The sequence below is a fragment of the Schistocerca piceifrons genome, chromosome 2, assembly GCF_021461385.2.
Source record: "Schistocerca piceifrons isolate TAMUIC-IGC-003096 chromosome 2, iqSchPice1.1, whole genome shotgun sequence".
NCBI classification, from domain to species: Eukaryota; Metazoa; Arthropoda; class Insecta; order Orthoptera; family Acrididae; genus Schistocerca; species Schistocerca piceifrons.
This window is the reverse complement of record NC_060139.1, coordinates 1,033,626,082-1,033,748,957: the sequence shown is the minus strand read 5'-3', so window position 1 is coordinate 1,033,748,957 and position 122,876 is coordinate 1,033,626,082. Positions and strand designations below refer to the sequence as shown.

Genomic DNA, 122,876 nt, shown 5'->3' with positions numbered 1-122,876 from the left:
TAACTGACTCTTTCCTCTTTAATTGTTTCTAGGACTGTACATCATTTTCATGCACATAGTATAAAACGTGGACACATTAACAAATGTATTAATCTTCCAGTTTGTTAATATATTTATATTTTCCCCAATAGAAGTTGAATGTAGCACAGTTAGCCATGATACATTAGGGAAATTGCCAGTATCAGACCTCAAAGGCTTTTAAGGCACAGTAAAATATGCTTACTATAGGCGTGTTGTGGTGGAATCATTATAAAGAAGCATAGAATGTACTTACCTTCAATACATATTTTTATTCGAATCAGAAAATAACATGTGCTCATGTAATAGTTCTGGCTAAGCTCATAAAACTACATTCATACGGGCCCAGAAGTCTTACTTGTGTTATTTTTATACAAATTAAAGAATTTTACTAAATTAGTTTAAGTGTAAAGAAACGTGTTATGATAACACCAGTTACCTTGGATCTTAGCAAAACAAAATAGGCAAACACTTTTCAAATGGTAACAACTTTCAAATTTAAAAATAAATATGCCAAACTGAGTGTGCAGTACAGATTAAGGTGTTGGCTGTCAGATTTTTTTATACCCCCATTGCTGTTAAATGATATGGAGGTTTTACATCTGTCCATCTTTTGTCTTCCACTTTCTATTTTTACCTCAACTATGAATCTAAAAATGGGCCCTAATATTTGTTTTAACTGTATTATACTACATATAATTTTAAGAACAACAGAAAATGTGGAAATATACTTTCAGTTGCTTGTTCCACATATTGTCTCAGATTTAAAAATTACATCTATCTGGAAAAATTTGTCTAGTATTACTCCATACAGTTAAAGATTTTTCTGTGGGCAATAGTACTTTATTCTGTTTGTGTATGCCTTGAAGACAATTTACACATTCCAAGCACTGGTATCCTAAAATATTATCACATAACTGATGTTTGAATGTTTATTTACAAAGTAGATCACTTCGTGAATTCCCAGAGTAGTGTAAGATGTGCTCTGCTAAAATGTTCACATGTTCTCCCTGTTCCAGCTGGCAACACATTAATGCCCACAAATTTACTCTGTCACATATTTTAATCGATCTTTGTTAACTATTAGTCAAACCTCACTATGATTTTTATTCGAATCGAAGTTCATACAGTTAGTTTTCTTTATGTTTAGAGCCGCTTTGTCTTTATGTGATGAATTTTAACTATCTTTGAGACATTTATTTGATTTCTTTGTCAGCTGGTTTGGATTTTTATTTAGGATTACTTAGTACCATCGTTAGTGAATGAAATTTATCCTCCATGCATGATAGTTTGTGGGAAACATTCATGAAGAAAAAGACTTTGTGTTATATGGCCCCCTGAGTGACACACACCTATTTAGGTTATGATAAATGTTTTACTAAGTTTTTTTGAAGTGAAATATCTCAACAACTTGAAGCACCCTGTTTGACAAGAGTGATGGAGGAGTTTCATTAGGAAGACAATGACCGAGTTAATGTTGTAAGGCATAAGTCTTAAAAGTGAAGCTGATATAATATTAGTTATGTTTGATGCATTTTCCTGGGCAAGCTGGCATACCTGCCCTGTTATAACTCATTCCAGTTTCTTTCCTGATACATACTGTTGTTTCCTGTGCACCATAATGTCACAAGATAATGACTGAAGATTGTATATGTATATACATAAAGGAAATACAGTGCGTCACTTACCTGAAAGCTAATATCTGGTAGTGGTGGATAAGCATGACCCCCTCCTCAGATATGGATCACACAAACAGCATGCAATCCGTAAATGTATGGTCTCTCTCTCTCTCTCTCTCTCTCTCTCTCTCTCTCTCTCTCTCTCTCTCTCTCTGTGTGTGTGTGTGTGTGTGTAAGTAATTGCAAAATTAGAAAATGAAAGTTACTTAGACATTACATGGTTCAGTTTTTAGTCATTAATAGGCACTATTTATGAAAAGAGCAATTAAAACAAAATTTTACTATGCTGAAGTCGGTCTTGTGAACTAAATAGCCTGTCAGTTCGTTAGTAATATGTTCCACGGATCACTTTGCATTATAGATTGTAGTGATGTGCAACGAGTCATTATACATTCACATAACAAATTAATTTGGACATATGATTGCATTCTGAACATTTTAAATTTTGCATTTTTGTTGATGGTAATAGCACTAAAGTTAAACGTAACTGCACTAGGTCAAATGGCAGTGAGAGATGTATGTATAAGCTTGCTGGCAATGTGAAGGCAGCACTGAGTGGGGTTTTAAGAGCACGAGACAAATGGTTCAAATGGCTCTGAGCACTATGGGACTTAACATCTATGGTCATCAGTCCCCTAGAGCTTAGAACTACTTAAACCTAACTAACCTAAGGACATCACACAACACCCAGCCATCACGAGGCAGAGAAAATCCCTGACCCCGCCGGGAATCGAACCCGGGAACCCGGGCGTGGGAAGTGAGAACGCTACAGCACGACCACCAGATGCGGGCAGCACGAGACATCTAGGTCTAAGTGGGCTTGGTATGGGTTAGGACAGAAACACTACAGTACATTATATGAAATCCCAATTAATTTAAATAACACAACAGTCTGTATAGCAATACAGTATAATTTTTTAAAAATGCTGTAATGTGAATAACCCCAAATTGTGTTTTACTGTCACTGTTGTTTTGTGGCAGTTGTGTACAAATTGTAATCATTATAGTTAATACCTTTCTTAAATTGGTTTTTTGAATTTAGTAAATGTGTGCCAGTGCTATATTTATATTCTTATTCTTTGTCATCGATGCATGGAGTTGGACATTAATACATATACAAAATTAAACAAATCATTACTCTCTCCTGTCCAGTTAATAGCTCTCTGTAGACTAAGCAGTGATTTGAAACGCACAGAATTACAAGAATCTGGCTTTCATCCACCTACTCATGCCAACCCTCATTTGCAGGGTGTTTACCACACAAGCATAGGTCGCTTTGGACCCTGATTCTGTCTTATTACTTTCTCACATATTTCGCAATTTTTCCACACTCCTTTGCTTTTCCTCTTTGTCTTCACTTACCAGAAGGAGAACATTGCGTCACCACAAGCTGGACATAAACATTCATGGTGAGTACACTTACCTAGTTCAGCTTTCTATCTGCTATTCAAATAAAAGTTTAAAGAGATTCATTGTCCTTTCATTTTCAGAATGTTAAAGTCACAAACTGTGATATGAAGACATGCAGTCTCACTAGTTGGCTTGGCATTTAATGAAAAAATTAAGTTTTTTACAACATTAATGCATTTTTTGTTTAGTTTAGGATGGTTGCCTGAAAGTGTGTTCTCCCAGCAAAAAAATTATTTACTTCCTTTTCGGTTAATTTGAGATGGAAATTTTTTGTTTAGACTCTACATGCCAGAGGAAGCTATCATCATAAGCAATTCCTTTATGCCTACCTTGGTGTAAATGGGGGCAATCTGTTCATAATTCTTATTTAACTGTGATGCTTATATTAACATTGCAAAATATCTTCACTTAATCTTCTAAAATAAAGTTTTAATACCAATTAATAAAATAATAACAGTTCGTTCCTGCCAGTATTACAGTTTATTATTGACAATATATATTAAAATGCAGGAAACATTTTTCATTATCAGCTGACAGAACTACTTTAGAAAGCAGATATAATATGACAAATTAAATAAGCTACATGTAACCTGAAGGAACAGATGTAAATAAAAAAAAGTCATACTGCAGAATATAAAATGTAGTTTACATTTTAAGAAAAGATAATTCACATTTCCCAGAAACTTGTGCGACATACACAATAAGTATCCACATTGTTGGGATATCCCAATTTAAAGAAGAACTTCTATATTTCAATAGTAAATTTGGCCTGAGCTTTAAGAAAAAACTTAATTACTACAATCATTCCCTTAATAGTTCCATCAGGTTGGATCTCAGATTAAGAAAAAATCCTACACACTATGCTGCAGTAAACAGCCATGCACCTTCAAAAGTCTGAAACTGACTGGGATGATTGCGTAGCTGGTGATGGAAAGGTAGCCTGAAAAGAAATTAAAATCCACATTAACATTACTGAAAACCTTTATTTCTAAATTATGGATTACTAAGTTTGTTGCACTAATACTGGGTTAATGTTGGGGAAAAATGTTTATGTAACATGGCTTTTCTTATCCATTTGTGTATCGAAATATTCAATGATGTAATGAAACTCAAAGTGGCTCCACATTTGTGTGTATTTACATCTTTATATTGTAATTAGCTACTTAAAGTCGTAATATGTATATGCCACACCCCTCTAAAAAAACACTTAGATAACTAATAATAAAAAAATATAGGCCTAGTTAATTGTTACAATTTAGATGACATGTAATGAGAATTTTACTGTACATGCAAGACATACTGGACCAAAGAAAGGAAATGCCATGATGTTAATAACCTAACACCTAAACAGGATTAGCAAACAGTTTGAACATGAGAATATTAATATGGGTGATAATCAATACCAGATGTAGTTTTTCTGCCTAGATGATGTTATAGTCAGGACTGAGATTTTAAGCTAATGGGGAACTTGTGGCAACTGCCAATCAGGAAGTTGTGTTAACACAAGATATGAGCACTTTTACCCATCAGCAATTATTCCATAATGTACTAATGTCACTGCTTTGGAACAAGACGTGTTGTGAACTATGTGTGAACATTCACATTTGCGTGAGAAATTCACAAGCCAATGGAAATATGCAATGCTGCTTGGACAGAAGGGAACATCCTGTACACACCTCAATTTTTTTTCGAATGAAACAGAATGTGTAAACGCTTTATGACTGATTTGCAGTGTATCATTCAGCTGGCTTGCTGTGTAATGGAATTATCCACACCAAGTTACAGATGTGGAGTGACTTCAGTTTTTTCAATAGCAATGTCTACAAATTATTTCACGTGACAGTCACATCAAATCATAATTAAGTATTTTCTTTTTCTTTAATTATACTAACAGAGCTGCCTTCAGATAAAATAAGAATTATTTTAAAAATGGTGCCAGAAACTTGCATGCCATAGCCTTTATCAATACTGGATGTGAGGTCAGTCTGGAGGCAGTTTTCAGTTGCAATTTCTTATTTCTTTTGTGGATTGTTTAGGTCTTTACACCACCATTAGCACACAGTATTAAATTTATGCTAGTTAGCCAACAGCACTGTATGTCCAGCAGTGCTAGAAGTGCTGCCTCAAACTTAAAAATGTTAAATAAATAATAATTACTTTATTCCTTAATATGCCCTTTGGGGAAAGGAAAGTTGCTGGATAAATTTCAAAATGCCATACTTGACTTTAGAAGTGGAATGCTTACCATTTCAGAAGTTTCTACTGTCTTCACAAATTCCTTGCTTTGCTTAGAGTGTGGTCTTTGTCTTCCTCCCCGGATGACATCTGCGACCTGCCAACTTGTTTTTTCTTCTGCTTATTGCAGTGGGCTGAACGGGAACATAGTTACCACAATTTTTTCTAGATTTTCCTGTAACAAAAATTAGAATTCATACAATATTGAATTACTTTCCATAACATTTATATAAAAGTGTGTTTTACTTACCTTCACCAAAATTTGCCAAATAAGGTGCACATGCAGATGGCGTTTTAAGGTTTCTCAATTTTTCACACATGACTTCAAGGCCTTTCCTCATTTCCTCGGGGGATTTATTTGAAAAATCTATGAGACGAGCTTTTATCTCGTCTATTAAATCATTATTTCTTTTGTCTGGAACTGTCTCCACGTGAAGTGTCTCTGGCATCTCTTCTTGGCTTTCACAGAGCAATCCTGTGTCCATTTGCTCCAAACCTTCCGAAAAATTTGAGGCCCCTGCATTCTGAGAGCAATACAGAGGCTCTAACCACCCTTCAGGGGGCTCCTCATTTGTAGCAATAAAATAATACAGTCTACGTATACTGTCACTATCTGTCACCTCCCTGTAGTTTCCTGATGGTAAAACAGTACTGCCCCAGTCTATATGTTTGCAGATCTTCCCTGTATTGCCTTGCCAACAAGTGCAAACAAGAACAGCCATATTAACAATGTAATAATGATTCTCCCTTTCTTCACTGCGAACGAGCAGAACATCCTCATTGACTTGCCTGATTTTTGCTAGAATCTCCTGTGAAGGAGCCTTTATAGGCCTACAGAAAGACTTAGGACTTGCTCCATCAGCAGCATCAAGAAGTCTCCTCTGAAAATACAAATTCACCTTTGTGAGAAAAAAGTCCACCATCTGAACCACATTGAAGGCACGCATCCTCTCAAAAATCCTGTCCTTTAAAATTCTCATGAAGGCCTCACTTATATTATTTATGTTGTGTCCTTCTATAAGCATACCTCGCTGATGTGAAAGGGTCCACAGTTCTTTCCTATCCCAATACCCTTCCAAGTATTTCAATAAATTTTGATGATTTTCACTGATGTTCGCTCTTGTTATATTATAGTTTACCACTGCTTCATTTTTTGTTTGCGCAAACATTATTTTTTTGAAATTCTGGAAGAACTCGCACTGTTTTGCCTGTGGTATAGCATTTTTTGCTTTGAGAAGCCAGCGCCACACTGCCTGCAGGACATGGAATATACACAACAAAGTTTTTGTGTTTGGGAAGCACCTTCTAATAGCATTTTGTTCTGACTGGCTGTCGTCAGTCAGAAACACACTTGGGCCTTTGATGTTTCCCCCAAAAATATTTTCCCCCACTATCTCTTTCAGCAACTCTAGTCCCATTTCTATAACTCCGCAGCTTTCTGAAGACATAATCAGAACTCCTAGTGGTAAACCTCCACACTCACTGTGAGTAAGTAAAACGAACACTCTGCTGCTATCATGATCCAGAGAACCAGTGGAATCCATAAATACAAGTTTGGAAGCAGCTTTTACACGAGTATGGACTTTTTGCATCAGTGGTGAGCAAATGCTGAAAAACAGTTATACAAATATTAACAGTAGCTAAATGTATATGCATAAAGTTTTCATCAGACTACAAATTTGTAAATATACTCTTACCATACTATATAATCATCATCTTTCTGAATCATCTTGGCACACACAGCTCCAACTTCGCTGTTGTATTCCTCTAACCTCTGTTGCAACAGCTGCTTTCCTTCTTTGTTGAAGTCTGTTGGCCCATACTTTCTCTTAAAAACTTTATTGAACAAATAGTGGCAAAAGTTGTAATCAGGACACCTGCTTCTGTCTGCAAGGACTAAAGGGTAATCCGAACAATTCAGCTGAATTTCAACCTTTATTGACTCAAGAGCAGTGGCTGGTGAATGACCTCTTTCAAACAAGGAGATTAATTTTTCTTTGACATCACTTGATGGTTGCCCAAATCTTAAAGCAGCAGCACTCTCAACACTGTGGTTATGACCCAGCACCAAGTTAACCTCACACGGCATTTCCTTATAGAGCATTGCTTTCTCTACAGACTTACCTCTGTATCTATCATGCACAGCGTGAATTGTCACTGTCATTTTTGATGGACAGTTAGTGTTTTTTGTTGCCCTTTGCACTGAACCATGAACTTTTATACTGCGAGTATTATGGTGACAGACCAGGCTTTGTTTGAAAACAGCATACTTTCCAGACGCAGGTTCAGTGTACCTTATTGTATAAGGTGTTTTTGTTATGGTTTCAAACTGTGCCAACCACTGTCCAAACTCCTCCCATGTTTTAACGTCAACAAGGATGTTTAAAGATTTAATTTCTTGCACATTACAGTCACTTCTGTGCAACTCCAACACACGTGTTTTCCACTGTGGGAGAATTTCCTGTTAAGAGAGAAGAGCATGTATTACTTCTATCTTAAATTATTTCAGAATTTTCCTCCCTACAGTAACATACATTTGATATAAGAAGTGCAGCAGGTATGTAGACACATGGTAGACCAGACCACAATTTCATAAAAACCACCAATAAGTACACATTTTACCTTGGGTAAGGAGGGGTAAAAACAAAACAATATTTAAACTTTCGAAATTTTGGGTGAAAACCTTTTGTACTCGTCAGAATGTGGTTAAAAATGTTTCATATTCACAAAAACATTTCACTGAAAAAAGAAAAAATACTTGGGGGCACAAAAAAAAGACCAAGTGACTAAATTGAAGAAAGTACCTACACAGGTGACAGGACAATAAAAGGATGAGGCAAGATAAAAAGAATTCATATAATGGTCTATTAGACATATCTATGCCAAACAAATTAATGTAGTATAAATTTTGAGGAAAAAGGTAGATTTTTATACAGAGGAAATATTAACTATGTCCATTAATGTTACAGACAGTATTTAAACTAATAGTTTTGGCCTAAACAAATTTTTCTAGACACTTCAGTCTGATAGTTCCAATTCAAAATCTTAAGGGAAATGTTTTTAAGGGAAAGACAAATTGGCATGTTGGTGTGCTCCTATAGATTATTTAAAATTTCTGAAGTTTCTGAGTGATTAGAGCTGGGTGTTTGATAGAATCTGAAAACCAATCCTTACTGGCAAAACTTCTTTTCACTGGTAAATATGCTTTCTGTAGTACTGAGCTGAACCATCTCAGCAACAAACTGTTTTACCATGAATGAAGTTACAGGAAGGCCCTTGTAGCCAAGCAAGTATACTCATCTTTACTGAGAACAGATGTTTGTGTTTTCAGAACTTTTTAGTATTACTCTCAGATACCAGTGGTATGTTTAAATTACATTTGAGTAACAGCTTTTATTTACACCTGGCATTAATTTTAAACTACCACAGCATAATCTGTCTCTTTCTCTTAAAGGTTGCAGTTTAATGTAATTTCTAGGCATTCAACACTACTGATAGTCTAATGCTTTCCAAATTGAAATACAGGGAGTAAACAAACTAGTTATTAATTATTTTAAAAAAAGCAAACACTATTTGTGATTAATCTGAACTTAGGACGCAGTCAGCCGCTCAAGATATGGTTGCCTTCTGTTTACTCCACTTTTCCTCCACTTTCCAAACAATGGAAAAAAAAACTCACAGTTTAGTATACAAATGTGTTTTATAATTCCAGTAAGCAATTTTAATACGTTTTAGCTGATTCTGAAACTTTGTACACACATACATGTTTCACATATATGTGAAACATAAGGAAAAAGTGGCATACGAAAAAAGCCTTCTTTTAAAGGATCATTAAAAGTTTATGTTGCTAACAAGAAACATAAAAACCAAATTCGTACAGAAACATGTATTAAATGGTAATTTTCCAGTACTGAGAAATGAAAATCTGTCAAAATAGGTATACCGCTGTTTTATATTACGATTTGCGCGCGCTGTTTCACACAGTTATTAAATCTCCTGCTTACTATCACACCATTTGAATTACTGGAGTCCACAGCAAGATTTTTAAACGAGGATTTCTGATCAGGTAAACAAGTTGGCTGTACCTTCACCTTATTTACTTCCATAATTTACTCTAATAATGGTTATTTTTACCCGATCCTGCTTATTTCATTTTTACCCTACCAATACCCTATCTTTCATGTTTTATTTAACCCTCGTAATTCTGTAATCTTAAGTAGCCAACATTACCAAGTTGCCAATAACAACTGGCAAGTGAGCAGTCTGGATTAATAGCTTCAAAATGCAAGCAGAGAATACACCCACTTGAGAAATAGTATTAACTATTTCACTCTTCCTTTCGTTCGCCGACAGCATTATCATTGAAAGCAATGAATTTCAACGCTTAAAAAAACATTAAGTGCAGAAAATTCATACTGAGTATGGTACTTACAAATACTTCAGCCTTTCGCTCGTCCACAACACTATCTTCGAACGAAATCATTTCGAAAATACAGTACGAGGACACGTTGACGCAGGACACGCATACACATACAAACACAATAGTGAGTATTGAGTAACACAAAATTTCGCGCACGCCTGATGCACAGCACTTTTTCATTGGTAGTCGTCTGGTGGCTCCTTATTGCTCAGACAGTGTGGAGGGGAGATGGCTAGACCCCGGGTCAAGTCAGTACTCGCACTTCGCATGCGTCACAGAATAACGAATCTTTGTTAGTAGCAAAGTCTTTGGCCTTTCCATAAATAATTCAATTACGTCAATTAAACTTATTCATCATTTAGAAAACTTTTTCCCTTAATTGAAATATTTTCTTTAATATTGAGAAGATCTACTTTCAGTAGCTTATTTATAATTTCATTTGTTCAAGAACCTTTTACCAAACACATTTAAAAACACCACATTGTATGTGATATCGACTCCACTGTATCAATATCTCTGAATTACACTCTTCTATACTTTCGAAAATGATATACATTCACACTAGATACCAATTAAATAGACAGGGAAGTTTCCTTTAACCCCAATAAAATTGGATTTATTTTCTTTCTAGGTATTTCAATACATGTTGGTTATCACCAGTGAACGAGTGCCAGCAAATATATTATCAGTCCCCACAATACGGAAACAAGTCATAAAAAAATCAAACAAAAATCCTAAATGTCACCGCCACTTTTCAACGAACCTTAAGTTACAATTTAAGATCAAATCTTGACCTCTTCAGGCGTTGACCACACGCGACCCGCTAAGTTCCCTAACATTTAAATCGGCCACTAGTCACCTTGATGAATAAAGTTTTGGTTTAGCTACGTGTAGCTCGTTAAATGGTTCCTTCAATTTACTATCACTTGTCTACTCAGTGATACGTGCACACCATCACCGTATAGTGAAACAGTTCGTCGTTCTATGAGCCAATTCGCTGTCTGCTGCAAGCTAGTGGTCTTGAAATTACAACTACCAACACGTGTTCGAGGCTTTCCCTTCTCGATACACACACCACCCAAACCACCTCAATAGAAACGACAAGCAACCCAATTACCTCTGGGTGCGTCGCGACCACTCAACATACAATGCAGACGGGATATCGTTCACACCGATTTCACAACAATCTGCACCTAACAAACCAATCTCTCAGTTAAATCAGGCTCGCGCGGGACTCAACCCAGCAAATTTTGCGAACGAAACTGTTCCCACAACTATAATCAACAAAATTCCGTGCACGCTCCCTAGACTTAGGTGTCAACTGAGTAGCCTCACTACACCACGCAGTGAAACGCTATAAGATCAGACCTGATATACACCACTACCACCACTTGGTCGGTGAGAAGTCTATCCGGGAACTAACTAACCCATTTGTTGTAAAATAGGAACCATTTAAAACGAACAAACACGCAACGCCACGCCAACTTTTAACAGTTAATGTAATAATCATCGATGCTGTCGATTCTTCGCAATAGCGGCCGGCTGCTGCGCGTCGCTCAGGCGGCATCTCTGGACGCAGCGAGGGCGATATGGTATATCGCTGCAGTCGCGCATGCTCGCCACCTGCTATTCCGTAGACGCTCTCATATCATCTAGAACACAATTTGATTTTGGTTTTAGCACATCATACACGTGTCTTATCGTGAGCACCAGGTGTTATCATTGATTTATCACGCAGGACGCTCAGCAGTAAGGCGAACGTACCCAGTGCGTTTTGACACAGCACTAGTGGCTCTGAATATCCTGTGTGCAGCCGAGGAAAGGCTTGACTTCATCACGTGCTGCAGCTGTTATTGGAGCAAAAGAAGATAACTCATCCTCATATCACGAAAAAGCTCGTCCTCAACTTTCCTTTTGTGGTTGCTCTTTGACGATCAAGCCACCACCAAGCCGCGACGCCAAAACGTAAATGGTCCTGCCAACAACAGGTGAAGCCGTTTATTTGTCGTCACATCTCGCCGTTTTCTCGCATTCCGCACCTGCCGTTCAATGTCTGCTTATACGAAAACAAACAACCGCGCACAGTACATGTTCCGCTACTTATTCCACACTTAATTTTTGTTCTGTCACGATCATCTGCCCTTGTACTACACAAGGAATGAGGAAAGTTGGCCGGCCGGAGTGGCCGTGCGGTTCTAGGCGCTGCAGTCTGGAACCGAGCGACCTCTACGGTCGCAGGTTCGAATCCTGCCTCGGGCATGGATGTGTGTGATGTCCTTAGGTTAGTTAGATTTAATTAGTTCTAAGTTCTAGGCGACTGATGACCTCAGAAGTCAAGTCGCATAGTGCTCAGAGCCATTTGAACCATTTTTGAGGAAAGTTGTTTACCTAAACGGAATGCAACACTTCACTACCATTATCAAGCCCAACGCCAGAACTGTATCTCTGGTGCCAAACCGATCGTCTTCTAACAGATCCTCAATGTTAGTTTTCAGTACTCTGTATACTATTTTTGTCAACAACTTGGATGAATGATCTATTAAGCTGATTGTGTGGTAATTCCCGCAGTTATCTCTCTTCCTGTTTTCAGGGCTGTATGGATGATAAGATTCCGAAAATATGGTGGTATATATCCAAACTCGTAGACCCTACCAACCAACTTTAGTAGTCATTTGGTTACCACTTTCCCCAACGTTCGAAGCTGTGTTGTTTATCCCTTCCAGCTATTTGATCACCAACTTTGTTAATCTCTGACTCTAATATTGGATCTCCTGTTTCTCCCATATCGTCTCCTTATTTTTATCGCACTGCCTAACTGTTCTTCCATCTCACGCAGGCCTTCACTGTACTCCTCCCAAAAATCCCGTCTCTGCTCAGAAAATATGTTTAACAATGAAATTCCACCCATACTTTTGAAGCCTTTTCTTTCAGTTACACGTACGATCGCTTTAACTTTTCTATGTACTGAATCAGTTCGTCCGACTAACATTTTTTTTCCATATCTTCAAGTTTTTCCTGCAGCCATTTAGTCTTGCCTTCCCTGCACTCCCTTCTTTATGTAACTTCTCTTCGTCTCAGAGCAGCGCTTGCAACCAACATCCTCAATTGTTTGCTGGATGTATTCCTATGTCTCTCTTGCTCTACAGTTTCTACGCTTACAGCTCCCTCTAGTACCATAGAAGATATTCTGCGACATGTTAACAGATGTCTTACCGTCCAGTCCCTTCATCTTGTCAGTGTTTCGCATATGTTCTTTTTCTCGCCGATTCTCGGAGAATCTCCTCATCCTTACCTCATCAGTCCATTTAATTTTCGACATTCGTCCGTAGCACCACACCTCAAATGCTTTCACTCTCTTTTCTCCTGGTTTCCCACAGTCCATATTTCACTACCATACAATGCTGTGGTCCATTCCTCTCTCTCTCTGACCGTGTTTATATTTCCTTCATTCGTCGATCAGTTAAAGTATTTCTTTATTCTCCCAAGGTTTCTTCGCAGTTATCCTCGTTGTACCTGTACCTGTACGCCCAGCTTCAAGGAGTTCATATTGAATATAGTGCACAGACATTGCAAGAGAGTTAAGAAGGCGTTCTCTGTGACACTTTCATTTTTTCTTGAAATAAAATATTGTGTGATGATGACTTCATATTATGTCACTTCTGCTGTTGACGACGACATGACAGGGGTCATGTTTCTGGAGCTCTCTGTAGAATATACTATTTATTGAATAATAAGGTTAATTTCATTCGAAAGGTGTCTACAACTCATTTGTAGAATCCTATAGCTGATCACATTAACGTGTTGTGTGACTTTTTTTTGTACAGCTATATGTGTCAGTATTATGCACTCATTGTTTGAGAGCAGAACGACGGAATGCTATATCGCGTGGTGTCGTTTAAATGTTACTTTCATACAAAGCAGAATCTTCTTACCTTTTTCTTGACGTCCAATCTAATACTTTTTACTATCTTTGTTACGTGGAAGGCAGTACGGTATTTTAGCGGTCAAAGAATGATTTCAAACAATGAAGATGTACAATAGCCACCAGGGCCTGATACATCAAAAGCAGAAGGAAAAGGCGAAGGAATTTGTATGGTGAACAAGAAGCTGAGGAGGCTATTCATGACAACAAGTTTTTACTTGGTGTATGTTAGACTAGCAACCGCACCATGCCATCGCACTTGTGACGTATCTTCCCGAGGCAAACCAGTTTTAAATGCATTGAAAATGTTTTTGTAATATCTAAATATGTTTTTCAAATTTTATTCTGCCAGTAAGGAAAGATGCTTTACAGGTCTGATCACCCACGTATATTAGATTTTAATTTCCCTTCTACACATACTGTAAATGAAAGTCTCCTACGAAGTTTTTCTGTCTGTCTGTGAAGGATAATCTCAGGAATTACAGTAAAAAGTTTTATGCGGTTTTCATTAATAGGTAGACTCATTCGGATAGGTTTGTGTTTACAATTTGTTGCAGCTATGCCAGACAAGTCGTCCAAGTGTAGATATTTAGTGCTACCTGTGCTAAGCCGCAGCATGTCGCTAGTTACATACTAAATTACACGCTTAAAGTCTCCATATACATTCTCTATTTATTCATCTTCTGCTTATGACGTCGGCATGTATATCTGACCTATTGTTGTTGGCTGTCTTTCTGTTGGTTCTGATGAGAATAATCTTATTACTGTCTCAAAGTAAGTCACTTTCTGCTCCACACCATTTTCGTGTTATGGTGATGTTACTCTACATTCGCCTGACTAGAAATACTCACCTTCTTTTCATTATGTCCAATTACATCCAGACAAAGCTCTTGCATTTTCATGTTCTGATTTTCTAGCTTCCCTACAATTCGTACTTCTGACATTCCATTCGCCGACTTGTAAATGTTATCCTTTCGTTGATTATTCATTCTCTTTTTTCATAGTCACTTCTCCCTTGGCAGTCTCCTCCCGGAGATCCTAATGAGGGAATAATCCACAGGTCCAGCGGATACACATTGTGTCCTTAATGAAGTGGTTTCCATTGTCTTTTCCATCCTCATGCCGTCGATTATTCTTGATTCTTCCACCCTTTAGTGGCAGTTTCTCGCCGCAGAGACAATGGAACCTCTGACCTCACCTTCCCCTCTTTATCAAGGCCGTTGGTAGAACGAGGGTGACTGTTCATCCTGGAAGAAGGCGACCGTCGTTGGTAGTGATTTTTATTCAAAATTCAAGCAGTGGCTGGGGCCGAATGTGGGATACAAGGGGTTTTGATTTCAAGTGTAAGACATTATCCTTAGATTACGAATTTTTTTGGTAAAATATTTTATTGTTTTGAAACACAGTGAATTACAATGTTGTACGGTTTTTGATGCAAAACTTTAGCACTACCTATTATATAAACCAGGGAATTAATTAAAGAAAGTAGATAAAATAAACCACATACAAGGAGGCACTGCCAGTGTGCTTTTGTAAGCACAAGAATATATATATTTCGCACAATGTGAATTGATCTTTACTTCTTCTTGCATAACATCCTCTCTGTGCAGCAATTTTTTATATCTAAGTATTTCTAAAGGACAATCGAAAAGCTTCCATTCGAAGACCGTACAAGCCAGAACCGGTATGCCAATCAGGCAAAATCGCCGTGAACATTAAGATAATCATCACATCGAGGCACTAGGTTGAAGATACTCGTTTGGTAAAACACTGTCTCTTGTTGCGTTAAGTAGTCCGTAATTGCGTGCTGCACATCCTCGTCCGACATAAATCGTCCATCTTTCAAAGCATTTTTTTGAGCAGCCGAAGGAGTAATAATCGCTTGGGAAGAGGTCCGGGCTGTAGGGCGGTTGCTCATGTGTCTCCCACTTGATACGGCATAGCTTCTGCTTTCTGATTTCTGCGATATGAGGACGTGCTTTTTAATGGAGCGACAGCATCCCTTGGCGAACCGTCCCACAACGGAGGTTTCCCACAGACATCCTGCCCCATACACATTCTTCATTCTCCGATGGATGTCAGTTGGTGTTTGTACTTCGGTAGCCAAGAAAAGAAAAGCACCTCGTTGGTCTTGTTTGTATGCAGTTGCTAATAACGTCGCTCTAGTTCACGTTTACTAATTTCCCGCACGCACGTCGGAAAGACATGATTGTCGCACTAATCCCTCTCCTATATGTCGTTGCTAATATGCTCGCTCTGAAGTTGCGTTATGTTGCATATACACCTCAGGAATGCCTTCAAACGGAAATTTTTATTTGTCCCGTATATTATAATTGTGCGAAAGGTGAGGCGAATCGGCGACACGTTGTGCGTATTTTTTCCCTGTAAAACTCTGGAAGCCATTTCCAGAAGACCGGTTGAAGATTGCCTTAGGTTGCTCACGTCGCAATATTCATTGGTGCTCTATTTATGTTTCTACACTGACAAAGACGGAAGTAGCAAACAATCCCCAGTAACATGGCTAGCGCCTGCAATGGTGAAAGTGCGAAACTCAGCTGTCTGGTGGGTTGCCGCACGCCGTAGCTTTAGGGGTACAATGACGCCTTCTTTCCGAACAGAAGTGAGAACGATGCGAGCTGACGCCTTATCCAGACGATGGGCACTGTCACAGCAAACGTGGTTGTTCACCATGCGAGAAATTTTGCGGATTACATTATTGTTTTACCTTCCTTGTTGCGTGTCTGGCGGTGGCTGTCAACAACAGGCGAGTACAGAGTTGATGTTCAGTACCACTCTCTCCGCCGCACGTGTGGCATACCTATCATCTGCTTCTTAGACTTCAGCAAACCATTTGGCACCGTCTACTTAGACATTAAAAATTTCTCACCAAGTGCAGTGTCATAGTTACTATCATACCTCACGTCTCTGCAGCAGTGCGTCGAGTCTGTCACCACGAAGTCAGACCGGAGGCAGCTAGAATCAGCCACCCCCAGTGTTCAGTATTAGGTTCTATGCTCTTTTCATTGTATGTCAATGATGTGTTATCAGTTTTGTCGTACTGTGAACACAACAAGTGTGCTGATGACCTCCGGTTATATCTACAAACATCAAAAAAAGTTTTGCATCACCTAGGTTCCGAGAGTTCCGAAACTTGTACAGAAAATTGGAATAGAGATTAACGTCAACATCATTTCCGCCCTGTTTATTGCTCATGAAAACCACACATTGCACGTTGTACCTCCATACAGCAATACCTTCAGAGGTGGTGGTCAAGATTACTGTACAAACCAGTACCGCTAATACCCAGTAGCACGTCCTCTTGCATTGATGCATGCCTGTATTCGTCGTGGCATACTAGCCACAAGTTCATCAAGGCACTGTTGGTCTAGATTGTCCCACTCCTCAACGGCGATTCGGCGTACATCCTTCAGACTGGTTGGTGGGTCACGTCGTCCATAAACAGCCCTTATCAATCTATCCCAGGCATGTTCGATAGGTTTCATGTCTGGAAAACATGATGGCCATTCTAGTCGAGCGATGTCGTTATCCTGAAGGAACTCATTCACAAGATGTGCACGATGGGGGCGCGAAATGTCGTCCATGAAGACGAATGCCTCGCCAGTATGCTGCCGAATGGTTGCACTATCAGTGGGAGGATGCTATTCACGTATTGCACAGCCACTACGTCGCCTTCCATGACCACCAGCGGCGTACGCCGGCCCCACATAATGCCACCCCAAACCAGCAGGGAACCTCCACCTTGCTCCAGTCGCTGGACAGTGTGTCTAAGGCGTTTGGCCTGACCGGGCTGCCTCCCAACACGTCTCCGACGATTGTCTGGTTGAAGGTATAAGCGACACTCACCAGTGAAGAGAACGTGATGCCAATCCTGTGCGGTCCATTAGCCAGTTGTTGGGCCCAACTGTATCGCTCTGCATGGTGCCGTGGTTGCAAAGATGGACCTCGCCATGGACGTGGGGAGTGAAGTTGGGCATCATGCAGGCTACTGCGCACAGTTTGAGGCGTTACACGACGTCCTGTGGCTGCACGAAAAGCATTATTCAACATGGTGGCGTTGCTGTCAGGGTTTCTCCGAGCCATAATCCGTAGTTAGCGGTCATCCACAGCAGTAGTAGCCCTTTTTGGGCGGCCTGAATGAGACATGGCGTCGACAGTTCCTGTCTCTCTGTATCTCCTCCATGTCCGAACAATATCGCTTTGGTTCAGTCCGAGACGCCTGGACACTTTCCTTGTCGAGAGCCCTTACAATGCGGACGCGATCGAACCGCGGTATAGACCGTCTACGCATGGTTGAACTACAGACAACACGAATCGTGTACCTACTTCCTGGTGGAATTACTGTAACTGATCTGCTGTCGGAAGCCCTCCGTCTAATAGGCGTTGCTCATGCGTTGTTGTTTACATCTTTGGGTGGGTTTAGTGACATTTTTGAACAGTCAAAGGGACTGTGTCTGTCATACAATATGCACAGTCACGTCTGTCTTCAGGAGTTCTGGGAACCGGGGTGGTGAAAAAAATTTTTGATGTGTCTAAATGCAAAACCAATAAACCTGAAGATAGCTGTAGAGAATTTCAATACTGACCGTTCTGCACTATCAAAATTGGCACAGAGTATAGGGTTAAAGCTCAATCCATCCAAAACCTAAGTTGTAATGGTTGTTCATTGTAGGTCCATGAGGCAGAAATATCGGGAACCCCTACCATCTCAACTTCACTCCGTTAGCAAAGAAACTGGACGTAATAGTAGAGGAAACTATAAATTGGACTGAGCAGGTAAATGCAATGTCCTGAAAGGCATCATCATCTACAAAAACATAAACAGCTCTTCCCTCGTGATGTGAAAAAGAAACTTGTAAAAACACTTGTACTTCCAATTATTGATTACAGCTATGTTATCCTGTAAGGAGTTTACCAGGAAAGCTCACGGCGCATGGAACTGGTTATGAACGCCTGTGTTCGATATATCTGGGACGTTCAACTCTTCGATCATATTTCATCATGCGCGTATCTCCAGGTTGCGTGCAGGAAGGCGGAGAGATTGCCATGCACTCTCTCTCCTCTGTTGTCTTAACAGTGTACTCTGTTCTTCATATCTCCTCCTGACCTTAGCGCTCTTGCCTGAACAACACTCAGAGGAAAATAATTTCTGTCACGTTTCATCCCTCAGCCACTTTCTCGAAGTCCTTGTCACTAGTGGAAACCCGACTCTGGAATAATTTCCGTCATTGTATTAGAGAACCGAACAACACATTTATTGAAATGTCTACGAAAGCAACAGTAATGACTACCATAGTCGCCATACGCCCTAGATTCCTTTTTACACCCTTCTTTCCAGCAATATTTTCTTCATTTTCGAGCTTTTTAAGTAGCAGGTGCAGTCTCCTTAAATTTCCCTTCCCCAGAACTTGCTATATCAGAAAATACCTATTTTGTACATCTATAAATTATTTTATATCTATCACTACATTATTAATATTATTGCCATTATTATCAGTGTTATTATTATTAACGTCATCATTATTGTTGTGAGACCTGAGTTTCTCCCGGCTTATACAAGTTACAAATATCTTATGGGAATGCATCCGGGAATGCAGCCGTCGACAACCACAGTCTGTGCTCCTGTTGAAATATCAGCGGTTGTCAACGACGTCACCCGAGTGCATTCCGTAAGTTATTGACCATCATTATTGTTATTTTGAGCAGCAATAGTAGAAGTACAGCCAGTATTAATTTCATTAGCTCTTAATCAGTACTATTTATTCACATTGTCCCTACAGACACTCAAAGGATTTTATTACTATTTGTCATATGAAAACTATTGTTATTTCTTAGGTACCTAAGATGTAACAAAGATAATGTATATGTGAAACCCTGGTTCGATGTAAGGAGGCTTTGGACACCCTAAACTGATCAGGTCAAATAAATAAAAAGACAAATACATAATCTATGTCACTTTAGCAAGGTGAGTGGAAAACCTCCTTAGCATGAGATATCTGGAGGATTCTGGTTGTCTGAGACGAAATTTTGCGAAACATACGGAAGGGAACCGACCTTGTCTCCAAACTGTGGCCTTGGCTTCAAGTAATGCTGTTCCCTTAATATGTTAAACAGAGCTATGTGTTAACGTAACTGAAGAGATGATATATGAGAGGTACCGTCACCGCTTGTAACTATAATCGACAAAGGTATGTTCTATTGGTATAACAGGTGTTGCCTTCTGATACAGGTAGTCTTAGCTGAATCTTCGCCCCGGTAACGAGCTGCGCCTCACAGAATTAGTTGTGTGGATGACCTGCAGCACATGAGCTGCTCGAGGGACCAAAATGGTAAGCATCAGTATAGGAGTTTGGAGATGCATAGGGTTAAAGTCTGCAGTTGATCCAAAAATGTGAATAGTTTTACTCTAACACACTTTTTTTTCTGGATGGCTTTTAACATCTGCATTCTGAACATCAAAGTCACCAGCTTCTCTGAATGTTTTGAACGTTTGCGTCACATTGCTTTCGCCTAGTTGTTCAAAACTTTTACGCTGAAGAGCCAAAGAAACTGGTACACCTGCCTAATATCGTGTAGGGCCCCCGCGAGCATGCAGAAGTGCCGCAACATGACGTGGTATGGACTCGATTAATGCCTGAAGTAGTGCTGGAGGGAATTGGCACCAAGAATCCTGAAGGGCTGTCCATAAATCTGTATGGGTGAGGGGGTGGAGATCTCTTCTGTACAACACGTTGCAAGCCACCCCAGATATGCTCAATAATGTTCACGTCTGGGGAGACTGGTGGGCAGCGGAAGCGTTTGAACTCAAAAGTGTTCCTGGAGGCACTCTGTAGCAATTCTGGACGTGTGGGGTCTAGCATTGTCCTGCTAGAATTGCCCAAGTCCGTCGGACATGAATGGACGTAGGTAATCTGACAGGATGCTTACGTACGTGCCACTTGTCAAGAGTCGTATCTAGACGTATCAGGGGTCCCATTCCACTCCAACTGCACACGCCCCACACCATTACAGAGCCTCCACCAGCTTGAACAGTGCAGAGTCCATGGACTCATGAGTTTGTCTACATGCAGGGTCCATGGATTCATGAGGCTGTCTCCATACCCGCACTCGTCCATCCGCTCGATACAGTTTGAAACGAGACTCGTCTGACCAGGCAACCTGTGTCCAGTCTTCAACAGTCCAACGTCGGTGTTGACGGGCTCAGGCGAGGCGTAAAACTTTGTGTCATGTAGTCATCAAGGGTATACACGTGGGCCTTCGGCTCTGAAAACCCATATCGATGATGTTTCGTTGAATGTTTCGCACCCTGACAGTTGTTGATGGCCCAGCGTTGAAATCTGTAGCAATTTGCAGAAGGGTTGCATTTCTGTCACATAAAACGAGTCTCTTCAGTCGTCGTTGGTATCGGTCTTGCAGGACCTTTTTCCGGCCGCAGCGTTGTCGGAGGTTTGATGTTTTACCTGATTCCTGATATTCACGGTACACTCGAGAAATGGTCGTACGGGAAAATCCCCACTTCATCGCTACCTCGGAGATGCTGTGTCCCATCGCTCGTGCGCCGTCTATAATACCACGTTCAAATTCACTTAAATCGTAATAACTTGCCATTGTAGCATCAGTAATCGATCTAACTACTGCGCCATACGCTGCCTACCGCAGCGGCGTATTCTGCCCATTTACATATCTCTGTACCAAATACGCATGCCTATATCAGTTTCTTTGGCGCTTCAGTACAAGAGGACGGTGGCAGTTAGGTCTTTCATCCTTTTTATCTACAGGTTTTTCAGAAAGAGATACAGGTTCTTTGCCTATATTACACATCTCCTCTTTGAACTTCCGTTGTGAAATTGTAACCTCTCTCGTTACTGATAGACTTTAATGCGATAACATGACGGTTATCGTGCATGCCTAATGAATTTGATTCTGGAATGGAAATGGAAATGCCTTGCTGCTAGGGCCACCCAGCGGGTAGACCGTTCGTCTGGTGCAAGTCTTTCGAGATGACGCTACTTCGGTGACTTGCGTGTCGATTGGGATGAAAGGATGATGATAAGGACAACATAACACCCAGTCCCCGAGAAGAGAAAATCTCCGTCCTAGCCGGGAATCGAACCCGGGTCGTTAGGCATGACATTTCGTCGCCCTGACCACTCAGCTACCAGGGGTGGACGATTCTGGACAAGGCTACAATCTCCGAAGAAAATTTGAGCGGTTAATGGAAATAAGTGTACAAGAGGCTATTCTAATGAGCAACCTATTCTGCTCCCGTACTTTGTACTTATTTGGATTTGGCTTAATACTTAAACAGCTCCATCACTCACGTAAAATACGAAAGGAAAAGGGGCACCACATGACGGAAAGACGCCACAACAAATATTATTGAAATGATACAGAAAATAATTAATAAGATCTTCAGCCCAACTGGGCATTGTCTGTCCAATATTTGTTCAATAATGTGGACAACAGACAATACATAACCCTTTGACCGTATGAGTGGCAATAGAAGTTGCTATGCGTTTCCGACAACGCAATGCGTTATGAAATAACGATGGATAGAGAAAGCAGTTGTCTTATACCGTTAATAATCAGAAGTATTAATTTGGAAAAGGGAACTTTAAGTCATTATTGAAAAGCTAATGACTGACTGAAGGTAGCTCTATTGTCACGACAGTAATTTATGTAACATCAGATTAATGTTTACTTACGTGCACTTGGTACGTCAGGACCATTATTATTAGTATTAGTACCATTAGTACCTGACGTACTTTGAACAGATGCTAATGACTATGAAAATTTAATGGATCAAATAAGCAATTGTTGGTTTTCAACAGATTGACAACACCAAAATACGAACCAAAGCAGTAAACAACATCATTATTACAGACCACAGATATGAAACATGTGAATTTATTCTTTCCTTTGATTTGAGATTGCCAGAACTACTTTAATTTTAGTTACATAACTTTACTTTGTCTTCACTCAAGTAACAAGAATAACATTGCCTCTCAAATCATTGAACAACACTGTTGACTTACAGAGGCTTCATTATAAATTATTTTAAATTACGTTTCTAGCAAACAAACAAAAAATAGCAACGATAGTCTTTTATTACGTTTTTTAATTATTTAAACAATGAAACTCTGGTATTCAGTAACTAGAAAGGAATGGGAGCACTAATTAGGTGACAATAACAGAAGATAGTGGCAAGATCAGGTATCTATAATTTTTACGTACAACACTTATTACTGAAATCAAATTGACTAAGAATGTCACTGGGTAGCGCGTCACGAAGTTTTTAATGGGAATGAAAGTAAAACCACCTAACAGTTCGTTGTAGATGTTACGCTGTCGTTTTGGTTGTCGTCTAGAACGCTCCCATTGCACCATGCAATATTGTGCTCGATTCGCAGTGAACAATTATTGGACAAGATCTTGAAGTTATTGGGGCCACTTGCATCTGCCCGCATTCGTCACACTTGTTGTCTCGCTAAGAACAACTTCGCCTCACATGGGCTCGACAGTGCACGCTACTTAGGGGCGTTCACTCTTGCGTCTCACGACCAAGTAAGTCTCCAGCGCGCTCCGCTCTGACGTCAGGCGTCCAGAGACAGCACTCCTACACAAGTCTTTACTCACTGCCAGTGTTATTGCTTTTCCTAAATTTCCCTCACGCCATTAAGACAGAATAAATAAACTGATAATCCAAAACATTATAACCACTGCCCACTGCGACGTTGATACCGCCTGGTGACCTCCCGGTCACGTGACGCGGTAATAAAAGTATGTAAGCGGAGCAGACACGAACGGGGGTTCACCCTAGCAAAAATATGGGCTGCAAATGGGGGAATCCATTGAAATAAGTGACTTTGACAATGGGCAGATTATTATTACGCAGAGCCTGTGAACGAGTATCTCAAAACGGCGAAGCTGGTCGAATGTTTACATGGTATTGTCGTGAGCATCTTATGGAAAGAGGTAGAAGGACAGTGAAACTACCACCAGGTGCTCAATGGTTGGGTGTCCACGACTCTTCATAGAACGAGAGGTTCGGAGGCTTGCCCGCTCTGTAAAGCAGAATAGATGGTGATCTGTGGCATCTCTGCCGAAAGAGCTCAGTGCCGGTGCACGCACAAGCGTTTCGAAGCGCACCATTCATCTTACATCGTTAAACATGGGGCGCACCGGCAGACTACTCCTACGAGTCAAATGTTGACCCAACGACATCGTCAATTACGATTGAATTGGGCATGGGAACATCGGGTTTCGACCATAGATCAATGGAAACGTGTCGGCTCTTCGAGGAAATCAAATTTTTGCTACTGTAGATCCTCGGCCATCTCCACAAACGCCACCATCGAGGTGGATGGCGGCTCGAAATATGCAGCACGGTACGGACGCAGGTTGGTGGGAGCAGTATTATGCTATGGGAGACATTCTCCTGCGCTTGCGTGGGACCCGTGGTAGTAATCGAAGACACGCTGACAGCTGCCAACCACCTTCGTCGCTTCGTGCTTGAAGTCTTCCCCGACGCCTATGTCATCTTTCAGCAGTATAACAGTCCGTGTCTCGGAGCCAGAACCGTGCTATAGTGATTTGAGGAGCGTTGTAGTGAACTCACGTTGTTGTCTCGGCAACCAAAATCGCATTATGTAAATGCGCTATCGGGCGCCATCACCATTTACGCAAATCAGCGACCCGTTATTTACGCGAAATAGGTGAGCTGTGCGTAGGCATCTAATGGCACATACATCCACAAACCTACCACAAGTTGTCGGATCCCTGATAAGCACAATTAGTGGTGTACTTCGTTTCAAAGACGAATAAACAAGATATTAAGCAGCTGGTCATAATGTTTTGGCTCATCAGTGTATATCATAATAGAAAACGATTTGCACGTATCAGATTTGTAATTAACACATAGTATCTAAAGATTTACAGTATAAAACAAGTATATCATATTCACCATAAAATAAAGGGCAAAAATTTTAGGTAGCACATGTATATTACAGTGTCACGTAAGGTGCATCTCAATGTTTACGAGATCACTTCGTTCTTCTGCCCCTTCATGGCAGGTATCTGAGACACTGACAGGATGCTCGATATTAAGGCCAATTCTAAATGCTTCGCTGATTACCTGAATAGCAACAAAGATTATTACTACTATTATTACTTGTAAGAATATAGATGAAGAAATATCTGTATACATGAGATCAAATTATCAACAAAAAACGGTTCAAATGGCTCTGAGCACTATGGGACTTAACATCTGAGGTCATCAGTCCCCTAGAACTTAGAACTACTTAAACCTAACTAACCTAAGGACATCACATACATCCATGCCCGAGGCAGGATTCGAACCTGCGACCGTAGCGGTTGCGCGGTTCCAGACTGTAGCGCCTAGAACCGCTTGGCCACCCTGGCCGGCAAATTATCAACAGCATCCATGCAATAATAATGTCATATTTCATCCATTTTAGGAACATAATGCTATGTACATGCACTTACTATTATACAGGGTTATTACAAATGATTGAAGCTATTTCATAAATTCACTGTAGCTCCATTCATTGACATATGGTCACGACACACTACAGATACGTAGAAAAACTCATAAAGTTTTGTTCGGCTGAAGCCGCACTTCAGGTTTCTGCCGCCAGAGCGCTCGAGAGCGCAGTGAGACAAAATGGCGACAGGAGCCGAGAAAGCGTATGTCGTGCTTGAAATGCACTCACATCAGTCAGTCATAACAGTGCAACGACACTTCAGGACGAAGTTCAACAAAGATCCACCAACTGCTAACTCCATTCGGCGATGGTATGCCCAGTTTAAAGCTTCTGGATGCCTCTGTAAGGGGAAATCGACGGGTCGGCCTGCAGTGAGCGAAGAAACGGTTGAACGCGTGCGGGCAAGTTTCACGCGTAGCCGCGGAAGTCGACGAGTAAAGCAAGCAGGGAGCTAAACGTACCACAGCCGACGGTTTGGAAAATCTTACGGAAAAGGCTAAAGCAGAAGCATTTCTTAAACAGGAGATTGGAAAACCGATTGATCGGTCGTGGTGGAGATCATGATCAACAATTCATGTCATGGCCTACATGCTTTCCCGACTTAACCCCATGCGATTTCTTTCTGTGGGGTTATGTGAAAGATTCAGTGTTTAAGCCTCCTCTACCAAGAAACGTGCCAGAACTGCGAGCTCGCATCAACGATGCTTTCGAACTCATTGATGGGGAGATGCTGCGCCGAGTGAGGGAGGAACTTGATTATCGGCTTGATGTCTACCGAATCACTAAAGGGGCACATATCGAACATTTGTGAATGCCTAAAAAACTTTTTGAGTTTTTGTATGTGTGTGCAAAGCATTGTGAAAATATCTCAAATAATAAAGTTATTGTAGAGCTGTGAAATCGCTTCAATCATTTGTAATAACCCTGTATTTATGAAACGAACTATGTACATATTTACATATCTCTGGGTGTTCTGAATCACTGGGGAGGTACTCAGGATCATGGTCCGATATATCAGGACAACTAACACTCTATTCTCCCGATGCTAGACAATCCGAGCGGCATCAAACGTTGTATATATCGACAAAGTATCAACCAAAACTCCAATACAGTTTGTGCTATGTGCTGTCGTCCAGTACACCGTGCGTGAGTCATAAGTACGAGGGCGGTTCGGAAAGTAACCTCCGATTGGTCACAGTGCGGGTTGTGGGGGGAGTAGCGACGCCATCTGTGCGTTCACGCACTCAACAGGTCAGTCGGCATCAAGCCGTGGTCGAGTGAACGTCGTACCTGCGCTAGTTTAGTTTTTGTGGCAGTTTCAAATGTGTGCTGCAATAGAAAACCCCGCCAAATGTGAAGTGCGTGCTGTCATAAGGTTTTTTACAGCCAAAGGATATTCTGCAGCAGCTATTCATCGTGAGCTTTGTGCCGTGTACGGACCAAGAGTTATGAGTGAAGGAGTTGTCCGTGAATGGGTACGTTTATTTAAAAGTGGACGAGAAAACGTTCATGATGAAGAGAGGAGTGGTAGACCATCATTGGTGACTGACGAACTCGTTCAGACAGTTGATGCAAAAGTTCGTGAAAATCGACGTTTCTCAATGTCGGAGTTGTCTACTGGTTTTCCACAGATTTCTAAGACTCTCTTGTACGAGATAGTGACAGCAAGATTGGGTTACCGTAAGTTCTGTGCACGATGGGTGCCCAAAATTCTTACTGACCACCACAAAACTCAAAGAATGGCCTCTGCATTAGACTTTCTGTCACGTTATGAGGACGAAGGAGAACCATTGTTAAACAGAATCGTGACCAGTGACGAAACCTTGATTAAGTACGTGAACCCTGAGACAAAAGAACAATCAAAGATGTGGGCACATTCAAATTCGCCTACCAAACCAAGAAAAGCCTCGCAAGATTTTTCTGCCAGAAAACTGATGGCAACGGTGTTTTGGGATGCCAAAGGGGTGTTGTTGGTTGAATTCATGGAACGTGGTACGACCATTAATCAAGACGTGTACTGTGAAACAATAAAAAAGTTACGACGGGCTATACAGAACAAACGCCGTGGTATGCTGCCTTCGGTATCGTTTTTTTGCACGATAACGCCCGTCCTCACTCTGCTCGCAGAACAACGGCCCTTCTTGAGTCCTTCAAGTGGGACGTTATCAACCATCCACCTTACAGCCCAGACCTGGCGCCAATGATTATCACCTCTTCATGCATTTGAAGAAATGGCTCGGGTCACAGCGGTTTGATGACGACGAAGAGCTCAAAGATGCAGTCACAGGCTGGCTCCAGGCACAAGCGGGTGATTTTTATGCAGAAGGAATTTCAAAGCTTGTGAAGAGATACGATAAGTGCCTCAATCGCTATGGAGACTACGCAGAAAAATAGTGCAAAGATGTAGTTGTAAGATGTATATATTAAAATATTTTTATTTAACTTGGTGTATTTTTTTAAATCAACCAGAGGTTACTTTCTGAACGGCCCTCGTAATACGGAACATCTGAGCTACGGAGCACAGGAAAAGCATTACTGACAGCATTTGTCCCGAGGATCTCCCATGGTGAAGTCGGTAGAGCGGTAGTTTGTCGTACGAAGGGTCACGGGTTCCAACGCTGGTCATACCAGTTTTTGTGATGAAACACGTGTGAAGCTCTTATATTTCACAACATGCTCCTGACTGTTCGGCGTTTATAGCAATGTTCAACTGGGAGTCACTTTCGCTTCGTTTATTTGAAAACCTACAAACTACGTCTGGAATTTCAAAGAATAAAAATAAACAGTTGGAACAGGAAAATGATGAAAGAATTTCGTCGCACGTGCGGAAGTACTAATAGCGGTAATAATAACAATTATTGTTGTTACTATTATTGTTATTATTATTATTATTTATCAGTAAACACTTCCGGGCTAAGTTGCCGTGGTCGATCTGTAGAAATTCTTCTCCCTGACGTTTCGTTCTCAACTACGGAGAACATCTTCCGAGGTGAGTCGACGACTGGCTGCTAGGAGTTTTTTTTTTTTTTTCTTTATTGTGATTTCATGCCCCTGCCCCATATGGGTAGGGGAGGGCTGTCAGCAGCACAATCTGCCGCTCTTCAGCCGAGTGACATGGTAACTAAAACAAGAATAAATTAATACATACATAAGGAGATAAAAAAGGGGAACATAAAACAGAGTAAGGGGAGAAAACGGAGGTAAAAATACACTGTCATGTAGAAGTTCATTGGGAACAGTTAAAAAAGTCACCAGAAAGTTAAAAAACACAGTTGGCGATTCTTAAAACACAGAGAAGACACTGGATGCGCATGCACAGGTTAAAAGTTGGCCACAGTATAAAAAACACTCCAAAACAACACAATTAAAATCCACTTGGAGCACACACAACGAGGAATAAAACTACCAGGCGGGACCTGCCGAGGGAAAGGTCAGAGAGGATGGAAAAGGAGGGGACAGCACGGGGCAGCTGGGGAAGCGGCGGGATGAAGAGAGGAGGGGCAACCGTGGGTTCACGAAGAGGCAGGAGACACATGGGGCGGGAGAGGAAATGGGAAGACAGGGCAGGAGGGAGCGCAGAGACACTGAAAGAAGGCACAAGAGATGGACGGGGAGTAGGAGGGGAAATCCGCTCAGAAGGAGGGAGGGGGAGGAGAGGGAGCCCTGAGGAGGAGGCAGGAAGAGGGGGTTAGAGTTGGTAGGAAGGGTAGATGTCAGGGCGAAGCTCATCATCCGAGAGTGGTAGACGGTGGAAGTTGTGTTGGGAAAGGAGATGGAGGGTGTGGAGATGGAGAGAGGGAGGGACACAACGGTAAAGGCGCGGCAACTGGTTGGGAGTGGAGAGGAAGGGAGACACCAGGGGGTGAGGGGGATCAAGGCGACGGACAATATATAGTGTGCGGATGTGTTCAAGGAAAAGGAGAAGGTGGGGGAAGGGGGTGAGGTCATAGAGGATGCGCGTGGGGGACGGAAGGCGGATGCAGAAGGCGAGGCGGAGTGCATGGCGCTCGAGGATTTGGAGGGCTTTATAGAACCGGGGAGGGGCGGAAATCCAAGCAATGCTGGCATAACAAAGGATGGGGCGGATCATGGATTTGTAGGTGTGAAGGATGGTGGAAGGATGCAGACCCCACGTCCAGCCGGACAGGAGTTTCAGGAGGCGGAGGCGATTGTGAGCTTTGTTTTGGATGGTAAGGAGATGGGGAGTCCAGGTGAGGTGGCAGTCGAGTGTGAGGCCAAGGTATTTGAGGGTAGGAGTGAGGTGGATAGGACGGCCATAAATGGTGAGGTAGAAATCATGGAGGCGGAAGGAGCGGGTGGTGCGGCCTATAATGATAGCCTGGGTCTTGGAGGGATTAACACGGAGGAACCACTGGTTGCACCAAGCGGTGAAGTGGTCAAGGTGGGTTTGGAGGGTACGTTGGGACCGTTGAAGGGTAGGATAAAGGGCTAGGAAGGCGGTGTCATCAGCGAACTGGAGAAGATGAACTGGAGGGGGAGGTTTGGGCATATCAGCAGTGTACAGGAGATAGAGGAGAGGGGAAAGGACAGAACCTTGGGGCACGCCGGCAGAGGGGTAGAGAGTACGGGAATTGGAATTGTGGATAGTCACATAGGAGGGACGATGGGAGAGGAAGGAAGCAACGAGACGGACGAAGTTGATGGGGAGAGCATAGGTCTGGAGTTTGAAAAGGAGCCCGGGATGCCAGACACGGTCATAGGCGTTCTGGAGATCAAGGGAAACAAAGATAGCAGAGCGACGGGAGTTAAGTTGAAGGGAAAGAAGATGGGTAAGGTTAAGGAGCTGGTCGTCAGCAGAGAAGGAAGGTCGGAAGCCACATTGGGTAAGAGGAAGGAGGTGGTGGTGGCTAAGGTGGCGGTGGATACGGCGAGAGAGGATGGCCTCAAAGACCTTCCTGAACACGGAGGTGAGGCAGATGGGACGATAGGAAGAGGTAGCAGAGGGGGGTTTGTTAGGCTTAGGGAACAGCAGGATATGGGAAGTCTTCCACAGGTCAGGGTAAAATCCAGTGGAGAGGAGGACATTGTACAGGGTAGCAAGGACAGACAGGAAGGATGGGGGGGATTCCTTGAGGTGACGGTAGGTGATGCCATCATGACCAGGGGCGGTGTTTCGTTTGGAGCGGAGGACGAGTGTGATGTCTTGCATGGTGATGGGAGTGTTGATGTCGGAGGGGGGTAGCTGATCCAAGTACTGGAAGCTAGGGGCGAGTGGGGGGACAGAGGTGTCAGTGCGGTCAAGGACAGTGGGGAAGAGGGAGTAATCAAAATGGGGATCGTCAGGAATGGAGAAGACCTCGGACAGGTGGGAAGCAAAATGGTTAGCCTTACTGAGGTTGTCAGGAAAGGGTCGATCGTCATGGAGGATGGGGTAATGTGGGGTGGGATGGCTACCAGTAAGGCGGTGGAAGGCTGACCAGTACTTGGAGGAGTTGACAGGGAGGGTGGAGTTGAGGCGTGTGCATGTCTGACGCCAGTCCCGGCGTTTCTTTGCTGTAAGGAGGTTCCGGATACGTCGCTGTAATTGCCGGTGGCGAGTGAGAGTATCCCGGTCACGAGTGCGGAGGAAGGAGCGGTAGAGCCGGCGGGATTCACGCAGAAGAAGGACGGCCTGTGGAGGAAGTGCAGGGCGGTGAGGGTGGATGAGTTTGGTAGGGACATGAGCCTCCACAGCATCAGTGATGGTCTTCTGAAGGAAGGAAGAGGCATGGGTGATGTCATCAGGGTGGTGGAAAGTGAGGGGGTGGCTTTCGACCTGTAAGGCAATGGATTCCCAGTAGGCATCCCAATTGGCACGGTGGTAGTCATGGACAGATTTTGGAGGGGCAGGTGGGCGGGTGGCTGCAGTGGCAGGACGGGTAGAGGAGATGGTGAGAAGGACAGGGAGATGGTCACTACCGACGGGATCGAGGACATCAATGGCAATGCGACCAAGGAGGTTGGGGGAAGCGAGGATAACATCAGGGGTGGAGTTACTTTCAGGACGGGTGTGCTGTGGGAGAGGAACAAGGTCACCATGGAGGGTGGCAAGGAACTGATGCCACCGCCGAAGGGTGGCAGGGTCACGGCTGTGGATGTTGAGGTCAGCGGCGATCACATAGGTGGAGAAGGTACGGTCAACATGGGAAATGAAGTCAAAGGGGAAAGGAGCTGCGGGGCGAATATAGATAGTGGCACAGGTGACGGTGAGGGAGGGAAAAAAGTGGCTGAGGAGAAGGTGTTCGGTTGGGTCATTGAGGAGGGGTTGTGGCCGGACAGGGAGATGCCTGAGGTGGCCGATAGCGACCCCGCCTCGAGCTAGGGGAAGGGGATTGTCAGTGCGGTGATCGCAGACCGAGCGCCACCACAAGGCAGGTCTCGAGATACGGAATAGCACTCGCCCAGTTGTACGACGACATTGCTAGCGACTACACTGACGAAGCCTTTCTCTCATTTGCCGAGAGACAGTTAGAATAGCCTTCAGCTAAGTCCATGGCTACGACCTAGCAAGGCGCCATTAGCCTACATAGTTTGATAGTTATCGTATGAAATGTCTCATCAAGAATGCTGTATTCACAACAAGGATAAATAAAAGTCAAGTATTCGAGGAGCTGCATACTTTTCTTATCAGAATTCACTACTTATCCTGTTCCAGAATTCACGCCCGTCTGCGTTAGATAGCGTGCATTTCGGCCTCCTCTATCTACAAGGTGTTGGCACATTCGCCAACACATCAGGAACTACAAAAAGAAACATCATTACACGGTTGACGGAGCACAAAAGAAACTGTCGCTTGGGACATATCGACAAATCGGCAGTAGCGGGACATGTTTTTAAGGATGGAGATCACGAAATAAAATTTGGTGAGACAAGCGTGCTAGCGAGGGCGTCGCACTATTATACACGTATGTACAGAGAGGCAATTGAAATCCACAAACATCAATACAATTTTAATCGTAAAGAAGAAGGATTAAAATTGAACAATATATGGCGGTCGACGTTGCATCAATCACGTGACAATCGATTGCCTACAATCGAGAGAACAGACGATAGCCACAGATAGCCACACATCGACGCCACGTGACGTGTGGTGGCGCCCTCTACGATCTCCATGTAAGCGGCAGCCCCAGCTCCTAGCAGTTGAGAACGAAACGTCAGGGAGAAGAATTTCTACAGATCGACCACGGCAACTTAGCCCGGAAGTGTTTACTGATAAAGACGCCGGCCGTGAAAGCCTACATGGGATTATTATTATTATTATTATTATTATTATTACGAGGGTTGTACAGAAAGTAAGTTCCGAATGGTCGCGAAATGGAACCACAGTGAAATCCAGAGACGTCTTATTTGCAACAGTTAGGTACACCTTCCGCCTACTTCTTTACATAGTCGCTGCTCCAACTTCGAGCGTTGTCGTAGTGTTGTATCCTCTCTCCAATATCCTCGTCTTAGAAAGCAGCCGCCTGTGCTTTCGGCCAGTTATCTGCACTGGTCTACAGCTCGTTGTCTGTGGAAAAATTTTGTCTTCATAGCCTGCGTTCCTTCTGAGCAGAGATGAGACTCAGGGGGAGCCAATAACGGACTGTATTATGGGTCATCAAATACTTCTCATTGGAAACGCTGCTGGAGCGTCTCCGTTGCCCCTGCAGTGTGCGGCCGAGAATTGGCATGAAGGAGGAACTGCTCGACAGTTGTGTAATGTGGGCTGCATGACACAGGCGAAATATCTAACCAGGCCCTCATACTTGGCGGGAGATGCTGTTCCCTACGCATCTTTACGTGCTCACTGTTTACTCAAAACTGAAAAGAGCGACGCGACACGATCGACGGGCATACTAGAGACACTGCCCAACACATTTGTGCAAAGCTTTACCGGATTTTCCCAGTGGTTTCCATTTCACGACCGATCGGAACTTACTTTCTGGACAACACTCGTATTATTACTATTAATATTAACACTTCTGCATGTTGGTGCAGCTGTTTTTTTATTCTTCTGTTCCGGTTATTTATTCTATGAAAGTACGAGGGTATTCTATAGGTTTCCTACTTCCAAATAAAAAGAGCGGAAGTGACTCCCAATGTAACATTGCTATAAACTCTGGAGAGTCCTTTTACATGTCAGGAACATGCTGTCCCATATAACTGGTTCACACCTACTACAGTATAAAAATTAGCATGACCACAGCTCGATCCCGGGACCCTCGGTACGACAAGCTAACGTTCTGCCATCTTCGCCACGAAAACTTTAGATAACAGGCGCTCACAGTTATGTTTTTCCTTTGCTCCTTAGCTTAAGTGTTACTTATTACTTACTGTGCACGCACGTTCTCCTGGACGAGAGCACATAGTACAAACTATACTCGAGTTTTAGTTGATATTCTGTCGATATACAATATTTGGTGGCGATCTGTCTGACATCTGAAGCCTTGGGTTTAAGAACATCGTTTTCTTGTAGCTCATCAAATGTAGCTACAATCTCTGAAAACGTACACGGGTCCGTGTTAGTGCGATCTATTCTACCTGTCCCTTATACAGGGTGATAATTACTGAACTATGTGAAACAAAATCGTCATAACTTATGAACGGGTTGCGTTAGGAGGTTCAAGTTGCATAGTTGGCTGCGGTGCATGATGGGAATTAAATTGTGCATGCGACTTTGGTTTCGCGAGGAAGCGCACTTTCATTTGGATGGGTTCGCCACTAGACAAAATTGGTGCATTTGGGGGCTGAAAATCCACATTTCGTGATCGAGAAGTCTCTTCACCCTCAAGATGTGGACTGTGTTGTGTGCAATGTCCAGTCACGGAATAATCGGTGCGATATTCATTGATGGATATTCCTTGATTCCTTGATGCCAGTCCTGTCAAAACTCTAACATCTGGTGAGCAAAATGTATGAGACACGCGAAATACCCTCAGACTTCAAGAAGAATATAATAATTCCAATCCCAAAGAAATCAGGCATTGACAGATGTGAAAATTACCGAACTATCAGTTTAATAAGTCACGGCTGCAAAATACTAACGCTAATTCTTTATAGACTAATGGAAAAACTGGTAGAAGCCGACCTCGGGGAAGATCAATTTGGATTCCGTAGAAATATGGGAACAAGTGAGGCAATACTGACCCTACGACTTATTTTAGAAGCTAGATTAAGAAGAGGCAAACCTACATTTCTAGCATTTGTAGACCTAGAGAAAGCTTTTGACAATGTTGACTGGAATACTCTCTCTCAAATTCTGAAGGTGGCAGGGGTAAAATACAGGGAGCGAAAGCCTATTTACAATTTGTACAGAAACCAGATGGCACTTATAAGAGTCGAGGGACATGAAAGGGAAGCAGTGGTTGGGAAGGGAGTGAGAAAGGGTTGTAGCCTCTCCCCAATGTTATTCAATCTGTATATTGAGCAAGCACTAAAGGAAACAAAAGACAGATTCGGAGTAGGTATTAAAATCCATGGAGAAGAAATAAAAACTTTAAGGTTCACCGATGACATTGTAATTCTGTCAGAGACAGCAAAGGACTTGAAAGAGCAGTTGAACGGAGTGGACAGTGTTTTGAAAGGAGGATATAAGATGAACATCAACAAAAGCAAAACGAGGATAATGGAATGTAGTCGAGTTAAGTCGGGTGATGCTGAGGGAATTAGATTAGGAAATGAGACACTGAAAGTAGTAAAGGAGTTTTGCTATTTGGGGAGCAAAATAATTGATGATGGTCGAAGTAGAGAGGATATAAAATGTAGACTGTCAATGGCAAGGAAAGCGTTTCTGAAGAAGAGAAATTTGTTGACATCGGGTATAGATTTAAGCGTCAGGAAGTCGTTTCTGAAAGTATTTGTATGGAGTGTAGCCATGTATGGAAGTGAAACATGGACGATAAATAGTTTAGACAAGAAGAGAATAGAAGTTTTCGAAATGTGGTGCTACAGAAGAATGTTGAAGATTAGATGGGTAGATCACATAACTACTGAGGAGGTACTGAATAGGGTTGGGGAGAAGAGGAGTTTGTGGCATAACTTGACTAGAAGAAGGGATTGGTTGGTAGGACATGTTCTTAGGTATCAAGGGATCACCAATTTAGTACTGGAGGGCAGCGTGGAGGGCAAAAATCGTAGAGGGAGACCAAGAGATGAATACACTAGGCAGATTCAGAAGGATGTAGGCTGCAGCACGTACTGGGAGATGAAGAAGTTGCACAGGATAGAGTAGCATGGAGAGCTGCATCAAACCAGTCTCAGGACTGAAGACCACAACAACAACATTGCTTGATGATTTCATTCCCATTATCCAAAGTGACACTGATTTCGGCAAGATGTGGTTCATACGAGACGGAGCTCGACCCCATCGAAGCAGGAGAGTGTTTGATGCCCTGGAGGAGCATTTTGGGGACCGCACTCTGGCTCTGGGGTACCCAGTGGTCCTCGATCGGACGCGATATGCTCCGGATCTGAACACATGCGACTCGCTTTTTGTGCGGCTATATTAAAGACAAGGTGTATAATAATAACCGCAAAACCATTGCTAAGCTGGGTGCAGCCATGCCGTCCGCATGATAACCTAGCACTATAGCCGCTTCGCTTCTTTCATTTGGTTGACACAGACACCACGTTACCGCTATAGACGGTACGCAAAATACTTCAAGTAGAAGCCGTTGGATGAAACGCCACTAGCGAAGTATTCAGGACAGAATCATCCACAACGTACCTAAGATTCATCAAAATCCGATATTAACAGGTCCAATGGCGTCCTTGGCAGTCCGATACCACACTGTTTGATCTGATTCAGCCAATCTCTCTCAACCTGTGTTTCACGCCACGATTCTCATCACATAATGGACACTGTAAAATACGCTCGTAATCGGAATGTTTAACTTACAATAGACCTCTCAGCTACGGCTGGATCTGAATTCTTAGACATCATTAGGAACAGCGCTGCTGCTACGGCCGCAGATTCGAATCCTGCCTCGGGAATGGATGTGTGTGATGTCCTTAGGTTAGTTAGGTATAAGTAGTTCTAAGTCTAGGGGTTAAAATGGCTCTGAGCACTATGGGACTTAACATCTTAGGTCATCAGCCCCCTATAACTTAGAACTACTTAAACCTAACTAACCTAAGGACATCATACACATCCATGCCCGAGGCAGGATTCGAACCTCAGACCGTAGCAGTTCCGCGGTTACGGACTGCAGCGCCTAGAACCGCACGGCCACCGCGGCTGGCCTAAGTCTAGGGGACTGATGACCTCAGATGTTAAGCCCCATAGTGCTCAGAGCCATTTAAAAGTCACATGTTTTTCCTCCTCCTCTGTTGTAGATGAAAACGACAGCAACGAAATCAGTTAAAAGACTCCTATGAAACACTTCGTAATCTTCAGATGACATGGAATTCACCACACTTTGTCAGTTACTACTATAATATTGTTTATCAATGATAAGCGCATTATTTCAGTCATTTTCACTGCATTTTTAATGGTGGAGCTGGAAGAATGGAGACATGGGATGTTCACCACAATAAGATATTAGCATTTACCTTACGCATTCATCTTCAGAATAATAGCAGAATATCCACTGAAAAAAACCTGACAATAAGGATCCGATGAGGTAGGTGTGAGACTGCATCCAGTGTCATGTTTTAGCAAGCATCCACCGTTGCCAGTCGGTGTGGCCGAGCGGTTCTACGCACTACAGTCTGGAACCGCGCGACCGCTACGGTCGCAGGTTCGAATCCTGCCTCGGGCATGAATGTGTGTGATGTCCTTAGGTTAGTTAGGTTCAGGTAGTTCTAAGTCTAGGGGACTGATGACCTCAGATGTTAAGTCCTACAATGCTCAGAGCCATTTGAACCATTTTTGAACCACCCACGGTTGATTTTGTGTTTGGGAGGGGACGGAATGGATGCGAATGATGGTGTGGTAGATTGTAACAATTGTTTATTGCTTGCAAAACGAGGTACAGTCTACTGCAAAATAAGGAAAAAGGAAAAAAGATAAAAAGACGCTGCCAGAAAGATGCGAGCATATGACAGTTCATTGAGATTAACTGGCATATTATATGTCTGTGTTATGAATGGAGTACCAGGGTGTGGTACTATTCACCCACTGCTCAGCAACTTGTTCAGAGCAGGAAGTAAGTGTGCGGTACAGTACGACGTAGTAGTACTTTTGCGTCACGAAAAAATGGTTCAAATGGCTCTAAGCACTATGGGACTTAACATCTGAGGTCATCAGTCCCCTACACTTAGAACTACTTAAACATAACTAACCTAAGGACATCACACACATCCATGCCCGAGGAACGATTCGAACCTGCAACCGTAGCAGCAGCACCGTTCCAGACTGAAGCGCCTAGAACCGCTCGGTCACTAGCGCGACGAATCAGTAGCATTTAGATAGTCAGTGCAAGTACTAGAACTGTCTGCCAATCTGAGCGGTGGTATTGCACCCTGATAATTCTCGTCTGAGTATTGTGGCAGGATAGAGGCGTGTTTCGCAAATGATACCATCAGTGACTCAGTTAGTAACACCGTGCGCCGACTGTGAAGCACTGGATAGAAAATTAGCACAACGTTCAGCACGGTGAACGTATTGTTATCTCGGTATCTCTGTGTCTTAAGCATGATGTAAGTTGAAAAGCTGTTCAGTATGAATGCTCTTTGCTTTTACTGACAGCCCATCAGCAATGGCTATACTGTAATCATTATGAGTAGTTATTTGCCATTCTTTCAGTATTTATAGACTTAATGACAGTTTTGCTTAAGGATGACTTATTCCAGACATTAGTGTCTGCACTTTTCGCTCCTTATTTCTTGTGCTGATGACAACTGCTTCTCCTTTCACGTCAGCAGCAGCTCGAATCGAACTAACACTGTGCATATTCGCTGGTGTCAATTTTTATACAGAATGAAATTTTCACTCTGCAGCGGAGTGTGCGCTGATATGAAACTTCCTGGCAGATTAAAACTGTGTGCCCGACCGAGACTCGAACTCGGGACCTTTGCCTTTCGCGGGCAAGTGCTCTACCAACTGAGCTACCGAAGCACGACTCACGCCCGGTACTCACAGCTTTACTTCTGCCAGTACCTCGTCTCCTACCTTCCAAACTTTACAGAAGCTCTCCTGCGAACCTTGCAGAACTAGCACTCCTGAAAGAAAGGATATTGCGGAGACATGGCTTAGCCACAGCCTGGCGGATGTTTCCAGAATGAGATTTTCACTCTGCAGTGGTGTGTGCGCTGATATGAAACTTCCTGGCAGATTAAAACTGTGTGCCCGACCGAGACTCGAACTCGGGACCTTTGCCTTTCGCGGGCAAGTGCTCTACCAACTGAGCTACCGAAGCACGACTCACGCCCGGTACTCACAGCTTTACTTCTGCCAGTACCTCGTCTCCTACCTTCCAAACTTTACAGAAGCTCTCCTGCGAACCTTGCAGAACTAGCACTCCTGAAAGAAAGGATATTGCGGAGACATGGCTTAGCCACAGCCTGGCGGATGTTTCCAGAATGAGATTTTCACTCTGCAGTGGTGTGTGCGCTGATATGAAACTTCCTGGCAGATTAAAACTGTGTGCCCGACCGAGACTCGAACTCGGGACCTTTGCCTTTCGCGGGCAAGTGCTCTACCAACTGAGCTACCGAAGCACGACTCACGCCCGGTACTCACAGCTTTACTTCTGCCAGTACCTCGTCTCCTACCTTCCAAACTTTACAGAAGCTCTCCTGCGAACCTTGCAGAACTAGCACTCCTGAAAGAAAGGATATTGCGGAGACATGGCTTAGCCACAGCCTGGCGGATGTTTCCAGAATGAGATTTTCACTCTGCAGTGGTGTGTGCGCTGATATGAAACTTCCTGGCAGATTAAAACTGTGTGCCCGAACGAGACTCGAACTCGGGACCTTTGCCTTTCGCGGGCAAGTGCTCTACCAACTGAGCTACCGAAGCACGACTCACGCCCGGTACTCACAGCTTTACTTCTGCCAGTACCTCGTCTCCTACCTTCCAAACTTTACAGAAGCTCTCCTGCGAACCTTGCAGAACTAGCACTCCTGAAAGAAAGGATATTGCGGAGACATGGCTTAGCCACAGCCTGGCGGATGTTTCCAGAATGAGATTTTCACTCTGCAGTGGTGTGTGCGCTGATATGAAACTTCCTGGCAGATTAAAACTGTGTGCCCGACCGAGACTCGAACTCGGGACCTTTGCCTTTCGCGGGCAAGTGCTCTACCAACTGAGCTACCGAAGCACGACTCACGCCCGGTACTCACAGCTTTACTTCTGCCAGTACCTCGTCTCCTACCTTCCAAACTTTACAGAAGCTCTCCTGCGAACCTTGCAGAACTAGCACTCCTGAAAGAAAGGATATTGCGGAGACATGGCTTAGCCACAGCCTGGCGGATGTTTCCAGAATGAGATTTTCACTCTGCAGTGGTGTGTGCGCTGATATGAAACTTCCTGGCAGATTAAAACTGTGTGCCCGACCGAGACTCGAACTCGGGACCTTTGCCTTTCGCGGGCAAGTGCTCTACCAACTGAGCTACCGAAGCACGACTCACGCCCGGTACTCACAGCTTTACTTCTGCCAGTACCTCGTCTCCTACCTTCCAAACTTTACAGAAGCTCTCCTGCGAACCTTGCAGAACTAGCACTCCTGAAAGAAAGGATATTGCGGAGACATGGCTTAGCCACAGCCTGGCGGATGTTTCCAGAATGAGATTTTCACTCTGCAGTGGTGTGTGCGCTGATATGAAACTTCCTGGCAGATTAAAACTGTGTGCCCGACCGAGACTCGAACTCGGGACCTTTGCCTTTCGCGGGCAAGTGCTCTACCAACTGAGCTACCGAAGCACGACTCACGCCCGGTACTCACAGCTTTACTTCTGCCAGTACCTCGTCTCCTACCTTCCAAACTTTACAGAAGCTCTCCTGCGAACCTTGCAGAACTAGCACTCCTGAAAGAAAGGATATTGCGGAGACATGGCTTAGCCACAGCCTGGCGGATGTTTCCAGAATGAGATTTTCACTCTGCAGTGGTGTGTGCGCTGATATGAAACTTCCTGGCAGATTAAAACTGTGTGCCCGACCGAGACTCGAACTCGGGACCTTTGCCTTTCGCGGGCAAGTGCTCTACCAACTGAGCTACCGAAGCACGACTCACGCCCGGTACTCACAGCTTTACTTCTGCCAGTACCTCGTCTCCTACCTTCCAAACTTTACAGAAGCTCTCCTGCGAACCTTGCAGAACTAGCACTCCTGAAAGAAAGGATATTGCGGAGACATGGCTTAGCCACAGCCTGGCGGATGTTTCCAGAATGAGATTTTCACTCTGCAGTGGTGTGTGCGCTGATATGAAACTTCCTGGCAGATTAAAACTGTGTGCCCGACCGAGACTCGAACTCGGGACCTTTGCCTTTCGCGGGCAAGTGCTCTACCAACTGAGCTACCGAAGCACGACTCACGCCCGGTACTCACAGCTTTACTTCTGCCAGTACCTCGTCTCCTACCTTCCAAACTTTACAGAAGCTCTCCTGCGAACCTTGCAGAACTAGCACTCCTGAAAGAAAGGATATTGCGGAGACATGGCTTAGCCACAGCCTGGCGGATGTTTCCAGAATGAGATTTTCACTCTGCAGTGGTGTGTGCGCTGATATGAAACTTCCTGGCAGATTAAAACTGTGTGCCCGACCGAGACTCGAACTCGGGACCTTTGCCTTTCGCGGGCAAGTGCTCTACCAACTGAGCTACCGAAGCACGACTCACGCCCGGTACTCACAGCTTTACTTCTGCCAGTACCTCGTCTCCTACCTTCCAAACTTTACAGAAGCTCTCCTGCGAACCTTGCAGAACTAGCACTCCTGAAAGAAAGGATATTGCGGAGACATGGCTTAGCCACAGCCTGGCGGATGTTTCCAGAATGAGATTTTCACTCTGCAGTGGTGTGTGCGCTGATATGAAACTTCCTGGCAGATTAAAACTGTGTGCCCGACCGAGACTCGAACTCGGGACCTTTGCCTTTCGCGGGCAAGTGCTCTACCAACTGAGCTACCGAAGCACGACTCACGCCCGGTACTCACAGCTTTACTTCTGCCAGTACCTCGTCTCCTACCTTCCAAACTTTACAGAAGCTCTCCTGCGAACCTTGCAGAACTAGCACTCCTGAAAGAAAGGATATTGCGGAGACATGGCTTAGCCACAGCCTGGCGGATGTTTCCAGAATGAGATTTTCACTCTGCAGTGGTGTGTGCGCTGATATGAAACTTCCTGGCAGATTAAAACTGTGTGCCCGACCGAGACTCGAACTCGGGACCTTTGCCTTTCGCGGGCAAGTGCTCTACCAACTGAGCTACCGAAGCACGACTCACGCCCGGTACTCACAGCTTTACTTCTGCCAGTACCTCGTCTCCTACCTTCCAAACTTTACAGAAGCTCTCCTGCGAACCTTGCAGAACTAGCACTCCTGAAAGAAAGGATATTGCGGAGACATGGCTTAGCCACAGCCTGGCGGATGTTTCCAGAATGAGATTTTCACTCTGCAGTGGTGTGTGCGCTGATATGAAACTTCCTGGCAGATTAAAACTGTGTGCCCGACCGAGACTCGAACTCGGGACCTTTGCCTTTCGCGGGCAAGTGCTCTACCAACTGAGCTACCGAAGCACGACTCACGCCCGGTACTCACAGCTTTACTTCTGCCAGTACCTCGTCTCCTACCTTCCAAACTTTACAGAAGCTCTCCTGCGAACCTTGCAGAACTAGCACTCCTGAAAGAAAGGATATTGCGGAGACATGGCTTAGCCACAGCCTGGCGGATGTTTCCAGAATGAGATTTTCACTCTGCAGTGGTGTGTGCGCTGATATGAAACTTCCTGGCAGATTAAAACTGTGTGCCCGACCGAGACTCGAACTCGGGACCTTTGCCTTTCGCGGGCAAGTGCTCTACCAACTGAGCTACCGAAGCACGACTCACGCCCGGTACTCACAGCTTTACTTCTGCCAGTACCTCGTCTCCTACCTTCCAAACTTTACAGAAGCTCTCCTGCGAACCTTGCAGAACTAGCACTCCTGAAAGAAAGGATATTGCGGAGACATGGCTTAGCCACAGCCTGGCGGATGTTTCCAGAATGAGATTTTCACTCTGCAGTGGTGTGTGCGCTGATATGAAACTTCCTGGCAGATTAAAACTGTGTGCCCGACCGAGACTCGAACTCGGGACCTTTGCCTTTCGCGGGCAAGTGCTCTACCAACTGAGCTACCGAAGCACGACTCACGCCCGGTACTCACAGCTTTACTTCTGCCAGTACCTCGTCTCCTACCTTCCAAACTTTACAGAAGCTCTCCTGCAAACCTTGCAGAACTAGCACTCCTGAAAGAAAGGATATTGCGGAGACATGGCTTAGCCACAGCCTGGCGGATGTTTCCAGAATGAGATTTTCACTCTGCAGTGGTGTGTGCGCTGATATGAAACTTCCTGGCAGATTAAAACTGTGTGCCCGACCGAGACTCGAACTCGGGACCTTTGCCTTTCGCGGGCAAGTGCTCTACCAACTGAGCTACCGAAGCACGACTCACGCCCGGTACTCACAGCTTTACTTCTGCCAGTACCTCGTCTCCTACCTTCCAAACTTTACAGAAGCTCTCCTGCGAACCTTGCAGAACTAGCACTCCTGAAAGAAAGGATATTGCGGAGACATGGCTTAGCCACAGCCTGGCGGATGTTTCCAGAATGAGATTTTCACTCTGCAGTGGTGTGTGCGCTGATATGAAACTTCCTGGCAGATTAAAACTGTGTGCCCGACCGAGACTCGAACTCGGGACCTTTGCCTTTCGCGGGCAAGTGCTCTACCAACTGAGCTACCGAAGCACGACTCACGCCCGGTACTCACAGCTTTACTTCTGCCAGTACCTCGTCTCCTACCTTCCAAACTTTACAGAAGCTCTCCTGCGAACCGAGTTCGAGTCTCGGTCGGGCACACAGTTTTAATCTGCCAGGAAGTTTCAATTTTTTATACAGTTTTTCGAGTCCGCCTTCCGGCTAATTCTTGGTTTGGAACGTAATGTTATTCGTTGCTTACGAAACCTCTGCTTGGATGTTTTGCAATGAAAGCTTAACTGTCATTTCATTTGAGTTCTTCTGTTTCGGGTATGGTGACAATGACAGAATTCTTAACAAAAACATTTTCAAAGTCTGTAACGATCAAAACACGTGTTACCTTCCCGTAAACTATACAGTATAACCACTCGAGACGCTCCAGCTTTTCAGTTTTCAATGTGCTTACAACAGAATAACTGAAATAACTGTGACAGTTACTGAATTAAGATGTTTAATCTGCAGTCGGAGCATCTGAATATTATTATTAAATACGCTGAAGTTCATAAACACTAGTATAATCCATTGACATGTACTTCTGGTATTCACGCCCTCATTCGCCGTGTCTTTCAGACAAAAGAAGTGCTCACTTCCACGCCAGGCTTAACATGGTCTGCTGAAACGGCTTGTTCCTGCTCGTACTGTAACTGAAACTTGGCAATAACGTAGAATATGTTTGGCAGTAGTGTAACCGCCTAGTTACTTTGTGTATGACGTATGAATATGCTGACAAATTCCCTTGATATTTCCTTGTTGGTTTGATTGAATAATCTGAGTTATTTCCTTTCAAGGTGTGACACCGGTGTATCACTTTATGCTTTTAAATCCAGAGAGGTCATTTCAAGCGGACATTGAAACTAATCTCGTCATTTTACATTGCAGTTTAATCAGTTCTACTCACCTCTGCGACAGTAAGGAAGATACAGTAACAGCAGCGGTTCAGTGGCACAGAGGTAACATGTTTGCTTGTGAAGTGAGGGCTGCTTTGCGTCACTGTTTCAGTCTCGCTACATGCCATGGTTTTTACGCGTTTCGTTACAGGACTACAGGCAGTCAGATCCAAAAACAATAAAGACATTATAACTATGAAATGCCAAATTTCCATACTGTTTCAGCTTGACATAGGGGAGAAACAAAGACCGTTCGAAGTGCCTGTTACAAACACGCTCGTATTACAGTTCAAATGGTTCAAATGGCTCTGAGCATTATGGGACTTAACAGCTATGGTCATCAGTCCCCTAGAACTTAGAACTACTTAAACCTAACTAACCTAAGGACAGCACACAACACCCAGCCATCACGCGTATTACAGTACTTTCAGTTTTATTCAAGAGGACTTCCGTCGTAAGATTACCATGGTCAATTGAATTACAGTTCTTGGTTGTTGACAACAAATACCAGCTGCGATAGACACGAACCTGGGAAAGGTTTCGTAGTCCACAACATTCTTATTGAACCATCACAGCTACATGTTCACACTGCCCTTTGCTCGAGGAGATGTCTTTCCTTACGGCTCAGCCATCATTCCCTTCTTACAAAGCTAACATCAGGATCTCATAACCAGACACCACTAAGAACATCGCTAGTAATTTTTAATGAGCGAAATGATGGCGTTTAAGCTAAAATGCAGAATAGTCACCCCTTTGATTTTTGTTGCTTTCGGCTGGAGCCTGTTGTAGTCCTACACAGGACTTCTTGTGTGTTGAAGGGGCGTTCTACGGTTAAATGGTCGCGGTTCATCACATGTCAGTTACTGAGAGCTCCTCAACGTAGAAACGAGTCATGACAGAACGAACGACGTTTCTTGAAACAGTAAAAACCTTTTTTGACGTGTTTTGCACTCGCTCCACACAGTACAAGTGTTACGAGCTGCCTTGCTGCATTCGCACCTCTGCTAAATCCAGAGCAAACAATATGTTGAAATTTAGACTTTCTTCCACTTGCGACTCTGCTTTACAACTCTTGAACACGTTAAGTACGCAAAATCCAATACGTAACTGCAAGACAAAAGAACTTCAAATTAGAAAGTGACAGTTGATAAACACAATCACGGCGCCGTGTTCACCTGGTCGTACGACGCTTGAGAAAGTTGGTCGCGAAGAAAACTGTCCCTACAGTAGTGGAAATGAGTATAAAGACAGGGTTCTTACGAAAGTAATGTACAGTGTCTGAGGCAACGAATTGATTGTGAAAGTAGTAGATAAATATAGGACATAAACAATCACGACAGAATTACGTAGTTTCTTTCATAACACAAGTAATAAAATAAGGTGTTTGTATTTCTTGGAGGAAAGTTATAAAAGCACTTCCTGCCCTGTTGTGTTTTTGAATTTATAGAAGTTTGTCCAACCTCCGCGCGTCCTAGTTAACTCAAAATTTCCCTTAGACATTGATTTTGTTATAGTTTTTAGTTTTTGTAGCGAAACTGTCGCCCACTCTTTCTAGTATCCCTCTTTTCAGCTCACATACGGCCTCAGATAGCCTTCCATTCAGGTATGCACACCTTTCAAGTATTCCCCAAAGGTTTTGCGCGATGTTCAAATACAGTCTACGTGCAGGCCACGACTACGCGACGATACCTTTATTTTCAAACCACTTCTTTGTTGTGGCAAGGACACGAACAAACGCATTATCTTGTTGAAACATGAGAGTTTCGTCCCCTGGGTCCTCATACGTTCTTTCAGTTCTGTCCCTAGATCTCACTGCACATATTAGAGTTCATTCTAGTGTTCAACCAAGCCATGCGTGACTTACCTTTACTGCAGAAAGCATCCCTAATCCCAACACTTCCACCACAAATATTCCTGCTCATTCTTACCTGCTGCTCTGTTCTCAGATAATGCAGTCGTATTGAAATCCATCCGGCCCATCTATACTGAACTTCTTCTCATCGCTGGAGGCCACTTGATTCCAATCTCAAGTCTATGACATATGTTTTCAGCAAATTCCAGTCTAGACTGTTTATGAGTGGGTGTTAGAGCAGGTTTCTGCAGTCATTTCTTGAACGCAAGACGTTTGTCATTTGACAAAATCTGTCGTACATGTCTGGCAGTTACTAGCAACTGAAAACCAGCAAGAGGTTGAGAAAATGGCTCTGAGCACTATGGGACTTAACAGTTGTGGTCATCAGTCCCCTAGAACTTAGAACTACTTAAACCTAACTAACCTAACGACATCACACACATCCATGCCCGAGGCAGGATTCGAACCTGCGACCGTAGCAGTCGCGCGAATCCGGACTGCGCGCCTAGAACCGCGAGACCACCGCGGCCGGCAAGAGGTTGAGAAGAATAACGGTTTGTAGCCCTTGCATTGCCCGAAAATTAGGGTTCCGACGCCTCAGATAATTTTCTACTTAGCCCATTTCCGTTCTGCCCATATCGTGTGCCCAATCTAACGAAATTATAAATCACTGTACTTGAACTGTACAATTCCTTGGCTGTTTGACAACTAGAGTGTCCCATTTCCTCCTGCGCAACGGCCTTACTGCAGTGGTCACACCGGTTCCCGTCAGATCGCTGAAGTTAAGAGGTGTCGGGCTGGGCTAGCACTTGGATGGGTGAGCATCCGGTTTGCCGGGCGCTGTTGGCAAGCGGGGAACACTCGACCCTTGTGAGGTAAACTGAAGAGGTGCTTCATTGAGACGTAGCGGCTCTCGTCGTGTAAACTGACATACAGCCAGGAGAGCGGTGTGATGGCCACATGGCACTCCGTATCCGCATCCAATGACGCCTGTGTGCTGAGGACGATACGGCGGCCTGTCGGTACCGTTGGGCCTTCGTGACCTGTTCTGGCGTAGTTTAGTTTTAGTTTTATTTCCTTCCACGCACCGATTTCTGCATTTTCGTCACATGATAATTGTTTTTCTGCTTGACATTATCACAATGGCGGTTTATATACACAATACACACTGCTAGAAACTCACGTAGCACACAAAAAACATCGCACAGAGCCGACTGTCTTTATACCGAATTCCACCCTCCACCATCTAAATGGTTGACGTCTTGACATACACTGTACTACTGACATGAAATGCAATACTATTTGACTGCATTTGCCAGTATACTAGATGTCATTCTATTGCCTGTATAATGTGCACAATTATTCCAGCATACAAAGCTGATTTTCCTGAAAATGCCTTTACGCTGATTTCCACTAGTGCATAATACTGTCCTTCAACAATTCACACCATGAATTCACTTTCGGAAAGTCAAAAAATGTTCAAATGTTTGTGAAATCTTATGGGACTTAACTGCTAAGGTCATCAGTCCCTAAGCTTACACACTACTTAACCTAAATTATCCTAAGGACAAACACACATACCCATACCCGAGGGAGAACTCGAACCTCCTCCGGGACCAGCTTCACAGTCCATGACTGCAGCGCCTCAGACTGCTCGGCTAATCCCGCGCGGCGGGAAAGTAAAGTTCGCACTCAATGAAGTTCATGTATACTGTCTAACGAGGCTACTGTAACTGCCTACGTGCTCGTCATTTTGACTTACAAGGCCTCCGCTAATAGGACGCACGGATTAATTCAACAGTAGTCCCTGCAACTGTGTGCTTGGTGTGGCGGCCCGGCATCGAAAGCAAATTCCGGTTGTCGCATTTCTCGATGGTTACATCGTCGATTGGTGGCAGTTCATATTCACGCCGGAAACGACGTTGAGCCAATGTAACAGACTTTAGTTCGCGAGAAAAAGTACACACGATACCTTCTGCTGGAATTCAACATGGCTACTGGCGTGCCTTTACGTGAACAATGCTGTTACACACATGCGCACGCAGTTTCAACAGCCACAAACGCAGAAAACATTCTTTGTTGCCATAATTGTAGAAGCAAACTGCCAATAAATATCTCAGTTATGTCTACATTTAGGGTTGCCATAATCCAAGGACGAAAATCAAGGACAAAATTCGGTGATTATAAAGATGTGGTTGAAACACAGACCGATATGTTGAGTAATCTGATCAATTATAATACTCATTTCTATGCTTTCTACAAATGATAGGCATTGTTTAGTGTTACATACCTGCAATGCATTGTACTTAACCCCACACTTTGCAAATAGCCTCATGTTCGTTTCTTCCACGTTTAATTCTTGGAAACGCATCGATATATTCTTCTCGAAAATGTACTTTTCGTTTCGATATTTTGAATTTCGAATTCTGTGCAATAACAACACCAGAAGTACACTTCACATAGCTGAATGTTAACTTTACACGACTGTAGTGTACATAGTTCCGCGTAGTCAGCACGTACGCAAGTTTCCCCCTAGAGCGCGCCCCGCTAAGCACAACAGCGCAGCCGCAGCGCTCGTCCGTCTCCGCACTACGAGATGGCGCTGCCATAGAGACGGACCAAATTCTGCTTCCGCCGATCCGCGTATTAATATGTAACGCAGCGAATGAGATTGCTGCTAACGTAGAACCTTTTCTCCTAGCGGATCACACTTGCGCAGTGATACATGAACGCGCAAGGTATTATAACGAGTGTACAGACCTCCGATTAGTCAGTCTGCATTTGTCTGCACGAGTCTGTACCAGTCTGCATTAGTCTGTATCAGTCTGTACGAGTTCTACATTTGTCTGTACCAGTCTATAGTCAAGTTTCAGTCTGCACCTAATAAGATTACCATATTCCTGTACATAGCCATGAAGGTAAATGTATAGACACTTTTGTCAAGTATCAGAGATATATGTGAGAATAAGATTAACGTACCAATACCAAAGGAACTTCAGATTGTCAATTGTAAATAGCATCCAGAACCAAGTTAAGTAATTTTTAAGCTTATTATTTTAATAAATGTGTCTGAAAATTAATCAAGTTCTGTTTAAAGTTGGTCACCGTCAATCTGCTACTCTGCAAGTCGTATTACTATCTTCTGACCAAACGGCAGAAGATAAACACGCCACGATAAGACCACGAGACATATTGCTGACACTCGCCTACTTCGTTAGAGCGACAAGTCAAATAAGCTGATGGTGTCTGTACTGAAGGTCATACAGTGCGCACACCACAACGACCAAAGAATACCAGATACCGACAGCAGAGACGTTGTAAACCAACAGCGGAAAACTGAAACACTGCTTCCACAGTCTGTTCTGAAAATAGCCGAGCGATTCTGAAGTGACACGGAATATCAGCACTGGTCTCAACTGCTATCGTGAAGTTTTCAGGAGTTATGAAACACTTGATCAGTGGCCAGTGGCAAAACGTGCGTAAAAAAGTTTTTTACTTACTAGCCACTTTTTTCGCGTACATTTTCCTCTTCGTCCAGGACATCCGTCTTCGAGCACAACATCGCGGACTGTCCGCCAAAACTTCGCGACGTATGGTAACCCTATCTACATTTTACATTTCTAACCCCGACAGCCCATTTATGGATCCACCCACACGTAAAATCTAGTAAGATTAAAACAAAATTAATAGATAGACATGTTGTACGAAAATGGATAGTTTATTTAATAAATATATGGCTGTGGAAGAAATCGGTGATGTTACCATTTGTGTGAAATATATTCTGAAATCAAGGAAGAACAGCAGAGTAGTTCTCGATTTGTGTGAATTATGCTATTTCGTTTCCAGTAAAACAGAAGGCAGCAGAGTACTCCGCTACTGCGAAGCAAACGCTCGCTCCATCCAGCTGTTACGTTTGCAGTGCGTCCCACTTCCCGCGGCAGTGGTGGGGGGTGACCTTGAGGCGCGCTTTATAATTAGCGACACCGGCTCGCCGCCGTATGAGTTGCGTCGCAAATAGCGGACACTGCAGGCGGCGACGGCTGTGCAGCCATGGAGAGGTACAGGGGACGCGTCGCCATGGTGACGGGCGCCAGTGCGGGCATCGGCGCCGCCATCACACAGGCCCTGCTCGGGGAAGGGCTCACCGTCGTGGGCGTGGCCCGGAGGGCGCACAGGGTTAAGGTGAGGCCGCTGCAGTTGTAGACCAGTATCACTGACGTCCATCTGCAGTACGATTTTGGAACATACGCTGTGTTACGTAATTGCGAAATACGTCGAAGAAAACGGTCTATTGCAGCGTAACCTGTAGAGGCACTCTAGTCATATTTACTTAAGGAGGAGGTCGGACAGATACTACAACACACATACGAAATTAGCAGTTCACTTTATTAAAACTCTTAACATAGAATACTTAAATTTAGAAATAATCCTTGTCTACAGAGATGACATGTAATTGTTACTGTCACTGTCACTTAACAGTTATGGTTCAAATGGCTCTGAGCACTATGGGACTCAACTGCTGTGGTCATAAGTCCCCTAGAACTTAGAACTACTTAAACCTAACTAACCTAAGGACAGCACACAACACCCAGCCATCACGAGGCAGAGAAAATCCCTGACCCCGCCGGGAATCGAACCCGGGAACCCGGGCGTGGGAAGCTAGAACGCTACCGCACGACCACGAGATGCGGGCGCTTAACAGTTAGCACTTCGTTCTACACAGAATCATGGTGTTACATCACTGTACGTTGATACACTGTTCTGTCTTCTAAAAGGATATGCTGGGGCACAATGAGCACAAAACTCACTTAGTATTTGTTTTCAGCTACAGTAACTGTAAATCTACTTTAAAAAAATTAAAATAATATTTCATAAAACACTTACATTACCAATAAACTATAATTTAAAAAATCAATTCTATAAAATATACTAGGACAAAATTCAACAAAATTATTTATATTAAATAATTAAATAAACAAAAAATAAATATAATAAAATAAATAATCAAGATATCCTAAAGTTGAAACAACGTCCACGACTCTCGTAATTACATTCGTTTTTATAATTGTCGCTTTTGCCCTCACATTAACAGTTTTGGGTTAAATACGGGAAAAGTAAAGATTTCCCTTTATGCTCACTGTGCCCCATACAGAGGCAGAGTGAGCAGTTGCTTGGGCCACTATGAGCTAGGGCATGCGATAAAGTTTCGATATCCAGATACATCGATATTTATTCCAAAACATACTGGTATATATGGGAGATATATTCCACACAGTATATTGATACCAAAATTGCGAAGCCCAGTGTCGATATTTTTATTTTATATTATGTTTTTTTCTCAATTTTTGGTAAACATCGGAACTTGTTCTTTTGAAACTGTAGTAGAACATAATTTTGCTTTCACTGTGTGAAGGAGTCTTGCTACTTTTTCAGTTTTCATAAAGTGCAGTTTTTCGCTTTGACTGTGTGAAGTAAATATACACTATGTGACCAAAAGTATCCGGACACCTGGCTGAAAATGGCATACAACTTCGTGGTGCCTTCCATCGGTAATGCTGGAATTCAGTATGGTGTTGGTCCACCCTTAACCTTGATGACAGCTTTGACTCTCGCAGGCATACGTTCAATCAGGTGCTGGAAGGTTTCTTGCGGAATGGCAGCCCATTCTTCACGGAGTGCTGCACTGAGGAGAGGTATCGATGTCGGTCGGTGAGGCCTGGAACGAAGTCCAACATGTCCCAGAGGTGTTCTATAGCATTTAGGTCAGGACTCTGTGCAGGCCAGTCCATTACAGGTATGTTACTGTCGTACAACCACTCCGCAACAGGCCGTGCATTATGAACAGGTTGTCCATCGTGTTGAAAGATGCAATCGCCACCCCCGAATTGCTCTTCAACAGTGGGAAGCAAGATGGTTCTTAAAACATCAATGTAGGCCTGTGCTGTGATAGTGCCACGCAAAACAACAAGGGGTGCAAGCCCCCTCCATGTTAAACACGACCACACCAAACACCACCGCCTCCGAATTTTACTGTTGGTACTACACACACTGACAGATGACGTTCACCGGGCATTCGCCACACCCAAACCATGCCATTCGATCACCGCATTGTGTACCGTGATTCGTCACTCCACACTAAGTTTTTCCACTGTTCAGTCGTCCAATGTTTACGCTCATTACACCGAGCGAGGCGAGGCGAGGCATCCCACAGCTGACACCCAATCACTTGACCACGTTCGAAGTTCGTGAGTTTCGCGGAGCGCTCCATTCTGCCCTGTCGCGATGTCAATGACAGCTGACGTCGCTGATAGAGTACCTGGCAGTAGGTGGTGGCACCATGCACCTAATATGAAAAACGTATGTTTTTGGGGGTGTCCGGATACTTTTGATCACATAGTGTATGTGGCACAAAGAAGTCCAATTGCACTGAATGGAATAACAAGTTTCTGAAGTGAAGAAATTTCACACCAGTGGCGTTAAGACAAAGTTTTTAACGCAGCCAGTGTGCTGTTGCTTCACATCGGCATTCTTCAAAAACAATCGCTGAAAACAGAAATCTAAATGACAAGACTGGTCTTTGCAGAGGCCAGAGGCATGTGGGGGGAAATGCTGTCGTAGTAGGCGCTCGGCGCTACCATCAGATACTGCAACTTTCAGCTTCACCACGCAATTTTGACACCACATCTGTTAGGTCACTGTCGTTGACAGAAATGAAAAAGACAAGGAAGTCGACGTGAACTGTTCCGGAGAAAACCGATGTGTGACGAGACCGAACGACAGATCTATCGAATACCTTTTCCTGTGCGACTTACATGAAGGTATCATTGTTAGCAAAGTGGTTATCGCCATGTGTGAACGTGAATCGTTTTCCTTTCAATTCTTGCTCTAAGGGGAATAGACAAGCTGCCTTCTTGTTGATGAACAGAATATCTAATAATAAATGAATTCTTAAATTTACTGCTTAAAACTGGCAGTATATTTACAAAGTGCAGCTGATATTTTTTATAGACAAGTACACAGACATTTTCTCCTGCAGTATTTCGGTATATCGATTCCGTCTTCGATTTATCGAATGCGGTAATGATATTTTTGAAAATATGTATGTATCGGATTCCCGATATTTTTTAAAAATATCAGCAGTCCTACTATGAACGCACATTTGGGAAGGTAAATCATTGATACGAAAATTTCTTTCCTCATAATTAACACATTTATTTCATTATTAGACAAATATTTCCACATTTTTACTGAGCGTTGTGATGACACAAAGAGACTGGAAAGGCTAGAAAATTATTACAACGCCTACTGCCTCCAACACGTTGGGGCTTCGTTAGTTTACACACAATCAATGACACTAAAGTAGATGTCAGTTTCTTTTGGATTATTCAGCGTAAGGAATGGTTTACACTTTTATGTTATTTCTTGGGGTACGAAAATTTTACGATTTTTTTTCCATTGTCAGTAGAACGGGTATGGCAACAATTCGCCAAACGGAGTCTGTTTTTGTTGTGTCTCCACTTTCGCCACAACGTAACCATTCTTTTTGGGATCTTCAGTGAGCGTTGTGAATATATCGTGCCCTTCATCACTACTATGAAAATCAATGTCATCGTCTGTCATTCAACTGCATTTGCACTTCTGCATGAGAGTCATCACTGTCAAAAACAAGCTCCATGGTCACCCTGGCTGTTTGATTCACAGGAATCTTTTGCAGTTCCCTTTGCTTTCTTCTGCTATTGTTCTACAAGTTCTTGTTTTTCTGGGGTTTCTCTCAAGATTCGTGTTTGCCTCTTCTCCTTCTGGCAGCTGTACTTTTCTTTGGTGGTGTCTTTGGAAATGGACTGAATTCTTGAGGAGTGGGAGGGAAGCACGATGCTCTCTATTGCCATCGTCTCTTCTAGGGCTGGGTTCAATCTCTTTGAGAATACTCACAGCTATAGTATCAGCATCTGACTTTCTGGTTTAACTAAGTTCCAAAATCTTTCAACAGGTTTTCCCTCAACAACGTAACGCAGAAGAATAACCAACTGAAATTCGCAATACACATCTGTGCTTTCATCCACGATTATTGCAGCATAATAGGCACGTTTTACTTCTTTACGAACTTCATCGCGGTACACTCCCAATGTGCATTGCAGTAGTACGTTCTGAACAGTCTTAGAAATGCCTTTGAACACTGATGCTTGAATGAGATGAACTTAGAGACCTTTATCCTGTTCTGCACTGAACTGAATTAGCTCACGAAAACCCTATTATTTTGAGAGGCATCAGGTTCAGAGGCATCAGACTCATCGAGTTCCAAAGCACCACAGAACCAAATACAGTTTACAATCAAATTCAATATACCTTTTCTACACGTTTGTTGCGGCTGTCAATTGTTTGTCTATATTGCGAATCTAATTTCAGCTGAACGTTGGTTTTGTCTAGAAATGAAAGACTGAGCACATTATTCACGTGTCGCTCTGAAATTTCATGTAATTTCATTTTAGACCATATATAATATCAGTTATTCCGGTATTACAGCAATGAACATCACCCCCAATTAACACACAAGGGAAACAAAAAACAGCGTTGCTTTCTTCACAACCACAAAAAGATCTGTTCTTTTGGTAAATTTATGGATCGAAAATACGACATCGATTTTTTGTTTGCCGCTGCAGATTGAGATTCGGGAGTGGTCTACCTACTGTTTTTTATCTGAGAGTTCTGTCGCCAAATGGCGTTTTTAATAACTTATTTACTTTCGTCTAGTTTGCTATTTCCGCAGTCAACTGAATTTTCCCTTACAGATAACACTGTGCAGACAGCTATATGTAGTGACATCAATATATTAATACAGAACTGTATCACAGGAACGTAACGAGTATAAACAGAAATACTATACATTTGCTTGGAAAAGAGATGCTCAGCAGGTGATGAACACGTTTGGTTTTTGTTCTGTATACCAATATTGAAAGAATGCCTCTTAATTTCAAAATCTTAATAGCATAAGTATATTTAAATTACATATAGCTACTTATAACGAAATTTAAGTGTATTATTTGTGTATTCGATTTAATTAAACATTCATTAGCGTTTAGGAATGCATTAGCATTAACTTGCAGAAAGATTGTAAAACTGGATTACAAGAAACCTGCGCCCTGATGTATTCTAACAGGATCGCTAGATGGTAGATCGTGCTTCTATAGGCCCTGCAGTTTACTGCTCTCTGGCGGAAGGAACGTAAAGCTCAGAGTCAGTCTAGGTGTGTGGCTCCACTCCGCCATACGAAGCGTGTAGAAACCAATGGCCGAGCCTTTCACACAGCGCTTTATGAGGGCAGATGGTGCTAATCTGCCGTAGGCTCGAAGCTTCAGAAAACTACCGCGAGACCGCGCGGCGAAACCCGCCTCTTCAAATCAGAAAATACATACTCCAAAACTATGTTTTGTGCGGAGACCGGATAGATTTCTCTTTCTTTCTTTTTTATGCAAATGGTGCCACGGCGCAGCGGCACTACCTCAGAAGCCGCTCCTGGTCGAAACGTTTTGAAACTCGCCCCAGACTCATCAGGTGCAAGTGTCAACATGAATGTTATTGTCTGAACCGTGCGCAGCTACACGCTAGCATTCGTGTGCTGAAGAAAATAACGATAATTGTAACATAAGCTAGCGAAATGTTTACGGAACGAAAGATCGTTATGTTTTAGGATACTTACATTGTACTGCCTTTGTGCCTTGCAACACTTACCTGACGCCTCTAACAAGTCTTGCAGCAGAAGTGTAATATGCTTTCTTATTTAATTTTAAAATGTCAAAAAAATGGTAAAAGATATCGCCTTAGTTCTTTCACATCCCAACAGAGGGAACATTTGTCCTTTATACAATGTCCATAAAGCATTAATATGCCTTGAATTCTTGACTGAGATACACAAGAAAAGACAGGAGTGCAACTTATGTGTCGCGCTTATCAAACATGTTTGATGCCGACTGCCAAACGTTGGTTCTTCGACAAAAATAAAGGTTGGATATTGCAAGAGGATAATGATTCGAAGCACCATAGCAAGCTTTGCAGCGACTGCAAAAAGAAGAAAGGTGTGCAGGTACTGGATTGGCTCTCATAGACGCCTGACGCTAACCTATTGAAAATGTATGATCTTGCATGAGAAAGAAGTGGCGAGGAAAAAAGATCTTCACTTTGAAACATCTGTCAACGCAAATTCGACGCATTTCGGGGTCCTTCCACGTGTGGAAAACTTGGTTTCAAGCGTACCTCGGACATGCGAAGCATTTATCGACACTGCGGATTATTGGACATATTATTGATTATTGCAATTGCACTTCCCTTTTATTCATATACTGTGTATGTATATGTTTCTGTTTGTTGTCAAATACGTTTTTTCTACTGTGGGGACGAATACTAAAATGCTACAAAAAACACAAAATTTATTGAAAATGTAATGGTCTTTTTTTTACAAACACATTACGTAACTTCTCCCATTTAGGTGTGAAAAATTATATCCTCCATACAATTACCCAAGGCCGGGCTGCAACAAGCAATGCCTTTACTGAAGTTCTCCATGACGCGTTCACAAACATCTGGTGGGATGCCGTTAACAACCCTTTTAATTTCATACTTCAATTGGTGTATTGTTTGTAGTTTCTTCACGTAGACTTTTGATTTTACAAATCCCCACAAAAAAGTCACAAGGCATAAGATCGCATGACCTCACAGTCCATTTCTGGTTGCCACGCAAAGACATAATTTTTTGAGGAATCTTTCCATTCAGCAGAGAAATCGGTTCACGGGATGTGTAACACGTCGCACCATCTTGTTGAAACAGAAAATCGTATTTTCATCAATAAGAGGGGAAAACCAATCAGGAAGCATGTTTCGGTAACGTTCACCATTCACAATGACGGCAGCACTCATCATTTTCAAAAAAGTACGGCCGATCACTCCTGGCCAGAACCCACACCACACAGTCGTGCGTTGTGGACGCATCTCGTCTTCCACAGTTGCTCACGGATTTTCGTTACCTCAAATCCTGCAGTTCTGCTTATTGGCACATGCATTTTCAGATATTTTCAAAGGGTTTAATGCAGTGAACTTGGTGATAAATTCAATTGTTGAACACGTCGGCGTACAGATTTTCTGGGGTTACAGTCTTGTCATACACGACATCAGGGTTTTCTTGTGTTTGAACAGAATGCGCTCATCCTGTTTTCTTAACGTTTGAAACAGAACTCGTGGTCTCAAACTTTCGGATCAACTTTCGAACTGATGACGAACGTATACATCAAACAAGAATGCTCACCACCACGAAAGTTATCAGGCTACTAATGGCAAGGATCGCAGATAACAAACATGAAAAAACCACGGCTGCCAACCGTCATATGACAAAATGGCGCAAAATTCAAATCTGTCCTTACTTCCCGGATACCCGGTGGAATTTTACTCGTGAGAATCCTCTGGAAGTGCAGAACTATCCCCCAAATAGCTTTAATGTGTTATACAACAGTTAAATATGTAGAAACCGTAATATTTACACACACTGCACAACACACAAACTCGATCTTACAACAACAAAACGCCTGAAACTGCTGATGACAGTTTCTACTGCACGTTCTGTCCTGTGAATCTAAAATCGGTCACTAGATGGAAACACCGACAAGGAAACATCATATGTGCCCATGCACACTATCCTCCAGCTAAAACACTCCCCCCCTACATGACAAATCAATTTCGACAACACACTGTTCAACCAGAACTCACAGACACGTACACACTCACATACTATCCCGCTCACCCTCCCATCCACCCACCTCCCTACACACACACATACACACACGGACGTACTCACGTATTATTTTGGTGCACGTATTGTACATTTAATTAAAACCCTACACTCCAGTCTCCCTGCTTCTCACTGAGTGTACTTCAAATAATATACAAAGAATGGAATCTGTTTCATGTCCTCTTGTACATTAAGTCAAATTACTATCTTCCTTCAACTCCAGTGTCCACAATTACTAGTTAAATTAAATTAAGGGGGTGGAAGATATTTCAGATGCTCATGTTACTTCACTCAAGTTATATTACTGCTTTAACTATGCACCAAAATTAAATCGCCATGAAATTCCCCAAAATGCCATAAAATTATCCTCTCTTGTTGGAATATTCACATTACTTTTGAATCATGGTTATCAGACAATTACCAAAAATAGTTTTTCTTCAATGTATCATCATTACTGTAGACCACTCATTAGCCAGAAAACAAATAGCAATTTCCAGCAGCATGTAAAACCAAATGTGCATCAGTACAATATGTGAATGTGAGTAGAACTTCATCAAAATATTATCCCATCGGTGAAATTTACATTTTCAGTATTTCAAATTACATATATAAATGGCACCAAATAGGGCCTAACTCGAAAGGATTTTCACTATAAAAGAACCACGCCTACCTGTATATAGTTAGCATCACATGGCTTGTTCATGACTCTTACTTCGATCATATCCTTTCAGTCCTAACCTTGGTATCTAGAGGAGTTTTTCTGTGTAATTACCCTTTGCAATGTCAGGCTCCCTAAACATTAATTCCCTACCTAATATATTACTCATTACTTCTCCTAATTACTTCATTATTCTGTCACGGTATCGCTACACCTCATTACTCCACCATCAAAGAAACAAGTACCTGCTTTGCTCCTCATGTACAAAAACTGAATTTACAGAACTACACTCCACAGTAGCATATCACAGTTTTATATGCCAACTTGTATAACAGAGAAAATATCAATTGCTGAAATCATTACTTCAGTATTCCATCATATTATTCTAAACTATGGCCTGAAGAGAACTACATATACTTACCTTGGTTTTCCATTCAACATATGTTACTGTAGGCAACTGTACCTTAATTTTATTCCATTTTACTTGTGCCAGAAGGTCTACAGCGTGACATTTTCACACTTATGAACAAACGTCTCCATGTATAACTGTATTTAGCACCAAACTTCTATACATTATGGCAATTAGTACCAAACTATGTATTAAAGATGTTCTTTCTTTCTTTATTTCCCCTGCTGCAAAACATCCTACTGACTAACATGTATTGGCTGATTGCTTTAGATATTAAATATGATTTTCAGACACTTTTCCGTTTTTCACATATCCTGACACACTTTGCGTTCACTTATCATCCACCTTACCTTTCAGTGCTGAAAAAAAATTATTCTCATTATGAGAACACCTTACAAATTTACCAGATACCATGTATGTACTGTATACTGTCTTTGATTCGTCCTCTCACAGTTCCATCACTTATTATGACTAACCCAACATAAACTAACAGTACACAGAAAACTTTACTGAAATACATTACCACACTAAAGATCATATAAAAGTTAGAGGCAATTACTGATCAATTTGCAAGCTACTTTGAGGACTATAGAAGACACTGAGTGGCTTATGAAAAAGGAAAGATCAGACACCCAGTTCAGGGAAGCATTACCGCCACATAATGCATTGAATTCAATACAGAGCAATGAACCCTCTACTTGGATATTGTTACTTACTACTGATATTGTCCCCAGCTCTTCCACCTAATTTTATATTAATGGTTGAAAACCAAACTTCATCTTTCACAACATTTGTCAGATAAGTGCAAAACACAACAGGATTTCTATACTTTCTACCCTCAACTGAAACGAATACGCTGACCACTCTGCATCCAGTAAATGTAAAAGTAATGAGCATTACTAACATACTAAAGAATACCGACTGCATATTTACATTGAAAATCACTTTCTGAAACTGTTTTATCCACTATCAATACTAAAAATTCTTTCTGCAGTTATCATACTGTTTACCTCATCATTAACTTGCAACAGTTTGCTTGCAGGAATCACTGAAAATTTAGTAATGTATTTCGTTGCTTTATAAAAACTTTTTTTGACATCTGCAAACTTCATCACAGCATTAATTACTTTAATGTTTACTAATTGCATTACACTTACCTTGCTATTAATCTCCAAAGTCTTACATTCCCTTTTAATATAATAATTATTTTCATTGACACTTTCATCAATACCTGTACACACTCCCTGTTTACATCAGGAACATTAATATTTACATCAACAGTTTCTGATTGGGCCACAAATACTGAGCAGTGATATTATTTACTTGCTCTGCATCCACAATCAATTTATTATTACTATCACAATCACACGTATCAATATTTATATTCATCTCTGTCTGTACTACCTCAAGAACAACACCAGTAGCAAGTTTGTCAAGAACTTCACCCTCTAGCTGAAGACTTTTGACACTATTCACAATACTTTGATCATTTGCTGATCTAAGAGCTGTCTGATCACTTTTTTCATTTCTATTTTGACAGTAACTGGTAGTTCACAAATTGTTGTCTTAAGTCCATCTTTGTTTTGAACAATGTCAGCTCGTACTTACAACTTTATTATTGTCTACTATTGGTATCCTCCTGGTGAAATTTCCCACATCTCAGTTACAGATCGTTGAAATACACTTCTACTTTCAGCAGAAATGAAGTTATTTCTGTCTGAAATTTAATCTTTTTCTTTAACACTGTTGTTTGTTAAGTTTTCACGTGCCATTTCAATCACAGTCACTTCAGATTTCTCTGTTTGCAACTCTTTTACATCCATTTCAATAATTACTGATTAATACTCCCCTTCATTATGACAATCACTCACACTGTCATTCATTTTAATCAAAACAACATTCATTAACTGCATACAATCTACATCAACATCATCAAAGTTTTGTATCCTGCCTACTCGTCAAGCATGGGGTTCCTAAGAAACCTGCTTTCTCTGATCAGTAGACAACACTTCAATCAGCTCGTATTACTGAAGTTTATTACAAAAGGAAATGATTACAATACTTAACTTTGTGTAATACAGATGTGTCCCAGGCAAAGGGTGACAGACAAAATAAGAAATCTCTTTAGTATACACAATGCTACATAGTAGAAGCGAAATGTCTTGATGCTATTCTTGAACTCGCTTCTGTAGAACTCGTAGAACTGGGCTGCGGCGAGGCGGCGCAGCGCTTATGCCCTCTTTGTGTAGAGGCTGCTACCACTGTGTCTACGACCTGGAGAGGGGTCGGTCAGAGTGCAATTGACTGACGTCGTCTCATAGCCCTCTCTTTTCTAATGTTCCTGCATGGAGTGCCGGTGCTTGACTTTATGCAGAAACACAAAGCATACTCAACCCCAAAATCAAACATCAGTAGCTTTCCCATTCTCCGTTTTCCATATTATTTCTTTACCATAATTGCAAGAACATGGCTCCATTAGTTGCGAGTTACTTACATTACTGTCAGTAAAGTTTCAGATTCTTTTTCTATCTGACATTTGCTCACACTGTTATTAATTTTGTGAAGATCATCACGCATTACGTCCACACAATCTACCAAAGCAGCATCTTTCACATCAACAACTTTCTGTTCTACGACCCCATTCACAATAGTATCACATTTATTTAAAGTTTCACATCTTCCTCATTAAGTTTGTCTGTCTTAACTAATGGCTCTTCATTATCTATTACTATCACAAATGACTCACCTTCTCCTCTGACACCAGCTTCCTGCTCAATATCATTTATTTTCTAACAGTTTCATCCACTATCTGTACACAATTTATCACAACATCCTTACCAGTATTAATATTGGCATCTATATTTCCTGTAATAATTCCCACCTTCTCAGTGTCAACAGTATCTATTTGCTTTACTTCTAATAACAATTTTGACCATTGAGGAGAATATTCAATCTACTTCACTTCTTTAGTTGTTTGTATTTTTTCTTGGTATCCAACATCCCTTCTTGTAATCTACTGTTCATTTAAGAGTTGAAACCCACCTTGCCTCACTAATCGGGTCTGTCACTATGGCAATCTCTTTTTGTATCACTTTTACTCAGCAGTTGACATTTTCTATGTTTCTCACTTACTTTATTAGCATTACTTAATGCTCTCATAAATTAAGTTGTTTTCACTCACTGGTGGCTCTTTTTTGTTTGTTGCCCAATCACCTCTAAATTGAATTTTATGGCCATATTTCCTTTCACTATTCATAGATCTGTTTTTTATTTGCTCTGTCCTATATATTTCAAGAAACCATTTATGTTTTTTCTGGGTGCAGGTAAAAGCAATTCTTTAATTTCCAGAGACAGTTTGCATTTTAATCCCACAATTATGATTCCACTACCTAGTTCTTTAACCAAGTATTTAAGTTTACTGTTGTAACAGTGACAGAAAACCTTAATGATACCTTTTCTAGGATGATGCCCATCACTTTCCCATAATTTATTTAATCTCCTGTATCGCTCCTCTATTTGTTCAAAAACAAGTACTGAAATTCTTAGGATGAACTACAAGATTGAGAATGTCAGCAGCCCAGTCATACGAATATCCTCTTAAACATTCCTGTTCCCTTACGAAAGACGTTTTTTCCTTCTCAGTCCAACTTTCTGGCAGACCATTGGATTGTCTAATAAAATCAACAGGGTGCACATCACCATGTTCCCTAACAACACTAAATTTATTTCAGTGAACACAAAAAGATACATTTGACATGTCATGTACATTGTGATTTACTCTTTGAATTTTGCTTACCTTATCTTCACAGATTCTACATTGTCATTTATCTATCCCATTTTCTTCCTGTACAAACTTATATACATCTTGATTTATTTGAACTGATTTTTGATCCCATCCATACTACTATTAAAATATTTTTCTAAGTATGGTATGTTTTCTCAACAGAACAAGAAACAGAGCCCACTCTCTAGATGTGTCCATAATACAAGGACGACCAGGCGTGTATAACGTATGTTTGTGAATTGCATGAACTTCTTTTCTTGAGTTGTAGATGTAGATTGAGAACTATCGCAACATTTGTAGGGGACTTCCCAGAAACCACAGTAAGACTAGCCTGTATGTACAGCGCTAATCCAAACTCTACTGACAAAATTTAGGAGCTTTTTCAGGGATATTTTCTGAGCACACTGATATATGTAACGCGTAATCTCACGTGTCTCGTTACAGAGTAATACTGTTTCCTTTCATTTCGTACCCTCTTTTATTTTTGTATTTGTACCATGCCTGAAATATCTGCACAGCAGTGGAAATACCGAGGGTGTGTGTCTTGGGTGGAAGAAAAAACTTGTTTCCATTCAGTTACGGCATTTGCTGTTGAAGACAATAATGTCTGCTTTACTGTTTGTCCTCAAGCCGGTTCTGTCTCGCGTTTACATTTCCACTAGTGTCAGATGAGCGTTAACAGCTACAAACAACTGGCGAACAGAGTCCTGCGAGTGCGGTGTCCTGCAGGACCCACAACATTTCCTGATCTACAGAAACCTACCCAATCAAAATGGCTCTAAGCACTATGGGATTGAACATCTGAGGTCATCTGTCCCCTAGACTTAACACTACTTAAACCTAACTAACCTAAGGACGTCCCACACAGCCTTGCCCGAGGAAGGATTCGAACCTGCGACCGTAGCAGCAGCGTGGTTTCAGACTGAAGCGCCCAGAACCGCTCGGTCACAGCGGCCGGCCTTGCCCTGCCCAATCCTTGCACCACAGAAGATCTTTATGTAGCAAGAGGTAAGGCGTTGAGAACAACTGAATTCTGGAACTTACAGCCCATCTAACAGAAAATCAGTGGCGATTGACAGAATTTTATTATTGTTATTACTAATTTGTGTTATCTATGACCTATAAACATAAAATAAATAAAAAAGATAAGTGAAATGGCACAGTTTCAGAGACTTTAGTGGTCTTGTACAGATACGATTTTATGTATACAGACTGAAGTGGCGAGTGAAAATTTGTACCAAGGCTGGGAATCGAACCCAGGTCTCCTGCTTACTAGGCAAGTGCGTTAGCAACTAGGTCACGTTGCACAGCAGTTCACACAACTGTGCGGATTGCTCTGGCATGACTCCCTCCTCAGTTCAAATTCTCACTGCCTGGGGTGGCAGTTGACTGGGGCAGCAGCGAGAATTTGGACTGAGGACGGTAATTCGTGTAGTTGTGTGAACTGTTTCGCCAAGGTGGCCTAGTTGCTAACGCACCAGCCTTGTAAGCACGAGACCTGGGTTCGATTCCCAGCCTTGGTACAAATTTTCACTCGCCACTTCAGTCTGTATATATAAAATCAAATAACAGTTGCTTGATGCACGCTTTGCATAGATTAAATGATTGGTGCTACACAGCTTTAAGATATTTACTAAAGGATATCTTCAAAAGAACATGAGCTGCACCTCAAAAGGTTATTTGAAACTAAAAGGTCCCAATGAAGGGACGTAATACCAGAGGTACCACTGGGATCAGTATTAGGCCCACTACTTTTCTCGTTATCTGTTAATGATGTGTCAGCTACTGTCTCCCATTGCATGTAACACCTGTACGCTGACGACCTTCAGTTATATTTACGTGTAAGATCAATAGACTTATACACTTATCTGTGTGGGTGCAGGACATATGTTTGAAACTCAACCCATCTCAAACACAAGCAATCTCAGTCGCTCACGAAAGTATTATTAACACACAGTTCTGATAATCTCTTCCACCCTTAATCCTAAACGGCACAGAAACAACTTATCCTCTTCTGTAAGGAACTTGGGGTTAATTCTCGACCATCACTTAGACTGGACGGAAAACCCAACAAGTCTGTAAAAAGATACGTCACTTCATTCGCTACAGAGCTTATAAAGTAATTTGTAGACACAATAATACTCCCCATACTTGACTACGGTGGTGCTATTGGGCTCTAAGCACTATGGGACTTAACATCTGAGGTCATCATTCCCCTAGACTTAGAACTACTTAAACCTAACTAACCTAAGTACATCACACACATCCATGCCCGAGGCAGGATTCGAACCTGCGACCGTAGCAGCAGCGCGGTTCCGGACTGAATCGCATAGAACCGCTCGGTCACAGCGGCCAGGTGATGCTATTCTCCAAGAACTTTCATACGAAAGCTGATACAGGCCAGAACTGGTGATGCATGCTTGTGTGCTATACATTTGTAATGTACGCTATTTCAACTGTATCACTCCTGCCTGCGAACAATTGTCAAGGGTGTGTGCCGATAAGCACAGAGACTATCATACACAATGCCTGCTCTATCGTCTTCTCAGTGATTGCCCTCCCTTTCACTTATCTTCAACTCTTAGACTGCTATCTTAACAGCACAGCAGAAATATTTGTTCTCAATAAGTTAAAATCCTCTCTGCATCATCACATAACATTTCCCTGTTCTCTGAATAATTTCCTGTATCTGGAATTTAACTTTGGAACACATTTCCTCAAAAAATTAGAGGAATTAAATCGCTTCCAAACTTCAAGAGGCAGGTAATGGCCTCCCTTCTATCACAATAACCGTTTCTCCAGTGTACTAGTCTGCAGGTCACTCATAAATCCCACCTCCCCTACTACTTTTCTAATCCCTCTGTTGGCAGAGTTGTTTATTTAAATTCTCTTATTTTCTACAGAAACTCTCGCTGTCACTTAAATATTCTCCTCTTTTCCTATCCTTTCCGTTTCTGTAATACTAAACGTGTATTCAAATATGCTGAACTATTCTATGGTAGTCTTAAAGGGGGACGTTCATGAAATTGATCGAAAATGTCAGTTTTAGATTTTTTATTTATTAGTAGAACTCATGGAAAATAAATCCCCAAAGTTTCAGTTATAAAATCGCTTTGGCAGTGACTGAAAAATAATTAAATATGTGATGTGACCTTCCTGCCACAGCCATTTTTTGAAGCAACATTTCAGTATGCACAGTCTCAGAGCGATAACAACCCCTACATTCACAAGGACAGGTTTCCAAAGCAAGAATAGAAATTCTTGTTTTGTAAATAAAACCGTCTTTTCCTGCTGCCACTTGTGGCCCCAGGACAGGGCGGTTTTACTTACAAAACAAGTGCATCCTCGATGTTGTCAAGCCCACTTACAGGTTTCTGGCCTATCCTGAACTTCTAAAAAAGTGTGTTCATGGCAAAATTCAGTATTCAAATGAGACTCTAAATTCTCTCATTTGAAAACGATGACCTAAAATCACTATTTCATCTGCTACAGCTCTCAAAATCGCAACTTGCGATGCAGTCCTTGTATTTCATGATGGGGACGTAGGGAGAATAGGCTTTAAGAGAGCAAATATCGCTCAAGACATGTTGAGAAAAACAGGTTTACAGCGCCTTTCTGCAAGTGAAAAGACAGTTGAAAACCTGGTAAAATAACGGAGTAGAAAACAAGAAACCTGAAGAGAAGCCTTTAAGGGGAAGAAGACCATGAGTACAAATATGGGACCTTTTGAAGAAGTGACTCAAGGAAAAACGACAGGTTGTACTTTTAATTTGCATTTCCTGAAAATTGTTTTTAAAGTGTATGTATCCTTTGCTTAGAATCCATGAAGAATAGAATTATGAAATGTTGTACAGGTAGTTCTATTAAGCCAATAAATATTGTCTCGAGAATAAATTTTGAAAAACTGAGTATAAGCTGTGACATGGGGCAAAGCGCTTGGAATTTTGCATGAATTTTATATTATACCTACAGAATTGCAATTACAAAATTATTAAAATTCTCCAGTTTGATGTATCCAAAAAACCTCATGACAGAAGCGTACTACATGCCAAGAGAAAATTTTGTAGAAATCTCTTCAATAGTCTTTGAGAAAAAGGTACATAAATTATGTCTTGAAACTAAATTTTTAAATTCTATTAAAATGCCTACGAATGTTCTTGAATACCTTTGGCATGTGTTGTTCCTGGTCAGATGTAAGAGAGAGACTTATGGCCCTAACCTGGTCAGCAAAAAATAAATAATTACATAAATATTTCGGACCAAGAGTAGTTAAGGTGGTATGCGAATACGATCCCTGTCTCGAAAGCCAGCGCGGTACGCGCTACACAACACGAGCAGTGTAATTTAACGATAGGTGTTTACCTTATAAAACTGCACGTGCGGCGCAGGGGCACAACAAAGGGCAAGCGATGCTAAAAATTTGCCTAATATAACTGTATATCGGCGAGTGCTTGAAATGTCTGACGACGACCTCACTAAGCACTTTCAGTCACTTGTACGAATGCAGCTAAACGGACTGAAAAATTCCAAGAGATAACGCTGCGTATTTTTACATCTACGAGCTATTTTATTCTGTCTGTTGTTATCGCAACAGGTGCATCAGATTTATCTGTAGGATATCGAAGTAAAAAGTTCCATGTCACCGTATCAGGTGAAAGTGAAGTGCACCTGATAACGCCGATGCCAGTAATCAGGAATTATCGCTTGACAAGATCCAGCCAAATAGTAAGTTGTACACGGGGAAAATTACACGATTAAATAGCGGCAGTTGCTAGCACTGAAAAAATTGATGTACATTAGGCGTATCTAGGCAAGCCCACGGAAGACACATAAATAACAACATCATATTCACTCTCCTAGACATCACCCTTCCATTGATTGACTCAGAAAAATACTTGGTAGTCCATCTGGAGACATATGTCAGCTCTAAGACGCACATAAGACGGATAATAAACAACACTAGTCAATGGCAATTCCTCATTAGAAAAAAATTAGAGGACGTTTCCATAACTGTTCCGATAGCGCAGCTATATACGCCTAAAATACCTTTATTAGAACGATTATAGAGTATGATTCTGCAACACTAGCCGAACTAAATCGTCCGACCGTCACTAAACTACACAAATCAAAGAAAAGTTTTGCATCACTTCAGTTTCGAGAGTTCCGGAAGCTATACAGAAAATTGAAATAAAGATCAACATAAACATCACTTCCACCCTTTTTATTGCTCATGAAAACCACACATCGCATGTTGTACCACCATACAGCGAGACCTTCAGAGGTGGTGTTCCTGATTCCTGTAGATACCGGTACATCTAATACCCAGTAGCACGACCTCTTGCATTGATGCATGCCTGTATTCATCGTGGCATACTATATACTATCCACAAGTTCAGCAAGGCTCTGTTGGTCCAGATTGTCCTACTCCTCAACGGCGATTCGTCGTAGCATCAGAGTGTTTGCGTAGGTCATGTCGCCCATAAACAGCCCTTTTCAGTCTATCCCAGGCATGTTCGATAGGGTTAATGTCTGGAGAACATGCTGGCCACTCTAGTCGAGCGATGTCGTTATCCTGAAGGAAGTCATGCACAAGATGTGCATGATGGGGGCGCCAATTGCCGTCCATAAAGACAATTGCCTCGCCAATATGCTGCCGATATGGTTGCACTATCGGTTGGAGGATGGCATTCACGTATCGTAAAGCCGTTATGGCGCGTTCCATGGCCACCAGCGGCTTACGTCGGCCCCACATAATGCCACCTCAAAAAAGCAGAGAACCTCTACTTTGCTGCACTCGCTGGACAGTGTGTATAAGGCGTTCAGCCTGACTGGGCCGCCTCCAAAAACGTCTCCGACAATTGTTTGGTTGCAGGCATATGCGACACTCATCGGTGAAGAGAACGTGATGCCAGTCCTGAGCGGTCCACTCAGCATCTTGGTGGGCCCATCTGTACCGCGCTGTATGGTGTCATGGTTGCAAAGATGCACCTCGCCATGGACGTTGGGAGTGAAGTTGCACATCGTCCAGCCTACTGAGCACAGTTTGAGTCGTAACGCTGCACGAAAAGCATTATTCAACATGGTGGCGTTGCTGTCAGAGTTCCTCCGAGCCATAATCCATAGGTAGCGGTCATCCACTGCAGTAGTAGTCCTTGGGAGGCCTGATTGACGCATCTCATTGACAGTTCCCGTCTCTCTGTATCTCCTCCAAGTTCGAACGACATCGCTTTGGTTCACTCCGAGACTCGTGGACACTTCCCTTGTTGAGAGCCCTTCCTGGCACAAAGTAACAATGCGGACGCGATAGAACCGCGGTATTGACCGTCTAGGCATGGTTTAACTACAGACAACACGAGCTGTGTATTTCATTCCTGGTGGAATGACTGGAACTGATCGGCTGTGGGATCCCCTCCGTCTAATAGGCACTGCTCATGCGTGGTTCTTTACATCTTTGGGCGGGTTCAGTAACATCTCTGAACAGTCAAATGGACTGTGTCTGTGATACAGTATCCACAGTCAACGTCTATCGTCAGGAGTTGTGGGAGCCAGGGTAATGCAAAACTTTTTTGATGTGTGTACTTACGACAGAACGATGACTCTCAGTACACTGAGATTGGACATTGGCTATGAAGCATCAGGGATTACCCCAACTGAAACGCGACTTGCGTGACCTATTACAGAATATGGACAAGAAGTAATTGCACCTTACGTCCTCTATTACCAAAAAGGTGATTCACTGATGTCTTAACAAGTGTGCTGTCATACTGTCCGGTCTTCTTGTCAGTGTTTTCTGTAAGTTCCTTTCTTCGACGATTCTGCGAAGAACATCCTCATTCCTTATGAGTCCACCTGATTTTGACCCTTCTTCTGCAGCACCACAACTCAAACGCTTCGAAAAAATGGTTCAAATGGCTCTGAACACTATGGGATTTAACATCTCAGGTCATCAGTCCCCTAGAACTTAGAACTACTTAAACGTAACAAACCTAAGGACATCACACACACTCATGCCCGAGGCAGGATTCGAACCTGCAACCGTAGCGGTCGCGCGGTTCCAGACTGAAGCGCCTAGAACCGCTCGGTCACCTGCGGCCGGCAAAGGCTTCGATCCTCTTCTTTTCCGGTTTTCTCACAGTCCATGTTTTACTCCCATGCAATGCTATGCTCCTGACCTAACGTTCTCAGAAAATTCTCCAGCGGATTAAGGACAATGTTTGACACTAGTAGACTTCTTTTGGCCAGGAATTCTCCCCTTGCCTGCGATAGTATGCTTTTTATGTACTCCTTGCTTCTCACGTCATTTATTATTTTGCTTCCAAGGCAGCAGAATTTCTTCACTTTCTCTACTTTGTGGATCCCAGTTTTGGTATAAAGTTTGTCGTTAATCTCATTTCTGTTAGTCCTATTACTTTCATCTTTCTTACCAAAACACAAAATAGGACCAACACACTAACCAGAACTCCAAGACTAAATGAAAAACTCTGCATCAAATACATCTAACCCCACGCCCTTCCATGACAATAGCTAAGAACAGCCTATAACTGTACCCTGATATCAACGGGAGAAACTTTACGACTAACTCAAGAGACCGACCGAGGTGGCGCAGTGGTAGCACACTGGACTCGTATTCGGCAGGACGACGGTTCAATCCCGCGTCCGACCATCCTGATTAGGTTTTCCGTGATTTCCCTAAATCACTCCAGGCAACTGCCGGAATGGTTCCTCTGAAAGGCCACGGCCGACTTCCTTCCCCATCCTTCCCTAATCCGATGAGACCGATGACCTCGCTGTCTGGTCTCCTTCCCCAAACAACCCAACCCAACCCAACTAACTCAAGACATACCGACCCCACTCAGTCTGCTTTCAGGTTTCTTCTGTAAATGTGCTCACTAAAGTTTTTACACCGTATGATACCAGATATGTGGTTATAAATTCGATGTAGAATCAAAAAAAAATGCAGGTGTACAATATACTAAGAATTTCTATTCGTAAAAGTTACAGAATTCATTTCAGATATAATTTTCAAACTATATATGGGATCTTGCTCACTCGTCGCTTATAGGGTGCCTAAGGGATGCAGCGTTCTTGGAATGCTATACAAGATTTGAAACAAATAACATTAGCAGTTTTATTTCTATAAAGCAATAGAAAATACTTAACTTTGGAGTTACATCGTCGTCGCAAGTAACACGCAAATACTAATAGTCATTGCTATAGACGAAGTCCAGACAAGTAACTGAACAGGATTACTACTAGTTGTTCTTGTAGCACGTTCCGTAAAACGTTCCACTAATGCCAGTACACTGAGGCGATCTCAGCGGCCGAGGTCGGCAGAGCGGCACTTATATTGAAACTTATTTATTTAAATGTGTGTGTCAGTACTAAAATTGCTGATTGACTGAGAAGATGAAACTTCTACGTTATCTGATTCTGAAACAGCCGAGTAAAACTGAACGTACTGAGCCTACTTTCTCTTTTTTTTTTTATTATCATGTCAACACTGACCCACAATATTCTAGGGCAACGCAATCTGACTGCTCAAAAAAATTTGCAAACTGACTTCAAATAATTAATGCAAAAGAATGGCCTTGAATAAGAAGCAAGCCTGACAATAACCTATACATTTCATTAAGGGCTTACCTCACAAAAATCTTCATTACGCGAACTACTGCAATACAGCGAACGTCAAGACTGCCAGCTAAATAAAAGATCCTGACTACTAAAGACACTATCTACTAACAGGCATGTGGGTAGCAAAGGAAACATTTTGTTGCAAACCAAATAATGTATTTTCTACCTTAATAATGTGACATCCAGTTCGAACACGAATATAAATCATCATTGACATCCAGTTATCACGGCATACTTGTATATTTTTTATAATTATACATTTTATGATTTTGGTTCGGGTGGCTTTAACTATTATGGGCTAGCATGAGACTTTTAATTAACTCATACCGCGATAACACTCGTACGGACATCGGCTGCCCCGAAGTACGTACGATATAATATTTTTTATGTAGAAAATATGCGTATTCTTACGCAAACTGTAATTATTAATATGGGTCTCAGGGGCTACTGGTTATTTATGTACCAAATTACATAAAGATTAACTGAGATATTGCAAAATGTAATGATTTTGAATATTTCTTTTTCATTATTTGTAAGGCAAAACTGGAGAGAATCTCGTCTGCCGTTAGGCGGCCAAAATGAGACATACTGAACTGATTCAGTGCTGTAAATTTTGGTAACTGAAATTAATTTTAACTTAGAAATTAATAAAAGATCAAAACTGAGAAGTCTCTCGCATTTACATTTAATATTATGACTTGAAATTTTAATTATACAGGTTGTTACAAAAAGGTACAGCCAAGCTTTCAGGAAACATTCCTCACACACAAATAAAGAAAAGATGTTATGTGGACATGTGTCCGGAAAAGCTTAATTTCCGTGTTAGAGCTCATTTTAGTCTTAGGGAAAACGGAACATTCCAGCCTATGACTCGCGACTGGGGAAGACCTAGAACGACGAGCACACCTGCAATGGACGAGGCAATTCTTCGTGCAGTTGACGATAACCCTAATGTCAGCATCAGAGTAGTGGCTGCTGTACAAGGTAACGTTGACAACGTCAGTGTATGGAGAGTGCTACGGGAGAACCAGTTGTTTCCGTACCATGTACAGCGTGTGCAGGCACTATCAGCAGCTGATTGGCCTCCACGGGTACACTTCTGCGAATGGTTCATCCAAGAATGTGTCAATCTTCATTTCAGTGCAAATGTTCTCTTTACGGATGAGGCTTCATTCCAACGTGATCAAATTGTAAATTTTCACAATCAACATGTGTGGGCTGACGAGAATCCACACGCAATTGTGCAGTCACGTCATCAGCCTCAGATTTTCTGTGAACGTTTGGGCAGGCATTGTTGGTGATGTCTTGATTGGGCCCCATGTTCTTCCACCTACGCTCAATGGAGCACGTTATCATGATTTCATACGGGATACTCTACCTGTGCTGCTAGAACATGTGCCTTTACAAGTACGACACAACATGTGGTTCATGCACGATGGAGCTCCTGCACATTTCAGTCGAAGTGTTCGTACACTTCTCAACAACAGATTCGGTGACAGATGGATTGGTAGAGGCGGACCAATTCCATGGCCTCCACGCTCTCCTGACCTGAACCCTCTTGACTTTCATTTATGGGGCCATTTGAAAGCTCTTGTCTACGCAACCCCGGTACCGAATGTAGAGACTCTTCGTGCTCGTATTGTGGACGGCTGTGATGCAATACGCCATTCTCCAGGGCTGCACCGAGCGAGGTGGCGCAGTGGTTAGCACACTGGACTCGCATTCGGGAGGACGACGGTTCAATCCCGTCTGCGGCCATCCTGATTTAGGTTTTCCGTGATTTCCCTAAATCGTTTCAGGCAAATGCCGGGATGGCTCTTTTGAAAGGGCACGGCCGATTTCCTTCCCAATCCTTCCCTAACCCGAGCTTGCGCTCCGTCTCTAATGACCTCGTTGTCGACGGGACGTTAAACGCTAACCACCACCACCACCACCACCACCAGGGCTGCATCAGCGCATCAGGGATTTCATGCGACGGAAGGTGGATGCATGTATCCTCGCTAACGGAGGACATTTTGAACATTTCCTGTAACAAAGTGTTTGAAGTCACGCTGGTGCGTTCTGTTGCTGTGTGTTTCAATTCCATAATTAATGTGACTTGATGAGAAGTAATAAAATGAGCTCTAACATGGAAAGTAAGCGTTTCCGGACACATGTCCACATAACATATTTTCTTTCTTTGTGTGTAAGGAATGTTTCCTGAATGCTTGGCCGTACCTTTTTGTAACACCCTGTATAATACAATCAGCGTAATGACCGACTAAATCTTGCTATGGGAGATGAGCTCCATGCATTACGAAGTCCTGTAAAAAGCTTTGTTAATTATAATTAATGGTTGCGATTATGAGAGGTGACAACTAAGTCAATAATACACACTTTCTAATAACAATTTCTATTATATTTTCCAAAATACAGATAAAACTTACGTTGATTATCAGACAGCACTACAATGGCGACCTACCGCTAGACGAAACAAAACAGGAGAGCCCGTTCAATCAAAGCACTGTCTCTGATCTTCATGGCCTATGTTTCACAGAGATTATACCAAAAAACTGTATTTCGTCAATTACATCGATATTTGTGTTTTGATAATAATAACTTACGTTCTTTACTATTTGTTATACATCGTATACACGTACACAGTCTTGAAAGAATTTATAATTCACACGTCTCATAACAAAAACTTCCTTTCCCTTTCTCCAAATGTCCATTTATGTGACGTACCGTCACACAGTACAAAGATGTATAATCATGAATAATTTTCAATGTTATGTCGGATACTTTCAGATCGTTAGCCTACGCTAACACTTCAGACCTCTACCTTCGATCAATGCTAACTTCTCACATTTAACATCCATCACTGCTGGCTGTTCACCTCCAACTGCCCAACAGTACTTCCATCACTGCTGGCGACTAACTTCCAACTGCCCAACAGTACTAGCGATTAACTTCCAACAACCAGTCCAACCCGCCACAAAGTCTCTTACAAAGAAAGCGCAGTCAGAGATCCAATGCAAATAGCTACACAGCTCTGCCAGCACAGAAGCACCCCATTTACAATATTCACTTCTTGCAGAGGATGCGCTTGGCGCGCCGCTGTCCTACTGCGCGCACCATTGGGCGACGATTCCTCACCGCCTTCTCTAGTGTTGCTTACTGCATCTTCGTTCCGGCGCTTGTGTTTACGCCAGAACACTATGTGTCAGTCAACACAGGATCTGAAGTTTCGAAACTACATGTTAGCTACCTTCAGCAAAGTTTCAGAAAAAATTGGATTTGTTGCACCATATACTGGAATCCACAAATATGTGCCTTTACTGCATTTGGTAAGAATGTGTGTTATATGTCCAGGAACTGGAACTGAAAGATGCACCGGGCAAACTGCACGCCATAGAAGGAGATGTCAGTAGTGAGGAGAGCATCATGTCCGTCTTCAGGTGGATTAAAGACAACCTGGGTGGCGTCGACGTTCTTATCAACAACGCTGGCGTTTCAGCCGAAGCACCGCCGTCTTGTAAGTGGCATTTCAGGGGTTGGACAAAAATATGGAAACACCACAAACACAATACGCTTCCATAATTAATATTGTGGAGGAAACACATTGTCATTGAAACCACCTTCCAGTTATCTCTGAATGGATCAATATGGGTACGGTACGGTTCTCAAGGTAATATGACGCCTTTCTGCAAAATTGTGGGATGCTCAGGTGACGATGATGGAGGTGATAGTGATCACGCACCCCTCTCTCCAAAACAGATCACAAACGCTCAATAATATTGCGATCTCGTGACTGTTGTGGCCAGGGGAAGTGTGCCAGTTCATCTTCGTGCTCACAAACCAGTACTGGACGATGAGAGCTGTGTGATCAGGGGCTCCAACGTCTCGGAACGCATCACCATTGGGGAACAAACAGTGAACCATGGGATGGACCTCATCAGCCACAACTGTCACGCACTACGTGGCAGTAATGCGATCTTGCAGAGTAATCTGGAGTCCATGGAATACCACGATATGGCTGTCCAAATCATCACCGAACCACCACCATGTTTCCCACTTGGGACGTAAACTCGGCCAGAAGTTGGAGCCATTTTATGGTTATAGCACAATGTTTTCCTCTTCAGGGCATTTGCATCACTGATGAGTGGGTTTGGAATCCCAGCTCTCCTTGGAATTCTCTGCTTATGGAGCTCCCTTCGTGTTGTTTTAGTGCTGACAAGATTCACGAGTGCGACATTCAGTTCTGCAGTGACTTCTGCTGCTGTCGTCCTCTTACATCACAATAATCCTCTTCAATGACCGTCCGTCGCGTACAATCAACACGCATTTTCGTACGCTTTGTGACTTAAGAGATGATGTTTCTCCGCTTTCCCTGTAAGAGATATAAATCTTCGATTCGATGCTTCTTGAAAGACGAAATACTTCGGATTCTTTGGTTACGGAAGCATCCAACATACGAGCACCAACAATTTGACCCTCTTCGAATGTACTGACCTTCGACATAATACACTCATCATTACACAGAACACTGTTCTGGCCAAGTGAGGCGGCGCAATGGTTAGCACACAGAACTCGCAATCGGGAGGACGACGGTTCAGATCCACGTCTGGTCATCCCGATTTAAATCGATTCAGGCAAATGCTGGGATAATCCCTTCGAAAGGCCACAGCTACTTCCTTCCCTAATCCAATAGGACCGATGACCTCGCTGTTTCGTCCCCTCCCTCGAATTGACCAACCAACCAGTGTTCTGGCCGCGACTGACATTGAATTGTTTTGAGAACATTGCACAGGTGTCGTTCTTTGTCATATACAATAGCGTGATCTGAAAGCTTGACTACGATCTACATTTATGTTAAAGTAAGCATTTCTCTCCGTGTTTCCGTATTCTTGTCCAACTTCTGCACACATCTATTTTATACAATTACACTATGTGATCAAAAGTATCCGGAAACTTGGCTGAAAATGACTTACAAGTTCGTGGGGCCATCAATCTGTAATGCAGGAATTCAATATGGTGTTGGCCCGTCCTTAGCATTGATGACAGCTTCCACTCTCACAGGCATACGTTCAGTCAAGGGCTGGAAGGTTTCTTGGGGAATGGCAGCCCATTCTTCGCGGAGTGCTGCACTTGCGAGACGTATCGATGTCAATCGGTCGGGCCTGTCACGAAGTCGGCGTTCCAAAACATCCCAAAGGTGTTCTGCAGGATTCAGGTCAGGACTCTGTGTAGGCCAGTCCGTTACAGGGATGTTATTGTCGTGTAACCACTCCGCCCCAGACCGCACATTGTGAACAGGTGCTCGATCGTGCTGATAGATGCAATCGCCAACTCCGAATTGCTCTTCAACAATGGGAAGCAAGGAGGTGCTTAAAATATCAGTGTAGGCCACGCAAAACAACAAGGGATGCACGCCCCTTCCATGAGAAACATGACCACACCATGACACCACCACCTCCGAATTTTACTGTTGGCACTGCACACGCCGGCAGATGACGTTCACCGGGCATTCGCCATACCCACACCCTGCCCTCGGATCGCCACATTGTGTATTGTGATTCGTCACTCCACATAACATTTTTCCACTGTTCAATCGTCCAATGTTTACGATCCTTACACCAAACGAGGCCTCGTTTGGCATTTTGCTGGCGTGATGTGTGGCTTATGAGCAGCCACTCGACCATAAAATCCAAGTTTTCTCACCTCCCGCCTAACTGTCATAGTACTGGCAGCGATCCTGATGGAGTTTAGAATTCCTGTGTGATGGCCTTGATAGTCTGCCTGTTACACATTACGACCCTCTTCAACTGTCGGCGGTCTCTGGCAGTCAACAGACGAGGTCGGCCTGTACGCTTTTGTGCTGTACGTGTCCCTTAAAATTTCCACTTCACTATCACATCGGAAACAGTGGACCTAGGGATGTTTAGGAATGTGGAAATCTCGCCTACAGGCGTATGGCACAAGTGACACCCAAGCATCTGACCACATTCGAAGTCCGTGAGTTCCGTGGAGCCCCCCATTCCGCTCTCTGACGATATCTAATGATTACTGAGGTCGCTGATGTGGAGTACCTGGCAGTAGGTGGCAGCACAATGCACGTAATATGAAAAACGTATGTTTTGGGGGTGTCCAGATACTTTTGATCACATAGTGTATGTACAGGTTAAAGCACACATGTCGTGATAGTCTTATTATTCCCAGACATTGTTTATTTATGCGGAGCATCTTGACTGTACTTGCCAGAGCGATAATTAGTTCAATCGAGTGAAATTTAGTACATAACATACAGAACGTAACAAATGAGTTCTTGTGTTATTAAAACGTCTGGAAAAATGATTGTTCATAATGTTTGCGAAGTATTTTGAAGCCTTTATTTTAGAAAGACTGTCTAATTAGAATTTTTGACTTATAAGTTACTAAGAAAAATTCAGTCACCAACTGTGACATGGTCGCGTATACAAACAGTGATTCAATACTGTCAAATGTTTTTTATTCCAGTCTTTGATCACAATATGAATTCTTTAGACGATGACCGGTTTCAGTCTGTAATGACCATCCTCAGACCTTTTTTACACCATGTCCTAAAGTGATAAGACCATAATGGCATCGTCAAAACATAGAAATACACTCCTAGAAATTGAAATAAGAACACCGTGAATTCATTGTCCCAGGAAGGGGAAACTTTATTGACACATTCCTGGGGTCAGATACATCACATGATCACACTGACAGAACCACAGGCACATAGACACAGGCAACAGAGCATGCACAATGTCGGCACTAGTACAGTGTATATCCACCTTTCGCAGCAATGCAGGCTGCTATTCTCCCATGGAGACGATCGTAGAGATGCTGGATGTAGTTCTGTGGAACGGCTTGCCATGCCATTTCCACCTGGCGCCTCAGTTGGACCAGCGTTCGTGCTGGACGTGCAGACCGCGTGAGACGACGCTTCATCCAGTCCCAAACATGCTCAATGGGGGACAGATCCGGAGACCTTGCTGGCCAGGGTAGTTGACTTACACCTTCTAGAGCACGTTGGGTGGCACGGGATACATGCGGACGTGCATTGTCCTGTTGGAACAGCAAGTTCCCTTGCCGGTCTAGGAATGGTAGAACGATGGGTTCGATGACGGTTTGGATGTACCGTGCACTATTCAGTGTCCCCTCGACGATCACCAGTGGTGTACGGCCAGTGTAGGAGATCGCTCCCCACACCATGATGCCGGGTGTTGGCCCTGTGTGCCTCGGTCGTATGCAGTCCTGATTGTGGCGCTCACCTGCACGGCGCCAAACACGCATACGACCATCATTGGCACCAAGGCAGAAGCGACTCTCATCGCTGAAGACGACACGTCTCCATTCGTCCCTCCATTCACGCCTGTCGCGACACCACTGGAGGCGGGCTGCACGATGTTGGGGCGTGAGCGGAAGACGGCCTAACGGTGTGCGGGACCGTAGCCCAGCTTCATGGAGACGGTTGCGAATGGTCCTCGCCGATACCCCAGGAGCAACAGTGTCCCTAATTTGCTGCGAAGTGGTGGTGCGGTCCCCTACAGCACTGCGTAGGATCCTACGGTCTTGGCGTGCATCCGTGCGTCGCTGCGGTCCGGTCCCAGGTCGACGGGCACGTGCACCTTCCGCCGACCACTGGCGACAACATCGATGTACTGTGGAGACCTCACGCCCCACGTGTTGAGCAATTCGGCGGTACGTCCACCCGGCCTCCCGCATGCCCACTATACGCCCTCGCTCAAAGTCCGTTAACTGCACATACGGTTCACGTCCACGCTGTCGCGGCATGCTACCAGTGTTAAAGACTGCGATGGAGCTCCGTATGCCACGGCAAACTGGCTGACACTGACGGCGGCGGTGCACAAATGCTGCGCAGCTAGCGCCATTCGACGGCCAACACCGCGGTTCCTGGTGTGTCCGCTGTGCCGTGCGTGTGATCATTGCTTGTACAGCCCTCTCGCAGTGTCCGGAGCAAGTATGGTGGGTCTGACACAACGGTGTCAATGTGTTCTTTTTTCCTTTTCCAGGAGTGTATAATCGGCATCGTCATATAAAACTAAAATAAGGTGTAGAATAGACTGCATAGTCCACACAGTCATTATTGCAACTGGCTTATCACTTTAGACATGGTGTAAAAAAGATCTGAGGATGGTCATTACGGACTGAAACCGGTCATCGTTTAAAGAATTCATATTGTGATCAAAGACTGGAATAAAAAACATTTGTAAATTCAGTCAGTATACCTAGGCTTGACTTGAGGTAACACCTACCCAGTTAATGCACCACATATCTCGGCTTTGGCTATATAAGCAAAAACATTAGCTAACTGATAGCAGCCTCAGAGCTGGCGTGGGGTGGACACCAGACGTCCAGAGGAAATATTTCAGAGCACATCACCTGTTGCTGGGCTCTGCTGACAGAGTCCAGCGGCAGTACAACAGGACGCAATGGCTACTTCGGCAGAGTCCAACAGCAGTGAGAAGATCGTGACGTAGCATAACTGGCGATTATTTGCTTGAGGCAGCGGCCCAAAGGGAATTGGATTTTCTGCTCTGCAGAAAGTTACATCGCCATTTTTTTAGTTCCCTAGGCGGCTGACTTGCGTGGGCAGTGGTCACACGGTAACGGTTGCCGCCGCTTGTGGCCAAGCTACTAAACCTACGATGTCAGTGGTCTCTGCCATCGATACATCTTTGTCCATTGATGGCAATGATATGAGATTTACAAGATTTACACGCCCTTGATTCAAATCTTCCTGCCTCATGCCTTCTGACAGAGTCCATACAGAATACTATGGCCAGCAGATGCGGAGAGGGCAGGGCACGTGTGGGGAGAGTGATTGTGGAGGGGTCTGTGGGCAGGCGCTGTAGGGGAAATGCCGAGCGCTGGAGGGGAAGTTCTGTTCTAAACTGAAGCCTACACTCACATTTTTGATCAATATTAAGCGGATACCCTCCACACCCACATTTGCATAGTGATGAATCAAAAAAATCTGTCGCCTATGCTTTGATTAGTATCTAAAAAGAATTCCGCCGAAAATACAGCGATTTAATTTCGCCTGGGTTATTGACTGTAACTGTCTGAGAAGTGTAATGAGGCAAATTTTGAGTGAAACCTACATATTTTTGTTGTTCCTATGTTAAAATTTGCTTCTTTCGCCAAAACAGTGTGCAGTTTACACAATCTTACCTCACCAAGATGTTATACAGATGCGAGAGAATTCTGAAACAGTTGTTTATTAAGTTTATGAAGCGAGGAACTGAAGAATTGCGTCTACACTTATGTTGTTCCAAAACCCATAGCATTTCCCGTTTCACCAGCTATCGATGGCCCTTAAAAATAACAATCCTTCACCAAAGAAGTCTGTAGTCAGTAGAATAATATGGTAGACAATGAAGTTTTGCATAACAATGATACAAAAAACTACTCTCCTCTTGGTGTGCTATCATTTGCCATAACCTCATTTCGATATCTCAAGCTGTTTGTGAAATATGAGGAATGTTGCGGATATTTCACTCTGGCTTTATCGCTGACGCGGTTCAATCGCAGATGAATGTGCTACATCAGATCATTTTTCTCGAGACTGGTGACAAATACGGACCTCCACCCACGTCTAAAGAAAAATTCAATAAGTTAGCTGAATTTCGTACACAGCAACATATTGTGTAAATATGCAGCAAATGCAAAATCATAGCGACTCCTATTTTTCATTGCAAACTTTTTCGAATTTCGAGCAGTGTCTCACTTCCACGCGGCAACGGCATTGCCGCAGTGGATACACCGGTTCCCGTAATATCACAGAAGTTAAGCGCTGTCGGGCGTGGTCGGCAGTTGGATGGGTGACCCTCCAGGCTGCCATGCGCTGTTGCCAATTTTAGTGGTGCACTCAGCCTCGTGATGCCAATTGAGGAACTACTCGACCGAATAGTAGCGGCTTCGGTCAAGAATACCATCTTAACGACCGGAAGTGTTGTGTGTTGACCCCACGCACCTCCTATCCACATCCGTCACTGAGGATGACACGGCGGTCGGGTGGTCCCGGTAGGCCACTCACGGCCTGAAGATGGAGTGTCTCACTTCCACGTAAAATATCACAATAACTGTGAGATCTAACGAAATGATGGGCACCTCATAATGAACCACACATATGAAGCTACAGGTGGAGCAAAAATGAAATTTTTTTACCGAATAGGTTCTGTAAATTCATTTGAGAAAAACAGCGGGACATGCGCCTCGATTGTGTCATTCCAGATTGGCCGAAAGATGAGGACAATGTCGGCCTCCCCTTGCGAACAAACGAAAGAACACGCCTAGCGCATTGGACGAAAATTGGACACTGCGCATCGATCACCATATCCTGCAGCAATCAATTTCATTGTAAAGAAAGGCACCAATGCAGTCGCGAAATTCATCATTGTCGAATATGAACAAAATTTGTGAATTCGTTACTATTCTTTGCTCTTTGACACTCTGATATGTTGACAGCTGGCAAGACGGAGGACTGGAAACGAATCCTGGACGTGAACGTGCTGGGCCTGAGTATCTGCACCAGGGAGGCCGTGCAGGACATGCTGAGCAGGGGCGTCGACGACGGCTTCATCATTCACATCAACAGGTAGGCTTCCCATAGATGTATGCATCTAAAACGCTTGCTTCTAGATCGTTTCAGTTCAAACTTCATATCGAAACTGTTCTGTAGAAAACGATAATTCCTTCTCTTTTGGCATGCAATAGAGCGTAAAAATATTTACAGAATGGATGTTTCACTCTCCAGTGGAGTGCAGGCTGCAGCAAAGCTCGAAACTACGAGCTGAATCTGCATCTTCGATGTCTGCAAAGTATCAGGGAGGCACTACTGGACTTATCTAAAGCAAGCTGACGGAGGTGCTTGGCTGGCTCGTTAGGTAAAGATGGAAAGGTTCGATTTAGAGTTGTGATTCAGCACAAACTCTTGGTCTTTGCAGAGTTCAAGTGTTTATGTGCATTGTCATCGCATATACTTTCTGTGCTTACCGAGATACTGAAGCCAGTACATTTTAAATAAAAAATTGTGCTTAGGCATCCTACAAGTGAAGACAAAGGCTGTTGCACAGTAGAATTTCACTGCAGCTGCCATGTCACAACATCACGTAACAGGACTTACCGCAGCTTTCGGACCAAGGGTGGAAGCATTTCCCCTAACAGCTAAGTTTGTAATATGTTCGTGTGCCGCTATGGTGAAAGTATACCGTTCACAGCAAAATGGCGCTATCCTAAACCGGCGCCAAGGATACTGTGGTGCACCATAAAAGCCGTAGATGTCAGGGATGAATGACGGCTGCGCTGTGCAGGTGAATGGACGGGTAGTTACTGAACAACTAACGGCCTAGATGAACCAAGAGGCTACCGACAATGTCTCGTCAATGACCGTTCAGCGAATATTGGTGTGTATGGGCCTCCGCAGGAGGCGCCTGGTTCATTCACCCATGCTGACTGCTGAGTGGCGATAGGTGGCCATTTCAGAGACTCCAACGGCTGAAACGTCAGAAAGTAAAAGCACTGCAATAATTGTTGGAAGAGGACCAGAGGAGCGAGACTTGTGGTCTGGGGAGTGTTTTCATGGCATTCCCTGGGTGATGATATTATGAAATGCACAGTGGGCTAGCACAAGTATCTATCTATCCTTGTGGTCCATGTACACCTCTACATGCAGTTTGATTTCCTCAGCACGATGGCATCTACCAGCAGGTTAACGCAATGTGTAACACAGGTCGCAAACGTACATGGATGGTTTGGAGAGCACCAGGATGTTTTTATCGTACTTTCCTGGGCACCAAACACCCCGGATTTAAACCCAATCGGGAATGTATGGGACACGCCTTGGATCCTCAAGGGAGAAACCTAGCCCAGCTGACCATGACGCTAGAGTTGGCTCGGCTACCCATCCCAGTCAGTACCTTCCAGAACCTCACTGATGCTCTTCCTGCAAGCCCTCGCTACAAAAGGTAATTATTCAGGAGTTTGACAGGTGGTCACATTGACGTGACAGTACAGCGTAAAATATTGACGTTACTGGGAGTTGAAAACAATACAGTAAGCAAAACAAACGCAATCTCTCCGATAGTTCACAACTCTGAATGTCTGTGATATAAAAACCTGGTATTGGACAACATGAATACCGTGTGGTCCAACTCGTACTTTGTAGCACGCTTGGATCCTTCTTAGCATGCAATGAACAAGCTAGTCGACACTTTACTGCTGAAGCTTGTTGCACTATCCGATCGTGGTCCTCCTTATGCCATCCTGTGTCCAAGGAACATTATCAGCGACACAGCTTGTGGTCTTGGGGTACTGTTCTCGCTTCCCGCGCATGGGGTCCCAGGTTCGATTCCTGGCAGGGTCAGGGATTTTTCCCTGCCTCGAGATGACTGGGTGTTGTTGTGTCGTCTTCATGATCATCATTCATCACCATTACGCTCGGAGGAAGGCAATGGCAAATCACATCCACTAGGACCTTGCCTAGTAAATGGTGCGGGTCTCCCACATCGTCCCCTACGCTCCTCGAAGTATGGAACATCATCATCATCACTTCCAAGTATATGTAGCCGAGTTCAATTCAGCAGGTAGCACAGGCTAGCTCTTTAGCTAGCCCACACTCCCACCTCAATCTACGACTTATCTGCAGTCACCATCCACGTCCTCCTTGCTCGCCAATTTTAGATTCCCACTGGAGGTCGAATGCCCATCGAGGCATATCCCTTACATGAATACTTGGTGACTGTTCTTTCAGATATGTCCAAAAGGAGAGACACCATATATTCATATAATTCTCAATAGTGTTTCGCAAAAAAGACGTCGTCTTTCTTCTAGTGATTCCCATTTGAGTTCACTAAGCATCTCCATAATACTCGAGTGTTGATCGAACCAAATGTAGCAATACGTCTGTGAATTGCTTGAGTGGTCTTTTAATCCGACCTGATGGTGATACGTTGCACGTGTGTTGAGGTGCAATGAGAACACTGTCCAGTTTAACAAAGTAGAACAAGTTTATTAAGTGTTCAAGAACACAAGTCTCCTTTGTGAGGTTTTACGTTACATGTAAATGGAAGTTCGTTTGGTACTTTTAGTCCGAACAAGGGAGACAATGATCAAGTTGCCAAACACCAAAATGAATAAGAAAGTGGGCGCAAGTTGCGATTCATTTGGAATGTTCTGGAGTTAATCACACAGGTAGTCATGGTCTCGGCAAAGGGAGGCAACATGTATTTAGCTGGCGTCAGGTTAAATTCTGAAGAAGTAAATTGTGCCCTAAGCTCAGTAGGGGCTAGAAGTTAAACACAGTACAGCGACTATTCGATGAGAGTGCCTTAGTTGGAATTCAAATTGATAGACCACTATCGTTGTTGGCATCTGGCCCAAGGACCTCTAAGGAATAACTGGTTCAATAGCTGAGTTTGAAGTACCATTCCACAGTGCCAGCCTTAAAATGTCGCTGCTCACAGATACAGTGAGGTCTGCTAGTAAGCATGTGAGATTGTGTAGGAAAATAGTGCCTGTGATCACAGTGAGACAGCTGTGGAAGTGCGCTCCCCTGCCAACAGGCCTGGTGCCCCTCGTGGCTGCTGTGTGAGACTCCGGGGACACCACGTGGTAGTGATGTCCAGAACGTGTACCAACATATGAGACGAATGTAGATCGGTGTCTGGCAACAGGCGGGTATATCTTGTGGCGGATGAAGCCTGAAATGTGGACAACCTGCAGGATGCGAGTGTGTTGCAGGTTGCTGTCAACAGTAGCGATCCCAAGCACTCGAGCAGAACTCAAGATAGGGTAGCGCTAGTGTTTTATATGTGGTCTCCTTTACATGTGAGATACACATTTATTAGAATTCTCCCAATAATACCAAGTCGATCATTTGCCTTCCTTACTACAGACATTACATGCATGTGCCATTTCACATTTAACTGATGTGACTGTGTCGAGCCATGCAACGCTAATACCGTATTTGAACGTTATGGGATTGTTTTTCCTACTGGTCCGCATTAGCTTAAAATTTTCCACATTTAGGGCAAGTTGTCACTATCACACCAAATAAATGTTGTGTTTAATTCACTCTGTATCCTTCTACGCTCACTTAATGACGACACTTTCCCATATAAGACGGCATCATCAGCAAACAATTACAGACTGCTGCTCACTCTATGCACCAGATCGTCTTTCTATACAGAGAACAACAATACTTCTGTCACACTTCCCTGGGGCACTTCTGAAGATATCCTTGTCTATAATGAACACTCGCTGTCTGAAGCAATGCCCTGGATTCTACTGCTTAAGAGGTGTTTCAGTCACTTACATATCTGGGAACCTATTCAGTATGGCGCACTGTGTCAAACGCTTTCCGGAATTCTAAGAATATGGAAACTGCCTGTTGTCTTTCATGCATGGTTGGCAGGATATCGTGCAAGAAAAGACAAGCTGAGTTCCACACGGTTGATACATTCTAAATCTGTACTGATTTGTGAACAAAAGCTTTTCTGTCTCAAGGAAATTTTTTTTATTCTAACTTCGAATATGTTCAAGACTTCTTCAGTGAACATATGTTATGGGGCTCGATCTGCAATTTTGCAGGTCCTTTTCCTACTCTTGTTTTGTACAGGAGTCGCCGGTACATTTTGCAGTCTTTTGAGACTTTGCACTCGTCGATAGACTCAAGATAAATGCAAACTAACTAAGGGGCCAATGCTGTTGGCTAATTTCTGTAAAACCTAACTGGGGTTCCATCTGGAGCTAGCGATGGTGGCGAGAAGTTTTTGATGTCACTGTGTGGACATGACATAAGGACCCAACTAGCCGAGTTCTTGTGGATATCATTATATTACACACTTCTAGCGACTAATGTATTAGTGCAAATCACACTGTCGTACACTTGCTGCCACACGGAGTGGTTCAAATGGCTCGAATGGCTATGAGCACTATGGGACTTAACTTCTTAGGTCATCAGTCCCCTAGAACTTATAACTACTTAAAACTAACTAACCTAAGGACATCACACACATCCAGGCAAGATTCGAAGCAGGATTCGTAGCGGTCGCGCGGTTCCAGACTGTAGCGCCTAGAACCCCTCGGCCACCCTGGCTGGCCATGCTGAGTGGCCGCTCGGTTCGAGGCACCATGTCACGGATTGTGCGGCCCCTTTCGCTGGAGGGTCGAGTCCTCCTTCGGGCGTGGGTGTGTGTGTTGTTGTTAGCAAAGTTAGTTTAAGTAGTGTATAAGTCCAGGGGCCGATGATCTCAGCAGTTTGATCCCTTAGGTATTCACACACATTAGAACACACACATACAGCTGCTAGCTCCTTACATAAATACATTATCGTATGCACAAACAGAAGTGTAACATTCGATATGGTCTGACTCACAAATTCTTCTCCTATACCAACCTCTTCGTATCAGAGTAGCATTTGCAATCGACGTCCTCACTTATTTGCTGGATATATTCCAATTTCAATCTTCCGCTACAGTTTTTATTTTCTGCAGCTCACTGTAGTACCATGGAAGTTATTCCCTGATCCCTTGACGTATGTGTTATCATCCTACTGCCTCTTCTTCTTATCAGTGTTCACGATATACTCCTTTTCTGCAGAGAACCTCCTCTCTCCTTATCACGTCATTCCACCTAATTTTCATCATCTTTCTACAGAACTACAACTCAAACACTTTGAGTCTCCCTTTTTCGATTTTTCTTACCGTGCATGATTCACTTCCATAAAAGGCCATCCTCCAAAATTTCTTCCTCAAGTTAAGACTGAGGCTTGGTACGACTTCTTTCGGCTGCCATTGCCAACTTAGTCTGTTCTAGTTTGCTTTTGATGTCCTCCTTGCTTCTCTATCATATGTTACTTCGCTTCCACGGTAGAAGAATTCAGTCACTTCATTTACAGTGAAGCAACCAGGAAGAGATGAGGAAACGAAATGGCTCTGCGTGCATTGAGAGTGAATATGAAGTTATTTCAGCGAAGACAAAATCGAGTGACCTTTACATAGAACTTGGCAGTATGAGCTGACACATCAGTATGACGTTGCACCATCTCTGGCCCCGATGCTGCACTGATCCTGTTCGGAAGGGTGTCGTAAGGCCGTTGTATTCTCTCCTGAGTCGAGCTGGCCCACAACTGTCGTTCTGGTGCTTGATACTGGTACTGTGGTTTGAGAAGGTCTCACACACGCCCTACTGGAGATAGCACTGGGAATCTTGCGGGTCACGGGAGTACCTCAGCATCGCAAAGTTCCTAAGACGTGTGCCATTTGTTGATGTGCACTGTCTTCAGTAAAAATGGCACCACGGTACTGTCGCATAGGAGCCAACAGACGAGGACACAGGATGTGCGTGACGTATTTTTGTGCCGCCAGAGTTCCCTCAGTCACTACTATCTAGCACCTGAAATCACACTCGTTGACATCTCAGACCGTGACGCCAGGAGTAACACCACTGTACCTCGAAAGCCTCTTCGGGTTTGCTGCCAGATCCTAAAACCAACTCGAGCGAATATTTCGGCTATCCAACTGTTCGCCAACTTCAGGCAAACGCTGCTGCTGCTGCTGACTCCCGCCGAGAACTGATGCCAAGGCTGGAAACGACGTTCTGTACAGGCCTCCGTAGCCATACACGGCGCATGCGCCGCCTACAGAGTTGCTGTCATCCAAGGCTGGGCAGGTGGCGCCGCTCTTGGCAGATCAAAGGCGACAACGATATATTGCACTCAGAGACTATTTTCGAACATTCTGACTGGCCGCAACGGAGAAATTTCCGTTTTGTTGCAGGGTAGTAAAGAGTCCCACGTCTTGCTAAGAGGAAACCCATTATCTCTATTAATCAAATTATCTGCCAACCTAATTTCAATCGCCTTTTCCTAAACATAGTTCCAAAAACCGGAAGTGTTGGCAACTATCACAGTTTCGTCAAATTTCATCCCGTTTCCATCGTTTAAGCAATGTTCAAAAATGGTTCAAATGGCTCTGAGCATTATGTGACTTAACATCTATGGTCATCAGTCCCCTAGAACGTAGAACTACTTAAACCTAACTAACCTAAGGACATCACACACATCCATGCCCGAGGCAGGATTCGAACCTGCGACCGTAGTAGTCGCGCGGTTGCGGACTGAGCGCCTGAACCGCTAGACGACCGCGGCCGGCTTTAAGCAATGTTCAGCTACCGCCTATTTTTCTGGATGCCTCATATTACAGCAATGTTCCACGCACCTGTCCTGAACTGTGCGAATTGAACGGCCGAGGTAAGCCTTCGCACAGTGACACGGAATTTTGTATATGTCAGGCTTCCTAAGCTCCACGTCATGTTTCACAGAGCCGAGTAGTGCCCTAATCTTAGAAGTTGGATGGAACATATTCTTAATGTTAAAACTCTTTAAAATACTACGAATCTAAAACGATATTTTGCAGTGAACACATAGTGCGTAGTGGAGCAATCACTCTGTTGTAGAAATAATTCAAAAGTCAAGATCGCTTAAATACTGTTTCTGGATAACCGGTTTCAACCCTGAAAAGGTGCCATCATCGGATGTGTGAAGATATAACGTGACAGGTTTGATGGAGGGCTTACACGAGTTACACTGTATACATTACCATTAGCACAGTACCATATAGCTGAATGTAGAATAACATTTATAAACCATTTGGATATAACGATACATGAGGCAGACCAGCCGATGTAAAATCATTGCCACAAAAAATAAAAAACAACTGCTGTCATGGTCATTGTTTTCCATAAGATATGTAAAACCGAAGTCACAAGATAAAACTATTTGGCACATGGCCGCTGCTCGACTGTCAGCGGTCGGCATCACACTGCCCTATTCCTCGCCTGTTTACCTGCTGCGATTCTGGTGGTTCACAACCGGCCACTAGATAGCGCTGCCCATGCAGTGCACACACAGTCCCACGGTATAACCACTCATTACTACTACAATACAACTTTACTATTACTGCTAATCAAATACCCATGCAAAGAACACTTTCGCATACACTTACTGTACATACTATACATACTATGCATACTATGCGTACTATACATACTATACTTACTATAAAGTACGTCAACATGAAGCAAAGGCATTATCCTTATTAGCAGCAAATTATATTATAATTTACTCTTATTCATATATGGAAGTCAGGAATATACACATAGTAAGCCGTTCATAACACGACTTAGATACAATGTGACGAGTGATTAAAATCTGTATGCTGGGTCTTTGCCTGTCTGGGCACTACGGTCTTAGGTATTGTAAACGCTAAAAAAGTAATAAACTTGCTATAAAAAAATCTCACCATCTATACATTTATTATGAACGTAGAAAGGATCGACTATGAAAACCTGCATGGTCATATGAAATTAAGGAATGCGAGGTCAGAAACAAATTGAGGGGGCACGGGAAGAGGGGGGAGAAACAGACTTGCGCACCAAGATACACAGCCATTCCACGTGCTCTCCCATCGGCATGGCGCACGTGGAATGGTCTGTTTGACCAAGAGAGCAATTGTTTTTTATTTTTTGTGACAATTATTTTATATCAGCTGGTCTGCCTCAAGGCATATCCAAATGGTTTATAAATATTAATCTACATTCAGGTATGTGGTACTATGCTAATAAAAATGTATATAGTGTAACTCATGTAAGCCGGCCGGAAAGGCCGAGCGGTTCTAGGCGATACAGTCTGGAACCGCGCGACCGCTACGTTGCAGGTGCGAACCCTGTTTCGGGCATGGATGTGTGTGATGTCCTTAGGTTAGTTAGGTTTAAGTAGTTCTAAGTTCTAGGGGACTGATGACCTCAGCAGTTAAGTCCTATAGTACTCAGAGCCATTTTAACTCATGTAAGCCCTCCCTCAAACCTGTGTGTTATATCTTCACAGATCCATGATGGCATCTTTAATGTGTTGAAACCGGTTATCCAGTAAGCAGTATTTAAGCGATCTTGGCTTTTGAATTATTTCTACTTAAACGATATGCCTCCATCATAAGGAATAAAGGCAAAAGGTCTATGATCCTCTTCATACACCTCCGGGAATGGTCGAAACTCCGTAGCCCGACGGTGTTCTACTAAGGGCGGCGCCATCTGCCCAGTCTTGGAAGGTAGTAACTGTGATGGGCGGCGCATGCGCCGCGTACGGTTTGGGGGCCTATATAGGACGTCGTTTGCAGCCTTGGCATCAGTTATCATCATCATAAGCAGCAGCAGCAGCGCTCTCCTGAAGATGATGGACAGCTGGATCGCCGAAATATTGAATCGAGTTGATTTTAGGATCCAGTAGCAAACCCGGAGGGACTTCCAACACTTATTAGCCTACAGGGTCACACCACTGTGTCTTTCAGTAACACTAGCATAATGGGATCGCTCCAAAGGCCGCCACCTTACTCACCGACGAGATCACTTGTGGCAGTGTAGAACCACGTTTCGTCGTTGAACAAATTTCGACGCCATTAATAAGATCATGCTTCTCAATCATGACAACACACCAGAAGCAGCTGTTTATGCTGTGTTAGCGGCAGCCCACACATCTGACGGTAATTGCCTACTAGTGTCCGACCAATGGTGTGGGTTGACACAGAATTTTGCAGGAAGTCCATTACTTGTTCTCGGATTGCAGATCCAAACGTGAAGGGGTTGCAGTGTGCTTGGTCCACAATAAGGCGATCCTCTCTTGTGGTGGAAGCTGGACAGTGAGTATGCCTACTTTAACTTTCCCAAGCAATTCAGCATTGGACCACAGTCACATCCGAGTCTGGATATTATCCGCTTCGACCAGCCAACCAAATTTAGATCCACAGTTATGTTCGTTTCAATCTTTGTCAGGTGCAGATAACGCTGTCTTACACGAATACACAGCATTCCCATGTCTTTCACAGCGATCACTCAATATCAGGCGTTGTTCATGTACCTTGTATACTCTACCACACGAGGTAACAACACTAAACACAACCAACACACTAATTTACACAGGTAGCCATTCTGTCAAAGAGAACTACAAGCCTAAGTATTTGCATATCCACCGACGGTGTATACGCTCACGAAGTTACGTTGACTGTTGACCATGCTTTCTGGGTGCTTCGCCTTTTTCTGTCGGCCAGTGTAGAAGAGTAAATTGTCCTCGGAGCAGATCGTAAGGCGAATTACGACAAACAGCGTGATAAAACAGAGTTAGTCAATACAAACTAAGCAAAGGTGAGTTACAAGGAATACGTTAATTAAAACTTCCGGGTTAGGACGCCGTGGTCGAACAATAGAAATTCTTCCTGCTGACGTTTTGTTGCCATCTGTGAGCAACATCTTCCGAGGGGAGCCAACGACTGGCTGGGCCGTGGAGGTCCCGTTTATATAGAGCGTAAAGAGGCCGCCACCACTCGTCACCTGCTGTTGATAGTGAATCTATCTCTGGCTAACGCCATTACTCTCGATCAAAGATTATCGATTGTCAGATCGTTGATACAAAGTTGACCGGTAAACGATTGTCACATCGTTGATACAAAGTTGACCGCCACATCGTATCTAACTTCTGAAACTTCTTTGTTTAATATCCTTTTTACGTGGACTGAAATAACAGGGAAGGTGAAACTTCTTAATTTAATTTTGAAACTGCTGAGTGAAACTGAACGTACTGTCACTTTATTTGTCTTTATCATTTCACCTCTGACCTACAGAATTATTCCTGACAAATGCAACTCAAAGGTATTCTATTCATTTATGATCCACAATATACAAAGATACGCAATCTGACTGCTCAAATAATTAACAGAAAAGAATGGCCGTGAATTAGAAGAAATCCTAACAATAACCTATACATTTCATAAGACACTTACATCACAAAAAATCTTCTTTACACGAACTACAGCTATACAGCAAGCACCAATACAGCCAGCTAAATAAAAGATTCTAACTACTGTAGGCTCTAACTACTAATAGGCATGTGGTTAGATTCTGTTGCAGAGCAAATAAGGTATTTAGCAAATTTTACCTCAATAATGTGACATCCCGTTCAAAATATTATATAATCGGCTGTGACATCCAGTTCCAAACATTATATAATCATCAACAATAATACGTTTCCGTGACGGACACACGTCCAGATCGTCCGCTTGCGCTAATACTTCAGATTCTCTAACCTGCTAACTATAAACTTCCAGCATCCATCACTGCTGGCTATTCACCTCTAACAACGAGTCCGACCAGCCACAGAGTCTCTTACTGTCAGAGTTATTAATGCAATCTATCGCATTGCCAACATATAAACAGGCTCACACTTTAAGCCTTCTCCTTCTCTGTTAAAATTATTCTAGTGTTTATAAATCTCTACGGCTTCTCTGTACATTGTGCACGATAATGCAAAGTCTTAGCTAGCACACTCGTTTCAATAAATTTTATTTCATGATCACTGTCTTCAAAAAAATGTTCCACTACAGCCTATTTGTCGGTGTGACCGAGACAACAGTTCCTTTTGTGTTCAGTTAGACGGGTATTAACACTTCTTTTCGTTTTTCCAATATAAACCTTCCCACAGCTACACGGAATTTTATGCATCGCAGGGGTTGCAAAAGGACGTCGTGCTTCTTTCGCTGATCTTAAACGTTCACTAATGTTCTTGGTGGGTCTAAAGATTGTTTCAAATCCAAACTTGGCTAGAACTTTCCCAATACGGTCCGTAATACTGTGGATAAATGGAAGAAAAACTTTTCCAGCCTACGGTTGTTGTTGTTGCATGTTTTCGGACACCTTTCTTCTGAGATGGTGAGCTCCATACATCTCATTATCAACACATCCATTTTCCTTAAAAGCTGTTCGTAAATGATTTAGTTCCTCTTGCAAATGAACTGGCTCACAGATTTTATTGGCCCTGTCCATTAATGTTTCAATAACACCTCTTTTCTGCCTGGGATGATGTTTCGTATCCCTATGTAGGAAACGATCGGTATGTGTACCTTTCATATATACCTTATGACCTGAAGTCCCATCTGCCAGTTAAGCTGTCCATTAGTCTCTGTCTCCACAGTAAATTGTGTCTTTGGACTAATACTATTTTAATGCACGAAGAAACCATTCAGTTCCTCTTCACAGAGATTCCGTATCAGCAAAGTGCCATCTGCATACCAATACCACTTCAGTGGACCTAGCTGACTGCAGCGCCCACCGTTAAAAAAAAATCCACAAAAAGATTAGCAACAGCTGGACTTAGAGGGCTCCCCGTTGCTACTCATCCAATTTGTTCATAGAATTCATCATTATATTGAAAATAAGTCGTGGAAAGGCAATGTCAAAACAAAGCTACTACTGTATATCAGTGGGAAACATATCAGCTACGTAAAAAACAGCTTCGTTAATCGGAACTGTGGTGAACAGGGTACAACATCAAAACTGACAAGGAATCACTTGGGCTAACAGTAATCCCTTCAGTTTTTCGATAAAGGACACAGAATTTTTAATATGATGATCAGTTTTTCCGATGTACGATTGTAACAAGGAGGCGAGATGTCTAGCCAACTCTTGACTAGGGGATTCAATAGCATTCACTTACAGAGAATTGTCAATGCAATGTTACGAATGTATCGTCTGACTTAACCTGTCCTCTAATAGCATTACGATCATTTTACATAATGTAACTGCAGGACAAATAAAAAATGTGAGTCATGGACTGTGAGGCTGATCCTAGCGGAGGTTCGAGTCCTCCCTTGGGAATAGTTGTGTGTGTTTGTCCCTTAGGATAATTTAGGTTAAGTAGTGTGTGAGTTTAGGGACTGAAGACCTTAGCAGTTAAGTCCCATAAGATCGCACACAGGTTTGAACATTTTTCGAAAAAATGTGATCATGATATTACAGGACCAAGTAAAAAGTAAAACCGAGTCAAAATTTCTGTGCAGTTTGGCGTGCCACCTTCCCACATTCGACGAGCTGTACGCCATGTACTGCGCCAGCAAGTACGCCGTCAAGGCGCTGCTCGACGGGCTGCGCCTCGACCTGGTCGCTAGGAAGAGCAACATCCGCGTCGGGGTGAGTTCTGGCAACACTGCTCGCCTCCGCTATGTCGCAGCGGTTCTGGTGACGTCATTGTTTCCTTCGTAATTGGCTTTTGGCAGGTACAGCATACCGCCATATCTTGGAATTAACTGGGAATTCGTGCGTATCTTGAGACTGGCCACTCAGACGTAGCATAAAACTTTCCAGTTGCTGTATGGGCAGTTAGACTTAGGGGCAGCCAAGAATCGGCTGGTAACAGATCTCTGGGGCGAGTGCCATAGTCCTCACTCAGCCTGCTCACTCTCTCTCCGCCCCCCCCCCTCTTCACCCACCTGTCTACGCCTGAGGGGGGGGGGAGGGAACTGCTAATGTACTGCAATTAAATGCAGCGCAGACACTCCACATACAAGTTGGTTTTATGTTTCACGCAACACAGCAACACAGACCACAAAGTCTCAGTACTGGCAAAATGGTTCACATGGCTCTGAGCACTATGGGACTTAACATCTGAGAGGTCATCATTGCATGTGTCAGAATTTGTCCCTTGCACAATGTAATTTTCTTTTTAAATACAACCCAATCAAATCAAAAATAAATTGTTTGACACCTTTCGGTGTCTTACTGTGGGCAGCGTGCAGTCAAGTCAAATTAAAATGCGTGGTCAGCAATCCATTATAGATGTTCTAATTTTCGCTTCTATACTCCTATTTCCTTCATAAATTCGACAACAACTGGTTTTAAAGAGAAAAATAGTTTCAGACATGTCTCTTGACTTAATCAGCGTACTTTTCAGTAATATATAAAGTCCCCACACTCTTTGTTCATTTACATCAGTGGGATAGTGTGCAGCAACTTCACAATTTTACTGTTCAATTTCGTCACATAGAGCGTGCCTAGATATTTAGGACAAAGTGCTTCTTGATAAGCAGAACAATGAATCCCATGTGCCGATCGTTTTAAGTTTTTTGCTTTTTCGTTGACAGCGAAACCTTTAAATTCTTTCTGCATGATATTCTTGTTTCCCAACAAATTTGCAATAACCATCGACTATGTGATTGGACAATAGATACTGGTAATTTTCGTCCCTCTCTTCCATCATTCCCAATCATTACTAAAGGCCTGCGATGATATATCACTAGACTACCTCTTTTTGTGCAAAAACAGCGGCATGAAAAAATAGCGAAGGGTAAAGAGCACTGACACCACGAATGCACCGAACTGAAGAGGGTTGTGCTGACCTAAAAATGCCACCCCGCAATACTAAATGAAATGGTTCAAATGGCTCTGAGCACTATGGGACTTACATCTGAAGTCATCAGTCCCCTACAACTACTTAAACCTAACTAACCTAAGGACATCACACACATCCATGGCCGAGGCAGGATTCGAACCTGCTACCGTAGCGGTCGCGCGGTTCCAGATTGAAGCACGTAGAACCACTCGGCCACTCCGGCCGGCCTAAATGAAATGGCGCACCATTCTCAGTACTACGGAGGAGGACTGAGCAAAGCCAAGACAGGCTGAGCCTCAAATGGCCTGCACTCCCGGCATGCGTGACATTTGGCATGTCGTGCCTGGCCATGAGTTAAGACAGCTTAGCGATGGTGTCTTCTCTTCGTTCTCCCACCGCTCAAGTCGTTGATACTTAACGTCTTTCCTGAGTCTCCTCAGAGCATCACAGTAGAACTTTCTTCTCACTGACTACATGGAAGAAATTATCGACAATCCCATGAAGGTCAAGAAAAAGTCATTAACACTGATTTGATGTTGGTGCAAAATTGACTCGCTTTTTTCGGCCACAGAGAGGATGGTGTCTCCCACTGCAAAGATTGCTGTTTTGTCTCAGGGTCATAACCATACACACATAACTAAACACTGGTTGCTGTTTAGTGCACGCCTGACCCAGATGATCTCAATGATCGGCGTTTAAAAGACGAAGGAAGAACTTAGCTGCAGTTAAAAAATGTTCAGTTCATCAGCTAACATGCGTTGATCTGTTTCGTATGTATTTCCAACGAGTACACAAACAGCATGGAGTGTCTGGCTTCTGTCCTTGTGGGTCACTTCACGGACTCGCACCATCATTTCTAGAGTTATGCATCAAGGCAGTCGGTCTGTTTATCCGCCACAGTCTCCTGACTATCTTGAAATCGCTAAAACCACTCAGACGTTCTTGCTTGCTCACCAGTAGCATGATTTAGTATGAGCTGGGTTCCGGCTACAGTTTTACAGAGCTTAAAACAAAACTTAATGCAGATCCTTTGTTCCTTCAACCCAGCCATTTTGAAGTCCATAGGAATCAGCAACAAAGTTTACTCTGATGCACTCACAAAGATGCCATGTACCAGATTGACAGTTTAAAGACACAACTATGGGATTTCTGTACTGCTGACTGTTTGGGCGGAATGTTTAAATTCTCGGAAAATTTTGGATAGCAGTTTCTTTTCATGGATCACTTCGAAAAACGTATCTTGGCTAAACAACTCTGAGTGCAAATATCAGAGACTGGCTCACTTATGTAGATGATGTACTATGTATGTAAACGGGAACTACGATCACAAGACAACTGAACAAATAATAATTTCATGACTTACATAGTCAACATAAAAACATTCAGATCACAATACAGATTGACAACAAACCCATAAACTAAGTAGATCTAAGCATTGACATCAGTACACAAACAAATTGTTTCAGACGATATAGAAAAACTACAACTACAGCCACAGTAATGCATTCTTCCTGACAACACCCAACATCACATGAACATGCATCTTTCCATTCAGTGGTGCACTGTCTCATATCTGTTACAATGTCTGGAGAAGATTTTCGAACAGAATTAGACACCACAAGATTTACTGCCATACTCAATGGCTGAAGTCCAGTTCTGACTGAACACATCTTACACACAAAAGGAAACCAGTCATCAGTGAGGCCAAAGATTGTTTCTGATGTGTCAGTAGTTGAGGTGGCCAATAAAGACAGCCAGACACCTTAATGTAGCATATTAATAAAGCCATAGCTGCACTTGCATATCAGTTGGTTTGTTATGCTGAGTGTTGGTGAGTGAATAAGCTGCTGTACATGCAGTAACGTCAGCTGCCCTCATGTCTCTGTCTGTTTGGGTAAATGTAGTAGTTCGTGATGTGCGCCCCATTCGCCCCACCCCCTCCAAGCTGTCCTAACGCATGATGCGCCGGCACATACAGCTTTGTTGCCAGACTGCCTAACAGTGCGTACAGAGGTGCATGGGCAAGAGGATGAATCTATGCATCATGCTATTGAAGTAGCTATAGTTTATACATTGTGAACATTATACAGGGTGGTCCATTGATAGTGACCGGGCCAAAAATCTCACGAAATAAGCATCAAACGAAAAAACTACAAAGAACGAAACTCGTCTAGCTTGAAGGGGGAAACGGCGCTATGGTTGGCCCGCTAGATGGCGCTGCCACAGGTCAAATGGATATAAACTGCTTTTTTTAAAAAAATAGGAACCCCTATTTTTATTACATATTCGTGTAGTACGTAAACTGATATGAATGTTTTAGTTGGACCACTTTTTTCGCTTTGTGATAGATGGCGCTATAATAGTCACAAACGTATAAATACGTGGTATCACGTAACATTCCCTCTGTGGGGGCGGTATTTGTTTCGTGATACATTACCCATGTTAAAATGGACCGTTTACCAACTGCGGGAAAGGTCGATATCGTGTTGGTGTATGGCTATTGTGATCAAAATACCCAACGGGCGTGTGCTATGAATGCTGCTCGGTATCCTGGACGACATCATCCAAGTGTCCGGACCGTTCGCCGGATAGTTACATTATTTAAGGAAACAGGAAGTGTTCAGCCACATGTGAAACGTCAACCACGACCTGCAACAAATGATAATGTCCATGTAGGTGTTTAAGCTGATGTCGCGGCCAATCCGCACATCAGTAGCAGACAAATTGCGCGAGAATCGAGAATGTCAGAAACGTCGGTGTTGAGAATGCCACATCAACATCGATTGCACCCGTACCATATTTCTATGCACCAGGAATTGCATGGCGACGATTTTGAGCGTCGTGTACAGTTCTGCCACTGGGCACAAGAGAAATTACGGGACGAGGACAGATTTTTTGCACGCGTTTATTTAGCGACGAAGCGTCAGTCACCAACAACGGTAACGTAAACCGGCATAATATGCACTATTGGGCAACAGGAAATCCACGATGGCTGCGACAAGTGGAACATCAGCGACCTTGGCGGGTTAATGTATGGTGCGGCATTATGGGATGAAGGATAATTGGCCCCCAATATATCGATGGCAATCCGAATGGTGCAATGTATGCTGATTTATGCGTAACGTTCTATCGAAGTTACTACAAGATGTTTCACGGCATGACAGAATGGCGATGTACTTGCAACATGAAGGATGTCCGGCACATAGCTCGCGTGCGGTTGGAGCGGTACTGAATAGCATATTTCATGACAGGTGGATTGGTCGTCGAAGCACCATACCATGGCCCGCACGTTCACCGGATCTGACGTCACCGGATTTATTTCTGTGGGGAAAGTTGAAGGATATTTGCTATCGTGATCCACCGACAACGCCTGACAACATGCGTCAGCACATTGTCAATGCATGTGCGAACATTACGGAAGGCGAACTAATCGCTGTTGAGAGGAATGTCGTTACACGTATTGCCAAATGCATTGAGGTTGACGGACATCATTCTGAGCATTTATTGTATTAATGTGGTATTTACAGGTAATCACGCTATAACAGAATGCGTTCTCAGAAATGATAAGTTCACAAAGGTACATGTGTCACACTGGAACAACCGAAATAAGCCGGCCGGGGTGGCCGAGCGGTTCTAGGCTCTACAGTCTGGGACCGCGCGACCGCTACGGTCGCATGTTCGAATCCTGCCTTGGGCATGGATGTGTGTGATGTCCTTAGGTTAGTTAGCTTTAAGCAGTTCTAAGTTCTAGGGGGCTGATGACCCCAGAAGTTAAGTCCCATAGTGTTCAGAGCCATTTGAACCACTTTTTTCAACAACCGAAATAAAATGTTCAAACATACCTACGTTCTGTACTTTAATTTAAACAGACGTACCTGTTACCAACTGTTCGTCCAAAATTGTGAGCCATATGTATGTGACTATTACAGCGCCATCTATCACAAAGCGAAAGAAGTGGTCCAACTAAAACATTCATATTTCTTTACGTACTACACGAACATGTAATAAAAAATGGGGGTTCTTATTTTTTAAAAAAGCGCAGTTGATATCCGTTTGACCTATGGCAGCACCATCTAGCGGGCCAACCATAGTGCCATCTGGTTTCCCCCTTCAAGCTAGACAAGTTTCGTTCTTTGTAGTTTTTTCGTTTGACGCTTATTTCGTGAGATATTTGGCCCGGACACGATCAGTGGACCACCCTGTATAATAATTAGTGTGAAAGTGTGGATTAAACACATTGCAGATTCTATGAGCATTATATTCATTACACTGAATCATATCACGTAGCACAAATTAACCAATAAAAGTATTTTCGCAAATGTGATAAAGATCAAAAGTGAAAGAGCTTTTTCAAACAGTAAATACTTTTCCCTAATTCGTGTTACAGTCTTCAAATCAATACGTATGTTGTATTACGGGCTTTCTGAAGGAGCCCATTTTCTTCCTCAGGGTTGTCCTGACCAAATTTCATGGAAATCGGTGCAGCGGGTTAGTCGTGAAAACTTAACAGTTACTTTACCATTTATAACATTAGTATGATAAAACTTTCAATTAGAGTATGTTTTACCGTGATCCGATTTTGGTAAAATAAAGCCTACACGACGTCACAAGCTATGCCCAAGTTACTTGTGAAAATCCCATGAAAGAGATTAGCGCATTCAAACAGAGAAACAGACAGACATGACGTCTTAGATAAAATTTTAAATCACAATATCCTTCTTCCGGTGATCTGAACTTGATGGAATAAAGCCTAAACGGTGCCCAAAGCTATGCTCAAGTTACCTGTGAAAACCACATGTAGATTCGTCTAGTAGTTTTGGAGAAGCGAGGTCAAACAAAGAGGAGCGACAGTTTTATAGATTTATTGTTAGTATAAATACCTAAACATGAGCGGAACCAAAACGAGGATAATGGAAATTAGTCGAACTAAATCAGGTGATGCTGAGGGAATTAGATCAGGAAATGAAACACTTAAAGTATTAGAAGAGTTTTGCTATTTGGGCAGCAAAATAACTGATGATGGTCGCAGTAGACAGGATATAAAATATGAACTGACAATGGCAAGAAAAGCGTTTCTGAGAAGAGAAATTTGTTGACATCGAATATGGATCTAAGTGTCAGGAAGTTTTTTCTGTAAGTATTTGTATGGAATGTAGCCATGCATGGAAGTGGAACATGGACGATAAACACTTTAGATAAGAAGAGAAAAGAAACTTCTGAAATGTGATGTTGCAGAAGAATGTTGATGATTAGGTGGGTAGATCACATAACTAATGAGGAGAATTGGAGAGGAAAGTAATTTGTGACTTAACCTGACTGCAAGGAGGGATCGGTTGGTAGGAGACATCCTGAGACATCAAGAGATCACGAATGTAGTACTGGTGGGAAGGGGGGGGGATGTAAATCGTAGAGATTGACCAAGAGATAAAAACAGTTAGAAGATTCAGAGGGACATAGGTTGCAGCACTTACTTGGAGATGAAGAAGCTTTCATGGGATAGAGTAGCATGGAGAGCTGCATCAAAACTGCGTTCGGACAGAAGACCACAACACCAAGAGATATGTAAAATTAATAATCGATGTATACATAACTTTGAAGTGCTGTAGGTCCTTCTGGTGCTGAGTTATATACAGCGAGAGTAATGTTCTTGATAGCAACAATGTCTTGAACGCCGATACAATTCAATAAGCCACTAACAACAGAAATATTTAGTAGCGTGATGCTATTCTGGTGACATTTCTCGCTATTGCAAATCTTCTGTACTAAGGTTGATGTGAGTCTGAAGATTCACCGAGCCTCGGACGAAACTCTGAGTGCGACTGCTTCAAATGGGACGCGCCGACCAATCGCAATCGCAGCAGCGAGATCACGTGTATTCAGCGTCCTTTGACGGCGAGGAAGGTGTGTTTACATCCGTGCGGCTGTAGCTTCCCTAACACGAAAGTAGTGGCTCCCAGTGTGAACTCAGGTGTGAATGGTATCACGTGCACATACTTGTTGAGGAAGAGGCATGCAACATATACGTGGCGCCCCCCCCCCCCCCCCCCCCCCCCATCGAAGGCAGCAAGCGATGGAAGACTGACCGCGCCCGGTGTGGCATGCCTGGTGCAGTCGACGAAGCGTCCGCTGACGCTGCAGTTTTGAACACCACAGTGCTTTACTAGGTACATTCCTGTTAAAGGTGGCATGCTGTTTTTTCTTTTTAACTGTGAACTGACGTACTCACCCAGTTATAGGAGGACCTACGCTTTAATGTGTACCGGGTGTTCAAAAAGTCAGTATAAATTTGAAAACTGAATAAATCACCGAATAATGTAGATAGAGAGGTACAAATTGACACACATGCTTGGAATGACATGGGGTTTTACTAGAACAAAAAAAAAATACAAAAGTTCAAAAAATGTCCGACAGATGGCGCTTCATCTGATCAGAATAGCAATAATTAGCATAACAAAGTAAGACAAAGCAAAGATGATGTTCTTTACAGGAAATGCTCAATATGTCCACCATCATTCCTCAACAATAGCTGTAGTCGAGGAATAATGTTCTGAACAGCACTGTAAAGCACGTCCGGAGTTATGGTGAGGCATTGGCGTCGGATGTTGTCTTTCAGCATCCCTAGATGGTCGATCACGATACACTTGCAACTTCAGGTAACCCCAAAGCCAATAATCTGGTCTGGGGACCTGGGAGGCCAAGCATGACGAAAGTGGCGGCTGAGCACACGATCGTCACCAAACGACACGCGCAAGAGATCTTTCACGCGTCTAGCAATATGGGGTGGAGCATAAACATCGTACGTTCCAGAAGGTGTTTATCATCCAGGCTTGGGATGATGTGATTCTGTAACATATTGGCGTACCTCTCACCCATCAGAGTAGCAGTTTTCCTGTCCAGCGTCATCTATTGGACATTTTGTGAACTTTTGTTTTGTTCTAATAAGACCCCATGTCATTCCAAGAATGTGTGTCAATTTTTACCTCTCTATGTACATTGTTCCGTGGTTTATTAAGTTTTCAAATTTATACTGACTTTTTGATCACCCGGTATTTAGACTCATAGTGCAGCTAGGTATTTTTCACGTCGTCAAACATAGCAAAAGGTAAAATAACAGACAGACCACAGATAGCACCCCTAGGGTTGACCAGGGAGCGAACTATAGATCTTTGGATTTGTGCACTGGCACTTTAGCTCTGAGCCATCAAACTTTCTAAAAGAATAAAATGAAAGTTGAAAGTTTTATGCCCGTCATCTATGCTCCCTCTGCTGCTCCTACCAATGTCCACAGAAAGTGGTGTATTCCATACTTAGGAGAGGTTTGATAAAGTGTAGCCAAAACACTGAATACATTTTTTATTTTTCTTTATTTATTTTTTTGAGTCATCAGTCTTCTGACTGGTTTGATACGTCCCGCCACTGGTTTCACTCCTGTGCTGACCTCTTTATCTCAGAGTAGCATCCTCTCGGAAAAGCTGAGCAGTGCTCCTGTGAACCTACTGCTCTTACAGGTTTTGATGTTTTCAGCGTTGTGTTGTGCTTGGTTGAGACTGTATTACGGAATTGAATATCAGTTTTCTGACGTTTTCAAGTCAGAAATGGCGCATACTTTCCAGGTCAAATAGCATGTATGGCATGTGAAGTTGTTACAATAGATACTTTTCCAGTGCGAAGATGGACGGTGATCGAAATCGGTAGTGAGTAAAGACCGAAATACTGAATGTCTTCTTCCAAAGCTGTTTCACATAGGAAGACTGCACTGTAGTTCCTTCTCTAGATTGTTGCACAGATGACAAAATGATTGATATCGAAATAGCTGACGGAGGGATAGAAAAACAATTAAAATCGCTCAAAAGAGGAAAGGCCCCTGGACCTGATGGGATACCAGTTCGATTTTACACAGAGTAGGCGAAAGAACTTGCCCCCCTTCTTTCAGCGGTGTACCGTAGGTCTCTAGAAGAGAGTAATATTCCAAAGGATCGGAAAAGGGCACAGGTCATCACCGTTTTCAAGAAGGGACGTCGAACAGATGTGCAGAACTGTAGACCTGTATCTCTAACGTCGATCAATTGTACAATTGTGGCACACGTATTATGTTCGAGTATAATGGCTTTTCCGGAGACTAGAAATCTACTCTGTAGGAATCAGCATGGGTTTCGAAAAAGACGATCGTGTGAAACCCAGCCCGCGCTATTCGTCCACGAGACTCAGAGGGCCATAGACACGGGTTCCCAGGTTGATGCTGTGTTTCTTGACTTCCGCAAGGCGTTTGATACAGTTCCCCATAGTCGTTTAATGAACAAAGTAAGAGCGTGTGGACTATCAGACCAATTGTGTGATTGGAATGAAGAGATCCTAGATAACAGAACGCAGCATGTCATTCTCAATGGAGAGAAGTCTTCCGAAGTTAAGAGTGATTTCAGGTGTGCCACAGGGAAGTGTCGTAGGACCGTTGCTATTCACAATATACACTCCTGGAAATTGAAATAAGAACACCGTGAATTCATTGTCCCAGGAAGGGGAAACTTTATTGACACATTCCTGGGGTCAGATACATCACATGATCACACTGACAGAACCACAGGCACATAGACACAGGCAACAGAGCATGCACAATGTCGGCACTAGTACAGTGTATATCCACCTTTCGCAGCAATGCAGGCTGCTATTCTCCCATGGAGACGATCGTAGAGATGCTGGATGTAGTCCTGTGGAACGGCTTGCCATCCCATTTCCACCTGGCGCCTCAGCTGGACCAGCGTTCGTGCTGGACGTGCAGACCGCGTGAGACGACGCTTCATCCAGTCCCAAACATGCTCAATGGGGGACAGATCCGGAGATCTTACTGGCCAGGGTAGTTGACTTACACCTTCTAGAGCACGTTGGGTGGCACGGGATACATGCGGACGTGCATTGTCCTGTTGGAACAGCATATTCCCTTGCCGGTCACGGAATGGTAGAACGATGGGTTCGATGACGGTTTGGATGTACCGTGCACTATTCAGTGTCCCCTCGACGATCACCAGTGGTGTACGGCCAGTGTAGGAGATCGCTCCCCACACCATGATGCCGGGTGTTGGCCCTGTGTGCCTCGGTCGTATGCAGTCCTGATTGTGGCGCCCACCTGCACGGCGCCAAACACGCATACGACCATCATTGGCACCAAGGCAGAAGCGACTCTCATCGCTGAAGACGACACGTCTCCATTCGTCCCTCCATTCACGCCTGTCGCGACACCACTGGAGGCGGGCTGCACGATGTTGGGGCGTGAGCGGAATACGGCCTAACGGTGTGCGGGACCGTAGCCCAGCTTCATGGAGACGGTTGCGAATGGTCCTCGCCGATACCCCAGGAGCAACAGTGTCCCTAATTTGCTGGGAAGTGGCGGTGCGGTCCCCTACGGCACTGCGTAGGATCCTACGGTCTTGGCGTGCATCCGTGCGTCGCTGCGGTCCGGTCCCAGGTCGACGGGCACGTGCACCTTCCGCCGACCACTGGCGACAACATCGATGTACTGTGGAGACCTCACGCCCCACGTGTTGAGCAATTCGGCGGTACGTCCACCCGGCCTCCCGCATGCCCACTATACGCCCTCGCTCAAAGTCCGTCAACTGCACATACGGTTCACGTCCACGCTGTCGCGGCATGCTGCCAGTGTTAAAGACTGCGATGGAGCTCCGTATGCTACGGCAAACTGGCTGACACTGACGGCGGCGGTGCACAAATGCTGCGCAGCTAGCGCCATTCGACGGCCAACACCGCGGTTCCTGGTGTGTCCACTGTGCCGTGCGTGTGATCATTGCTTGTACAGCCCTCACACAGTGTCCGGAGCAAGTATGGTGGGTCTGACACACCGGTGTCAATGTGTTCTTATTTCCATTTCCAGGAGTGTATATGAATGACCTTGTGGATAATATCGGAAGTTCACTGAGGCTTTTTGCGGATGATGCTGTAGTATATCGAGAGGTTGTAACAATGGAAAATTGTGCTGAAATGCTGGAGGATCTGCAACGAATTGAGGTATGGTGCAGCTAATGGCAATTGAATCTCAATGTAGACAAGTGTAATGTGCTGCGAATACATAGAAAGAAAGATCCTTTATCATTTATCTACAATATAGTAGGTCAGCACCTGGAAGCAGTTAACTCCATAAATTATCTGGGAGTAGGCATTAGGAGTGATTTAAAATGGAATGACCATATGAAATTAATTGTCGGTAAACCAGATGTCAGACTGAGATTCATTGGAAGAATCCTAAGGAAATGCAATCCGAAAACAAAGCAAGTAGGTTACAGTACACTTGTTCGCCCACTGCTTGAATATTGTTCACCAGTGTGGGATCCGTTCCAGATAGGGTTGATAGAAGAGAGAGAGAAGATCCAACGGAGAGCAGCGTGCTTCGTTGCAGGATCATTTAGTAATCACGAAAGCGTTACGGAGATGACAGATAAACTCCAGTGGAAGACTCTGCAAGAGAGATGATCAGTAGCTCAGCACGGGCTTTTGTTGAAGTTTCGCAAACATACATTCACTGAGGAGTCAAGCAGTAAATTGGTCCCTCCTACGTATGTCTCGCGAAGAGACCATGAGGATAAAATCAGAGCGATTAGAGCCTACACAGAGGCATACCGACATTCTTTCTTTCCACGAACAATACGAGACTGGAACTGAAGCGAGTACCGAAGGAGGTACTCAAGGTACCCTCCACCACACACCGTCAAGTGGCTTGCGAGTCTGTATCATGCATTTCTCCTGCTTGGTGACGTTAGGTTTGATAGTGGCCTTTTAAGTCACAAACCGGATAACAAAATAAATCAGTACTGTAGAAAATCCAAAATTTTATAATTAAAGGTTAAGGCTACATTTACTTCAAAGCTTTATTGTTGCTTTTATAATTAATCTATCATTTTGATGAAGAAGAAATACTATATTTCTGGTTAACTGTTGGTAATATCTTATAAATTCTGGTTGCTAATTTATATCCACCCTATTTAAAAAACAGTATGATTTATATCTCATCATCACAGAGAATGCCGGAAACGGCCAACGTTGAAGTCGACGAAACGCTGTTTTCCATTTATCAACCTCTTAGATTCGCGTAACAGCTCTCCCTGACTCACCCTGAGAGAGAGAGAGAGAGAGAGAGAGAGAGAGAGAGAGAGGGCAAAAATCTTCTGCTATAGCTGTTAAAGTGTGCGTGGATAATATGAGCTCACCTGGCTCTTCAATTTGCCCCATAGGTTAAAATTACAGGGAGACAAGTCACGCGATCAAGTTGGCTAAGAGATCTTCTGCCTCTGCTAATTGTCCGCTCCTCATCGAACACGTCGTGCATTCCAGACAACGTTATCAAGGACGTTTGCTATCGCTCCATCTTGACGAAAACATCACTGAAGGCGTTCGTCTTCTGTGAGTGGATTAAACAGTTTCTGGACTTACCAGTTAGAATTAACAGTATGGTGAAAGATCGGTGTTACCATACGGCCACCAGACATTGGGCAACAAACACCAGTCTTAAGATTATATAACGTCTCTTCAGACTGCTGACAGGGAATTTCTGATGCATAGTGACACATGTTTTGAGGGTTCACGTACTCTGACAAGGTGAACCAGGTCTCAGCTGAAGGAATGAAAGCTGAAAATGCTAAAGTCTCATTCCACTTCACTCAGAAACCACCGGCGGAGCTCAACTCTTTGAAGTTTATTTATTTTTTTATTTATTTTTATTGATTTTCAATTCCCCCCGAAGGGGGCGGGCTGGCAGCAGCTTAGTACGCTGGTCTACAGCCTACAGACTTTTTTTTAAAAAAAGAGGAAGAAGAAAGAAACAAGGAAAAACAGACGATAAAATGGTGACTTAAAGTGTAAAATGGCGTAAATAATGCGGAAAGTTAAAACAGAAAGCAAAAGGGGTTGGCAATGTTGATAAAATACACAGGAATCAGACAAGTAACATAGTAGACACACAATTAAAAAAACAGGGCGACAGTCTGGTTTCTGTTTGCAAGAGATAAAAAATGACACCCAGTGACAGTATGATGACTGTTCGCTACACTTCCCAAAAGACACAACACGGAACACTCACTGGAAAAACACACAATGTAAAACACTGCACGAAAATGGCGGCACAAATATGGCACTCCCAAGCCAAAGGCAGATGGGGGGGGGGACCTGGAGGAGGGGGATAAACAAGGAGGGAGGTTAGGAGAAAACGAAAAAGGGGGGGACCAAGGAGGGAGAGGACTAATAAAGGGGGGAGAAGGGCAGATGCAAGAGGGAATGAGAGGAGGTAGAGGAGGGAAATGTAAAAGGACTCGGGGGAGAGAAGGGGGCAAAGAGAGGGGAGGTGGGGAAGAAAGAGGATGGAAGGGGGGAGAGGGAGCCCGGGAAAAGGACAGAGGAAAGGAGAGGGAGTGAGGATCAGAGTTGATAGGAGGGATAAATGGAGGGAGAGAGGGCATCATCCGGGAGGGGGAGTTGATGGAAGCCACCTTGGGAAAGGAGATGTAGAGTGTAGAGATGGAGGGTAGGGGGGACACAACAGTGAAGACATGGCAGGGGGCGGGGATGGGAGAGGAGAGGAGCAACCAGGGGGTGAGGGAGTTCTAGGCGGCGGGAGGTGTAGAGGATTCGGATATGTTCGAGCAATAGGAGCAGATGGGGGAAAGGAATGAGATCATAGAGGATCCGCGTGGGGGACGGGAGGCATATACAGAAGGCGAGGCAGAGTGCATGACGCTCAAGGATCTGGAGGGACTTATAGAATTTGGGGGGGCAGATATCCAGGCAGGACTGGCATAACAGAGGATGTGACGGATTAAGGATTTGTAGGTGTGGAGGATGGCAGAGGGGTGCAACCCCCATGTCCGGCCAGAGAGGAGTTTGAGGAGTCGGAGGCAGTTGTGGGCTTTGGATTGGATGGAGCGGAGATGAGGGATCCAGGTGAGGTGACGGTCAATGGTGAGGCCAAGGTAGGTGAGGGTGGGGGTGAGGCAGACAGGACGGGCGCAGACAGTAAGGGAGAAATCCAGGAGCCGGAAGGAGCGAGTGGTACGAGCTACGATGATTGCCTGGGTCTTGGAAGTATTGAGTTTCAGGAGCCACTGGTTACACCAAGCAGCAAAAAGGTCAAGGTGATTCTGGAGAAGGCGTTGGGACCGTTGGAGGGTAGTAGCGAGGGCGAGGACTGCGGTGTCATCAGCATATTGCAAGAGGTGTACTGGGGGGGGGGGGGGTTGGGGCATATATCCCGTGTACAGGAGGTAGAGGAGAGGGGAGAGGACAGAGCCCTGGGGCACACCTGCAGAGGGGTAGAAGGTGTGGGAATTGGCATTATGGATGGTAACATAGGAGGGGCGGTGGAAGAGGAAGGAGGCCACCAGACGGATGTAGTTGATAGGAAGGGCGTAGGTTTGGAGTTTATACAGGAGACCAGGATGCCAGACACGGTCGTAGGCCTTTTCGAGGTCAAGGGAGACAAAAATGGCGGAGCGACGGGAGTTAAGCTGGAGGGAGAGGAGATGAGTGAGGCGGAGGAGTTGGTCATTAGCAGAGAAGGAAGGTCGAAAGCCACATTGGGTGTTTGGGAGGAGGTGGTTTTGGCGGAGGTAGTGATGGATGCGCCGGGAAAGGATGGATTCCAAGAGCTTGCTGAACACCGATGTGAGACAGATAGGACGATAGGAAGAGGCATCAGATGGAGGCTTGTTGGGTTTGGAGAACATCAGGATACGGGAGGTTTTCCACAGGTCGGGATAGAAGCCAGTGGCAAGGATGACATTGTAGAGGGTGGCAAGGATTGAAAGGAAGGAGGGAGGGCAGTGTTTGAGGTGGCGGTAGGTAATGCAGTCGTGGCCGGGAGCAGTGTTGCTCTTAGTGCGGAGTGTAACTCTTTGAAGTTGGTCTGGGTGCTTTAAGTCGTGCACAACAGAAAATTTGTTTGGATACAGATGCCGATCCTTTCTGATAACGTTTCGACACGGCGATCTCTTAGTTCCCACCTGCAGATACACGGAGTTGAGATCTCGTCCGTCTTTGTTCCAGGCTTTCCTTCACTCAAATATTCTTTTCTGGTGGTTGAAATCTTTTCGCACTCTTACTGTTGTGTACATAGTTCCGCGTAGTCAGCGCGTACACAACTTTCCCTCTAGAGCGCGCCCCGCTAAGCACAACAACGCAGGCGCAGCGCTCGTCCGTCTCCGCACTACGAGATGGCGCTGTCAAAGAGACGGACCAAATTCTGCTTCCGCCGATCCGCGTATTAATATGTAACGCAGCCAATGAGATTGCTGCTAACGTAGAACCTTTTCTCCTCGCGGATCTGACTCGCGCAGTGATACCTGAACGCGCGAGGTATTATAAAGAGTGTACAGACCTCCGATTAGTCAGTCTGCATTAGTCTGCATTAGTGTATAGTCAAGTTTCAGTCTGCGCCTAATAAGATTATCATATTCCTGTACATAGCCATGAAGAGAAATTTATAGACACTTCGTCAAGTATCAGAGATATGTGAGAATAAGATTAACGTACCATGACCAAAGGAACTTCAGATTGTCAATTGTAAATAGCATCCAGAATCAAGTTACGTAATGTCTATCCTTTTTATTATTGTAATAAATGTGTGTGAAAATAAATCAAGTTCTGTTTAAAGTTGGTCGCCGTCAATCTGCTACTCTAAGCGTGCAAGTGGCATTTCTATCGTCTGACCTAACGGCAGCCGGCCGCGGTGGTCTAGCGGTTCTAGGCGCTCAGTCCGGATCCGCGCGACTGCTACGGTCGCAGGTTCGAATCCTGCCTCGGGCATGGATGTGTGTGATGTCCTTAGGTTAGTTAGGTTTAAGTAGTTCTAAGTTCTAGGGGACTGATGACCATATATGTTAAGTCCCATAGTGCTCAGAGCCATTTGAACCTAACAGCAGAAGATAAACACGCCACGATAAGACCACGAGACACATTGCTGACACTCGCCTACTGCGTTAGAGCGACAAGTCAAATAATCTGATGGTGTGTGTACCGAAGGTCTTACAGTACGCACACCACATTTACCATATTTATTCGCTGTAGAGTCCATTTCGCGCCATTTGGCATTAAGTTTTGCACTGCAGACTTCGATGGAGTTGTTGTCGAAACACTTTCAGTCTTAAGCACGTTTCCCACGAAGTGTACTTCGCATAACACTCGAAATGAACACTTGCTGAATGCAGCACCTCTTTGTGCTGCATTCAACTGGTCATTAAACGCGCTTACTTCTCTCACTCACTCAAACGTAACGACACAGCGAAGTACTGGGGACAGAGCACGAGGGATATTCGTATGTGCAGACACAAGGCAGCAGTAGTTGCTGCGTTTTAAATCACGGCTTCCAGCATTTACTCTGATGGACAGTTCAATTGTTCGTTAACAAAGGTCAGTTCCGCGTCAGTCTTAGATATATTTTCCTGGCCATCCTCATAACGCTCCCGACACAACACATTTACAATGTTTGGAATCATTTGACGTGTCATGTAGTATGTTTTTTCATGGCTGTCAGATAATGATTTTGTTTTTCAGCAAATATCCCCCGGCGTAGTTATCACGGAAATTTTCGACAATCTGACAAAACTCTCGAAAGAAGCAGCCCTGGCGATGGCGCACTTGCTACCAGAGGACGTGGCAGCGGCCGCGGTGTACATGCTGTCCCAGCAACCGCGCGTGCAGGTGAGTCGCCAACCATGACGTTGCTGTTGTTGCTGCTGCTGCTGTCTTCACTATACTGTGCAAGCCTCTTCGTTTCAGCACTACCTGTATCCACATGAACCGGGTCAACTGAACCTACCGGTTCTATCTATGCGATTCGTCCCATAATGTAACGGTGTTGTGATACCTGACGTCATATGTGCCCAAACAGGAAGTGTACGGGAGCTAACTATTTTTTTTTTTGTTTCAACATTATTTTATTATTTTTTTGAGTTATGTAGCGGTAATGGAGAGTTCAGTTAACCTCTTGAACCTGCAGGCTGTAGTGTAGTCTTCATCTCCCGCTATAATCTTTACCCTCTCTCCGTTCGCACACTATAGTGTTGAGCTCAGTTGTAACGTTCTTTAAATTATACTTTTTGTGTTTGTTATTGGATATACAATGCGTGCAGGCGATGGCGTGATGAACCAGCCCTGTTTCTTCTTCTACTATCAAATCTGTTCATCAAGAATCAGCAACATTAATGGGCATGGGTACCTTTGAAGTAAAATATTCCGGAGGTAAACTAGGTTCCCATTCGGATCTCCGGGCGGAACCTACTTCGAAGAAATTCAGGCCGAAAGGAACTTTCAGGTTGGGAACATGGAACGTTAAAAGTTTGAACAGGCCAGGAACATTACAGACATTATTAGACGAATTAGATAGATACGATGTAGACATTGCAGATATTCAAGGAACTCGGTGGCAGGGGGAGGGTAGCATAAAGAGGGGTAACTATACATTTTTCTGTGGAGGTGCGGAAGCTCACAGTTTCGGAACAGGTTTCGCAGTACAGGGAAAAGTGCTTCACGCAATCAGAGATATAAGGTTCATCAGTGACCGACTATCAGCTATAGTGCTGTCCGGCAGGTGGAATAGACTAGTAGTAATTAATGTACACGCACCAACTGGGGACACTGAAGAGGTTGTTAAAGACGCCTTTTATGAAGAACTAGATCAACTGTGGGATGAGTTCTCCTCGTATGATACAAAATTAATCATAGGCGATTTTATTGCGAAGATAGGGAAGGAGGGAGCATTCCGGCCTACAATCGGGAAAGAAAGTTTGCATAACATTTCGAATGATAATGGCACAAAGGTGGCTAATTTTGCTGTTTCAAAAGACATGATTGTTGAGAGCACATATTTCAAAAGGAAGGACATTCATAAAGCAACTTGGGTCTCTCCGAATGGACACAGCCGAAACCAAATTGATCATGTTCTTTGCAGATCGGAGATGGCACACTAGTATAGAAAATGTTAGGACTTTCAGGGGAGCAGACTGCGATTCTGATCATTTTCTTGTAGTTGCCAAAGTTCACCAACGGCTATCTACAGCAACATCAAGGTGTCACAATGCAGAACTTGGGTCCGACACTGACAAGCTAAATGATGAAAACTTTTGAAGAAGGTACATGATAGAAATTTCAAATAGGTTTGATGCTCTCAGGACACACGAAGATCAAGATGAAGATGTAAATAAACAGTGGATCACTGTGAGGAATAATATCAAAGAGGCAGCGAAGGTCACAATAGGTACAATTAAGAACAGGAGGTTTGATGAGGAATGCAAGAAATTGGTAGAGGAAAGGAGAAAAGCGCGATTAGATTGGGATAGAATGGGAGACAGAAAACGAGAGGAGTTCTTGAACTTGAGAAGGGAAGTTGGTCGTAGGCTACGGGCAAAGAAGAGGGATTATTTGAACAATCAAATTACAAAAATGGAAACAAACAGTAAAACAAAAAACATTAGAGAACTTTACCTAGACATAAATGGGTATAGGAAAGGCTTCAAGGCTAGGACAAATGCACTTCAAGGAGATGCTGGGGGAATACTGAGAGACTCCAGTGCTATATTAGGTAAATGGAGGGCGTATTTTGAGAATCTATTAAATGTACACCAGGAAGCAGGAAATGAGCAGGCGTACGAAGTACATACAGCAGAACCCCAGATACCTGAGCCAACGTTCAAGGAAGTAAGAGCTGCAATCAACAAATTGAAAAGCCATAAAGCACCAGGATCAGATTGCATAACTGCAGAATTAGTTAAAAATGGGGGACAGAAATTGGTGGAAGTAGTTCACAAAGTGATAACTAAAGTATGGAACTCAGAGATGATACCTGAAGAGTGGCAGGAGTCGATTCTGATCCCAATTTTTAAGAAAGGTGACAAAATGGATTGTAGTAATTATAGAGGGATATCGCTATTTTGTTCCAAAATTTTCCCGAATATTCTGCTAAGCAGGCTTACACCATATGCAGATGAAATTGTGGGGGATAACCAAGCCGGCATTCGGAGGAACAGATCAACTATAGACCAAACATTCACCCTGCGTCAAATTTTGGAAAAGAAATGGGAGTACAATAAACCAGTTCATAATCTTTTCATAGATTTTACAAAAGCATATGATTCAGTATTGCAGTCAAAATTGTACAGAATTCTTTTGGAACTTGGAATACCAAAGAAGTATGTTAGACTTATAGAAGCGAGTTTGAAAAACACAAAAGATAGAGTACGCGTGGGGAAATTGGAGTCAGAAGAATTTGTAATAAAGAACGGTCTTAAGCAGGGAGATGCCCTGTCTCCGCTACTTTTTAATTTAGTCCTAGAATATATTGTACGAATGGTAGCAGATAATTCAGATGGTGTGGAGTTAAATGGAAATATTAAGATATTAGGGTATTCAGATGATCTAAACATCATTAGCGATAGGAAAGAATCTATAACAGCAAATGCGAATGCGTTAATCAAGCCTAGTGAAGATGTAGGTCTAAGGATAAGTGAAGACAAAACTAAATACCTGGTTACTACTAGAATACCAACAGCAGAAGATCAGGAAATGTTAAGAGTTGGAGACATGCAGTTTGAAATAGTGAACACATTTAAGTATCTAGGCTTGGACATCACTTCGAGAAATGAGATTGAATCCGAACTGAAGAAGAGATTACGGGCGGGAAATGCGTGCTACTTCTCACTGAATACGTTACTTTCATCACGGATATTGTCTAGGAATTTAAAGATTAGAATATACAAAACTATTATTCTACCATTTATGCTGTATGGGTGTGAGACTTGGTCCCTCACTGTGCAGAATGAAAAGCCGTTTCGTGTATTTGAAAACAAAATTTTGAGGAAAATTTTCGGAGCAAAAAGGGATGACATTAGCGGAGAGTGGCGAAAATTGCATAACGAAGAGGTTCACGAACTCTATTCAAGCCCTGACATAATCAGTATTATTAAATTACGTAGGCTGCGATGGGCGGGTCACGTAGGTCGAATGGATGAGGGCAGGGCAGTGCGCAGAGTACTGGTAGGGCACCTAGCGGGAAAACGTCCTGTGGGGAGACCGAGGCGTAGATGGGAGGACAATGTGAAGGCTGATTTGAGGTACAGCCCAAGACAGGGACAGATGGCGAAAATAAGTTGCTGCGGTAATGGACTCTCGAGTCCGGTATGACCAGTGAGTAAGTAAGTAAGTAAGTAAGTTGTCTTACGGAAATTTACTGTGTATTGTGTTGTTGAGCATATGGTGTGCTTAATCAGTTTTACTGTAATCCAAAGAAAAATTAAACAATTTAATCCGGAAAACCAGCATGTAATGTCTATAATGAAATCAATCCCTCTAAAATTTATTCAGTCTCGTGAGCACCGAGCTCAATGGCCCTGTGCAACAAACTGATCAAATCCATTATGCAAATAAACTATGAAATACAGTTTCCTTAGTTCTTGAGTCGCAACGGATGTAATCTTGGTATTCTGTCCTCTCCACAGTAGGCATAGAAAATATTCAATCTTGGCTCAGCGAAGTGCAATGCCGGCCGTAAAATAGCTTCATACACATAATGTCAGTAGATTAGTTGATAAACAAATAACCTTGCAAATGTTCAGTGATAGTTTTGGATACTGGCTCAGCGCTATACAATGCTGCCCACAATGAAACTGTTACAAAAAGTAATACTTTTCTGATCCTGGCACATTAATATTTATATATGTGAAGATGGTATCTGTTCTTTCGGACATGTCCGAAAGAACATAGTTAAAGCTCACCGGCCATTTGACCATCTTCTTGTGTGCGGATGCACAAACGATGCCCGAACTCTTACGGGAATCGGCAAAAAGCCGCGTGTATAGAGTATAATGGGCAGGGGCACTATGAATATAGTGCGGGACAATAAGTTGAGAATGTGGGTCTCACGGGAGGGGTGCTAGAGATAAGTCCCTGCAGGTGCACTATCCTCTGCGTCCTCGGTGGCTAAGATGGATAGCGCATCTGCCATGTAAGGAGGAGATCCCGGGTTCGAGTCCTCGTCGGGGAACACACTTTCAACTGTCCCTGTTGACTTACATCAACGTCTGTATGCAGCTAGGTGTATTCATTTCATTGTAATTTCTCATCAATATTTTTCTGACTCTGATTCAAAAAACATTTCTTTTAAAAATATTAATTGGATTTAAACAAGCACGACATGGAAGAGGGTGAGGTACTGATAACGGGGTATGCTAAGACCGAATGCTTCTGTTTGAAAATTGTATTCAAAATAAAGTTTCTCCTTCATAAAATCTAATATGAAACATTTTACATTACCTTCAAAATCAGTGAACTTCTCAGCTGTTCTACAGTTCTCACTTACTGGCGTAATTAAAAATACTTGGATTGTTACATGACAAAAGGTCCGACATCGTTTGACGAAATAGATTCCAAAGTTTAATTTCTCTGCATCAGGATTACAAAACACTCAGAATATTACAAATCGTGTTTACCTACTCAACCTATATATCAAATCTAATGACAAGTACTTGGTCCCTACATCCAAGGGTCAGTATTGTAAAATTAGCAAGATCCACATTGCGTTGCTGCACGCTTAAAATATACAAAATTTCATTACCTTGCAAATCTGTGTTATGCTGCGGCCATAGGCCAACAGCTAAATTCTCACAGCTAGCCACTAGCTTTAAGTCTTACATCCTACCTTTAACAGGGTGCAACGACAACTAACTCTGCGCTCCGCGCGCCCCTGCTTACAATCGATTCTGCCACTCAGGCAACATCTTTGGTTCAGTGGTGTCAAAGATACAATCTCTTCTACATGTGATAACCATTTCATGTCATTTTTTATCAAATATATCACAAAATCGGGCTCAGTGTACAAGTGGACCCCTCATACAGTGGACTTGCATTGAGAGCGCTTCGGTTAAAAACCCTGTCCTGTCATCCTAATTTAGGTTTCCCGTGACTTCTCTAAATAACTCCAGCAAATTACCGAAATCGTTCCTTTGAAAGGGCGCTACAGATTTACTTCCCCATCCTTACGTAATCTGAGCTTGTCTTCCATCTCTAACGACCGCACTGTCTGCGGGACGTTGAGCTATAATCTTCCTCCCTTTCTCCCCTCACACTTGCCTTCATTATCAAACGGGCGACTTCTTGATTCCTCTGGATGCGTCCTATCATTAGAGATGCCCTTCGAGTACTGTGTCGACGTCCGTGAATCAATGTGTGAGTCAATGTACAGCTTGTTAGGGTGACTGAGGACAGTACACTGAACAACAATACATCTGTACTTACTTCATTTGCAGACTAATAATTGTAGCTATTAGGAATAGAATGTTTTATACTGGTTACTACCTTCAAGTACATGTGGCAAGAGCATGTCACTAATGCTTATTTGTCTCTGGGCAGCAGGTCAGATGTTGAGGTGTGAAGCGCCACGCAAAACGGTTAGTCTTTGCTGACAGGTCCACTTACAAAGGAATGGTCCAATCCGACATGTCGAAACCCACCCTGGAATTTTAGGTTCTAAGGCTAAAAATGGCAAAGCTACTCATTTTTGCCCCCGAAGAACCTCTTATAAAAGCGGTTGTTACAGTCCTTCCTGCCCAACGCGCGAATCGGCGAATAAGCGGACACTTCAGAGACAAGAAGATGTATCGCCGCTTAGCGCGAAGTCTAAAGTGAATTTTAAGTACTTGAACCATACCAAAAATGTCTCAGATCAAAAATTTTTCAATAATGTGCAGTTCATATCGGCAGCTAAACTTCTGAAGGGATGTGCTGTTATACGAATGACTAGCAGAAGAAAGAAAATGATGGCAGAGTATGATGTTACAATACAGAAACTTGCATCAGTCGGGACTTTTCATTCGTTGACGTTAAACATTTTATAACAAATCTTGTAAAACAGTTCTTATGATAATTTTTGAATAATTTATATTTTGCTGCCAATGGAACAGTTACTTGTTTATTCCCGGAAGCCGTCACAAAAATGGGAAGTGTCCACTAGGTGACGAAAACAAACAGTTTCCTTAAACCAGGAACATCTGATAAAAGAAAAATTAATGCATTCGGGCGCTTCATAGTAATTTCTAGTTTTACTTAGACGGATCCGGAATGGAAGAAGAAATGTTCGTGACTGTTGCCCCTCATATTGTGCTGCATACCAGGCATACTTTATCAACTTCATTAAATGTGGTGATCCAAGTTGACAATGCAGAAATTATATCATTGAAGTTTAGCAATACTATTCCGCAGATAAATCTGAAATGACAAAGAGTAACTGGAAATTATACTGTCCAATGATTTTGGAAAAATGCTTTACATTGTTGAATTTTTTTATCATGAGGCTGAATCACAATATCAGCTCCGGTTGGAATCCGAATTATACATATGTCCTCGTCCTCCTAATGACAGAGATGTCGCTATATCTGGGCCAAGAGTCCAACAAAAGCAATACATTATTTTCTGCAACTGCCAAGAGGACGTCTCGGATGTAGCAGCGAACATCTTTCCCTCCCATATTTCCAGATTTGCTGCATCGATTACAAACTTCTGAAACCAAACAGTCATTTTTTTTCAAATTTTGGACATAATTTGCTTTGATGTTTCTGAAGAATTCGAAGAATCTTGTAAATCAGTAATGTTCATCTCAATTTCCATTTAAAGCACTCAGTGCCAATATCTCCATCGGTAATGACGCATTGACTCACAGGTGTGGCTGTAAATCTTCCGAATAATTATTTTTTTCATATTTTTTCGAGTTTCATTTTGGCACACATTTCTTACTTCGTGTAAATATCTTTTTCCATTCATCAAACAATGGAAAATCCAGTATGGAATGTAACAATATTATGGAAAGGGTAGTTGCTACTCATCATATAGCGGAGGTACTGAGTCGCAGATAGGCATAACAAAAAGGCCGTCACAAAGTTAGCTTTCGGCCAACAAGGTCTTTCTCTTGTCGTCTTACAAACGACAAAAGGCCTTGTTGGCTGAAAGCTCATTTTCTGACGGTCTTTTTGTTATGCCTATCTCTGACACAGCATCTCTGCCATATACTGAGTAGACCTATTGTTGCAATATATATCCTAGATTTTCCATTGTTTGATTTTGCTTCACATCTTTTCTTCCATCCTTAATCCAATGCTGTTTTCCTTTGTTACTATGTTTCCAATGCTTTACTATACTCAATGTCCGTACTTTTTTCTCTTATCGCCTTACAAACTGCCAAAGGCCTTGTTGGCTGAAAGCTCATTTGTGGCTCTTTTTGTTCTGCCTATCTGCGACTCAGCATCTCCGCTATATGGTGAGTAGCAACTATCCTTTTAATTACATAGTTTCTTCCATTTATAGAATTCATGCTCAGAGTTTACGAAACGAAACCGGATTTGCACACAGCTTAAAGCCTCTCTCCCTACTTCATTTAACTAAAAGATTGATAGCCTCTTTTTTCTCACTGAAAGATATTACTCTATATGTTTTCTTTGGGCTTGGAATGTACTCTGTTTTTGTTCTGAACATTAATTATCACAACACTCATCGTTAGAACCACAATTCACGGAATCATCCCTGTTATTTGCTGTTTCTTCTAATATTGCCACAATTTCCAACGAACTGTCGTCATCATTGGAATGATTGTCAAAGAAATTAACTGTTAAACGATACATATGTAGGTATTCAGAAGAATTAGATACCGAGCAAGGTGGCGCAGTTGTTAGCACACTGGACTCACACGGGGTAGGACGACAGTTCAAACCTGTGTCCGACCATCCCGATTTAGGTTTTCCATGATTTCCCTAGATCGCTTCAGGCAAATGCCTGGATTGTTCCTTTGGAAGAGCACAGCCGATTTCCCTCTCAATCCTTCCCTATTCCGATGGAACTAATGACCTCAATGTTTGGACCCCCCCCTCCCTCACATCAACCAACCAACAATCCTGTCCCTTCTTCTTGTCGGTGATTTCCGAAGTAGATGATTTCGATTGCACACCACGTTCTTCATATTTCATCTTTGCAAGGTTGAAAACATTAACTGGTTTCCACATCACTGTTAATCTCTGGAACCTATACAAAGGCAGATACTATTAGTAACATATACCAAGAAATGACAAAGGAAATTAATTCAGTTTTATCTCCATCGTTAACACTTAGCAGTACCGCAAATGCAAATGCCATTTATTATGAATATTAAATCAGTTGCAAATTCGAGCAAATAATAACTGTGAACGACTATGTAAGAAACTATCCACAGAAACTGAAATTCGCTTTACAAATTACTTTTGCGCTGTGCCAAGTTATCTGTTTACCGATGTGCCAACAACCAAGCATATGTGCCCGCCGTGTCGTATATTTCTTTTGTTGTATTATTCTTGTATAAAACATTTCAGGGCAGATTTCGCCATGTCGGATTGGACAGTTCCCTTGTTAGTTGTGCAGTGACGACCGGGCAGAAAACATCAAGTAGTAAATTATCTGACGTGTTTGTGAGAAGACTGTTAGACGCAGAGGTAAAACAACACTCTGAAATGGGTACATATTAAGGTATCAGAGATCACAATATCCGCAAGTATTCCCTAACACCCTGTATATTTTCTTGCACTTACTGTGCCGATGCTGGGACTTCATTGAGGTTGTGCTGTCGATCATGACAGATCTTCATTTTCACTTTTCGTCTGAAGATTCAGATTTTGTTACCGATTCCCTAGAATATGCATGTGATAATCTTCGTGACATACGTTTGGTATTTCTCATGACCCCTTAAGCATACAGTCGCTTTGATCGAAACGTAGTATAACTAAATGTTTAGGTATTATGTCGTGCTTCTCATTTTAATGAAACTGAAAGGTAAAATTGAGTCTGTGGTCCGTCAGTATGTGGGTCATCCCCGTCTAAGAAGTTTGGTGACACATTGTCGCACATTCCTTGCCGTCTTCTAGAATACTGTACACACTGCTTCCTGTTGTAGTCGTGTCCCAGATATGGTGTCGTTATATGTTAAGCAATGTTTAGACTCGTTTCTGTTGGTGATTGCTTGAGTGCTTGTTTCATTTATTTTTTCGTTTTACTAGACCGCAGATCTGCTCTTGATCACCAAGGCAACTAGGTAGAGATATCACTAAGAGTCTATCCACCGGCGTTGTCTTGTCGACCTTACGTGTCTTTATAATGACACTGAGCTTTTCTTTTGGACGATTCCAAAAGTCTAGACATTATGCAAGACTTTTAACAGACTCGTTTCTGCGACAGTGGTGTCTGTTTAGTGATCTGCTTTAAGGCCTTATCATAGACTATATGAGAGTTGTTTACTTTTCTCTTCATCCAGATGCGTCCTTGGTTGTCATTCCATCACATTATTTCCAACTGCAACTGCATGAATTGCAGTAAAAGGATTTCTGGATGTCTACACCTTTGCTTCTAGCAATCCTCAATTTATAACATTTTCACCATTGCTACATCATGATGCATTAAACTTTTCTTCCAACTGAATTCTGGAATGTCCCTTAGCTACTGCCAGGATGTTGTCTCTGTATGCAGAGGAGACCAATTCCCATCCTGCAGTCCTCAAGCTTTTCCAACATTAAGTCGATCACAACATCGCACAAGACAGGGTGATCTTGGTTTTTCGTCCCGTTCGGCAAAGCAAATTTTCTGAGAGAGTATCTCTTTGTTTCTCGCCTTTAGCTTTTGCCATCCTTCATTAACATTTGACTATTCGTAACCTTGCCTTGCCGATTCCCTAGTGTACATTCCAACTTGCGGACTATTTTGACACTGTACACACCATTCTAGATGGACTACGCTGGCGCCCTTGAAAACGGTTGCTGTGTCGCTACGCTCGTGATGTCTTAGTGAACTGTACTTACTAATGTCACAGTGGGAACGGTTTAATGGGCATAAACCAGTATTATGAGGAGAAAACAAGCGGTTCTCGTCTTGGCACTGAAACCATCCATTTCTTAAGCCACCAAATAAAAAAATAAAAAAAAGACTTTGGCCAGAATTCTTTCTATACCTTACTTAACTTCTAAACCTGGACTCTTACATTTTGGATGCCGCCTCGATTTGCAAGAAATTATGGTTCTACATGCGAGTCACTTGACTCTTCTTTTACGACCAAAATGCAGTGTTTACCTTGCCTTTGTCTTGTATAGCACATTTTATTGTGTTGCAGGTTTACGACATCATATTACGGCCTACTGGATCGGCGTTTTAGCTCTAGATGTCATAGCTTTTTCTGGTTTCGAGAAGATAAGCATATCCAGAAATTTATAAGCCTCTAGAACCAACATGCATTTGCTTGTTCATTACACTATTTTTGTTTGGCTGAGTAAGGAAATAAAAGAAGATTCCCTGTGATGTGTAATTCAGAGAATATGTAGAAGAGGGAGACTTTAGTTCGTTACGACGTACCTCTCTTAATCAAGGTGGACTGTATATTTTGTAAATTACCGGAGGTGTGACAGATCATTCGTAATTGTAATACAGCAGTATTGAGAATTTGAGAAATGAATCAATCCATAAAAGGATAGTAGTAAGTTTTGACACTGAAACTAATGTACATACTACTTTTCAACTCTCAACAAATTCTTAGAACTAACATCATTATACACTCCTAGCAGGCATAAAGATATTAACTGCATAAAATAACAAAATGGAGAGCTATCAACCTGAAACAGTGCGACACTCGTATTTCATTCTGTAACAAGATGAATTTAGCTATACGTACGTGTGTGTATCAATGTATGTGCATAAGAATTACCTTATGTGAAGCAGTTAAGTGTTAAATACGCGTCAAACTAATACTGTATAGACTGAAATAAAGATAATGTGTACTGTCATTCGCAAAAGACTACTTTTCTGTGTTAAACAAAATGTGTTTAAAAAAATTAATGTTTCGTTAAGACTTCCACAAATACATAGAATTTACACTGACGAAAAAGGAATCCCAACACCAAGAAGGAGATACACGAGATAAATGAGAGTTGGTTGGCGTGTTTCTACATCTGAAATACGACGTTGATCCAAATTTTAATGCAGTAATATAAGAGTGGCGCTATTAGCGTCACTATGAGGGTACAATTCAAGTTTGATCTAAATACTTGTTTTAACAGTCATGAGCGTCAGTTACCATTGAGATTGGACGTAAGGAGTTGATTTTAGTGAAGAATGCCTCTAAGATGACGAAGATGCCATTATCAACAGCTGGCTGTCTTTTAATAACGCTACGAGAAGCTGGATGTTCCTTCCGCGATGTCTGCAGGAAGACTTGGTAAGAAACGACCCACTGTACATGACTGCTGGCAGTGGTGGTCACGGGAAGATACGGGCATTGGAGTGTCACATGGGATTACCGAGAAGGAAGACCATCGTGTTCGTGTATGCCTGTGGCGAATCGTACTGCGCCTGTGGCAGAGATTCCAGCAGCAGTTGCCACCACAGTGACACACCAAACTGTTACAAATCGGTTACTTCAAGGACAGCTCCGAGACAGGCGTGCCGCGGTGTGTGTTCCACTGATCCCAAACTGATGTGTTGGCAGAAGAGCCAACACCGTGTCGCTAGAGGAGGCCGAAATGCATTCGTT

The 122,876-nt window shown here is 43.2% G+C and overlaps 1 protein-coding gene and 1 non-coding gene across 3 annotated transcripts; both read left to right on the top strand.

The window, feature by feature from the left end:
* Positions 1-49,821: 49,821 nt before the first annotated feature.
* LOC124776991 (dehydrogenase/reductase SDR family member 11-like) lies at positions 49,822-122,130 on the top strand. Of its 2 annotated transcripts, XM_047252236.1 has the most exons (6): positions 49,822-49,988; positions 74,416-74,578; positions 81,562-81,691; positions 93,978-94,107; positions 110,852-110,998; positions 121,464-122,130. In XM_047252236.1, exons 1-6 carry the CDS (start codon positions 49,857-49,859, stop codon positions 121,503-121,505), a joined length of 744 nt encoding a protein of 247 aa, XP_047108192.1. In that variant the 5' UTR covers positions 49,822-49,856; the 3' UTR covers positions 121,506-122,130. The 2 variants fall into 2 exon arrangements, with proteins under 2 accessions (XP_047108192.1, XP_047108194.1); XM_047252238.1 differs by lacking the exon at positions 110,852-110,998.
* Positions 72,740-72,822, top strand: Trnaa-cgc. The gene has a single exon. It is a non-coding gene; the product is annotated as a tRNA-Ala (tRNA).
* Positions 122,131-122,876: the final 746 nt, after the last annotated feature.

What these genes read in the sequence shown, in the direction of transcription:
- LOC124776991 (XM_047252236.1), top strand. Translation starts at nt 49,857, where the DNA reads ATGGAGAGGTACAGGGGACGCGTCGCCATGGTGACGGGCGCCAGTGCG. An exon ending in AGCCGAAGCACCGCCGTCTT is followed by an intron (nt 74,579 to 81,561) that starts GTAAGTGGCATT and finishes ATATGTTGACAG; the next exon opens with CTGGCAAGACGGAGGACTGG. An exon ending in AGAGCAACATCCGCGTCGGG is followed by an intron (nt 94,108 to 110,851) that starts GTGAGTTCTGGC and finishes TTTGTTTTTCAG; the next exon opens with CAAATATCCCCCGGCGTAGT.